General features: G+C 43.1%; 3 protein-coding genes across 5 annotated transcripts; 1 reads left to right on the top strand and 2 right to left on the bottom strand.

Annotated features, from left to right (window-relative positions):
• Positions 1-11810: 11810 nt before the first annotated feature.
• On the bottom strand, positions 11811-40655 carry ATPAF1 (ATP synthase mitochondrial F1 complex assembly factor 1). Its single transcript, XM_026498168.4, has 9 exons — positions 40228-40655; positions 37273-37381; positions 32707-32757; positions 32032-32094; positions 28807-28857; positions 27585-27632; positions 23614-23709; positions 21650-21757; positions 11811-14605 (listed from the first exon to the last, which is right to left on the bottom strand). The coding sequence occupies exons 1-9, from the start codon at positions 40551-40553 to the stop codon at positions 14411-14413; spliced, it is 1047 nt and encodes a 348-aa protein (XP_026353953.2). The 5' UTR covers positions 40554-40655; the 3' UTR covers positions 11811-14410.
• Positions 40656-44768: 4113 nt separating this feature from the next.
• TEX38 (testis expressed 38) lies at positions 44769-46016 on the top strand. Its single transcript, XM_044383950.1, has 2 exons — positions 44769-44805; positions 45424-46016. The coding sequence occupies exons 1-2, from the start codon at positions 44769-44771 to the stop codon at positions 46014-46016; spliced, it is 630 nt and encodes a 209-aa protein (XP_044239885.1).
• Positions 46017-47925: 1909 nt separating this feature from the next.
• Positions 47926-83354, bottom strand: EFCAB14 (EF-hand calcium binding domain 14). Of its 3 annotated transcripts, XM_026498165.4 has the most exons (11): positions 82188-83354; positions 80367-80515; positions 77376-77521; positions 67769-67867; positions 63191-63301; positions 60923-61027; positions 59761-59952; positions 58225-58311; positions 55425-55536; positions 54295-54420; positions 47926-51441 (listed from the first exon to the last, which is right to left on the bottom strand). In XM_026498165.4, the coding sequence occupies exons 1-11, from the start codon at positions 82367-82369 to the stop codon at positions 51266-51268; spliced, it is 1485 nt and encodes a 494-aa protein (XP_026353950.1). In that variant the 5' UTR covers positions 82370-83354; the 3' UTR covers positions 47926-51265. The 3 variants fall into 3 exon arrangements, with proteins under 3 accessions (XP_026353950.1, XP_057166654.1, XP_026353952.1); XM_057310671.1 differs by lacking the exon at positions 54295-54420; XM_026498167.4 differs by lacking the exon at positions 59761-59952 and having other exon boundaries at positions 82188-83347.
• Between the last annotated feature and the right edge of the window lie 26925 nt (positions 83355-110279).

The raw sequence follows: 110279 nt of genomic DNA, 5'->3' as shown, positions 1-110279 counted from the left end.
TTGTTGACTTCTAATTATATTGCATTGTGGTTGGAGATCATGGTCTGTAAGATTCTGTGGAATGTGATGTGACTCCCTCTGTGGCTTCGTACATGGTTATTTGCTGTACCTCCGAGCTGGGTTTTATAGGATGGGCAGGAGTTTGCCTGGTGAAGAGTGAAAAGCTCAGAATCTTACGTTGTGGGAAATAGAAATGATCCATTTTGAAGGCACTTCAGAAGTTCCCAGCTCATCCTCAGAGCTCCCTGGTGTCTGCCTTACTACAAGCTGACAGGCTGGCAGGTGGGATGGGAGGCAGATGGAAGGGTTGGGAGAAGCCAGAGATGACCCCAAATCCCTCAAACACCTGTACCCTCTTCCTATGGCTCTCAGAGTGGGCTAGAGACACTGTGTTCTTCCAGGAGGCTCTGCTGGGACGAAGACCCAGACCCCGGAGAACAAGGTCCTAGCAATACCACATATTAGCTGTGTGACCTTAGGTTACTTCTGCCCTCTCTGATGGCATGCTGGAACCCTACAGGACAGGCACTGGTCCCTGCCACTGTGTCCTGAGTATAAGTGGCTCAAATAAGGCCCTGGCTCTGAAGCTTGGCGGGAGCCATCGAGGACCTAGTTGAGGACGTACTCTCTTCCACTGCACAGTCTGAGCATATGACTCTTTGAGAACTCCGGGTGGCAGCTGGGTTGTGGCTAGACCTGGGCACCTGCCCTGCTGTGTGTGTCTGGGAAAGTCTCTGCACCTCTCTGTGTGTGTCTGGGAAAGTCTACTTTCCCCATTTATATCATAAAAGTATCTTCCAGCCACACCATTCCAAATGCCTTTTCAGGACCAGCTTCCTGCTCCTGCCCCCATAGGCCTGTACCCAGTGACTCTGCCGATACAGAGTGACTTCTCCCTAGGGACTCCCCAGCCCCTCCTGCGCCAGGAAAGCCCCCCTCATTGGCACACTCCTCCCAGAATGAACTACAGTACTCCCCAGCTCACCCCACCAGGTATCTGGCAGCCCCTATAGCCTGATGGCGCCCATCTTCCCCTCACTCTGCCAAGAAAAAGTTTCTGTTTCAGATTCTGCCCCTCCCTGCCCAGAAGGCAGGATCTCTCATCCTGAGTCTTTCATCCTGGCCCAGTGAGGAAAAAGTGAGGGACGTCATGGCAGTAAGAGGAATTGAGCTGACTTCCTTTTAGCCTGAGGAAGGCCAGGTTCAAGGGAATGTGACAGGGGAAGACAAGGTTGAAAAGGATTTACGCTAAAATTCTGTGTGACTTTGGACAATGCGTTTATTCTCTCCTAGTCTGTTTCTCCTTCTGTGAAATAGAAACAACAAAGATAATAATCTATGCCCCACAGAAGAGCTGTGAGGGTTGGATGTGATAGTCCTTGTAAACTGCAGAAAGCTGGAGCCAGTCTTTTGGGGGGTGCCGCCTTCAAGCATCCAGCAGGCTCATGTGTAGAAGAGGGATTGCACTGGTCCCCGTAGTCCTGGCAGGCAGGGGGCAGAGACCCAGGCAGTAGACACATCAGAGCTGTCCATCCACACAGCCTGCTTGTGCTCCAAGGTGCTCCTCCCTCCAGGCTCCCCACCCACCCTTGGAGTGGGAGGCAGAGCGTGTGCATGTGCATAAGGGCCTTAGGCCAATGTCAAGACTTCTGCCCAGACCCCCAGCATGGCTCTGGTAGACCCTGCCCCCTCCCCTAAGTGCTGGCCGTCCAACCACTGGGCTTAGTTCCCAGGGGAGGTGATAGTGAAGGGGGCTGGTGTTCACCAGTGCCCCGGGCTCAGCCTTCCACAGAGCCCACCACAAAGCCTGCACAGGAAGTTCTGTCCAAGCCTACTTGTGATGGAGAGCAGATCAGTGGTTGCTAGGAGTTCGAGTTGGGGAGGAGAGTGTGACTGTAAAGACAGAGCCCAAGGGACTTTCTCTGGGTTGCAGGTCTGCATCCTGACCTTGAGCCTCTAAACCTATACACATTGTAAAATTTCAGAGAACTATATACAAAAAAAAAGAAAAGAAAAGAAAAGAAAAATGAGTGCATATAAAAACTGGTAAAATCCAAATAAAGTCTGTAGTGTTTTTTTTTTTAAAGATTTTATTTTATTTGAGAGAGAGAGAATGAGCAGGGGGGAGGCAGAGGGAGAGAAGCTCAAGCAGACTCCATGCTGAGCATAGAGCCAGACGCAGGGCTCAAATTCAGGACCCTGAGATCATGACCTGAGGCGAAACCAAGAGTCAGCTGCTTAACTGACTACCTACCCAGGCGCCCCTAAAGTCTATGGTTTTAACAGCATTATACTAATGTCAGTTTCCCAGTTGTGACCCTTAGTATGGTTAGGTGAGATGTCACTGGGGGAAACTGAAGGAGGGGTACATGGGAACTCTATCATTTTTCCACCTTCTATGTGGTCCAAAATTATTTTTTAAAAAATTTTTTTTAAAGATTTTATTTATTTATTTAACAGAGGGAGAGACAGCCAGCGAGAGAGGGAACACAAGCAGGGGGAGTGGGAGAGGAAGAAGCAGGCTCCCAGCGGAAGAGCCTGATGTGGGGCTCGATCCCAGAACTCTGGGATCACACCCTGAGCCGAAGACAGACGCTTAACGACTGAGCCACTCAGGCACCCCAGTGTGGTCCAAAATTATTAAAAAATAAGTTTTTAAAAAAACTGACCAAAAGACATATCACTTGCAAGGTATGGATCTTCTCTGGATCCTGATATGAACGAATAAACTATAAAAAAAATTTATGAAACAACTGGGGAAATTTGAATGACTGCTCTTTTGATAGTATTAAGGAATTGTTATTTACTTTAGGATTTTTTTGTTTAAATTTTTTTTAAAGATTTTATTTATTTATTAGAGAGAGAGCATGAGCGAGAGAGGACAAGCAGGAGGAGCAGCTGAGGGAGAGGGAGAAGCAGGCTCCCCGCTGAGCAGGGAGCCCCACACAGGCTCCATCTCAGGACCCTGAGATCATGACCCGAGCTGGGGCAGCTACTTAACCGACTGTGCCACCCAGGTGCCCCACTTTAGGATTTGTTTTTAAGTACTTGTCTTTTAGAAATACAAACAGAAGTATGTATGGATGAAACAATATGATGACCAGGATTTGGAGGGAAAGGGGGTGAGGGTATATATGAAACCAGATTGTTATGTGTTCAACATTTTTTATGTTGAGTCATAAAGACTTGGGGTTTATTACACTATTGGCTCTACTTCTGTATACATTTTACAATTTCAGTAATAAGTTGAAACTTACAATAATAAGTAAACTTAATAACAATAAGTATTACTTAAATATTTTAAATAAATAGTATTTACTTATTAACGATAACAAGTAAAGTAATTAACAATAAGTTTAAAAAAGGAACCACACAAGGGGAGGTTTCTAGGTCTCTCTCATAGCAATTTTGTTTCAGCGTCTCTGGGGTGGGTCCTGGAATCTGCTGCTTAGCATGCTTTCCAGTGATATTTATTCAGAAGACTGAGGTTTGAGAACATCTGCTATAGACTGAATGCTTATATCCCTCCCCTGCAAATTCATACATTGAAACCTAATCCCCAATGTGATGGTATTTGGAGTGGGGCCGTTGGGAGGTGATGAGGTCATGAGGATGGAACCCTCAGGAACGAGATTAGTGCCCTTACACAATACCACAGAATACCCTTGCCTCTTCTACCATGTGTGGACATAGCGAAAAGGTGGCCATCTTGAACTAGGAAGCAGGTCCTCACCAGATACTGAAACCATGGATGCCTTGACTTCAGACTGCCCCGCCTCCAGAACTGTGAGAAGTAAATGTGTGTTGTTTTTAAGCCACCGAGTCTATGGCATTCTGTTACAGCAGCCCAAACAGACTAAGACAACCTCTTCCTGTTCCCTGTAGCACCTGTGGGGCGGGGTAAAGCTGGAGGGCGCCTCTGTTCCTGGTTCTCTGTTCCTGTATCACCTCTCGGGGTGGGGTGACGTCTTCTAGTAATAATAGTAGTAAATCAGTACAGCTTTAACCTCGTATGAAGACAGTATGGTGGAGTGAAAACAGTATGCCCATCTGGTTCCTTTGTTCATTTACTCCTTCATTCTGTAAGTATTTACTGAGGGCTCACTAGATGGCAGGCACTGTACGTGGCCCCCCACGCAGACCTTGCCCTTGCTTTGTGGGTGATGACAAAAGCCTCAGTCTTCTGAGGATTTTCTGCCAAGCCCAGGTGTCCCATTTCACAGCTCATAAAACTGAGGCCGCACTGGGCCGCCTGGCTGGCTCAGTCAGTAGAGCACGTGACCCTATGCTAGGCATACAGCTTACTTTGAAACAAGACAAAACAAAAGGAACAACAAAAAAAGAGGCTACAGAAGATCGTTGTATGCAACAGGTCAGAAAAGGATTGGATCTTAAAGGGAAGGGTCCAGTGACTATCATCCCTTTTTTAACTTCCTCAGAGTAAATGGGAAAGATGCACAAGGAGTGAAAGAGATGGGCCCGAAGACAAATAAGGACAATAAAAGCCATTCAGTGAACCTTTGATATACCTGTGCTTGAGATGCATTTTCTCATTCCTTCCTCTCACTCACCCTGGGAGGGAGGGAAGTTCGTCTCTAGAGCTGCTACATTGTCCTTCCCTCTAGAGGGAGGGATGGAGGGGTGGGCAAGAGAAAAAGAAGGGGGTGTCCCCAAGGGGGAAGAACGCATTGGATATGTTAGGATGACACCCCACACTCTGCCCTACAGTCCTCTCTGGGAGAACCCTGAGGTCCCATCTTGGCTTCCTTTCCCGGAGGAGGGAAAACTGCATCCCCACCCAGCCAGAAAGCAGCGGTCGGGCAGTGGGTGGGGGCCCGCTTCTGTGCAGCCTGAATTCTAACGCCAGCACGGCTTGTGACTTCCCGCAGTTATCCAGCTCATCGGGGCGGGGTGCGAGTGGAGTGGGGGGCGGTGCTGTGTTTAGGGCTTTTTCAAGAAGCAGCGGGAGGAGCGCAGCTCTGTCCTACACGAAGGGAAATAAGGGTGGGAGCCTCCTTCCATCACACCAGCTGCCTGGAACCAATCCTCCTCACGGGGGAGCCCTTGGCACAGAAAGTTCTTAGCGCTCCGCAGCTCCGCTCCCTGGTGAGGCCCATGAGACTGTCTTCCCCTTTGGACAGGAAACCCTGAAAAGTGGGCTGTTACTTACCGGACCTCCTCCCCTGGCACCCGGTAGCAGTAACTGACAGTGTAAGGAACTTTTTGGTTTACAAAGTGCTTTCACCACTCTGGTCGTTTCTGAGTCCTGTAACAACCCCGGGAGGCAAGGACTAGCTCTAAAAGGTGAAATGACTTGGCCAAGAGGCAGAGCCTGAAAATGGCAGAGCTGGGACTCAAACGCAGGCCTCCTAACTCCAATCACGGTCCACCCCCCCATCCTCCACCCCACCCCCCTGCCCCCACACAGCGCTTGGCAGACACAGTTTCGGAGCTATCTCCTATGACCCACGCGGTAAGTCAGGGAAAAGAAGAACAAATCAGCTTGAAAGGGAGCTAGACTTTTCTAAAAATGGTCTCCTGGGAAAGTAGATGACAACACAGACATTTGTACCTGGATCCGTGTCAAAGCAATTAATAGAATTAAGTTCATTCACCATCCTCAGTAACCTTGACACCTTAGATTTCTGCTCACTCTTTTGACACCCTAGCAAAATCTGCCAGTGCAGGTCATACGCCACACATTCGACAGATAGCACCCAAGAAAGACAGTCGTTAGGGCGAGCTGCAGGGAGAAAAGGAGAAAGACGCAAGGAGACCAAACACAGAGAGAGGGGTTCAGGAACAGAAGGCTATCTGGGGGTCACTTGGTTTCTAGAGTGGAGGGTCTCTGCGTCTGGGAAGGAGGTACATTCGTAGGCCACCACTGAGATACCCAGAGCTTCCCTGATCTTGACAGCAATTCCCTCTCCACAGGGGCACCCAGAGGACACAGTGCAGGCTGCTGGCCTGAGACAAACCGAGAAGGGCGAGAAAGTTCCAGCCAATCAATCCCAGCTCCAATGGGGTGTGAGTCTCCCAGCCGAGCTCCGTAACTGAGTTCCCATCCATCCCCCATGCCTGCCCAGCTTCCATACATCATTCCCCTCTGCTCCCTCACCACAGGCAAGAGCAGATGTGCACAGGATGGATGGAGAGCTTCAGCGTGCTCAGGCAACACACAATTCTCCGTGCAGCTGCAGGGGCCGGGCACAGATAATCCAGCATTTGGCTTCAGGGGTCATGAGCTGGGGAATTCTCGGCTCTTACAATCAGACAGGGAAACCATCCGGACTCCAAGAGTCTGGGAAGGCATCTATTTTCCTCTGTTATCCTTCTAAGTCCTTACCTGGGACATGCTAGGAAGAGCTAGTCTCATCCCAGAAATCTTTCCTAAAGGCAGACAATAAACCCTTGTTTTTCAGATATTTTACAGGTGGGCTGCCTGGAACCAAAGTGCAGAGAGAATCTGCAACCAGGAGAAAGAAGGAATGTTGCTACCAACACATTGTGTGACAGTGGGAAAATCATTTCGCCTGGTTTGGGGCCTTTTTCTTCAGGTATAAAATCACTAACTTATTGCAGGAGTTCCCAAACCAGACTGAGCCTCAGAATTACCTGGAGATTTTTTTTTTTTTTAAATAAATAGTTTCCCAGGCCTCACCCTAGACCAAAAGAATCCATATTTTCAGGGTGGGGCCTAAGAATCAACATTTTTGACAAGTTCTTCAGGTGTTTTTGATGCTCAACCAGGTGGGAAAATTACAGGCTTTGGTCTTTTTATGCTGTAAACTATTATATCTAATAAACTAAGAAAGCAGAGGTCTATAATCTGGAGGAACTTGGTCTCAGATAAGTCATCCACCAATAATCAGGCAGGCCTTGCACCTTGCCCCGAAACTCCAAGTGTCATCCGGTTCCAGACGCTGTCCTAGGTATGGCCACTGGTGATCAGAAGAGATAAACAGTGCTCATTCCAACCTGTATGCTCTGGTCTGGGCTTAACCCAGCCTTCCCCTCCTTGCTCCCACCTACCAGTTTGTGAATCCAGCCTTGAGATCCCCAAATTCCTACTGCCATGCTCTCTGGCATGATAACGGTTGCTCAAGCCTCTTTATATTCATGGAAGAGAATTTCTAGAAATGACAACCTAGTGCAGGAAGAAAAGCACAATAGAACTTGTGTTTAGAAGTAGGTCTATATTCTAGAAGTAGATCTATGTTCCTAAAGCAGAAGATCCCACCTCCTCCATATTAGGAGATGTGTGCTTTGAAAAAATGAAGTACTTAATCTAGCAGCTACTATTTTGCACTTATAATAAAAGTGCAAAATACTAGCTCTGGGGGAAGCTCTGGGTATCTCAGTGGTGGTCTACCACGTACCCTTTCCATTAGCAGGGGCTGGGGTTTTGAGTCATATAAGGAAAGACAGAAGGTGGTTTAATCTGCTGCAAAGACTTCAAGGCAACTTGAGAGCCGTTGCTATACGCCAGCAGGAGAGTGAAGCATAGTGCTAAACACTGTGCATGTGCCGTATCATTTAATCCTTTTCTTTTGAGACAGGACTTTTTTTTTTTTTTTTTTAATTTGCAGATGAGAACACAAAGGCTCAGAAAGACTGGGTAACTTGTCCAAAGGCAGACCTGGGATTCTAATTTACGCCTTACTCTTAACATCTCGGATGCTGTCTCCCCAGTGTCCTCATTTGTAAAATGGGAGTAATACTATCCTCATAGTATTGTTGAAAAAGACCAAGTGGAAGAAATTCAGTAGGGAAGCAAACATCTCCGAGTCTCCTGGGAGTCATGTGCCAAGTGAGGCTCAGCAAAACACCTCTCTGCTCCCTCCCTTCCCCTGTAAAATATAAGATCTATCAGCTACTTCCCACCATACCAGAGGGAGGTCAGCATGGGAGAATAAATGTGGGTTGAAGAAATATGAATGCAAGGCAGGGATTTGTGCCACATCGTAAATGTAGGAATAATAACAGGAGCAAAAGTGATCTGAGGATCACAGTGGACCAAAAGCCAAAAATGACCCAGTAATGATATTGCAAACCAAAGAAAGGATTTTTTTTTTTTTTGGAGGAGGGGGTTAAGTGAAACACTTGAGGGGATATCACTTATCTCTGACTACTGCCATGGCAGATGCAGAAGACCAAGGAAAAGTGAGTAACACACGTTGAGAGGGACACAGGTTCTGGGCAAGAGAGTCAAGATTCAAGTCAAGATGTGATGGGAACCCTGGCCTGCAACCAGCCAGATGAGAAATCAGGATATGTACAGAAGCCTCGAAGTCAAGAGTTCCAGAAAGGAAAAACCATGTTTGACAGCAGATCGTGGGGAAACAGTGGAGGGTGGGAGTGGGGACAAAAGTGAGAAAAGGACAAGGTGGAGGGGTCAGTAAGGTGACCTCAGTGAGTGGCAGCAGTATGGGGAGATGACTGCCAGGTGGGCCATGGCAGCTCCCGAAGGACTGTCACCCTACATCCACTCTGGTTACCCCACGAGGTCATCTTAGGCTCAGCTCCAGGCCCCAGTGTGAGGCAGACACTGGTGGGTTAGATTTTCCATAAGCAGGGGCTAGGGTTTTGAGTCATATAAGGAAGGACAGAAGGTGGTTTAATCTGCTGCAAAGACTTCAAGGCAACTTGAGAGCCGTTGCTATATGCCAGCAGGAGAGATTGTGAAGTAGAAAAGTAAACAGACTTTTCTGGGAGGCTCCAGCTATGGTGGGCAGAATGAAGCCCAGTGAGATGAGGAGTGAGGGGTGGCACCCTCAGTGCAGGGTGGGGAAGAACTTGTCATCACTCCGAGCGGTCTCAGCAGGGCTCGGGTCAGCTAGCAGGGTGGACAGCTCCCAGGCCCTGGAAGTTTTCAAATAGTTGCACCAGGGGCTAGAGGGTGCTGTAGAGAGGGCTGCTGTCATGGTGGGAGGTTCAACTAGACCACGGTGTTTCAATCTTCCTTGGAGAAACAGTTTGTTCAAATGACAGCTCAGGGGAAGCCCAGTAAATAAAACACTGCTTCTCTGGTTGAGTTAGGGGTAGTAAGGACCAGGCTGCCAGGATCCCCATCTCTAAGAACTGTTGGCATTCCCTGAAGCATAGTTGGAAACTAGTGACTGGACAGCCTTTAAGTTCTTTTTTAATGTTAAGATTTGGTAAGCCAAGACAGGAGCTTGAACGTGCTTTAAAATAATTATCTTGCTCCAAAAGTTTGGACATTGTCTCTCAGTTTTTCCTGCTTGTATACCCTGAACCTGGCTGCCTCCTGATGGCCCTGTGGTTTTGTTTTCTGTGCGCAGCCTCCGTAATAAGAGCAAGCAAAATGCCCACTGCCTGGGCTGGGACATAATCACAGCATGTTTTGCCAGGGCCGGATCTCATTGTGCAAGGGATGTTTATAGACGCCGGTGGTCTGAGCTGAGCAGTCATCGAAGAGGAATTTATTCCACATTCGCTGGATATCTTATCTCTCTGTGTGGGCTTCATGCTGGACCCTGGGAAGATGATGTCCAGTAAGATATGATCCCTGTCTCCAAAAAGTGTCCAGTCTATGGGAGCGACAGCCTTGTAAAGGTGGAGCACGAAATGCTGGGGAGCATAGAGGAAGCACAGAGGTCAGTAGGGAGGGGGCAGATGTCAGGCAAGGCTCTGGAAGCTTCTGTGGAGCTTTGAAAGGCATGTAAGAACGAACCTGATGACGAGGGAGTGGCATCTGAGGCAGGCTGATGTGACCCAAAAGACCAGCACAGAGGCGAGAAGAGCACAGGGTATCCTGGGATCTGCTACTCATCCAGAATGACTGGAGCTACGGGAGTGGGGGCGGGGGGCTAGCCTGAGACGGGCCTGGAGAAGGTGCCCAGACCCTGAAGTTCCTGTGTCCTGTGAGCTGATCGAAAGGGACTTGGTTCTGAAAGCTCGGGGGAGCCTGCAAGGATTCATAATGGTTTGAACCTATTTTTCTGGAAGCCCTGCCAGCTCCTGAGGTCTGCAGAGCTCAGAGGTGGTCCTATGAAAGTGAGAGATGAGCCTGCTCACTGGACGTTACAAATGACACCATTAAGTCTGGAGCGTGGACAGTCGCCTTCTATTCCTGGCTTGGCTCCTGATGCAGGCAGTGACCTTTCAGTCATCTCTTCCTTTTTCGTGTACCAAGTCTCTCCTTCAGCAGAACCGGGATAAAAATGCCGCCACCAACCTGACACATTAGCAGAATTGCCAAGACCAAAGTGCTCCAGGCAAACAACACAAAACACGTTCTCCTTAGTTGGGACATGCTGCCTTTTGAAATAGGGTTTGGAGAAATCAGAAATATCTAACACATGCATTTTGTTCTTTAGTTGACAGCAGGAAAATTGGCACACCTGTGTCTCAGAGCAAGGGCTGATTCAAGAGCCACCCATGACTTCTCAGGGCCTGAACGGCTGCTGGAGCTAGGGTCAGGGGTAACTGAGGCTGCTCTTCTCTGAGCTGGCAGTAGGGGAGGACAGGGTTGGTGGCCAGAGAGCAGCCACGCATCTCACCAGCCAGCAGTTTCCTGCTGACCTCACAGGCTTGTGAGAAAGGCAGAACTAATCCATGCAAAGGGCGTACAGAGCGCCTGGCACCCGGTGAGCTTCCAGTAATCAAGGCTAGTGGTTACCATTAACGTGTACAGATTGTGAGGCCAGCTCTGCACTCACCGGGCCTCTCTGCATGGAGCACATATTCTTTGAGACTTTCATATTGTTTACCTGTTACTGTCTTTTAAAACCATAAGCGCTTCATGGTGGGTGCCATGGTCGGGAAGATGTGCATGCCCACGGTACCCAGTAGCGTTCTTTAGCCTTCCTTGCCCCTCCTCTGAGATGGTACTGGTCATTTTGGCTTATATTATAATGATTCATGTCAGTGTCTTGCTTGCTGAACTGTGAGCTCCTCGAGGGCAAAGACTGAACCTTGAGATCTGTGCCCAGAAAAACCCATGCTTAGCAGGGCCCTGCTGCAAAGGCCTGAGTACTTGCTGTTCTCTCTACCTGGTACTTTTCCTCAACTCATGTATCAGCTCTCACCTCTGCAGAGATGGCTCTCCTGACCACTAAGTTATTGCCTCCACTCCACATTCTAGCACACTATTTTTTTAAAAAATTTTCATAGCACTACCAGTATTTGAAATAATCTTATTGGTTTATTCATTTGTCTTCTCCACGAGGATATAAACTCCATGAAATCAGCAGCCTTATTTGTTCTATTTGTTGCTGTATTCCCCAGTTTCCTGTAACTATGCTTGGCATAGAATAAATGCTCAATAAATATTAATGAGTGCTGAATCAATGCTAAATCAAATGACCAGGGGTGGGCATTTATACCTCTTCTCCAAGACTGAACAAGAGGTCGGTATTGTGGAGACTGCAAAAAAACCCAGAACACGTAGTTCCTGCTTCCAAACTGTTTGAGTAAAGAAGTAGCAGCATAAACATCCCGAGAACAGGACAAGGCAAGCTATGACCAGGTGCTAGATGTGAGGCCCGAGGGAAGAGAGACACGGGGAGTGGCCGGAACGGACCTGGAGAGCAGGGATCAGCCCCCTCATCTTCCGGTGTCGGCACCTCACCTGGCGGTTGGAGTAAGGGCTCTGTGAGGGACTGCTCAATTGCCCTGAGCCCACAGCCCGCCAAGGTCAGGCCAGTGGATTGGAGAGATACAGGGACTGTGTATAAGCTGGCATCTTGGCTTGCAAATATTACTACTTAGGAAGTTCCAATCTATGCGTGTTGAGAGATTCTCTTAAATTCAGAGTATTTAGATACAGGTACACATACAACAAGACGTTTTGGCTAAAATCCATGTCATTTATTTATTCAACAAACAACTGAGTATCTTCTATGCTCCAGGCCATGTCCTTGACACTGGGAATGGAGATAAATCCTGGCCCTCAAGGAGCTCACAGTCTACTGGGGAAAAAAAACACATACATACACTTATACTGTAAAGTACGCAAAGGGAGACCACTATGGGGGGCAAGAGCAAAGGAACCAATCCTAAGTTTAATGTCCACAGGAAAGAAAGATCTGGCTAATGGGTGTTTTTTTGTGAGGAACAGATAAGGCAATGGTTCTCGAAGTGTGACTGGTGAATGACCTGCATCGGAATCCTCTGGAGCACATATACAATGCAGATTCCCAGCACCACCTGCACAGATTATGACCCTGCAGCTTGGGGGACCTGAGAATCCACATTTTAAAGTACTCTAGGTAATTCTACTGTGAGATAAGGTTCGCTCTTTACACTGCAAGGAAGAATCATCTGCATGTCTGAAATGGTAATTTGTGTTGGTCTTTAAAGAGAGAAGGGGATTAGAAAAGAGGAAGGGTGTTGACATTTATAGTAAGCCCTACCATAGTCTACCTATAAGCCTATGTAATTCTCACAATAATCCTATGAGGTAGATATTATTATTATCCACATTTTACAGAGAAATCGAATCAGAGGGTTTAAGTAATTTGTTCAAGAGCATAGAGCTAATGAATCCCAACACTGACATCTGAACCCAGATTCTTTAACTCTAAAGCTTGTCCACTTTCTGTAACACCATGTTGCAGCTGGGTACGGATTTACTGATTGTTACAGTTTTCTTTTGGTTCTTTGCCAGATCGTACCAAGTAAATATAAAGAAGAGCCAGACGGCATTTGGATCATTCCCAATCTAACTGTCCATATATACATCCCTTTCTGGCAAGTGGGGATTTAGGGCAAAGCTGGGAGGAACGAGCAGCCAGATCTTATTTCTTCTCCCATCATCTTCTCGCCCTCTTGTGAAGGTGTTACGAAAATGTACTATGGCCAAGAACTGGGTCCATCTGAAGGGAAAAGCAAACATAACTGGATGCCCACGAAGCCAACTCCATCTGATGTCAAAGATTCCTGGGACTCAAAACATCCAGACTCAAGTTTCTCCAGAAAGGAACTGTCAGAACCAGAGGCAGGTCCAGAATTCCATTAGGAAACAGCTCAACCTTTAGAGAACTCTGAAAGGCTAGCAGCAATTCCAGGTTAAACAAACACTATCTCTTTCTATACACAGACTCAGAAGTACGACAAAATGGACACGGCTCAGAAAATAACGTGAAGTCCAATCCCATCTAAAGAGCTTGGGGAGAGGCCCAACCTATAAATAATCTTCCGTAACAAGGAAAATACACCACCACGCAAACCGCAGCTACTGGTCACCTTCCCACTTACCAATTCAGTGTCGCACAGGCAGACTCAGGCAGCAGCAGCCAAGTGGAGCACGCCAGATCAAGAAAAGGAAAGGTGTAGTAAAGGGGGTCAACACAATACTGGGGGGCCCCTGGGACCTCAGATTCAGAAGGTTGGTGTGTAACCACTGCCCTCTTCTAGCACTGAGCTTGGAGCCACAGCAGTGACACTACAAACCAAATGTGAATTTCCAGTGCCAGAGAACTCCTTTCTTATTTTTGGCATTTCAAGCAACTGCTGAGTCCAAAGATGAGATCTGCACTGACACCAAGGACAGCACATAGGTTAGATTTCACTGTTCAGGGTAAAAAGACTGTAAGGCAGACTTCACTGCTACGTTTCCCCCATACCCCATCTGGGAACATTCGCTTCCACGTACTTTTTCATATAGTACTGGCATGGCTTAGAGTTGTTTGAAACAAATGAAATAAAACAAAACATGCAAATTGGGATGGCTCCTCTCCTTACAAAAGTGTTGATTTATTTACACTGCACTGATTCACCCCCTCCAAATACACAGCTTCTAGTAGGCCGAGTTAGAGGAGCAGCGTAACAAACTATGGCTTACTGTACTTGTGTGTTTCACTACACCGGAAACCGGGCCCTCCAAACCAGCTACACTAAAAGCAACTCTGGGGACATCTAGATGAAGTCTGAATCCTGATGGCAATATCTGGTCGTTCTAGAGTCTAAACAGGATACTTGGGCTATACCTCTGGCCAGCCAAGGGGCACAAAGGAAGAGTATGCAAAGCCTACCCCTAACTACAGCAGGTCTTCAAGCTCACAATCCTGTCACAAGTTTATACATAGGAGGAACTAATCAGCTGGGAGCTGTGCGGTCAAAAGGATATATATATAGCACTATTATACTGTGTAAAGTCAGGTTGCCATCCTGCGGATCCTTAGCTCTCTCTGGTTATGATCTCAAACACTTAAAAAGGAAAGCGTAAGTATGCTGGGAGATAATTATCAGAATGTTTGGGTACCTTCGTTCCTGAATATCAAGTAATAGGGCTCACCTCCATGATTACTTCTTGCAATAAGCACATAGGGCAACCCATTAGAGACTGCTCCTTAGAGCTGCTAAGCTCCCAAAAGTTCAAGGGGCCGGGTGGGCTGTGGAAAACTATCCAGGGCTAAGCAGACTCCGTAAGCCAACCCTCACAGCTCTAAGTGTTATCCTGGTTCTGGGCACATTTCAGTTCTGCTCCAAGTCCACTTTGCTCCAATTCAGCGATGACAGACATATATTTGAACTCATTTGGTCTGAAGTTAAAGGTCTCCACTAACCCGTAGGTCTCCTTCCGGTCGGTGGCATAGAAGAGCTGAACTTGGTTGGCAATGCACTGTGCCTCAGCAACATTCTGTAAGGTAAAAAGAAGAGTGAGGCTGTTCCCTGCACAGGGCCATGAAGCTCTGTGTCTGAGTCCTGTGGCAGGTGGAGGGGCCTTACCCAGGAGTCACTGCTTCCAGAAAGCTTCTCTGACTCCCTGACATCCAAGTCTTGGTAAGGTACCCCCTGTCTACGTACCCAAATTACCCCATGCTGACCTCTACCAAAGTACGTATCATACTATATTGTATCTGTCCTTTCCTCTTTTGCTTTTTTGTCCATCTTCTCTAGTAGGAATTCCTCAAAGTATATGCTTGCTTTACATCCCTGCACATGGTCCTATCTAGTCAATGTTTGCTAAATAAAGAAACACATACGTCTGAAATTTCCCTCTTCATTCAGTTCCTTCATTAACTGTTAAGTATATCTTCAAGGCGGGGGGAGAGCAATAGTTACTCAGCTTCTAGAACCAGTTTGTGAGTCAGTACTAAGTTCTTGACTAACCAGACATACTCTTGAGTAAAACTTGTTCCTGATACCACCTCAGTCAGAAAACTAGTGCCAAAGCCAGCTGTGTAGTTCTATAATTTGTCCACAAATTCTATGACACGTCTCTCTTTGAGGGAGCCTAGTTTCCCTTTCCTTGAGTATAGGCTGTACTTGCTGACTTCCTTCTTCCAAATGGGCCATGGTGAAATGACGGGAGAATGACTTCTGCTACTAAGTCACAGAAGACACTACAGCTTGTGTCTTGCTATCTCTCTTGAATTACTTGCTCTGGGGAAAGCCAGCTGCCAAAGTCATGAGGACATTCAAGTAGCCCTACAAAGAAGCCGATGTGGCAAGGAAATGCGGCTTCTTGCCAACACCCATGCGAGTGCACTTGGAAGTGGATCCTCGAGTCTAATCGTCCTTCTTCTGCTGACTATGTCCTGAACCAAGATCTTGGCAGCGACTTCATGAGAGACTCTACACCAGAGCCACCCAGCTAAGCTGCTCCTGAATTCCTAACCCACAGAAACTGGGAGGTAATAAGTGGGTGCGTGTGTGTGTGTGCGTGTGTGTGTGTGTGTGTGTGTGTGTTTAAGCCACTGAGTTTAGCAGTAATGCGCCATGCAGCTACTTCTAACTACTCTACCGACAAAGTTCCAGGGAAGAGAAGGGTCCACCTTCTCTAAAGCTCAGTGGCAGAGAAATGGTGCCCTCTGTGTAACAGAGGTGGGATCAGGACATAGGCTACACTCTACTCTCAAAACCCTACAAAACAATGTCCTCAAACTACTATTACTTTTTGCTTCCTATCCACTTCACTAGTCCTAGCTGGTCTGAGGCCCTTCTTCATTATCACTGTGTCCGTATGGCCAAAATCCAACCCCCCCCAGATACTGGAAAATTCCCACTAAAACTATCAAAAGTGTGCTTTGTCTAGCTACAGGATGATGGAAATGGATTTATAAATACCATAGGCTCCTTTACCTCCACTCTTTCCCATGGGGCTTTCAGGTCATTTCTCCAGGCAGAGACTAATCTCTGAGACTAGATTTTCAATCAAATGCCTTTTTCCAAAACGCTGGCTATTTCAAATTAATAGAATTTCAGAGCTAGAAGGGGCCTCAGAGATCACCCAGTCTTCATTTAATAGGCCAGGAAACCAAAGGAGATGAGATTCAGGGATAGGCCCAAGGTCATATGATGAGCAAGTGGGAAACCTCTGGACTCCTAGACTGGTACTCTCTCTACTATCCTGATACTATTTCTGGTGAGGCAAGATAATGAAGACTGATCAAGGTTGATAACTCTACTTCATCAATTTTACCCTTCCTATACTTGAAATGCCTCAAGAGTAAACCATTTCTAAAGCAAGAGCACTGCCATAATTGGAGGCAGATACCACCACTTTCTGGGCCCATGAACTGCAGGGGCTTCTGATAATTGACTTTAATTTGAGGCTCAGGATAGTGGAGGCAGGGGTACTTTCGGCTGTATTCATTCTAGAACAGTGCTGTTCAAACTGCAGAGTTCTAGGGACTCTGTCCCTTCACCTCTGTTTTAGCTGGTGCATCAGAGCTTTCACATAAGATCTTGTTTGGGGTGCCTGAGTGGCTCAGTTGGTTAAATGTCTGCCTCTTGACTTTGGCTCGGGTCACGATCTCAGGGTCATGAGATCAAGCCCCGCATCAGCAGACTCTTTCTCTCTCCTGAGTTTCTTTCCCTCTCTCCCACCTACACCCACTCTCGTGTTCTCTCTCAAATAAATAAATGAACCACGAGAGACTACGGACTCTGGGAAACAAACTGAGGGCTTCAGAGGGGAGGGGAGTGGGGGACGGGTTGGGCTGGTGATGAGTATTAAGGAGGGCATGTATTGCATGGAGCACTGGGTGCTAACACGCAAACAATGCATCATGGAACACTACATCAAAAACTAAGGATGTACTGTATGGTGACTAACATAATAAAAATTTTTTAAAAAATGAATCTTTAAAAAAATACGATTGTGTTTGGATAAAGGGTTCTGACCATTAGTTTAAAGACCACTAGTATGGTGGGTAGGGAGACGTGTATTTGTCTCTCATGGAGGGTTATGGAAAGCCCCCTCCCCACTGCCTTAGTTCTCAACATGAAGCAGTAGTCTCCTCCCTTTCTAGGAGCAGAGACGATAAACATATTAATTCCTACATTGCTCAATAAGGAGGTATACTAGCAAGCCTGATTTCTCCCTCTCTTTCAATCTTCATAGATACTACCACCTTACCAAGTCCTGCCCATTTTTCTCCCTATATATTTCTGGGGTCCTTCTCTCTCCACCGTCCTTACTATCCTACTTCAGGTCCTCACTGTCTCTTGCTCACGCTACTGCAACTGTCTTCTAGACGATCACACTGACCTGGCTATAACTAAAAAATATTCAGGAAGCAAATAATTAATAGCTTTGAAGTCCAATTCTTTATGGGTCACTCCCTGTTCAAAACCCTTTCATGACACTTTCATGTCCTCAGGATAAAGCCAAAACTCTAAACACAACCCACCAAGCCTTCTTTTGAATGTATTCATGATACCAAACTGTAATACCTCAAGTCATTCTATGTGTCCTAACATGTACTTACGCTATTCCCTCTATCTGGAACATCCCTCCTCCCCTCCCCCCTTTCTTATCTAGCTAAACACCGGCTCGTCTTTGAGATTCAGCCCAGGTGTCATCTCTAGGATCCCTCTTCTTCCTCTTTCTGGGCCAGGGAACACCCCCCGCATGAGCATCCTAGCACTCTATCCGAGCACTGGCTGCATTCCAATGCAATCATCTATTGACACAGAGACGAAACCAAATGAGGTTTTCAAATATTCTTCTAAATTTCAGCATTAAAGTTATTAGTTCAAAAGAAACCTCTAGTTTCTGTATATTTCTATTCATTTGCTTTACTGTACTTGGAAGTACTATGCCAAAGTGCAAATTCACACACGAGTAGCAAGGGATCATATATTACATTTCTTCGTTTCCCATCTCTGAATCGTGTACCCCTATAATAACTTCTAGCATGTCTCGTCTGTGCTGCATAAGAAGCTCACAGTCAAATTGATTTCTACGAGGCAAATGTATGTTGTTTGGTATATTGTCCAGTATTATAAGGCCAGGAAGCAAATTTTCATGTTGATGAGGCCTGTGTAGCAGTTCGAGACCACCAGAGTGAGGTGGTAAAAATGCCAGAGCAGAAGGGCTTCCTGCCACCTCCAGAGTCTACTTTCAATATGGTTAGATGCTGGGCTTTGCTGACAACCAGAAACTAAAGTCTCTGTGTCACTCCCTCCTCTTGAGGGCAAATCTCATTATTAGTAACTATATTCCCTCCAAATCTCAATTTGAAATAGCCACACTTAGTCCTAATTTCCTAATTAATTAATTAATTAATTATAGAGGCTTAAATTCATGACCCTGAGATCATGACCTTGAGATCAAGAGTCAGACACTTAACTGACTGAGCCACCCAGGCACCCCAGCTATTTCCTATCTTTTAAGTTCACTCCTAACTTCGAAAATCCTTTAATTCCACCAGGACTCACAATTCTTACGGTCTCTAACCTTCCTTACATTTTCTTTTCTTTTCTTTTTTTCCAAAGATTTGTATTTATTTATTTGAGAGAGAGAGAGAGAGAGAACACAGAGGGAAAGTGAGAGGGAGAAGCAGACTCCCCGCTGAGCAGAGAGCCCAATGCAGGGGCTTGATCCCAGGACCCCTGGGATCACGACCTGAGCTGAAGGCAGATGCTTAACCGACTGAGCCACTCAGGCGCCCCTTCCTTGTGTTTTCACTTCCCTCTTTATCAGCTTGCATACCATGGTCAGTAACTATCATCATTCTTTTGCACTCACCTTCAACTTTCTGGTCCCTGCTTACTTCATTAGACCACTTGGCTGAACCATAACCCCAGTTAAACCCAAACCTCAGCCCTCTCTCTCTGTGCCTGTACCCACACAGCCATTCTCTCTTCCATTGTCCTAGACCACATGTCGACACTTTCTGTAAAGGGACCGACAGTTAATATTTTAGGTTCTGCTGGCCCTACAGTCTCTGTTGCAACTACTTAACTCTGGTGTGGACCTAAAGCGGCCATAGATAATATGTAAATAATAAGCATGGCTGTGTTCCAATAACACTTTATTTACAGACACTGAGATTTGAATTTCAAACACTTTTCACAGGCTATGAAATATTATTCTTCCTTAGTTCTGCCCCTCCCCCCCAAACCATTTAAGGATGTAGAACACATTTTTAACTCATGGGCCTTCTAAAAACAGATAATGGACTGGATTTGGCCCACAGGCCGTGGTTTGCTGACTCTGTCCTAGAAAATAATTTCACACTTTCTTTTCAACTCAATTATCCAACACCTATTCTTCAATGTTCACTCTCAGCTGATGACCTTTCACTAAGATAAAGTCTTAGTCTTTTCACTAAACAATCTAGAGAGAACTACAAGATACCACCACCTTTCTCCATTTAACTGTGTTTGTGTCGTTTTATTTTGGCTTCTCTCCTATTGTTATATTTCTGGCAAAGATCAATCCCTCATTTCCGGATTTAACCACTCAAAAATACTTCAGAAATTCTCTCCTCTTTCTCCTGCATTATCAATATTTCCTTCTCTACTGGATCTTTCCATCTGCATACAAATATAACGTTATTTCTCTCATATTTAAAACAAAACAAAACACATTCTTGTCCCCACTTCTCTCTCTCCAGCTAGTGCCCCACTCTCTCCTTCCCTTCCCTTCCCAGAAACATCCTTGGAAGACTTGCTTATGTTTACTCTTTACAATTTTTCTTCCCAACCTCTTCTAAATGTACTCCAATGATGCTTCTGTCCTACCACTCCTCTGAAACTCCTTAAAAGGCTCACTATGACTTCCATGTTGTGACATATAGTAAATTCTCAGTCTTCATCTCATTTGCCCTACCAGCAAGCGAGACTTGGCCAGTTGAACACTTCTAATTCCTTAAAACATTTTATCTTAGCTTTCAGGGCATTTTACCATCTTAGTTTTCCTCCTTTCTCACTATTCCTTTTTAATCTTCTTTGCTTATGCTTCCTCATGTCTCCAGGCTCAGTTCTTAGACTTCTTTTCTTTTTTATCTTCATTTACTTCCTGAGTGATTTCATTTAGTCTCACGGTTTTAAATAACAATCTGTATGCTGACAACTCTCATACTTCTATCCCCAGCCTGAACCTCTTCCCTGCCCTCCAGGCTCATGTATCTAACTGCCTACTACTTGGGCATCTAATAGCTATCTCAGATTTAACATGTCCAAAATTGAGCTCCTGCTCTTCCTCCCAAATCTGTTCCTCCTCCAATCTTGTCTATCTCAATCAATGGCAACTCCAGGGGTGCCTGGGTGGCTCAGTTGAGTGTCTGCCTTTGGCTCAGATCATGATCTCAGGTCCTGGGACCCAGCCCCACAAGGGGCTTCCTGCTCAGCAGGGGGTCCACTTCTCCCTCTGCCTCTCCCCTGTTCGTGCTGTCTCTCTCTCAAACAAATAAATAAAATGTTTACAAAAAATGGCAACTCCACTCTTTTGGATAGGATTTTGGGTGACTTCCAGTTGAGTGTGATGGTGGAAAGAAGAGTTCTAATTCTGACCCAGACTTGGGCTTTACTGCTGCTGTGAGATACTAGCTGAGTGCCATCACTTTTCCTTCTCCGTAAGTAGCTGGGAAGAGCGAGAGGACAAATAAGTGCGTATTGTAATGAAGAATCTCAGGGGGAAGAGGCATGACAGTGTTCACTCTCTTGACATGCTAAACTTAAATCCTGCCAGATAAATGAGATGGAAATGAGCAAGGACTAGACAAACCGGCTGTATAAAAACCATAAAACTGCTCCTGGCCCCGGATATACAGAGAAAACAAACACGATGGGCATTATTATTTATGGACATATGGTGAATGCTCTATCCCAGGGAATGGGATAAGGAGGAAGGGAAATCATTATGTATGCTGAATGTAATACATGTGAACAGTGTGGAAGAAGAGAAAAGACTGAGAACTATTCCAGTCTTTGAAGTTGTCCTGACACTTGAGAAACCATTTGCTTGTCTATAGTCTCTTACTTGAAGCCCCTAGGGCCAGACGTGTTTTGGAGTCAGAGTTACTGTATTCTAGAAAGGCAATAGGTGCATTACGTAATGCCCCATGATCAAACACATTAATATCTTCTTAGGAAAATGCATGAATATTTCACACCAAGTGGGATTAATAAGGACTACAAGTGGCCTTATATCAGTTTAAATGAAGATTTAGCTACCAAGTAAGTTCAAGCAGATAAGGTCTTGTGACCAAATGAATTATGAGAAAACTTTGTTTCCAGAGCTTATGGACTTCAAAATTGTGAATAAGTGATTCAGTTAGTGATTGTACTAACTTCAACTTGGAGAAGCTTGTGCAAGACAAAGTTACTGTCAACTTCAAGAAACATGTACATATACGTCTCTGGAATTTTACCTCTCGTGATCTTTGGCAGAAGAATAGTACCTTCAGGGCCACCAGGTAAATCCAAAGAGGTAAAAATTAATTCTTACCAGAAATGTGGGATCCATTTCTGCTGTCATCAGCACTATGCCCTTTTCTTCCTTAAGTTCAGGGTAGTGATATAAAACCAGCTGGCTGGCTGCAGCATCCCCTCGGGTCTGTAAGGAGAAACACTTATCAAGGCTCAATAAGGCACCACCACACAAAACTGCAATTTCAGAGCAATAGAGAGTCTAGAGGAAATTCGGGCTCTTAACAGCCCCTTGGGTGACTAGTGAGTCAGAGGATTGGTAGGTGGGGGGGATGGTCAGGCTTGCCAAGGCACAGTGAAACTGACAGTTTGCACAGTGTTATTTGTGTCTTCAATTGAAAAAGGTTTGGCTTTTTTCCCAGAAAATGTTTACAGTAGGCAGTGAATCCTTCATCATGGCCATATATTTAAAAACAAAATGGCACAAGCAGCTACCAAATCGAGTTCTAAAGAAAGCAATATGCCTGTGTAATTGCCACTTTTATGGACTAGTGCATTTCACAGTTGAAATCTACTCCCCTTGGCTGGCTCTGAAGACTGAGCTCTTTTAAGCTGTAGCAAACAGCTGGAGAGTTTGCACATGGGCCAGATTTGTAATGTGCAGTTTTAAAATATAATCTGGGTGGGAGATGGTTGGGGGAAAGAATGGGAACATCATAATTTCATGAAGAATGGACAGGGCAGTGGTTATCAGACCTCAGTCCAGACTAGGAAGAGAGGCTGGGTTCAAAGTTAAAGCCCTCAGACAGTATAGGAGGAAACAACTATACATTTAAAAAAGATCTCTGGGTTTCATCTATAAATTTCAGCAAGAGTCCTTCTAATTATCAATACCTAACTATTGCTAGGGTTCAGCCTCTTGGTTCTCTCCCATATACTTCAAATACACTGATCATGTTGATCATAATTATGTTTCCGGATCTTCTTCGCATACTCGTCTATGAGCTTCAGGAGGGCAGGGACCTTGTCTCACAGGTCTCTAAGTCCTTCCATCGTCTCTAACACAGTGGCATAAGGGTTCAGTTCACAGAATGGAATCAATCAAATCCAGCTCTGCCACTTATTGCCACACTCATCCACACTAGGGACTAACTTCTCTGAGCCCATGCTCTTCTCTGTAAATAGAAACAGTAACTATCTCATGGGACATTTGTGAGGATTAAATGACATAATGTATATAAAACACCTCGCACATAGTAAGTACATCAAATGTTGGTTATTATAGGATGTGCCCAATAAACGTTACCTTATAATTCATCCAATAAAGTAAAAACTGCCCCCTCATTCTGTTTTTTTTCCTAACCCCCCCCTTTCTAAACAAGCGTAATACAATTTTAGGATACAATCACATGGGATACAGTCATGAGCAAACTCTCCATTTCCTTTACCCAAACCTTGAAAGCCACTGTAACACATGCTTGTTTTTTTTGGCAATTTGGCCTCCAAATATAGAACGTCAATCCTAGTTATAATCAGATTTATTTTTAAAAGCTTCAAATGCTTTGGACTGAATTTCCTAATCCAATATTTGGGAATAAGACAAAGAAAAAAAAGGAAGGAAGGAAGCAAACAAAGCAACATCAAAGGAATGGAAATGATGCATCTAGCATCTTGGAAAGTGCTGACTCTGTTAATAAAATACAAGTAAGACACGGAGCCTACCTTAGGGTTAAAAAGATAACCCACCATAACTCACCCAAGTTAGTTAAGTGAGACACAAGCAGTAAACGTTATAGAGGTATGGGGAAGAGCCAGGAGAGACTAAATGTAGTCAGAGAATATGTTTTGCGGTCTTTTCCAATTTCTAGGTATTGAGTAGGACCTAGAAAGCTAGCCTAATACACAAAGTATAACAATTCATCAACGCCAAACAAATACTGCTAGGAGTTAGTAGATACTGTGTCCTCAAGCCTCAGCAAGGGCTCAACAGTCCCTCAAAGTAGTAGGCCTCTGTCTTCTAGGGTAGGAGCACAACCCACCTACCTGAATATTTATAAGTGCAGTGAAGTGGAGTTCAGTACCTGTCCATTGTCCCACAAAGAACTCATAACCTTCCCTTCTCGGTAGTGCACAGAGAAACTGTGGGAAACAAATACATGAGGAGATAGATGGATAAACAATAATCATTTGCTCCATATCCAACTGCATCATTTACTCCATTTTTTCACTGACTGGTTTTTAAACATTTTTTTAAATTATGAAATTGATAAGTGATAATTTAACGAATACTCAAATACTTCCCAGTCCACCTAAGAAAGAAAGCATTAGAGATCCAACTGAAGCTTTCTCTGTAACCCATTCTAATCCCATTCCAGAGTAACATTTATCCTGCATTGGGTGCCTGTCATTCCCTTTCAGGTTTTTATATTTTAAATGTGCATGCATATATGCATATCTATAAACAAGAAATACCGTATGTTTAAAAACTTGCTGCATGTTTAAAAACTTAAATCTTATCAAACTATATGTCCATTGACATATAGTCAATTTTTGACTTTTATTGTCTTCACACTTTTGTGTGAAGATTTTTTCACTTCACACTTTTGAGATTCATCTATGTTGATAAATACAACTCTAATTCATTAATTTTCATTGTATGGAATTCTACTATAGAAATTTACCACAATTTATCTATTCTACTGATGAACATTTGAGCTTTTCAATTTTTTTTTTTTTTTTTAGATTTTTTTTAATTTATTTGACAGTGAGACAATGAGAGAGGGAACACAAGCAGGGGGGAGTGGGAGAGGGAGAAGCAGGCTTCCCGCCGAGCAGGGAGCCCAACATGGGGCTCGATCCCAGCACCCTGGGATCATGACCTGAGCTGAAGGCAGATGCTTAATGAGTGAGCCACCCAGGCGCCCCAAGTTTTTCAATTTCTAAACTTTCTAATGCTGCTGAGTTAACTTTTGTTCCAATTATTATAATCACTTCCTATTCTATCACCTGGGGCTGATACTGGAGCACAGTTGTAAACACAAAGAAATGACTAGTTTTACGCTTAAGATATTTAGAATTGGGGATGAGTGGTGAAGAGAATGGGGTCAGGACGAAACAAAGCATAACTGGTCCAGTACGTGTTAGTCATGGAACTGTCTCCTTAAGGCCAACCACTCAGGCTCTATTTTATTTGTAGATGACATAACCTCAGTGCCTAGCTAACAGGTAACTTGATTTGATTTCTGTCACTCCTGGTCATGGTGCATTTTCTAGAAGTTTGTATAAATGGAACTAAAGAATCTATACTTCTTTTGGGTATTTCTTTCATTTAGTGTAATTGTTTCATGATCTATCCATGTTGTTGCATGTATCAATAGTTCATTCTTCTTATTGCTGGATATTATTCCACTGTATATGTATATGTACACACAATCTCCTCTACCCCCACAATATCTTTATACATCCATGATAGGCATCTTTTATTATTTGGTTATTACAAATAAAGCTGCTATGAACACTTGTGTTGTATGAACATATGTTTTCAATTCTTGGGAAAATATCTAGGGAGTAGAATAACTGGGTGGTATGGCAGGTATATGCTTAACTTTTAAAGAAATTGTCACTCTGTTTTCTAAGGTGCTTATATTGTTTTACATTATTGTATCAGCAGTATATAAGAGTTCCAGTTCTTCCACACCCCCACTAACACTTGGTACGGTCAGTCTTTTTAATTCTAGTCATTTTAGTGGTATCCCACTGTGGTTTTAATTTGCAATTTGCATTATGACTAATAATATTGAGCAATTTTTCAGGTGCTTATCTGCTATTCCATTTTATTGGGAAATTGTCTGAATCTTTTGCCCATTTTTTAATTGGGTTGCCTGTCCTCTTAAGTTGTAAGAGTTTTTAATATATTCTAGATACAAGTCACTTGTCAATATGTGTCTTGTAAATATCTTCTCCCAGTCCGTTGGTTGTCTTTTCATTTTCGTAACAATGTCTTTTGAAAAGTAGAAAATTTTATTTCTTATTTATTGTGGTAAAATATACACAACGTAAAAGCTATCATTTTAACTATTCTTAAATGTACAATTCGGTGGCATTAAGTACATTCATGTTGTTGTGCAAACATCACCATCATCCATCTCTAAAACTTTAATCTTGCCAAAGTGAAACTCTACACCAATTAAACAATAACTTCTCATTCCCTTCCCCCCATCCCCTGGCAGCCATCATTCTACTTTCTGTCCATGAATTTGACGATTCTAGGTACCTACACCTATTCTAGATATGTAAGTGGAATCATACAGTATTTGTCCTTTTGTGACTGGCTTATTTCACTTAGCGTAATGTCTTCAAGGTTCATTCGTGTTGTAGCATGTGTCAGAATTTCCTTCCATTTTAAGGCTGAATAGTCTATTGGGTGTATATACCACATTTTGTTTATTCATCTATCAGCGGATACTCGGATTGCTTCCATCTTTTGGCTATTGTGACTAATGCTGCTATAAACACGAGAATACAAATAGAAAATTTTAATTTTGATGAAATTTAATTTACTGCTTTTGATTTTTTCTTTTATAGTGTTTTTTGTGATATACTTCAGAAATCTTTGCCAAACCCAAGATCACTAACATTCAACCTAAGACTGTATTTTGTAAAAGTTACATTTGTATCTCTGATCTATTTAATTTTTGGATGCAGTGTAAGGTAAGAGTAGATGTTCTTTTTTGCATATGGCTATCCAAACTGAAGAGATTATCCTTTCCCCATTTAATTACCTTAGCACCTTTGCTAACAAATAACTAACCACACATGTTGGTCTATTTCTGGATTCTCTGTTCTATTGATCTATATGTCTATCTATATGCCAATATTACATTGTCTTCATTACTGTAGCTTTATTATTTTTAAAGATTTTATTTATTTGAGAGTGAAAGTGAGAGAGATCACAGAGGGGGAGGGAGAGGGAGAAGCAGACTCTTGGCTGAGCGGAGAGCCTAACGCTGGGCTCGATCCCAGGACCCTGGGATCATGACCTGAGCGGAAGGCAGATGCTCAACTGACTGAGCCACCCAGGCGCCCCTGCAGCTTTATAATAAGCCTTGAAATCATGAAATGTAGTCCTCTTTGTTCAAAACAAAATTGTTTTGGGGCAACCCTCTTCAGTCCCTCCCTCTTTGGGGGCTTTGTACTATCACTCAATAAACTTTGCTTCACTCTCACTCAATAAACCTTGCTTTCCTGCCCACCAAAAACAAAAACAAAGACAAAAAACAAACCTATTTTGTTATTCTAGGTCCTTTGGATATCCAAATAATTTTTTTTTAATTGGCTTGTCAATTTCTTTAAAGAAAAAGAAAGCCAGCTGGGATTTTGATTGGGATGATATTTACTCTAGAGATCAACTTGGGGAGAAATGATGACAATACTGAGTCATCCAATCCAGATCACAGTCCATCTCCCCATTTACTTAGATGCTTTTTATTTTCTCTCAGCAATGTTTGGAAAATCTTTTTGGAAATCCTAAAAATTATTAGAAATTATTACTGACACCAAGTCTGCTCGTCCACCTCACCAATTCCCTTTCCCTTGGGTCTTCTGGCAGCTCATGACTCTAACAATCTCATAATTCCTTAGGTACATACAAGCAGAAGAGCATGGCCAAAACGGAAAAGAAACTGGTAATAAAACAGAAACTTAAAGGAGGGTGAAAACGTGAAGGGCTCAGGTGTTGCCTCCCATGTTCACTTATACAGACAGAGATCCAAATCAGAAAGGGCTGCACCGTGTCCAGAGAGCTAAAAGGCCCGAGACACTTACTGGGACAAATCCACGTGATTCCTTATGGCTGAAAATCTCACCTATCAGTACAGTCAACACATGAGCATCTTTGTTAAATAAACAGAGCGCTATAACATATGAGATAGTATGGAGTATGAAGGGATAGGTTAGAAAACATCCTCGTTTGGCAGCACTGATAAGCAATTCTCATCTGTTCACTGGAAACTTACTGTTGGACAGGACTGAGCCCGGGTCCAGATCAAGTCAAACTTCTCTTTCTGTGGGTTAGAAAACAATAAAATTCAAAACCAAGAAAACAGAAGGCTGCAATCACATTTAAATTCACCAAGACTGAACTCTAGGACTGAAATACAACTAAAAATATCTCTTACATTCTGTCATTTACAAATCCCTCTTACGACAGAGAAAAAACGGGTGTATGTTTGGCTGCTCAGTGTCAGAACTACACGTGAAAAGTAGATATTCCAAATGCTCCAAAATCTGCAAGGGACTCTGCCAAGTGTCGGAGACGTCAGGCCACGGAGGCTGTCGAAGGGAGAGCCAAGAAGGCCTGTCCAAACAATGAGTCGGTATCACAGATCTAAAATATCACAGGAAGCGCAGATCCTTTCGGCCGTTGAACTTTTCAAGGGCAAGGGTCTATGTGTGTAAGAGGCGGGGCAGCAGTACTCTCAGAGCAACCGAAACACCCGGCTTTCTTGTTCTGTCTGTAAGTTTTCCTCCTTAATATTAAACTCACACATGTAAACTCAGTACTTGATGTAAACTTAATCTAAACGACCTCTTCTTCAGTGAAGAAGAAGAACAATTAAAGAACTAGCTGATAACCCAGTACATCAAACGCTTTTTTATGCAGAAGTCAGTATGAACACGTTAAACTAGAAGGAGCCAGCAGCACCCCTTCCCGGTCACAAGCCTCAATGGTCAAGAGTGGCCAGTGACTATCTCCAAGACAGCAATTTCAGGAAGGGAAAAAAATAAAGACAATGCCACTTGCTAAGGGGAAATGCCAGAAAAAGCCTAGGAGGAAGGTGTAAGTCAGCTCAGTAATAGGTCACCTATAGACAAAAGGGGAAGAAAGCTATGCTAGAGGCCCTGTCTGAAATTCCAACAGTATGGTGGGAAAACACCAAAAAGAAGTAAAACACAGTTGGAAATTGCTCAGCAACATGAACTTACACCATGCTCCCTTGTCAGAGACTTGAGTCAGAGAGACATTTCTAAACCAGAAAGAGGGAAAACAAGAGCCATAAATATACCATATGGAGCTTCCAATCTTTGGTGCTTAGGGGATAATAAAAACCCTGAGAGCTATAAATGTAAGTTCTCAAGAGGCAATAAACATAGAAAAAGTAAAGGCAACTGCCTGCTAAGGTTAGAGCCCTGACCTTCATGCTATAACACTTTCATTTTCCCCTCCAAACTACTTACAGGAATAACTGCGTAGACTGTATCTTTTGCTGCAAAATACTGCTGCCAAATCTGTACAAAAAAGAGACGGTGTCTGTGACATGTGGGTAATCTTTTCAACCTGCGCCACGAAATGGTGACAGCTTTCATTGCTCAGAGTAACATGTTATTTGATAACAAGGAAGAAAACCCAATGTAATGCTTTTATTACTAGTACATGATTACAAAAAAGATTTAATACCATCTAGTCTTCTAGATGATTTAACTGTAACTCTTAATAACAAATTCCTGTAAAATGGATTCTATGACCTTGTTAATCATTTCCCTCAAGATGTGCCTGTGTGCAACAGACATGTTCTTTTCTCATACCTTCTCTTTTCCTTCCCAAAACCCACACTCCTCAGCCAACCGTGCGCTTCTCAGACAGCCAGGACATCAGTCATTCAGAACCCAGTGCCTGGAGTCAGGTGGACCTGGATGTAAATCCCAGCTCCAATCATTTGCTGGCCATGCTACTTAGGGCAAATTACTGAAAATCACTAAACAACATCAATATAATCATCAGTAAAATAGCAATAACATCAACCTAACAGGATCATTGTGAGGACTAGTTGAAATAATGTAGGTTTGTGCTCAGCACAAGAGAATTATAATGCAAACCAGAGCCAACGTGCTCTGAGGGCAACAAAGAGGCACTTAACCCAAGGTAGGGATGACTGCCAGAGGAGGGGATACTTGAACTGTTATCCTGAAGGATGATCACGAGTTAGCCAGGTGAACAAGGAGGCTGGGAAGATAAACAGGTAGGACAGAAAGAGACACATTCTAAGCAGAGAATGACAGCATTAGCAAAGGCACAGAAGTCAGGGAAGGCATTACAGCCAAGGCGACACCTGAGTGAGCTTTTCAAGAACACGGTCACCCTCCTTTAGAGATGCTCTGCTTTGTCAACATTTTCATTAAGAATGGTGGGGGCCCCTTAACTGAACATACTAACCAAAGTATAATCTAACTAACACAGGGTACCGAAGGACTATTACCTCCCAGGACCTTCGCAAATCATTGTCAACACGGCCCAAGGTTGCTTTGCCTTTTTTTCTTTATCATGTCAGACACGGTCTTTTCATTTTAAGGACAGCATATCCTGCTATTTTTATTTAATCTATATTAGTAGATAGTTCATGACTCAACACTGAAATTTATAGACAGATAGAAGTTTCCTAACATAACTGACCTTGGTTACTCAAACTTATTTTAACGAACACAAATTTATGTCTAAAATTATAGGTCTGAATGATATTTATCATATGATCAAGCCTCCTGGGCCTGGCTTCTCTCTCCCCTAAAGAATATGCCTGGTGTCTGCTTTCTATTGGCATCTCTTCAGAAAGACACAGTTTGAGGTCTCCTAGAGACTTTGCATAAGTCTCTATTAACACCAGTTAGAACCCTGTGCTGTTCTCGTGTTTCTGTGTCTGTCCTTCTAGTAGGCTAAAACTTCCTGTGAGTAGAGGATTCTCTCATTTATTTCCATGTCTGCCATATGACCTGACATTTAATAGGTATTCAATAAATGCTTTTGCTGAAACCAATGATATAACCAGAAGAAACTCATGGCAATTGGCACTACTTCCCATAAGGGAACAGGATGCCTAGTCAAACAGACATGGGTTTGAGTCGAGCTCTACCCTAAGTTGCCTATCTCTTTAAATTATAGTTTCCTCAGTTGTAAATTGGAAATAATAGCACCTATACTTCAAGATAGTTATGAGAATTGAATGACATAGTACATATGAAGCACTAAGTAGAGTACCTGACACATAGTCTACTGCTTTTATTACTATTTTGATTTTCTCAATATACCTAAAATAATTCATGGAATTACAAGAAATGCCAATAAATAGCTTATTATAGTCTATTTAGAGAGAAAAGAATCACATATATGAAAATGTAAACAGCAATGCAAATCAAGGTGTATGGAATACCAAACAGGTAGGAGAGATCGTGAGCGGTCTGAAGAAAGCACTCCTGAAGAAGGTCCTATAATAACAGAGGACTCTGAATGGCAAGCAAAGGAATATGGGAAGTCACTGAACATTTGCAAGCAGGTCACTGACATAGTATTTATTTTTATTCATTTACTTAAAAACACAAATGTAGCACTTACTCTGTGCCAGACACTGTTCTATGTGCTTTATAAATATGAACTCACTTAATTCCCCAAACAACTCTGTGAGATCAGTACTATTATTACTACTATGAGATAAGTACTATTAATACTACTATTAGTATTATTACCTCCACTTTACAAAGAGGGAGACTAAGGCTCAGAAAGGTTAACTAACTTATCAAAGTCATTCATGTAATAAGTGGCAGAGCTAGGACTTAAAATGGGTGGCTTGGCTCTAGAGTGAGTCTGTGTTATTTATTTATTTATTTATTTTAAAGATTTTATTTATTTATTTGACAGAGAGAGAGACAGCCAGTGAGAGAGGGAACACAAGCAGGGGAAGTGGGAGAGGAAGAAGCAGGCTCCCACCAGAGGAGCCCGATGTGGGGCTTGATCCCAGGACCCTGGGATCATGCCCTGAGCCATAGGCAGACGCTTAATGACTGAGCCACCCAGGTGCCCCATATTTTGTGTTTTTTTAAAGATTTAATTAATTTATTTGACAGAGAGAGAGAACACAAGCAGGGGGAGAAGAAGAGGGAAAAGCAGGTTCCCCACTGAACAGGGAGCCCAAAGTGGGGCTCGATCTCAGGACCCTGAGATCATGACCTGAGCCGAAGGCAGACGCTCAACCGACTGAGCCACCCAGGCAGCCCAGAGTCTGTGTTCTTAACAAATACGCTATGTTTTTCATAATGAAATTAGAACTTTAAGAGGATTCAACTGAAGGCTATGAGAGGTAGAGGAGCAGGGAGGAATAAGAGCAGGGAAACCTACGTAGACAGGTAGTACAGTAAGCCAGGAACACAGTAAGATGATTTTAAGTAAGATGTGGGCAACAGGAATGAAACAGAAGAGGGTAATGTGAGTTGATTAGATACACAGGAGCAAAATCAAGAAAGACAAGTTTTCTTATGCCATTTTGTTTCATGTAATTGATCACTTTTGTTTTCTATGACCACCTTTCATTTTGGCTAGAAAGAGATGTCAAGAAAGGTATGCTCCTTTCTCCTTTCAGATTTGGCTTAGAGAGCACATGTTTTCATAAAGTATGTCAGCCCATTTTCATTCATTACCTGTCTTATTTCTTCTGCAGTTTTGTCTTTCACCATCTCAATGTTAAAGATTGAACTGAGAGTCTGAATGAGAAAATAAAAGGCAATTAACATCCACGATTAAGAAAATAAAACAGTTTAACTATCTGAAAGCCTTGTGGGAAGCAACAGGTCAGGACAGTGGAGCAGATCTTCAGTAAGTACAGAACGTGTATAAGAAAACCTGCATGCTCAGAGAAGTGAACCCCTAAGTCCAGGCAGGCTTTCACGGTGCTATTCCTGGGGTGTATCTATAAGTACTTTCCAAACGCTTTACCCTCGCTAATGCGCACTGCAGCATTTTGCAGCCGGCAAGAAGAGAAAATCTGGTTGTCACCTCTAACTGCTATTCCACTGGGGGTGACTCCTTATTTGCAAATTAAATGAGTAAACATGCTTTGATTTTTAAAAACTACTTTCTACAGAAAGAAAGCATCTCACTAGGATTTCCCTCATATTTCCTCTAGCACCCCCAGGACCCACACTATGCTAGAGGTTATATCAAGGACATAAAAATTCATAGAAATATTTTTCATCTCCACAGATGGAAAAAAAATCACAACATCATTGAACCACAGTAATTGTGTTCAAATTTGCAGCCTCTTGTTATAGATGCTCCATATGACTTGAGACTGACATCTTTAATTAGAAACCGACCTTGTCCTTAGTGAATCCTCTGCTCACAGGCTGCTTCCCCAGGGTGTCTGTCTGAAATAGAAGATGAGACAAGGTATTTATCTCTACCTTAGTCATAAGAAAAAGACCACCACGCTAGGTGAGGTGCACAATATCTCATTTAGTAATATGACACTTGAAAACTCACTTTTCTCCATTCTGAACACACTGAACACACTGTTCTGTGTGTTATCATTTGTGAGACAACTTTTCTAGGGCTAAGCCATTGAGATACAGAGATGAGAAAAGATTTCTTTGTTAGTAACTACCATCTACCGGTACTTAGAGTTATGTATCAGAAAACTGATCTCATTTTCACACCACTCACTTTCAGGTTCATTGTGAGAACAAAACAAATGAAACACTCCATTTGCACAGCTGCCTTCACCTTTTAATCACTAAGCCACTGTGGATATGAGGGACTCCTTCCCAGAATGAGGCCTGCTTGGGTTTCCTGTGCGCTGCTCTCTTATCTGCTCCATGGTGAGCCACAAAGGAGGTGAGCAATGGAAAAATGTATTTTTGAAGGCTGCTTCTCATCTGTGACACAATTCTGATGGCAGGCATCCTCACCAGACTGGTTTTTTCCAGCACTCACTCTTAATATTCCCTCTATCAAATTAGTGATTATTTCTTCTCCTAGCCCACTATCTCTGATAAAGGCCATAGCCAGGAAATCCTACTATGAGGTTTCTGATAATAGGGATGGGTTGTTCTAAGTCTTTCACTCAATTTCTCAGTTCAAGTCCATGCCTTTCAGAAGGAGTACAATCTACACCTGGGATTCTGAGGCTGAAAAACACTTACCTGCATAAAATCCTGTCTTGTTATTCTGCACCTCAAGGAATCCAAATCTTTCATAAATGATGCCACAGAACTAGTACGAACAAATCAGACAAAAGTCTGGTGTAGACAAATCTGTTGGATACACCCTCATCTTTTTGGCCATACCTACCCCTATACAGTGGCAGCACCCTAATGCAGTCTGTCCTTCACATGTAAACTTTCCAGAAGAAAGAGAACTGATCTCATTTTCACACCACTCACCTTCAGGTTCATTGTGAAAACAAAACAAATGAAACACTCCATTTGCACAGCTGCCTTCACCTTTTAATCACCAAGCTCAGTGTATTCTTTTCCCACAATGTCTCTCTAATCCATTCTTTATTTCCATTCGTACTTACAGAAATAACAAATTTAAGCTCCAAGTATAAGCTTATTGCATTTTATTTTAAACTAAGATACTTAAGAGGCACCATTATTTTATGTATCAGAAAATGATGCCAATTAAATAATAACACAATACTTTCACATCACATCAATTTTAAGAAAATCCTGCTGGAGATGTTAAAATGCAAAAAAAAATTTGGGTTTTAGAACAAATGAAATATGGTAATTAAAAATTATAGTTGAAAGTATGTGCCAAAAGTCTCAAGAGCACTTAATAGTTTATTTATTTATTTATTTATTAGAGAGAGAGAGCACATGCAGGGGGAGTGGCAGAGGGAGAGGGAGAAGCAGATTCTCCCCTGAGCAGGAAGCCTGACTTGGGGCTCAATCCCGGGACTCCGGGATCATGACCTGAGCCAAAGGCAGACGCTTTAACCAACTAGCCACCCACGCGCCCCTTAATAAAACACGTAAATGGGTACTCTATTACTCCCCTATAGATGCTTTGGAAATCTGTGTGGACAACTTTTCTGTTACCACAACAGTTGACTGGATGAGGACATTTGTATTTATGAGACGGGAAGCGGTGCCAGGAGCCGCAATCTAGTCAATGAATTCCACATAATGAAGAATTTTCCCTCACTCCGCACAACTTTTCAGTGTCTAGCCAGATGTCCTCATAAGTGAAAAACCTTTTTATAATTATCTGGGTCTAGACTCTAACTCCGTTTTGCTTTTCCTTTCCTCTTTTTTTTTTTTTTTTAACACGGCTTTAATAAACACTGAGTTTTTTAGAAATGCAAGTAGTATATAACTTAAAAGAAGATTGCACATTGTGAAATCTCATGAGGATCACTGATAACAACACTGCTCATGGTTTGCGAGTTTTTAAAAGTAATAACATGACACCCCTATACCAGTCAGCATTTGCTGCTTATGTATTCATGATGATTTCATGTATAGGTGAGAGCCTCTGACAACTGCATTAGGTTTGACAGCATAGCTGTGCTCAAGAACTTATAAAGTCCACTCATAAAAGTTTCATTTATATCACTCATTCATTGTAGAAATTTCATTTATATCATCTAAATAAGCATTTTATGAAAAAGTTCTTTCCTTGGGGGGCGCCTGGGTGGCTCAGTTGTTAAGCGTCTGCCTTCGGTTCAGGGCGTGATCCCAGGTCCCTGGGATGGAGCCCCGCATCAGGCTTCCTGCTCCGCTGGGAGCCTGCTTCTCCCTCTCCCACTCCCCCTGCTTGTGTTCCCTCTCTCACTGGCTGTCTCTCTCTTCGTCAAATAAATGAATAAAATCTTAAATAAACAAACAAATGCTTTTTAAAAAAAGGTTCTTTCCTTGGGACGCCTGGGTGGCTCAGTTGGTTAAGCATCTGACTCTTGGTTTCAGCTCAGGTCATGACCTCATGGGTCATGAGATGGAGCCCAGCATGAGAGGCACATCAGGGCTTCACGCTCATCAGGGAGTCTACTTGAAGATTCTCTCCCTCTGCCCTTCCCTCCATTCTCCCATGCGTTCACATGCACACACTCTCTTCTCTCAAATAAATAAATCTTAAAAAAACTTTTTGAGGTGCCTGGGTGGCTCAGTTGGTTAAGCGTCTGACTTTGGGTCAGGTCATGATCTCGGGGTCCTGGGATCAAGCTCTGTGTTGGGCTCTGCATTCAGTGGGGAGCTGCTTCTCCCTCTTCTTCTGCACCTCCCCAGCTCATGCTCTCTTTAATAAATAAAAATTAAAAATAAATAAATGAATAAATAAATCTTAAAGAAAAAGTTCTTTCCTTTATATTACAGCTAGAGCATTATATTGATTCTCCCCCACCCCCACCAAAATTATGTCTACCAGTGGGTTACATTGTCTACATTTCATTTCAGGGTACAAAATGGAGAATTAACCTTTTTGTTTTTTAATAAAAAGGGGATGTTGGGGTGCTCCTGGGTGGCTTAGTAGGTTTAGCGTCTGCTGTCGACACAGGTCATATTCCCAGAATTCCGGGATCAAGCCCCGTGTCGGGCTCCCTGTTCAGCTGGGAGTCTGCTTCTCCTTCTGCCCTCACCCCACTCTTGTGCACTCTCTTTCTCAAATAAATAAAATCTTTAAAAAAAGGGTGGGGGAATGTTGGGTCTCGTGGTAGGGAGGCAATGACTCAGAGCAAAGAAAAGGCTTTGCAAATGGAGTCATTAGCCCCCTTCTATCTAGCTAGATAAGAAAGACTATAAGTCATTATTTACCTAAGAGTTGCCATAATTTAAGTTACATCTTGACTTATGTTTGCATCTTGTCATCATGAAGTTGAATTTCTCAATCCGTTTACAAAAGGGGGGAAGAGCTTTCCCATGTCACATTCAAAGTTTATAATATAGTAATATTTCCAAGAGCTACTGATTTGTAACCTTGGCACTATAAATGTTTATTATAGGAAATTACATTTGTTAAAATATTTGTAGTAGAGACTTGTTTGTTCACATCAAGTTGTAAACTGTGTTTGTCATAGGAGGTTGAATTTGCTCTCCAACCTTGTAATGATTAACCCAGTGACTTGCTTTTGTTCTCATGAACTCAACCAGTGATAAAAAGACTGAGTGAATTCTCTTAAAATTTAGAATACTCAAAGCAAAAAAAGTTACTGTCCAAATTAAATAAATATCTTTCATTCTAAAACACAAGGTAGAATCCCAGTTTTTCACTGTATGTTATTTCAGGCCCAAACAGCCCACACCTGGATTACTGCATAGCCTTCCTGGTTTTAGCCTCTCCCACTCCAACTTGTTCTGTGTGCCACCCTAGGTTAGTATTTTTTCAAATCACAGGTTGAGAAATCAATTTACTGGATTGTGGCCAAAGTTTTTTTAAAAGAAAAAAAAAAGTACATTGCATATAGTAAAAGCATTGTTTTGTAAGAACTCTGCTTCAGTTATAATCATACACATGTGTATGTACTGAACTGCAGTGTAAAATACATTCTTTACTGTGGATCATGGTAAAAGGTTTAAAAAGCACTGTATTACATTTCAACATGCTTTTCCCCAGCTTTGATTCTTGTTTAAGGATAAGAGTAGCTATTAAGCACTTTTTTGTCCCATATCTCTAGAGCCCACAGCCATGTATACTTTGCCTTGACCATTCTACTGCACCCCCCAGGAGCATGGACTGCCTCTTTCATCCCTCTGTATCTCTACCATGACCACAGTACTTTGCCAGAAAGAGCAGGATACCATTTATGAATGGAGACTGAGCTGTGCAGCAAAGGCTATGTTCAGTTCATCCAGCTGACCCATCAGTGAGCCCACTCCCAGGATAGGGTTGGGCGGGGGGGTGCAGCACACTGGTGAGCCAGTAACACATAGAGAGGCAGGTCTTACCTTCTGTTCTATACATTTGATAAAGTCACCTTGCCTGGAGTGCCCCACTGGCTGCTTCCGAAACTCAATGCGCTTTTCCAGTCGGGATTCAAAAGCAGCTGGGTCAGACCTGAAACCAAAAGTGAAACCACCTGGGACTTTTTGAATTTGGAAATAACAAAGCATCATGTTGCACTTCCAGAGAGGACACAGGCATTCAAAAGCTGAAGGATTTGCCTATAAATCAAGAAAGTGGAAAAAGAAATCCAGTTATTTAACTACTGTTAATCGTCAAGGGGCCTGTGTAACATTCTTCTCCTGCAGGTTATTTCCTAGGGTGATGCAGACCTTGGTCCCTCAGGTACCTATACTCTGGGTACTTGGAATACAAATCCTCAAGATGGGAAGAGGACTCTGAAGTCATCTTGCATGGTCGTCCTACTCAGGCAGGAATCCAATAGCATTCCAATAGCTTTCACCTGAACACATCCAGTTCTTGGACATCTTCTTTACCCCATGCAAAGGCTAAACACCTGTTTATTCAGATGCAGGTGATTCACAGGCTTTAAACAGCATATTTTGTAGGAAAAGATTTAGCACCTGAGTTTCTCCCTGACTCTGTCTCCAAAGCACTTGCTCCTGCAGATGAAACATAAGAACTTGTCCTTTATGTCAAAATGAAGCTGGTCTTCAGGCCTGAAGTCCAGGTTGAGGCTGCCATCCTTGTTAAGAATTCTTCAGGCTGTGTAGCCAATGATGCGCTATTTGGCACTGCACACTTTGGTGAAGACAACATACAGGGATTACAGCTCCTGGGCCATGAGACCCGTAGTGTCACAGATGCAGTCTGCAGGATCCAGAGCCATCCTGATCACTTCTCTGGTGGAGTGCTTCCTGGTCAAGGCATTGTACGGGGCCCCTCTTTCACAGACCTCAGTCCCATAGGTGACATTAAACACTACTCCCTTCATGCCATTACATGGGCAGGTCTTCTTCCTCCCCTCCACAGCAGGCCAGCAACTCAGTGCAGTCACTCCAGGGGTCCTGCCCTGTGGGGTGTGGCACCTGCTGGGGCTGCAAATGCCAGGACCAGGGTTAGTGCTGCAAGCATCCACAGTCACACCTGGGACTGCCACGGTGAGTGGATAGAGTGAGCGGCAGCCTAGGCATTGGAGTCTGTGCACTCCCACCTTGGACGTCTTTTATTATTAAAACATCTGAGCCTCAATTTATCTGTATCTTTCATACTCAGGAATAAGAAAAAATGTCTAACCCCTTTTATGTGAGTACTTGAAAATTGCTATTATGTCACCCCCTGAAGTTTTCTGTAGGTTACATTTCCTTAGTTCTTTTGGCCCGTCTTCATATATGTGATTTGTGACTACTTCCTCACTATAAACCTGCTCCCTGGACACCCTCCAGTTTGTCCACACTCTAGATATAGTGGGCCTGCAGCTAGATCAAATACTCCCAATTCACCAATGCAAAGTGTGATGCAAAAATCCAGACACTAGGCTGAAGGGGTCAAGAGGGCACACAGCCTTGGCCTGCTATTGGCTTACGCCAAACTGTGGCTGGTGTGCTCCAACGGCCCAGGTTTCAGTGAATACAGAGACTGACAGATGCTACAGCATGAGAACCTTGTGTGGAACACTTAGGAATATGGACATTATCTAGAGTCAGTGAAGGTGCTCTGGAACACTCACTCTTTAAGACAGCAGTATGCGTAAATATTGATGGGAATGATCTGGTGGGGAAGGAGAATAAAACCAGCCATTCACTGGTTCATGAGTAAGAATGAGTGGGAACTGTTAAGTATTCAGAGTATGAGTAGACAACTCTCCTAAAATGCTGCCTGTGAAAGGGATCAATGGAGAAGAGGCTGGAGGGGAATGCAGGTCAAGGAAAGGTTTTAAAGAAGAGAAATCCTTGAGTATATTTGAATGCCGCTGGAAAGAGGGCAAAAATACTCATTCCTTTATTCTGTCATTTTTTTCAAAAAGGGAAGAAAGATCACCACAGCAGCACTGAGATGGACTGGGGTGGAAGTGGGGAAGACTAGCTAGAGGATGACTGCAAGAGTCCAGAAGATGATGGAGGAGTACATTAGGGCCATGGAAGCAGAGATGAGACAGAACTCAAAAAAGTTACAGTACGCACTTTTTGGTTTCCGTAGACAACTGCCTGCCTAGCCTGCCCCAGATTCTCTCCCAAGCCCCTCTAATTTTCACCTTTCATCTCCTTCAGCTTTTTCCAGTTTAACTCTTCAGACCCTCCCCTTGGTCCCCTTGCACCCACTTCAAGCCTCTTGATCTCCAAGTCCTTTCATCTGGAAGCTGAGGAGTAGTGTTAGGAACGCTGGATTCCAAACCAGATGAATCCCAACCAGCTGTGTGACCTCTGGCAGGTCTCTGCTGCTCTCTGATTCTCAGTTTCCTCCTCCTAATGAGGGTTCAACGGATGCCCCAACTGTGATTCCACTTGTCTTTGATGCCGTGCTCCCTCCCCCAACCTCCTTTCTTTGTAGTCTGGGCTGTAGCTAGAAGCCTGGGAACCCGAGCTCTAGGCCAGGCCTCAGTGACTCAATATGTGACCTTCAGCAAATCAAGTCCCTTCTCTGGAAGGCTCTATGTTCCTATTTCTATAATCAGGGCAGGTCTCTTGGAACCGTCTACTTCATTAGGGCTGACACAGGATTCCACCTCAGCGTTTTGAGAACTAGAGCACTAAGAAAGACAACTGGGGGAAGAGTCAGGACTTTGCAGAGACTCTCAGTTCTGAGACTAGCTGTGTGATGTTAGCAAGTCACCTTGCTTCTCAGAGCCCACGGGCACATCATCTACAGAGCGCGGACAGTAACCGGGCCCGCATCTCAGGACTGTCCCAGGCACGGAAGGCGTGGATCCACCAGAAACGCGGGCCGCGCGCCGCCCCTTCCCGCCCGCCGCCGGCCGGCCGCCCGGCCTGGGTCCGCACCTGCGCAGCTGCTGGATCTTGTCCCGGTAGCGGTCGTAGAAGGGGTTGGCCTCGAGCTCGGCCCCGACCTCGCTGCGGTCGGCGCCCCCCGCGGGCCCGCCCGAGCCGCGGCGCACCGGGAACACGCGCAGCTGCGCGGGGGACACGAGCCCCAGGCCTAGGGCGCGGCTGCGCACGGCGCACAGCCCCCGGTACAGACCGGCCACCTGCAACACGGCCGGGCCCGTGCCACCCGCCGCCGCCACAGCAGCCATGGCCGCCCCCGCCTCCTCCTCCTCTTCCTCGGGCACGTCGGCCTCAGCCCGCGGCCCGCGCGCCTGCTCCATCGCGCTCCGGGTCCGCCGCGCCCCCGCTCCGGCACCCAAGTTCCGCGCGCGGAAGGTTCCGGGCCCGGGGGCCAGCGAGACGGGGCGGGGAGGAGGGGGCTCGCCGCTCGGCCCCCTCGCCGCGCGCCTGGCCGCTCGCTCTGCCGCTCGGGGTGCCACCGCCCGTCTCCTCCCCCAAGCCTGCCGGGCTCCACGCCCACCCGCTCGGGTCCAGCAGCCTCTGCGCTCGGTCCCCTCCTGAAAGCTCGGACCTGCCTTTCAGATTCTCTTGGCGCTCGCCGGCAGTTGTCCTTCAGCCTCCATGCTCCTTCCGTCAACTATAATCACAGTAGCAGCTTCTCTTTCCTGGGTGTTTCTGTGTGCAGGACACCACCTGCTTCATAACCTGTGAGGCAGGCCCTTTCCTCATTTTACAGATGCAGAAACTGAGACTGAGAGTCATTAAGAGACTTGCCCAAGTTCTACCCAAGGACTGAATTCTGTGCACGATGCCAGCTGCCTCTGAAGCCTTGTCTCCCTCTGCTTCCTGACATCTGCCTTGAACTCCAGGCAAACCTCCTCTCCAAAGGGACACCTGGGTCTGTCCCTAACAAGTCTTGATTTTGGCTGTTTCTGATCCTTGTCATGCTCTTTTCCCCCTCTCTGTTGACCCAGTACTACCATCTTCTTCATCCCCTTGAACCAAGTGGGAATTCCTGGGGTCAGACACAGTGACATCAACATATCTATGTCTCACCTGCTCCCAGCACAGGGCCAGCTGTGGAGCAAGCCCACTACAATGGCACGATCCGTTTGCCTTCATGGAAGCCCTTCCTGTCTGGGTCTTACCTGGTAGAAACCCCCTTGTGAATGGTGGACTCCTCCTGGGCGAGGACAGAGTCTTCAACTCTTCTCAGTCCAGCCTGCACTCATGGAGACTGGTCCTAGGCCCTGGCCCGTGCTAGAAGTAGTGTGGTGGACTCGGAGATTCCTAAGTCCTTCAAGTGTACTGACCTCTATCTGCCTCAGGATCCTTGCACTGGCTGATGACCCCTCTGCTTGGATCTGCATATGACGGCCTCCTCATCATTTATGGCTCAGTTCATAAGTTGGAACCTTAAAGGGACTTTTCTTGATGCATGCTATCCCTTTGTGTTCTTTATCCTGTTACCTTATTTTATTTTCTTCATGCAGTTATGACTATGTGAAATTCTTAGGTATTTATTTCCTTGTTCACTAATTCATGGATCTTATATTCTAGTGGGATGAGAGACAAAAAACAAACAGTTGACCCTTGAACAACATCAGTTTGAATTGCACAGGTCCACTTAAATGTGGGTTTTTTTACAACACCGTAAATGTGTTTTCTCTTACGATTTCCTTAATCTTTTTCTTTTCTCTAGCTTACTTTATTTGTAAGAATACAATATATGGGGGCGCCTGGGTGGCTCAGTCCGTTGAGCGTCTGACTCTTGGTTTCGGCTCAGGTCATGATCTTAGGGTCATGGGATCCAGCTCCCATCAGACTCTATGCTCAGCAAGGAGTCTGATTCTCTCTCCCTCTGCCCCTCCCTCCGCTTGTGTGCACGTGCTCTCTCAAAATAAATCTTAAAAAAAGAGAATACAATATATAATACATATACAAAATATGTGTTAATCAACAGTTTGTGTTATTGGTAAGATTTCTGGTCAAAAGTAGGCTATTAGTAGTTAAGTTTGGGGGAGTCAAAAATTGCACATGGATTTTCAACTGTGCAGGGATCACAGTCTCTAATCCCCATGTTGTTCCAGGGCCAATTGTAATGTTAGGTGATGATATACGCTATGCAGAAAAGCAAAGCAGGCTAAGACAGAGAGAAGGGGACACTTGAGCAGAATGCCGAGGGAAATGAGGGAATCATCTGTCTGGATATCTGGGAGAAGGGCCTTCCAGACTGAGGGAACAGCAAGTGCAAAGGCCTTGATGCAGGAGCATGCTTGCCCTACTGTGGAATAGCAAGGAGGTTCTTATGTGAAGAGATTCAGGGAGGGGTAGTTAGAGCACGTTGGGTTCTGTAGACCTGGGGTGAGGACTTTGGTTTTAATTCTGAGTAAGATGGAAAGTCACTGTAGGGTTTGAGCAGAAAAGTAGAATGCTCTATTTTTTAATCTACCTTTTTAAAGGATCATTCTGGTTGCTGGCAAAATACAGGGCATGGTGGGGGCAAGGATGACAGCTCTCCCAAGGGTGACCAATATGTCCTAGTTTACCTGATTTTCCTGGTTTTAGTGTTGAAAATCCTATGTCCTGGAAACCTCCTCAGTCCCAGGCAAACTGGGATGGCTGGTCACCCTATGGGGAGACCAGTACTCCAAATGGGGGAGGGTGGTGCGTGGAAGGCAGTGATAGTCATGGGACAAGGGTCACGTTCTGGATGTGTGTTGAAGGCAAGGTCTAATGGTTGTGCTAACGGAGTGAATGTGGCTATGAGGGAATGAAAGGAGTCAAGGGTGACTTATAGGCTTTTGGCCTGAACATCTGGAATGACAGAGTTGCCCTTTACAGAGAGGAGGAAGGTGGGGGGCAGGTTTTGGAGGATGGCTGCTCAGGAGTTTGGTTTGGGGCATGTTCATTTGAGGTAACTTAATAGACTTAACCCCCTTAATGGTAGGCACGTCAGCCAGGCTGTTGGGTGAACGAGGCCAAAGTCCCGAGGAGCAGTTTGGGCTGGAGATAGAAAGTGTGAGTTGTCAGTGCCTGTGTAGTATTTAAAGCCATGAGTCTGGATGTGATCACTGATGAGTGAATGCAGACAGAGGGCTGAGGACTGAGCCCTGGGGCACGCTGGCATTTAGAGATCAGGGGAAAAGAGAAATCAGCAAAGAGACTGAAAAACAGGAGCCAGTGAAATAGGGGAGCCCCATGTAAGCGGAACATGGAGGGAAATCTGAGCTGAGGAGTGCCCCGAGTCCCATGCCAGGAGACTATAAAGAGGGAGGTAATTAAATGGCGCCCATAGCTGCGCCAGGCCCAGGCGCGCAACGTCAGGGAGGCGGACTTGGGCTTCATTAGGGAGGGGCTTTCTAACTGAGCCGCCCCAGGAGGTGTGGCAAGTCTCCGACTCAGGTGAGTCCTGTGGCACAGGCTGCTGGGTAGGGGACATCTACCTCCAGGGCTCCAGCCTCTGACAGGAGCTGGACTACACAATTCTCTAAGTCCCTTCAAACTGGAGATGATGGGATTCGGGGAAGCCAACAGAAACAACTGTCACAGAGCCGGGGGACTGAGCTGGGCCTTGAAGGATAAGTAGGTGTTCGGTCCGGTCCGGGGGAAGTGGGAAGGGGACTTGTAGGTAGGGGAGCAGTGGGAGCGAAACTCCAGAGAAGTGACTGGGCTGGGTCTGTTCAAGAGTCTGGTCTGGTCAGAGGGCAAGGTGCGTGAAGGATAGGGAGGACCGTGAGGCTGGGAAGAGATGCTGGGCTGCATGTTGGGGAGCTGCTACAGGGCCTGAGGCCCAGGAAACACTTACTAACACATGTTGAAGGAAGGTAACTAAACAAAAGAGAGCTTGTAAGAGCCAAGGATGGAGGCGCTGATCACTTAGTTCCCTTGAGCAGGTTTTCTCTGGCAACTTGGTTAGAGGAGTCGTGAAGGCGGGGTGCCTGGGTAGCTCAGTTGGTTAAGTGTCTGCTTTGGCTCAGGTCATGATCTCCCCACTGAGCAGGGAGCCTCCTTCTCCCTCTGCCTACCACTCCCCCCCTCCTTGTGCTCCTTCTCTCTCTCTTTCTCAAATAAATAAAAATCTTAAAAAAAAAAAAAAAAAAAGGTCTTGAAGGCAAGGCTGCCCAAAACTGTGTGCTCCCTGCCCTACTCCTTGCTGGAGACAGGTATCCCATTAACTGTTTCTTGAAGCCCAGAAACACGTATGGACCCCAGAGACACCTGGGGGCCTTTCCTGGGGGCTTCTGTGCGGGTTCACCATAAGAGGTGGATGGCAGACAATTCAGTGGGTGGGTCAGTCCCTGGCAGTAGAGACACATTAGGCCTATGACACACCATTGGATAGAGTCCCTTCCTTCCATTAACCCAAGACTTCACAAGCATAACCTCTAGAATGTTTAATGTTCAGAACCCAGTGACCTCACCTTTAGGGAACAATGGGACTAAGCATTCCAGTGCCTTCTATTGGCTGGGCAGATGGGTAGGTGAGCTCCCTCTCCCCAAGAGCCATCGGCTGGGTACCAAGGCTCGACCTTATGGATTCCCAGCAGGAGGACCTGAGCCTCCCTGGTGGTAAATGCCCTTCCAGTCCCTGCCTCTTGCCTTGTGCCATTAGTGTGGGGCAGACACCCCGGGAAGACCTTTTACATGGATGGGGTGGTGGCTGCCTGCACGGAGGAGTGCTAAGCAGTTAGGATATACTGTCCTCTAGAAAACTAGGGATTGAGGGCCCAGATCATGTTTCTTTGCTGAACCAGAGGGGGGTACAATGAATACCCAAGGACCATCACAGCTGAATGGGTACGGGGTATGGTGGGGTGGGATGGGACACTGGTGTCCCCGTCACCTCTAAACTTATTCCTTGCTGGGCTTTGCCTTTAGCAAGGCTTCTCAATCAGATGGATTGGATGGGTCCAGGGCTGGGAACAACAGGTTTGACCAAGTCTGGGCAGGTCATGCCCCCTCTAGACCTAGCTTCCTGATGTGTAAAGGGCTAATGGTGGTCCTCTTAAGCTCCCTGGAAATCTAGCATTGACTGAATAAGAGAATGATGAGGCAAGTCAATGAGGAAGGAAGGGAGAATGGAAAGATGGGATAATTGATGAATGGGTTAGGGAGAGGAATGCAAAATAGCTCAGGCCCCAAGACAGAGCTATCAGCCAGCTTGCCTCTTTTTCTTTCTTGCCTTAGTGTGGGTCTCTCTGTACTTTGGATTCCTGGGGCTGTGTTCTGTGGTAACTGGCGGCTGCATTCTCTTTCTGCACTGGAGGAAGAACTTGCGGCGGGAAGAGCGTGCCCAGGAGTGGGTGGAGGTGATGAGAGCCGCCACGTTCACCTACAGCCCGCTGTTGTACTGGATTAACAAGCGTCGGCATTATGGCATGAACACAGCCATCAACACGGGCCCTCCCCCTACTGTCACCAACACCGAGACTGAGGTCCAGAATGCAGATCCCCTGTGGGAGTTGGACATCTCCGAGGGCAGGAGCTCTGCTGCCCAAGACAGCAGCCCCAAGGCGGATGCCCCTGCCGCGCTACGACCTCTGCCACAGCCCCTACCTTCCCCAATGCTGCGGGCCCACACCAGCTCCCCAGTCCCGGTTCCCGTCTTTCAGGAGGTGCCCTTTGCCCCTTCCCTGTGCAACCTGCCCCCAATGCTGAACCACTCAGTCTCCTACCCTTTGGACACCTGTCCTGAAAGGAACGTCCACTTCCATTCCCTCCCCACTATGGCCCATGGAGACCACTGCTTCAGTGCTAAGCCTTTTGCTTCAGAATTATAGCCTCCTCTCACGGAGGGTAGGAGCTGGAGGTATCAGGGGCAGAGCAGGAAAATAGAGCTAATCCCTGGGAGGTGGTATTGACACAAAGGCCAGGGCCCACCTGGATGTCACTTATGAAAGACTGAAAAAAAAGCCCAAGGCTCCCTTGTGTCTCATTTGTCATTAGGAGGGCAATGTCCTTCCCGTTTGATGGGGGCACTTTGCAAAAAGAGTTGAAGGTCATAAATGGGAACCAGAGGGTGTGGGGAGACACCGAATCAGTAAACATGAACTCAACATCTCTCTATTCGGTATTTAAGACCAAAAAGGCATGCCAGACTGTGGGCCAGGTATCCAGTGGCACTGCTGTTCTGTGGGACATTAAGCACAGCTGCCACAAGAGTGAGAGCCACTGGGGGTGCATGAGCCATGGCAATTCACAGTGGCCGTGTCACACGCAAAACAAGTCATCATGAGATCCACGAGCCACACTGCATCGCATTCTTCCTTAACATTGATGATGTGCTGAGTTCTTTTATGGTTGTCTCTACGTTATGTCCAATACAAGGAAACTGCCAAATGGACCTCACAATCCTCCACTTATAAATGAAGAGACGGGTTCCAAGGGCATATCGTTTTTACGTTGCAGAGCTAGGTCTTAAATTTACATCTGCCTGGCATCAAAGTTCTTGGTCTTCTCAGCATACGCCATGGTGTTGTCCCTTCCCTAATGATAAGTCTTGTTAGAAAACACTTGGCAAATGATTGTGTGTGTGTGTGTGTGTGTGTGTGCCCGTGCGTGAATGTCTGCAAGGCGTAACTGGTCCATGGATTGGCTTAGGAGGAATGCTGGTCATTGAACCCTCTAAAATTACACACAAAATGTATTTAAAAAAAAAATCTTTATCAAAGGGATCCATGGACCTTCAAAAAATTAATATCCACTATATGAGGATATTTTTGTGCATTTTGGAAACGATCCTAAAAGAAGAGACAAAGAGAATACTGGCTATTTGGTCCCACTTTAAAGATAAGAAAGCCCAGGGGCACCTGGGTGGCACAGTTTGTTAAGTGTCTGCCTTCAGCTCAGGTCATGATCCCGGAGTCCTGGGATTGAGCCCTGAGTCCCTGCTGGGCAGGGAGCCTGCTTCTCCCTCTCCCTCTGCTTGTGCTCTCCTCTCTCAAATAAATCTTAAAAAAAAAAAAAAAAAAAAAAAGATAAAGCCCAGGTGCACCCCAGGATATAAAATTTCCCCTTCACTCTGGGAATGAGGAAATCATCTGACCATATTTGTAAATGAGCTAAGCTTTATGTAGTCTTCCCTGAAGGGAAAGGCCACACAGCTCATGTATGTTTGCTTATGTGTGTGTAATGTATGTGTAATCCCAGAACCCTAGCATACATGCAGCGTTAATTTTTCTCTTTTTTTGTGTGTGAAAAAGCCCCAGCCCCTATACAACCTGTCTCTTGGAATGGGTTTCACCCCCCCCCAACCCCCTGTACAAAAAGGCAGTGGAACATTCCCTGTCAAAATGCTCTTCCACTGAATCTTAAAAAAACTCCAAGAGCCAAAAAAACCCCCAACCAACCAACCAACCAACCAACCAAGAAAACCAAAAAAAAAAAAACAAAACAAAACAAAAAACAAACCCAAAACACCAGTGGAGACCCAAGGGGAGCTTGGCTAATACAGAAAGGGACTCCCCCTCCCCCTCCCCCACCCCCTCCAACCCTGCAGATGTTCAAGCAGCAGCCTTCACTTCTTCAGGCTCCATGCTGCAGTTCTTAAGGCAGATTCGTCACCATCTGTTAGTTCTTGCTTTCAAAAGGAGAAAGGAGTCTATAAAAATAGGGATCAAAGCAGATTTTTGTTTTCTTAGTAATTGAAGGTATGGTGGGGGAGAGGGGGACCTTTAGTCACAGACACAGTGGGAGAAAAAGGAAATGTTTTATTTAGATAAATTAAAATAGCCGTATTACTGATATGAAATAAGCAAAGCTCAAGTCATAAAGACCTTGAATTCACTCTCCAAACAGAACCAAAACTGCTCATACGTTACCAAAATAGCTCCACTAAAGCAAAGTAGATTTACATTTCTTAATATGAGAAAACAACAAGGTAGGTTAGGTTCGTATAACAAACAATACACACTATAAAGTCTCAGGAATACCCAAATGTGTTCTGGTTTGGATATGTAAGAAGGGACCACATGTAGCTGGTGTGGGTAAGTAAGCCAATGAGGTGTGTAGCAAACAAAAGCTGTCACTAAAAACAACTCAACAGCAGGCCATTATGAGTATGAGCCCATTACAGTCAAAGTCTTCAACTGTGACCGGCAAGACCAGCAGTGGGAGGTGGGGGCAACAGAGTTACGTCCAGCAAAGCCACGTAAAGTGAGGAAACACCACTGGCAGGAGTAGCAGCCAGCAGCAGGTGAAGGGTGTCCTGTCCTAAGTGCCAGGTCCCTCTCTGCCCTTAAGAGGACACTACCCTTTTCCCTAAACCAGGTTCTCTATTCCTTTGACTCATCTCTTCCTAGGACACCTTTTTGGTCCTCTGATTTCTAGGGAGGCTCTCGAAGTAAACATTACCCCAGATAGTATAGGCAAAAGAAAAAAAGGGCCGAGAAGCATTGCTTTGGGTCACTTAGGAAAGCAGCAGTAGGAGCTGCCAGGGTGAAAAGGTAAAAGTATTTGAAACAAACACCAAAACCCAATCTTCCTCTCTGAGCTGAGCTATGAGGCAAGGGAGGCTTGAGTACAGCTCAGAAGTCACAGGTTGGGGAAGTTAAGACAACATCCAAATAAAAGCCCCAAATTAACACTGAAGAATAAGCTCATCAAACTCTTAAGCCAATGAATCTCCTCAACCTGGAACAAGAGTTCCAGATGCCCTCGTTCAGGAGCTAGGGCAGCGGCATGGAGAGGGTATACACAGTCTGAGAGCGTGGCCGGAACACGTCTGCCAAATGGGACAGGAAGTGGTACAATGCAGCTGGCTTCGGGATGATGCAAGCCAGACGAGCTCGAGGTGGGACGAACAGGTGAGAAACTGAAAAACAAAACTGACTTCTCTAGGTGTAGCTATCTGATACAAAAGAAAAGTACAGACAAAAAAGAGTTAAGGGGTCCTCAGAGTATCTGCCCATGAATAAGAATTTGAAACTAAAATGGACAAGCTACATTACCCTCAAGTGTATTTCATATAAATCAGTTCTCAAAAAAATACCTTCCAAGTACAGACATACTATTTATGGTACAATATATACAAATATAGCAGTATAATTCAATTTATTGCTAGAATTTTATTTGGTTGTTACAAAATCTGTAAGGGTATATATATTTAAAAAGGGGGGGGGAATGCATGGAAGGCAGCCAGAAGAAAAAGAGTTGTCTTCGAGTTACCTAAAGTGCCAGGCTAATTTTATGCTATATTTTAACCTTTTCAAGAAGGAGAAAATAGCTCAGATAGGCCAAAAAATGTTTTTGTTTTTGTTTTTTTTTAAGAGAGAGATAGAAGCACAAGCCCTAATGAGGTAAGCAGATGCATTCATGGGAAAAGACTTCATCTTGCTTTAACTAAATGTTAATACTTTCAGAAAAAAAAAATCAAAGTTAGCCAACACTAATCTGAACACCACATAAAGAAAAAAACAGCCCTTAAATGTTTAAAGGTGCTCGATGGCATCCCTGGGTAACAGGGTAACTTGGACGAAGTTAAAATGGAAGCGAGCTCTACTAAAGAAGTCTGTGCCATGAAAGTTCTAGTTTCTCCCTGACTTGGCCTACAGAACAGTTAAGTTTCACAGAGTGCTTCCTTTTGTGGTGCCCAAAGCCTGCCTCTAAGACCAGCACAGCACACACACAGGTGACACAGAGATGTGATTCCTTCCAGTCTGGGGACCTTTCGGACCAGGCCTACGAAGTATTTGAAGGGAAGAGTATCGCACTTGCTTGTTCCAAGATTTGAAACAACTTGCTACCATCACGTGATCCCCCTGCTCCAGGCTTGCTCGATTGTTCGGCCTCCTCTGGACAGGATGCCTCTAGCTACTCCTGAGCTGGAGCTACTCCTGAGCTAGACAACCATTAAGGCGATCTGATGACTTCACGCGCTGCATTTTACAACCCCTTTGGCTTCAGCCCACAGAGGGACATACTAGGTTCTTCTTGGTAAGCCTCCAGGTAAAATCTCAAGGAGTTTCCTGGGTCACAATGAGGGGCAAAGCTACCCCCTACAGCCCCTCCTGGGTAGCCAGGCAGAGACAGTGAGCTGAGGACCACAGGCCTGCCATTCAGAATGGAGCCTGCCCAGAAGTGGCAGCCAGCTACAGTTCTAAGAGAGGCTTGAGTTGCGGGGGTGGGGGGAGATAATCTAGCTCACTCAGCAGGGAAAATGTAGCTCCCCACTGCATAACTGTTTATGCTCATAAACCCTTCAAGTAGGATAAAAAGTGAGAAAAACCCCCAAGACTTTTCTGGTTCACAGGATGGGATCGGCTGAGGGGACAGGAACAAAGAACCAGCATCTTACTTTCCTGAGTCTGGAGGCAGCACTGTGCTTACAGGGTCCCCGGAGGCAGCACTGTCCTTACAGGGTCACCTCCTCAAATCTATTCCTCTAGCCTCCAGGCCAAACCCCACAGCAGCACCTGAAGGAGGCGCCTTAAGGAGACATGGACGTAGTTCCAGCTGTTACCACATTAGCGATTTTTAATAACAAGCCATTTGTTCACAGCCCCTTTCAAACCATTCTTCTGACTTCGCGCAAAATATGCACAATTCTCTCTTTCATTTTAAATATTTACAAACAGAAAAGGTCTAGCTTTTAAAAGAAAGACATTTTCTGAGTCTGTATAAAGTGCAGCTAATTTAAGGCAAATTTATGTGAAATATAAAAGGTGGCTTATTCTCTCTATATACACATTTTCCAGTTTTAAAAGATAAGGTCTCCTTCCCTGAAAAAAAAAAAAAAAGGAAAGAGAAAAAAAAGGGCTTGGCTTTTTTTCTGGCAATTTTGAAATTAAGATCTTATTGGTTTTAGGAAATCATAGATTTCTGAATAGCATATAGGTAAAATGGCCTTCTTTTTTAAAAAAATAACTTTTCTTTATAGCTTTTTCAAACAAGTTAAAAGGTGGCAATGTGTCTGCTACAGTAGTTTGGAGGACTGGAGGATCGATGGGTAAGTAAAAGGGTTGTTTGTGTTAGGTGAGTAGATATTAGGTAGTCCTGGGCATATACCCATTTCTAAAATATGCCCGATGAGCTAGACACCTAAAGCTACCCTTAGCTCCAGGAAAGAATATCTTCCATCGCCATCAGAATCAAATGCTCTCAGAGTCTCTAATTCTGGCACAGCAGAACCTAAGGAGTTCCAGATTTCCTGGTAGGTCAGCTTCCCATCCATGTCCTGGCCAGTCTTGTGGAATAAATCCTGAAGATCTGTTAGAAAGGAATTACAAAAAAAAAATGTGTATGTCTATACATGTAGCTAACTTTACTTAAGAGTTTAAAAAGTAGCCTCAGCTGAATGCAAAGCACTAAAAGCTAGTTTGCAGACTTTGTTTCCAAAAGGTAAGGCTTAGTATCTCAATAAATCAGAAAGATGAACTCTTAGGAAAAAAAAAAAAAAGACGAATTCTTTAAGAATGAGAGGAACATTGGCACTATCCTTCCAAAATAGAAGCAGTGACAGATAATCACAGGAAAAATGAATGGGCTGGCATTCTCTCTGTCCAAGGCTCTTTCCTTTTAGATTTGCCAGATTCTGTTCTTATGCTGAACAGGTAAAAAGGACTGCAGATGCCTTAAGAGCTAATGATAGGAGCTGAGCCCATAAAACAGACAATGGCATACTGTTAGCCAAACAGAGTTACCATACGACCCGGCAATTCCCTTGTACTCAAAAGAAATGAAAACATATCCCCACACCAACACTTGTACATGAATGTTCACAACTGCATTATTCCTAAAACAATCCGAATGTCCATCAACTGATGAATAGATAAAATGTAGTATACCCATATAATGGAATGAAATACCGCTCCATGCTACAACACGGATGGACCCCGAAAACATTATGCTAAATGAAAGCAGCATGGATATTGAGGCCATGGATCCTATGATTCCATTCATATGAAATACCCAGAATAGGCAAATCTAAAGATTTTGGCTGAAAGATTAGTGGTTGCCAGGGGCTAGGGGGTGGGGGAATAGGGAGTGACTATTTCATGGGTACAGGATTTCTTTCCGGGATGATAAAAAAATGTTCAGGAATTTGATGGTGGTGATGGTTGTACAAGGTGTGAATATACCAAAAACCAGTGAATTATACATTTTAAAAGGTGAATATTATGGTATGTGAATTATAGCTCAATTAAAAAAAAAAGAAGCAGAGGACTACAGATCTCTTCAAAGTGACAGATACAGTATATATAAGGCACCCGGCACCTGTGCTCTCTTTCTCTCTCCCAGCTGAGACAGAGAGAGTAGTATCATCAGTCTATCTGTAGCTTCTTCTCTATTTCTAAGATATTGTTTGAGCCAACAGAATTGGACAGTTTCTATCAACAGTCTCTTCTGTATTTTCTCAAAGGCCCCATAATAAACACTTAGGAGGGCCAATTACTTACATAATATTTTAAAAGGACTCGACTGTGTCCCCAAAGAATGACTTAATAGGTTTAGTCTCTAATACCAGAAGACAGTCATGAAGCTTCTGTTTCTTTAGAAGTCTTCCTAAATCCTTTCCTTCCCTTCATTTAGTCAACCCCACACCTAGATTCCATAGGCCTTCTGCTGTCTGGTACTTAGGAAGAATGGAAATGGCCTGAAGGAAGGGGAAGTGGTTGCAGTACAAGGTCACTCAAGGAGTTTTGAGCTTTTGAAGAAAGTCCTACTTTCAGTCCTGAGACCCATCCAGCGAAGCCGCTAGAGAATCTCAAAAGCCAGAAAAAAGCAAGTGGGGCGCTTGTTCTCAATGCCTGCCACCAAGTGGCTAGCTGGGAAATGTCTTGTGTGTGTATATGGGGCATGAGCATATAAAATTGGTAGTAGCATTCAAATAAAAATCTTATTGCTGCTTCGGGTCATTTCAAAAGTGTAGTCATCCAAAGTATGTAAGGCCTATGTTAGAGGCTGAAGTACAAATGTTAAGTTGGCTATTTCTTAATCTGCTTTAGAACAGTCTTTCCTCCATTCATTCTCATCAATTCTTGATGTAATAAATGACAAGTGGGAGAAAGCACTTGTATTGCCAATAACCAATTTAACACTCTCCTGTCTCCCTAGAAAACAGAAAGAAAAAAACCTGGGGATAAGGGGAAAAAGTAATTGCATTTATATGGCAATATAAATGTAAGTCTTCTATGCTTTAAGCATTAATTATAGGCTGTAGATAACTCACTCACTTAACAAATACTCACCTGTACCAGGCACTATGCTCGGGGCTGTGAGTAAAGTTAATTTTCTATCCTCCCAGGAAATTACAACAGAGTGACATGTGCGAAACAGGGGCAAACATAAAATATTTTAAGAGCGCATACACAGGAAAGCACCTAATCCAGTCCTAGGAGGCGAGATAATGTTCCCTGGTGGAATGATATCGAAGTTAAGGTGGAGAGCCAGGCGAAGGTAAGTGGGTGGGAATAGGAGAGTTTACAGGCAGTTAGCGAATGCAAGATCAGGGGACTCTAAACATCACAATGAAGGATAGCATGTACTAGGAAGCAAGGCAAACATGTTTCACTGTGAATCGTATCCATCCTACTGTTTATCTTGCTGATTTTCAGCCAAAGGACCCCTCACTTTTGGAAGGCCTTAGCAAATAGGGTCAACTTCCATTTTGTTAATCTCACAGTATTGTGGTTGCTTGTTCGCCTTCTCCACTGAACTGTCACATCCTTGAGGAAAGTGAGCTGGTATCTTACACTGTACTTTTACTGCTTAGCACTGGGTCTAATCAGGCACTGACTGAATGAATGAAGGCTCTGTGGTGCATTGGGTAAGAGTGCAAACTTTGGTGTCAGACTGCCTCGGTGTAGATTCTGCCTCAGTCCATTCATTATTTGCTGTGTGGACTTAGGCAGTTTCCTTATCGAGAAAATGGGTATAACACATGAATATTTGTTCCCAGGGTTGCTAACAGGATTATATGATGTAATGCATAGCATATCAAGTATCTGGCTCACAGGAAATGCTCAATGTTAGATAGGATCCTTTTTCTTGTAAGTTAAAAAAATCATAAAGTTTTAGCTTTGAACATTTTCCCTACTGCTCCATGGTATAAAAATTTACCTTTGATGCTAGAAATTCCTGGTAGGACAATAGGTCTTAGCTGCGCAGCTTTCTCAATATGATCTCCAAGAGACTGTGGAAATTTTGGTAATGCTGACGGCTTTGATGTGAAACTCTGTACTTGCTCTGTAACAAACACATGCGGTTGTAGTATTATCAAATCTGATACCAAATTAAACCAGTACTGAAGGTCGGTTTTTAGGGCAACTGCTTATGTACTTAAGAGAAACAGTTGAGAATTAAGTAGCACAGTGACTTCATGAAGTTAAAGGCATGGACTGAGATTTGTGGTGTGGGCAAGTGAAGATCAATCAGTATCACGTAACATTAAGGTTTAAGAGGTGGGAAGCCCCTGAGAAGCTCTTACAGTGCAAGTTAGCATAATACAGGTTTAGATGCTGAGAGTTTAAGCTGCATTGGCTATCTGCTATCCTAGGAGCCATACTATAAGCCTGATCTGGGGTATGTGCCACCAGATCAGCCGGTGCCGGAAGAGGGCTTTCCTATGTTTATGCAGCATGATGTTAGGACAAGGCCTCCCATTGTAGTCTGTCCTCCATCCAAAAGAGAGTAAGAGAGGTTGTAATGCTTTCCCCCAAATGAAAAAATATTTGCAGGGAGTAGGGGTCAAAGCCAACCCAGTCCAGTGCTTTGGTTACATCCTTGAGGCATCTGCTAATATTGATTAGTATGTCCCTACCTAGAGCCAAGGGCCTTTCTAACTCAATGATCCTATCATTATTTGTTAATGGTTTTTCAGAAGGACTAATATTTATTTTTAAGTAAATTTTACGCACTTAATGAAAAGACTCCGTGAACAACATTTAGGGCTGGTTTAATATACACTATGACAGCTACATTTTTGCCTATAATTGGATGCAGACAGCATGGAGAAGTCTATTTCAAGCTAAACATTACCCATTCTTTCCTTAATAGACTGGAATACAAATCATGTACAAAATGGGCTTTTTCTAAATGAAACCAAAGTGTATCAGTTCATCTCGATGCACTCAGGCATCATTCCCTCAGTTTGATTGGTCCTGCTGGAGCACCTTTCCCCACTCCCTGTGTGGGAGGCAAGCTGCCCAAGCCTGCGTGAAATATTCAGAACCCAGCCCTGAGTATCTCACCGTTGTTAGCGGTGTCTGGCGGCCTGTTGCTCTCAGGTTGGTTTGTGAGAGCGCTGATCAGCTGCAGTTTCTCTCTTAGCTTGGATACTTGAGAATCCGAACTCTCTTCTTTCTGCTCAAAACAAAGATCACAGAAGGCTTAAGGTGGAATAAGACCTTATCTGATTCTTCATTATATTTCCAGAGCCTATTGAGCACGTAGTGCTTGACTTCTAGTAGGTTCCCTATTAAAAGTAATGAAAGAATGAATCAACAAATACTAGAGATACCTTTGTGCTCAGAGTTGATAAGGGCCTAGCAGGATTTGAGGCTAGACCATTAAGGGAACATTATGCGACAGATGACCTGATTCACTGTGAACGTTTGGCTGATGGGGGAAGGCATGCATGTGTCAGCAGTAAAGGAAATGTACCCTTGCTCAGGTGCCCATGCAACACCCATTTCCTAAATGAGTAGATATTATTTTCTAGGAACTATTTCACACCGAATAATTTTCCTGATATCTTACTTCACCTTGTGACTAGACAAATTTAGGGAGAGTGTTACGCTCTTAGCACCTTTAAAAAAAAAAAAAAAAAGAAAAAAAAAGCAACCAACTCTCGTTTTTCCTTCTCTCCCCCCCATGGTGAGGATTCAACTGGTGGTGGGAACTGTTGGGAACACACAGAAGGAACTGCAAAATACCTAATTCATTTACTTATATCGTTTTAAAAAGTTTCTTCTTTATGTCCTTTCTCATTCCCAGGATGATCCAAGTGGCATATAAAAAATACATTTAATTGCTTAAAAAAAAAAGAGAGAGAGAGAGAAGTCTGGTTTCTATGAGGCTTAGGCTTTTCTAACTGCTTAGCCTAGTGTGAAAGGTCCTGAACCTATGTTCAGTTAGAGCACCAACTTCTTACATGTTTCTTTTATTCAATTACTTCTCTCTGATCTTTATTTCTACTCTCATAGTTACCATATAGAAGATCACTCTTGGTTTATTAAGGAGCTAATATATGGACACAGGTGACTAAAGCTCAGTACTAAATACTTGAATTTATGAAGAAATCAGGGAAAATTATACCTGGTTAGGATGCTTAGATGAGGGCTTAGGATAAAGGGACCAACACACTGGGATGACAGTTTAAAACACAAAGGGTCTGAAAACAAAACCAGGAGATTTAGGCAAAAAATGTGCACGAGCTGCATTTGATTCTGAGGTTTACTGTTAAAATCTGGACTGCTGCTGAAACCACTGTGACTCTCCAGCAGTAACCACCTGTTACTTTTTGTGTCAGCATTTACATCTGGATCTTCGGTTTCTCTTGTCATTCCCCAGGTGGGCTATTTTTATTTTTATTTTTGCAGAAGCAGTTAGAAAAGTCAACAAAAGCCTAGCTCAAAAGCATTAAAATCTTAATATATCTAGGGGCGCCTGGGTGGCGCAGTCGTTAAGCATCTGCTTTCGGCTCAGGGCGTGATCCCGGCATTCTGGGATGAGCCCTGCGTCAGGCTCCTCCACTGAGAGCCTGCTTCTTCCTCTCCCACTCCCCCTGCTTGTGTTCCCTCTCTCGCTGGCTGTCTCTCTGTCAAATAAATAAAATCTTAAAAAAAAAATCTTAATATATCTAGACTATATGAAACAGTTAAGGAAGAACGAATATAGATAGAGAGTATTACATTGAAAACTGCCTGTACTATGGTTCATTTCCAAGTGCAATTCCTCTGAACCCCATATCCCTGAGCTCCTCATACACAATGGACATCTCAGATGGTATTTTAGCCACTCAGCCACAATCTTCCTGGCTTTTACTTTATCTTAGCCCAGATCTTATAATATTAATACTGTAATCACAGAGAATGTTGCAAATAAACTTTCTTTCCTGGGATATCAAAGCATATCACAGATTGTCTTACTGTGAAATATGTCAGGGAAGAACTTAAAAAAACAGGGGAAGGGACAAGGTTAAAGGAACGGGCTGGGGCTTAAATGGACTATGTATGTACTGAGACTGAAATCTAAAAATAAATGCTGATTAGACACCAGTTTTCGATGATCTCTGCCTCTGTTCTCTGTCATGAGCACAGATAACTTACTGTCGTAGCTTAAAAGTCGCTTCCTGGGACGCCTGGGTGGCTCAGTCGGTTAAGCGTCTGCCTTTGGCTCAGGCCATGATCCCAGGGTCCTGGGATACAGTCCCACATCAGGTTCCTTGCTCAGCAGGGAGTCTGTTTCTCCCTCCCCCTACTTGTGCGAACACGCGCATGCTCTCTCTCAGACAACAAAAAATCTTGAAAGAAATTCATTTCCTTAGGGAAGCTTTCCTGATCTCTGCTAACATCCTCATCACACCCTATATTTTTCCTTTGCAGCACTTATCACACTCGTGCTTAATGATCTATTCAATTATGTATTAATGATTTTCTGACTTTCAGCTCTACCAGAATAAGGGTCACATGTCTGTCCTGCTCACTGTGGTCACCCCAACTCCTCGCAAAGGGCCCGGCACAGGGTAGATGCCCGATAAAGTACTCCCTTGTTCACTAACACACTAATTTACTAATCACTTTGTCTTGAAGTTGCAGCAAATGGAGACCAAAGTGCTCCATTTAAGAAAGAAATAGTAGCTCAAAAGCACAAAGATGCTGTTGTGTTTTGTTTGTTTTTAAGTAATCTCTACCCTCAACGTGGGGCATGGACTCACAACCCTGAGATCGAGCACTGCACGCTCTACCGACTGAGCCACCAAGGTGCCCTTCAAAAGCACAAAGACGCTGATGCTTTATTTTTACCTCAAAATAAGCCCCCCTTATTTACCTTTATGCTTTGGGTCTTTAATGTATCTGTTCTGTTGGTCACTTGATGCAAGGACTCTCTTTTCAGAGTGGCGGCTCTATCATTCATCTTAAAGTGTAAATACAACAAGATTAAAGGCAAACATTAAAACTTAAATGACATCTAACACTTTTAAAACAAATTGGTCAAACTTCTTTAAAGGTTCTCAGAGCACTTTCAACAGAAATACCACTAGGAGAACGAGAGGAGAGGGAGAAAGGTTGCTGAGATACAAAGCTGAAACTGGTGCCTCACAAACCTTAAAACTTCTGAAGTATAAACTGCAAGAGGACTTACACCCAGAAGCATGCTAGGTAGGATGGTGCTGGAAGACACAGCAGGATAGACAGTACTACTAACACTTTCCTCTTCTGGGGGAAAAGAAAGTGGAGAGGAGAGGGACAGTACGCGGAGTTTGCGGCAGAAAGTTTTCACTATTAGCCTTGAAAACCTTCAAGGCCTGCTACTCATCAAATCACCACAAATTCCTAACCCCTACTTAGCTGAGTTCAAAAGGGCTTTTTAAAATAAGGCTCCTTTAATCTTCAAAGCTTGGTAGTAAATTACACGCCCTTGTGAAGCAGGAGGGGGAACAGGTCTTCTGATTCGTCACCCTCCACGCCACGTCAAGCAAGCTGCCACGGCCCCACTGTGGCAGAGCTGGTTCACACCCCCACGTCCAGGCGCCCGAGTTCAACTTCACTTGTGGGCTTGCTTTGCGCTCTGCTGCTTACTTCAATTTACGGTACAATTTCCTGTTTTAGGTTTCCATTTCCTTACATATGCCTGTGTCTTCACTGCATGAAATCTTTAAGGGTGGGGCTTGCAGCCATTAAAAAATAATCCCCATGGATTCCAGCACAATAGCTATACGAAGGGGATTAGAAAACACCCGTCTTATTGACAATAACATGAAAACCAGTAAACACACGGTCTGCCAGCATCAATGACTTAGGTCATTCAGTCTCCTCATGTAAAATGGGAGGATGGACTCAGTGATCTCTCAAGTTGGGGAGCTGGTCTGTTCTGGTATGTTTTAAACGGCTTTCCTGCGTTATATGCAAAAGGTTCACTCTAACATGCAGACCAAGCAGGATAAATCTGAAAGTCAAGTTCAGGCTTAAAGAAACGGGAAAAGATTCTTCAGTCGTTGTCACTGTCATTGCTCCCATCCTTACCAACTTAAAAAAAAGCAAGAAGACCTCCGTTGGAAATATGTGCCAGAGCTTCCCTACCAGAGGGGTCACTGGTAACATGACAGGAGGCTTGTCACTTCTGCCAAGGCCTTGTGTTGAGGCCCTGGCAAAAAACTGAACTCCTCTACACCTCCCCTTCTAGATCGGGGCTAACTCTGCCTGTGCCACTCACATCACAAAGCTAGTGTGAAGCATGGTACGAATGTGTAGCCTCTCAAATATGCCAGGGGACTGGATCTGAAAAGTCTGTGGAGTGTCATCCATGTACAGACAAAACACACTGCAACACAGAACATACCACAAAAGATCCAAAACGGCTTACCAGGCTGAGGGACAGGTTCGCTTGCTTTTCTACCTTGCTCACAGCAACCAGATCTGTTTCTATCAAGTTGACTCTCTGGGTGAGGTTACTGACTGTCTCATTCATCCCCTCGAGTTTAAGATCATTCTGTCTCTGGTACCCCACTAGGGCACTGTTCACCTCCTCTAAAGAGTTGCGAAGGTACAGGATATCCTGGAGTGGAAATAAATCAAATTGTGGAATCCAGCTAAAGACACACACTAGACGAGCAGGCCAGCAGCACTGAACAACCATTACTATGTCACGTTACTGAAGTAAACTCCTTCTCCTGGTTTAGACCATTGATTGTCTGTCTTGGCTTTGTCCCTCCACTCTAAATTGCTCCGAGTTCACTCCCTCTGGAATTGTTTGACCTCAGCTAGACAAGAGGGGAAAGGGGACTACCTACATGATTCACTCTCTGGTCCCAGAAAGCTGAGAGCTTGGGAATTGATTTCCCAATGTTTACCTCACCTGCTGGCGGGAAAGCTTGCTGGGTTATTAACTGAAACGCCTATTAACCTAATTTGTCAGAACAAAACTACCTTAGGAACAATACCAATTACTGAATTGGCTCATGTAGCAAAACCATAACAAGTAGTGCATTATTTAGTACAAGATTCAATTATTTTTATTGACATCTTCTAGTACTGATCGCTACTTAAAAAGGAATGATGACTATAGGTTTTAGAGGGCATTAAACTCAGGATAGGAATTCTTCTTAGTGAAGATTTCCTTTATTCTCTTTAATGTGATTCTGAACTCAATAGCCTTTCCCCTCCTCTTATCTCTAGAAAATCTGACTTCCAGGGATATGCTTTCCAACATTTTAGAAATGTTAACTTGCCCAGACTGCTATTTTTTCATGAACAGTTTCAGGATAATTTGGCTATTCTATGTCTTCCAAGATATGAAAAGGAATTTACTCCACTGATTGACATGCAGGGAAAAAAAGCAGAGTGCTAAAGAAGAGCCAGGATGGCATCTTGGATTCCTAAGATAGCAACACACATCGCTGTCTGCTCAGCTCTCAGGCAGGCAAATTTATGCATGGGATGAGGCACCACGACAAAGAGCCCAACTATTCAGGCGGCCCCCAGAGTCCACTGTGGGCATCGGGAGTTAAGCCAGAGACACAAAGTACCTGTTTCAAATTCTCACTGTGGGTTTTATTGTCAAATTCTGATGTAGCTGAAGGTGATGGAACGATCTGGTTGCTTCCGTTGGTCTCTTTCAAGAAGTGCCGATTCTGTTAAAAGAAATGGAGGTTAGAAGAGGCAACAACTAATTACCAGGTCTACTTAACCATCTGGATGGTTCTAGAACATTCTAGCTTCCCAGAGGGGGCATTCACAGATTAATCAACAATTATTTCCTAGGAGCCTACAGTGTGACCAGTCTTGTGCTAGGCCCGGAGGGCACCAGGTACTTTTGGGGATGCCAGTCTGAAGCCTGGACTGGACCTGCAGCACTCAGACACATCAGGAAACGGAGATCCTCCCAGTCTGTTTCTCGTCTCTGAATGGAATGAACTCCCAGAAACCAGTCCTCCTCTCCTCCATTACCTGTACTCCCAGAGAAACTACAGAATCACTATAACCTCCCAGGGGCCAACTCAGTCTGGACCCGGCTAGCGTCATCACCTCCCCAGGACTAAAGAGGTTTGTACACTCAAAGAGTAGCCAGTCATGTAACCACTAGCCTCAGGCATTGAATACAACAACCAGTTATGCACATTATTCATTTTTCAGTTTTAACAGCACATGCCAAGATTTATGTCTGAAGATTACCCTTCCCTTCCCATCCCCTCCCCACCGCTCAAGTCTCTCTTTGCAGAGACTGAAGTAGAACACGTTTATATACACTTTATCCCTCTAGTAGAAAAACTTTGCTTAATGGCTTAATCTTTCAGAGCTCATATCTATGACTTACTCAGTATAAAATGTGCCAGTGGGGAGGATTACCACTGGCAACCATGGAAGTTTAAAAGAAGCAGATTTAATTATAATAGAATGCAATTAGGGAAAATAAACAGTTTTCCCTGAAATTTGAAATCCTAGACATTTATCAACCCTACTTTTATAAGAAACAAAAGGCAACAATAAAGAAAAAAGAGAGGTAGGAGAAAAAAACCCCATGGTTCTCTAAAGCATGAATTTTTGACTTAGGAAACATGTACTTTGGAAAATATTTATTACTTTGAGAAAATGCTCATGATATTAACATAAGAGTAATGAAAGAACTGTTGAGTTTATTATTATGGATCCCACAGTTACGCAGCAGCATGGGTGGAACTGGAACCCAGAGTGTCTGAGCACTAGCTCAATGTCTGTTCCTCTGGGTCAGCCCCATTAAAGACCAGTGAGGAGTACTTGTTTTGGAGAATGAAAAATCCTTCCCTTCTAGAGCTCTAATATAGCCCTGGTCTCCTTGGTACAAACTGCCCAGCTTAAACTCAAAACTCCAAAGATGGAAAAGGGCATGTGTCTAGAAATTAGTGGAAAAGCTGGGGAACTTTTGTGTGCCTTGAACAGTCCTGATTTCATGTACATATAATTCATCTCCCCACCAAGACGGTGGAGGCTATGCCATCCTTTTCTTCTTTTGTAAATCCGGCATGGAGAAGACTACTCACTAGGTGATTGAGTAAGGCCTCTCAGTGACTGTAGACCACTTACACCCACACAACATGAAGAGACATTCGAAGACAATTCCTGAGCACTGCAGGGGTTTGCTCCTATCTCACTTATCTGCTGCTGCATAACAAATCATCCCCAAACTTTGTGGCTTAAAACAATTTATTATTTCCCATGATTCTGTGGGTTGACTGGGCTCAGTGGCGGTGGGGGTATTCTTCTGTTTCACATGGTGCAGGCTTAAGTCTTTCTCTCTCTCTCTCTCTCTCTCACACACACACACACACACACACACACACACACACACACGGCTGCATTCAAGTGGGAGTCTGGCTGGAGCCGGAACATCCCAGCTGGCCTTTCATTTCTAGAGTCTCTTTCACTTGGCCTCTCATCATTTCCTAGTCTAAGAGCTCTGTCCAAATTCCGGACCCACAGAACGTGAGAAGTAATAACGTGTTGTCTTAAGCCACTACGTTTACGGTGATTTGTTATGTAGCAATCAATACCTGTGACACTTCCCTTTCCTCCTTCTCCATTTTCCTTCCTACCCATTCCACCCCAGAATTGTATCTTACTGTTATTTCCTCCAGCATGTTTGCAAAAGACTCAGCTTTTACTTTTATCCTCCTTAACTGCGTGATTTATAGATTATATCTTTTAAAAAGGTACACAGTAAGTTCTGTTCAGATGAATGGGAAGATGGCATCACTCCTATTACAGAGAAGAGGGTAGGCAGAATGCTGACTTCCTGCAGGATTTGTAGGTTTCCTTACCATGTCACTCTGCAGTGACTCCATGGTCTTCTTGTGTTCATCCACAGTCTTCTGTATTGCCTCCACAGCAAGATGGACGCTGTTTAAAGTGTTGCCAATGGTAGCTACACTCTGAACAGAAACATGTTCTCAAGTCAGTGTCTTTTCCTTTTTAAAATTTCTAATAGTGTTACTAAGATGTAACTAATACACAATGAACCTCACATATTCAAAATGTATAGCTTGGTAAGTTTTGACATATACACCTGGGAAACCATTAGCATGATCGAGATAATGAACATCCATCACCCCAAGTTTCCTGAGACCCCTTTGTGATTCTTCCGCCCCCACCCCCGGCAGCCACTGATCCACTATATATCAGTCTGCATCTTTTAGAATTTTGTATAAATAGGACCAGTGACTATGTGGGGTTTTTTGGTTTTGTTTTTTTGGTATGGCTTCTTTCACTTGGCTTCACCTCTTAAGGTTTATCCATGCTGTAGTCACTTAGCTTATTGCTGAGAAGCATTCCATCATATGGACACAACAGTGTAACTACTAACCTGTTGATGGACATTTAGGCTGTTTTCAGTATTTGACTGGTACAAAGAAAGCTGCTATCAACATTCACGTGCAAGTCTTTATGTGGGCGTACGTTTTCATTTCCTTTGCTGTATGCCTTTTCATCATAATGCCTAGGAGGTGAATGGCTGATCATATGGTAGATATATGCTTCACTTTTTAAAAAGCTGCCAAGATGTGCTCTAAAACGGTTTTACCATTTTACATGTCTACTGGCAGTGTAGGAGAATTTCAGTTCCTTCACGTCCTCATCAATGCTGCTACTCTCAGTCTTTTTCATTTTAGCCATTCTTTTGGGAGTGCAGTGGTCTATCACTGTGATTTTATTTTACATTAAACACTGACCTAATGAAGCTCAGTGTTTTAATTGTTTCAAGTCTCTGCAAACTGAATTTCATGTAGCTTATGCAGACACAATTAACAGGAAACTATACATGTTGATGTTCATATACAGTTGACCCTCAACAACGCAGTTGTTCAATTTTGCAATCGAAAATCTACATGTAACTTCTGGGGCGCCTGGGTGGCGCAGTCGTTAAGCGTCTGCCTTCGGCTCAGGGCGTGATCCCGGCGTTATGGGATCGAGCCCCACATCAGGCTCTTCCGCTATGAGCCTGCTTCTTCCTCTCCCACTCCCCCCGCTTGTGTTCCCTCTCTCGCTGGCTGTCTCTATCTGTCAAATAAATAAATAAAATCCTTAAAAAAAAAAGGAAAAAAAAAAAAGAAAATCTACATGTAACTTCTAATTCCCCAAAAACTTAACTACTAATAGCCTGTTGACCAGAAGCCTATTGATAGCATAAACATTTAACACATATTTTGTATATTATAGGTATTATACACTATATTTTTACCATAAAGTAAGCTAATGTTAAGAAAATCATAAGAGAAAATACATTTACGGTATTGTACTGTATTTACAAAAAAAAAAAAAATCCACATAAGTGGACTGCATAGTTCAAATCTATCATGTTCAAGGGTCACCCGTGTATATATACAACAAATAATTTTCCCAATTTAAAGGACTTTTCCTAGAGAAAAACCAAATCATTTTCTTAAAAAACAAACAAGCAAACAAAAACTAGTTCATAAATCTGGGACTCACAGATAAGGGTCTCCCACAAACTGCCCTTACCAAGCCCTGTGGCAGGCGGCAGAAGGCCACAGTTAACACTGTAGACTGACACTGTGTCAGGAGCAAATGATGACTTTTGAATGAATGACAATGGGTATAACCATTTTTGGCTTTGGGAAACCCAGTGCTGGAGAGATGAAGACAAAATTCTATTTGGCAGCATTGTTCCTAAAGCATTTGCTTTAGAATCCCATCAGCAACTGCTAAGCTGAATGAGATGTGAGTCTTCATTATGCTTAAGGAGCCCAAGTGGACTGCAGACTTGGGAAATATGATTCAGAAACCATCATTTTAAAAAGGCCTGTCTTAAGGGAATATCCAAAAGAGTGTTACTATTTGGTGGGTGTTGGCCTCTTATTAAGATTACTGACAGTTTTAGGGGCGCCTGGGTGGCACAGCGGTTAGGCGTCTGCCTTTGGCTCAGGGCGTGATCCCAGCATTATGGGATCGAGCCCCACATCAGGCTCCTCCGCTATGAGCCTGCTTCTTCCTCTCCCACTCTCCCTGCTTGTGTTCCCTCTCTCGCTGGCTGTCTCTCTCTGTCGAATAAATAAAATCTTAAACAAAAAAAAAAGATTACTGACAGTTTTATAGTTTTATGTTCTTTGAGATTTTAATTTTTTTATTTGAGAGAGAGAGAGCAGGAGCAGGGGGAAGGGCAGAGGGAGAAGCAGGCTCCTCGCTAAGCAGGGAAGCCATGCAGGGCTCAATCCCGGGACCCTGGGATCATGATCTGAACTGAAGGCAGAAGCTTAACGGACTAAGCCACCCAGGTGCTCCAATTTTATAGCTTTATGGTAAATACATTAGTATTTTTTTTTTAAGATTTTATTTATTTGACAGAGAGAGACACAGCAAGAAAGGGAATACAAGCAGGGGGAGTGGGAGAAGGAGAAGCAGGACCCCCACCAAGCAGGGAGCCCGATGCGGGGCTCGATCCCAGGACCCTGGGATCATGACCTGAGCCAAAGGCAGATGTCTAATGACTGAGCCACCCAGGCGCCCCAATACATTAGTATTTTTAACCAAGGTTGTTTTTATTATATTGACAGCCAAGAACCCAAAAGACCAAGAGGTGACATTTTCAAACTTTAAAAAAATCATGAGATACATTGAAGTCAAGTATTTGAGATGACCTTCCACTTCAAAATGGAGCCACTTGTATTAAAAGTACTATGTGACATTATAAGTGCATAGATTTCCAAAGAGAAAACACACTGGGTAGAAGTCTCTATGCGGGGGTGTTATCTATGCAAGCTCTGTTATTACAGAAGCTACAGGCATTCAAAGACATCTACTGTTAGACAATCCTCCCTTGATGGATATGAGAGCCCATTAGGATGCAAGATAGTAAGCTCTTGTTTAAGATTTTTTTTGTTGTTGTTTTTTGTTTTTTAAAGAAGCAGCTGACAGAGCCATGTGAACTCTAGAGCAAAACCCTGAAACTAGCATTCTTACCAACAGCAAAGTGCCTGGCACAAACTGGAGGAAGCTCCACAAATGTTTACTGAATTAATTACTGCAATAAACCAACGTCATTTTCTAATGCAAGACTGCCAGAGTTGCTTCTGTATTAAAGACCACAGATGTATTGCATGGTGCACTGGGTGTTATACGCAAGTAATGAATCATGGAACTTTACATCAAAAACTAGGGATGTACTATATGGTGACTAACATAATATAATAAAAAAATATTATTAAAAAAAAATAAAGACCACAGAGGCCTACCTTTTTTCCATTTGACCCTTGGGAAAAATGCCAAGAATCTCCCTCATCACAGTTCTCTCCCCACCTCCCCACCACCCTCCCCTTTTCAGTTGTAAGCAGATGACCACCTTGTTAAATAGCAAACTATGGAGACTGAGCACACACAGGTGGTATGGCTACAATATAGCAAGTTCTGTTTCTGCAAGTGGCATTCGACTTTTTCACTCCTTTGTGGAAACAATTTATATGTTTATAGAGCCTGGCATACAGTCAAATCAAACTTTCTGTACACTAACTTTGAAAAGTCAAAGATCTTAGATTTGACACCCATTTTTTAGGGTTCCCTGAAGCTCCAGAATCCCTCCTTCCACTTCCTGCTGCAGGGGCTGATGTTGCTTGTGTCCCAATTAGGTACCCTTTTCTCCTTCCTACCCCTATCCACTCTCCCCATCCAGCTTTACAGATTGCTGTATATTATTCATTGCTGCCTCCTGCTCTGGGCCCGAATCCTACGGATCAAGTAAATGGAAATTCCAAATTATTTTTTGCCTAGGCCCTAGAGTTTAGGGTATATAAGAGTGAATTGCTTAGAGGATATGCACCTTTACCTTTATAAAATAATAAATAATGTTTTCCAAAATGCTTTTTACCAATTTATACTCCCAGAAGGCCTTTGAAAGTTACCTTTGCTCCACATCCTTGCCAACACTTATCATATCCTAAACTTTGAAATTTTGCATTTTCCCCAATTATTATTATTATGTTTTTTAAAAACCTCCTTCTCAACCATGAAAAAAAAATAGCAATTCATAGCAACTCTCTTCTATAGTTGGTCTGCTTTCATGAAGACATTGTGAACGATGAATTGAGAATGCAAGCGATAAACAAACCCACGTATGTTAACCTCTAAGAATCCCGGAAGAGCAATCTCAGGATTCAGAGAGCCAAATAAAAAGGTGTAAATATATAAAAACCACAACTAAGCTCATCTGCTGCAAATTAAAGGCCCAACTAACCAAACCAAAACAGAGAGGTTCTGAACTGTTTAGAACACAGTGATACACTCTATTACTGCCCTCTTGGAGTAGCTGATTTCAAATGTCATGCTTTCAAAGAAAACTTGTTAGAAGCTACAGCAATAGGTTAATCTCAGTACCCACATGCAGCACTTACCTTCTGAAGTCCCTCTACGGTGGCAGGCAAACTAATTAAGTCTGCAGCTGACTTAACGTTGGCTTTGAGGTGGTTTACTGCAGAAGTCAACAGAGAAATCTGAAAGGAAGAGAGAACAATGAAAAGAGAATTTGGAGAAGTGAATGCTTCCTGCACAGACTCTACAGCTGATAATAATATCAAGGCACCCTTGGCTTTTATGTGTTTCTGTGATCCAGACATTATACTGTCAGCTCACAAGAGTAGAGGAACTACAATACCTGGGATAGAACTGAGATCTGGAAGGCAACAGTAATACCTCTTCCTTCCCTGCCCCCATTTTTTAAAAATAAAGATTTATTTATTTGAGAGAGAGGGCGAGAGAGAGAAGGAGATAGAGGGGGAGGGAGAGAGGGAGAGAGAAATCCAAGCAGATTCCATGCTGAGTGCGGAATCTGACGCAGGGCTTGATCTCAGGACCCTGAGATCACAATCTGAGCCGAAACCAAGAGTTGGATGCTTAACCAACTGTGCTACCCAGGCGCCCCTTTCCCTGCCCAATTTAAACACCAGTGCCAAAGAGCGAAAGGCAAGTATTATTCTTTACTCTACTCCTGGCAGCTACAAGATCCAAAACCTTAAGTTACCAAAAAGTTGCAATGATTACAACACAATCCCTCAACAATTGGACAGGGAGAAAGCTAATGATCAAGGACCCCTGAAAGATTTCATTTTGGTAAAAAAATAACACCTTGGTTATTTACTGAACTTTTTGTTCCTGACCAAGTGGGAACATACATTATAAAGTAAAAGCCCATCATCACAAAATACAGTCTACAGGAACTTGTACAACACTTTAAACTACTTGGGGATTCAGTTTTGGTTTAACAACGTGATTAATATTTCAAACTCAATAGCTCAACCAAAGTACTACTCTGCACCTGAAGGGGCTCAATAAATACCCACTGACACGCTGACTGATGCAGTACATGTATTAAAATAGGAATTGAATAAAAATAAAATGTGTCTTCCCTTCTGCTATGTAGGGGTAGGATTCTAAATGGCTGGACTTCTCTCTTGAATGAGGACTGGGGGAACCTGTATAATACATAATTTCAGGCAGCAGAGATCATATTCTAACACCTTTGTAGTGTGGCTCAAAACATTCTTGAGAGATTCTTAGTTCCAAACTGCTTTCCTGCCCCAAATTCTAGGATGAGGACACAGATCTAACAATAGCAATTATATTCAGGATGGAGTCAGAGTAACCACTGAAGTTTCTGGGCATCTGTTATATGCCTCACACTGTGGTAGGCAGCAGATGGATGGCAGACAAAGTAAACCTGATCCCTCCTTTCCTTCAGCCAATGCTGGGCGTCTCTGTGCTGGGCACTGCCGCAGGCACTATGGAGACAGTGGCAAACAAGACCACGAGGTGTTGCTCTCAAGGAGCTTACATCCTAGTACAAGGTGAAAGAAAAACAAAGAGGAAAAGTATCAGATAAAGTACTAGCAAAGAATTTCAACAGATTTCCTGGAGCAAGCCACAGCATGATCTGAACCAGGAAGTCTAGTAAGGAGTTCAGGAACTCAGGCCTTTTTCCCTCTTTCCTTTTAGGAGGGGTACGTTCAGGGGCTTCAGGCTGTTTTTCATTCATTCATTACTACAACGAGTGAGCCCTATTTCATACCAGTGGTGAATACGGATATCAGTGATCTGTGGTATTTACATTTTAGTGCAAGGAGACAGACAATTTTATATAAGAAAAACACTGGATGGTGAGGTGCACTATGAGAAAATTAAAACAGGATGACCTGATGAGTGACCAGGTAGTTACTTTAGATTAGATGATCAGAGAAGGTGTCTATAAGGAGATCAAATTTGAACTGAGATCTTAATAACAAGAAGGACTTACTCAAAGACTGAATGAAGTACATTTCAGGGCAGAGGGAATTGCTAGGGCAAATGCTCCAGTGCAGGGAAGTGCAAATATGCCTGGCATATTTGAAGACTAGAAAGGCTTGGTGGCAGGAACACATAATGCAAGTGAGAAAGGGGGAGGAGGAGGGAGAGACGGAGAGAGGGAGGTAGTGGGGTAGAGGCAGGTAGGTAACATTAAAGAAATAATTAAGTACTAGATGTGATACCGAATAAAGTCAAAGAAAAGAACGTTTGTGTAGGCTGAAAGGGACAGGCTTCACTGAAGTGGGACTCAAATTAGACTCTGATGGAGAAGCTATATATAAAAATAAAGCAGGTTTTCTTTCTAGGTTAAATATGTGAGCGTGGCATTAGGAAACAGGTAGGGAACAACAGCACGAATAGGCCCAGGAATACTTTTTCTTCACGGCCTTTCTCAAAGTGACAAGATTTGTGTGATGACTTAAGGATTCTCTCTTTCACTAGACTGTAAGATCCATGACACCACAGACCATGTCTATTTCAGAATTTTCCATAATATGCCTGGCACACAGACAAGCATCAGTAAGTATTCACTAAACGAATGTGTGGCTGAGAAAGAACACTCTGTCCAGGAGGGACAGTGAGAAGACTAGTCCAAGCAGAGTAAAGGGTAGAGGCCAGGAAGGAGGAGAAAAGCCTTTCTCACCAGTAAAATGGCTGAAACAATAAAAACTATTTAACAACAATCATCTCATAAAGATGTATGAATGTTTTAAAATATGTCTACAAATTCTTTGATAGTCTTCCCTTCAACAGGTGGGACCTAATCCCCTTCCCTTGAATGTGGCCTGTCCCCAGTGGCTCACTTTCAGCCAATAAAGTGGAAATGACAATGAGCTTTGGAAACTACGTTGTTAAAAGCACCAGGGCTGCTTCTTTGCTCCCTATTGGATCACTCACTCATGGAAGCCAGCTGCCGTGTTGTGAGAACACGCAAGCAGCCCTGTGGAGAAGCCCACGTTGAGAGAAACTAAGACCTGCGGCCAACAGCCATGTGAGTGAAGATCCTCCAGTCCCAGTGAATCCTTCAGATGATGCAGCCTTGGCCTAGATCTTAAAGGGAACCCGAGAAAGATCCTAGCCAGAACCACTCAGCTAAGCAGCTCCCAAATTTCTGACCCACAGAAACTGTGAGGCAATAAATGCTTGTTGTGTGAAGTCATTAAGTTTCGGGATGAATATAACACTAGTGACAGATGACTAATACAGGCCATGAGGATTAAATGAGATATACAACTAAAGCTCTTAGCACAGTACGTGGCACAAACAAAATACTAAATTAGTGTTAGCTCTTTAACAGTGAAATTTAATAAGCACTTAAACATGTCATTCTCCATAAATGCTCCAAAATATTCAGACTAATCTTCAACATTCCAACTTTATCCATTTAAAAACAAAACAAAAGGTGAGAAACCTCAGCCCACAGAGATATTCTCCACAAACTATAAACCTCGTAAGAGTAGCAGTTACACCACAGAGATTGTTTTAATCCATACCTTTAAAAAAACAAGAATAATACTGAGGTTTGAAAAGGACTTACAGGAAACAGGCATTCTTATGAATTGTTAATTGGACTGTAAATTGGAGAAGACCTGTAAGAAGGTTCTCTAGGAGTATTTGTCAAAATTTGAGTGTTTAGGGTGCCTGGGTGGCTTCGGCGGTTAAGCGTCTGCCCTTGGCTCAGGTCAGGATCCCAGAGTCCTGGGATTGAGTCCTGCACTGGGCTCCTTGCTCAGCAGGGTCTGCTGCTCCCCCTGCCCTCTGCTTGTGCTCGCTTGCTCTCTCTCTCTTTTGCAAATAAAAATAATAAATAAAAACTTGAATGTTTATATCCTTTAATATAGCAATTTCATTTCTAGAAAACTATCTACACATTACTAGCTCAGGTACACAAAGATTATGCACAAGAGTATTTACTGCTTCCCTATTCGTAAGAGCAAAACACTAGAAACCATCCAAATGCCGATAGCTAAGGATGAGGAGATCTAGTCAGTGGGCAAAGCAAGTTGTGGAACAATATACACTGAATGACTCCATCCATTTGGTCTCTCTCTCTCTCACACACACACGCACACACACTAACGCATAAGCGAATTCTTATAAAAAACCATTAAGATTTTCATAGAAAGGGGGCTAGAAATGTGTGTGTGATGGGGGAACATACAGAGATGGGGGTTGAAGGGGAATTTTCGTAAGAGTTCCTTAATGTATTTTATTGTTTGAACCTTATGTAAGAACACATGCACTTATTACTCATAAAATTTTAAAAACAAAAGATGGGAAGGAAATACACATGTAGGAAAAAGACATCACGACTCTGGAAGCATTTAACAGATTTCCTAGGCTGGCCCTTTCTTCCATGCCCTTCACTGGGCCTTCCAAGACTATCTCAATGTGCTCAGTCATAAAGTGCGAGGAAGGAGGTCCTCCCCCGGGTATGTTTTACTGAGTGCCCCACAGTATGTACACAATTGACTCAATACCAACTTGATGGACAAGATTCCAGTTATTCCAAATGTCCTATCAATTGTGTGGTTACCTTTTGGCCACCTAAGGGAACAAACTGCTTCCAGTGACATCTGGCCAGATCCTAAAATACATAAGCTGTATTCTGGGTGGAGTGATCTAGGTAGAAACTGTTTTCCCAGGTACTACAATATCCTGAGGCTAATCAGAAGCACCTCAAGAATGGCAATGGCCTCCCAAATGGCCAGTGTGGCTGGAGGCAGCTACCACTTCACCCAAAATCAGAGGAGCAGGTGCAAGTCAATGCAAGTAGGGTAAGGTGAAGTACTATTCGGCTTCTCCCCATCCCCCAAACACCCCAGGCCTAGGGTATCAGCTGCTTCCCTGAAAGAGTATGCCCTGGAGAGCTGACCATTAACTCTCTAAATACCAAACATCACTTAGGACTTCTTACTCATTTACAAGACCCGAGCCCCACACTGGTCACTAGGACTCAGCTACATTCCCATAAACTGCAAAGCCAGATTCCATCTTTCAGCATTCCTCTTCTAAGAGTGAAGAAATGTCAGTATCTGTGGAAAAGTACAGCAAAGCTACATGTGTAACTAGAATGGAGAGACAAGGGGCACTCTCCTTTTACTATCTCTGGGACTGCTCTAGTCTCTGATGGACATTCTAGAATGTCAGATCAGATTCAAGCATTACAGAATTTATCTCTAAAAGTCACACGATATAGTTCAAAGAGTCTAAAAAGTTGAATCAAGTAGAAACCATTAAGAAAAAAACCCACATTCCAGCCAAAAGATGAATCATGACTCGTATGCATATTACATGACTTTTCATCAGCAGAATTAAAAATAACTACTGTAGACCATTTGCTTATTAGACCATTTTACACCATAAAGTCTGAAATGCTGTTTTTACCTTGGGGTTAAAATTAAGGATTCTTTAAATAGTAAGTAAAAGAGTTACTAAAAGAGATAATCATCAATGATGAATGATTACGAGCCCTTGTAGGGACCTGATATCACAGCCTTTTAACTTGATCTACTGAGCACCTACTGCACCCTTAATATAAAGACGTAAGGCAGAATGGAAAACTGGAAAGGAAACAGGCTCCTAGGCCTTAAATATTTTAATATTAGCACTGCTACACAGCCGTGCAACCTTGAGCCAACTACTCAACTTCTTTGAGCCTCAGTTTTCTTATCTGTAAAACGGAGATACCGCCTCCTACTTCATAGGGCTGTTGAAGCAAAAAAGGATCTCACAAGTAGTGCATCTAACTGTGGCTGGCACAGAGAAAACATTTAATGATGGCGCTATCATCTTAATTGCTCTCATCATTGCCATCAACATGCATAAAGCTCACAAGCACAGTGTACAACCTTCTAGTGTAATTAGATGCATACATAAATAACTATCATATAAGGTATCAGGACCGAGTGCCAAGAGATAAGGAGCATATAGAAGGGCACGCAAGGTCCTTCTTGATATGGCTCTTGCTGACATATCCTTACTTCTGGCCTCTGCACCAAACTACAGCTATAATGAACTACTAAAATTCCCTGAATGCACTGTGGTTTTCATCTGCCTACTCTTCTAGACATACAGTAACTTCTCGTATTCACAACAGTTATGCTCTAGAAAGTTGCAGCAAACACTGAATTAGTGAATACTGAACTACTGCTCCTAAGGGACGTACAGGGTTAGGTTCTGGAGAGCTGTCTGGTCACATTTTTGTCAACTAGTCAATATAAGACATAATCTTGTTTTATAGCTGTTTCTGTTTAAAGACATCTTATTAAATATATATTGCTGAACTCATGCCTGAAGCTTATCTAACACATGTATTTTCTCTGTAGGACACATCACAGCCTTGGGACTCCTGGGTGGCTCAGTTGATTAAGCGTATACGTTACAGCATAAGAGCTGAAACAAGGCAGTGTGTCACCTCGTTTGACATCAACTGGAAACGTTTGTGTTGGGTGACTCAAATATTCTGCCACTGTACACCTGTTGGCAAATGACTACAAAAGCACCACAAGTAGAGATTTTTGGGGTTACAAATTTTAGCAAGCAGGCGAATTCACAAATAAAGAATCTGCAAATGAGGATCAACTCTACTAATGTTTTACCTATGACGCCCTTCTCTCTTTCTGCAGGATTCACCTGGTGAACTTTTATGTGCCCTTCAGGACTCAGCTCAAGATATGTGAGAAGCCTTGCCTGACCCCAGCCATTCTGGTTAGATACATCCTTAAAAATGACCCCCTAGCACTCATCTGGACCTGCTTCTTACTGCTCATCAGACTGCTTTACAACTGTTAACTTTTTTGTCTCCTCCATTTAGCTATGAGAGCCCTGGGGGCAGGAATCATCATTTTGGTTCTGAATCCAAGGCCTACCTCTATAAAAGCAGCTCATTAAACATTTGTTGAATTAACAGTCTTCAAAAGAAGAGGGAGGACACTCCCTATAGTGGTTGAGAATGGCTATGGGTATGAAATCAGAAATTTCATGAATAAATCAGAAAAGTGAGTGAGATTTTTAACCATTAGTTTAAACATTTTCAATGCAAAATTTGATTTTAACTTATTTCAAACTAATGGCTTTTTTTTTTTTCAGGTGGCATTAACTTCAACTCACATTGGGATAAGGACAGTTCTTGTTAAGTGATATAATTCATTTTCTTATTAAGCCACTTTAAATTGCTTTTTAAAAAATAATTTGCCAATAAAAGCATCTTAACTGACAGTTACCTGTAAACATAGAAACATAGAAATTAAATACCAATTTTATTTTTACACCTATTCTGATTTAGGACAAATGCCTTTTACTTGAACAGACCATAAGATATGCGTAACGTTAATTATAGAAAATCTCTCAGAGACCAATGAGCTCCCCTTGGACCAACATAAAGCTCACTCCACTACCACCACCCTCCTGCACCCATGCCAGCTTCTGGCTGGTCTCAGCAGTCACTCCCCTCATCTCTGAAGGTCAATGAAGACTAAAATGGAAAACGTTCCCCATTTTATATATGAAGCCCTGGGACTAGAGTAAACTTTTCCTGCATACCTGCCTTCCCAGGTATTCTTGCATTAAAAATAAGAGCCAACCCAAGAACAAAATGATTCTTTTGTTGCTAGATTCCTGGTTAAAGAGAATTCAAAAGCCAAAATATGTAGCAAAGATTTGAAAACCTGTATGTCCTCTCACACTGAGTACCAATTCCCCTTTTGATTCTTCCCACAATGCTGATTTACATGAACGAGATGAGAAAGAGCTGACAGTGACTCTTCATCTTGAAAGATTTCATCCCTGCCTCAGAACAGTGATCTCCATGACAGACTGTCTCAGTGGAATCCATGGTTCGCCCCAGTGAAAGATGCTAATGAACTATTTCTCGGTGCTTCACTGTGGTCTATTTTCACTTGATATAATCTCTGACCAAACTGCTAATTTGCTCTGTCAATAAAAGCAAGGCCACAATTTATCCTATTCTTTTTACAAAAGGGAGTGAATACTGGCTTTTCCCTAATTACTCAGAGTCCAAAGATAAATGATAATGAGCAAATACTGGGTGCTATAACCCGTCAGTTATTTCATCAGTAATTTAAAAAAGTGAAATAGAACTGAATAGAAAATAAAATAAAAGGCATATTAAGGGGGGGCGCCTGGGTGGCACAGCGGTTAAGCATCTGCCTTCGGCTCAGGGCGTGATCCCGGTGTTATGGGATCGAGCCCCACATCAGGCTCCTCCGCTAGGAGCCTGCTTCTTCCTCTCCCACTCCCCCTGCTTGTGTTCCCTCTCTCGCTGGCTGTCTCTATCTCTGTCAAATAAATAAATAAAAAATCTTAAAAAAAAAAAAAGGCATATTAAGGGTAAGTTATTGTTTTCAGAAACTTTTATTGTAGTTAGACATATATGTATGTAAGTATGTGCTTACAGGGTAATGACATGAAACATTTCTTTTTGTGGGTTCCAGGCAAAATCTGAAAGCCGCTGTTGCAGACCACTGATCCCTGATCTTAAGTGCTGACCTGCCCCACTCCCACACTGCTGCTGAGAGCTGGCGGTAGCTTCGGAAATGTGTGGAAGCAATTTATTCAAGCACAATGCTCCCTGCCAATGGCTGATTCTGAACTTTGGGACTCCATTTTGAAGAAGAGAATATCTGCTTAGCCCCAATGAAGAAGGTATATCTATTTTTTTTTAAAAGATTGATTGATTGATTGATTGATTGATTTGCCAGAGAGAGATTGAGAGGGCACAAGCAGGGGGAGCAGCAGAGGGAGAGGGAGGAGCAGGCCCCCCACAGAGCAGGGAGCCGGATGCCGGATGCCTATGCGGGGCTCCATCCCAGGACCCTGGGATCATGACCTGAGCCAAAGGCAGACACTTAACTGACTGAGCCACCCAGGCGCCCTGAGGTATATCTATTTTTAAGCACTTTGCAGGTGTACCATTCATTTGGTACTTGAGTCTTCTTGCCAGTGCACACCTTTTCTAGCTAAACTGCAAAAACTGGGGACAGAGGCTACAGCAACTAGTGACAACTCTAGCACCTTATACACAGGAGATGCTCAATTAACATCCTTTGCATTAGCCCTTTCCCTCTGGCAGAATCCCTCTTTTAGAATCGATGCCTTTTGAGATCTGGCCAACTTGGGACTGAAAAAGTTTTTGCTCTAGGCTTGCTTGCCTGGCCAAGGTATTTAACCAACTCTGCTACCTCCTCCTGTGCTAGTCTGGAATGACTACCATTAGCTACAGATGGCTTACAGATTTGTTTTGCTACAGTGTACAGCACTGCACCCAAGGCTGCATCTGTAAGTTTGGGAACTCTATTAAACAAAGGAAACTCTCATTATCTAATACAAAATAGACTATCCATTTTTCTTCAAGGTTAGAATGACACTCTGATACCTACACTCAAGAATTTCCAACTCCCTCCAAACTATTCCACTTGATAAAACTGTTCTTTTGCAGAAAGGGCTAACATCTTATGTATCTGGTAATGCATACTATTACCCATTTTACCTGACCTTAATGTGCTAGGATCACAGTATGTGAAACATCATCTCAAAAAGTAAAACAATCAGAAATGAGTGCCCTATACCTACAAAGTCATACTAAACAAATAAAACTAAAAATTCACAGCTTACACAGAAATAAAATCACACACTTGCTACCTGCTTATTCATTTCTGTGATGTTTATCCAGACTTTGTTCAAGCCCAGCTCCCCAGATTCAATCTTCTCGAGTTGTTTTTGTTCGCTGAGTAGTTCTTCATTAAGTTTGGGAATTTCTTGGAATGAGCTTTTCTGATTAGATTCCACTAAAAGCAAAAATAAGAATAATAATAACCACAGAGTACTCTCTTGACTCCAAGATGAAAAAATGATCTTACAGTAGGAAGGAAGACAGATTAATAGAAGTCAATCCTGGTAAGACGATTGAATTCCTATCCACCAGCTGCACTGTTTTTTAAATTTATGTAAATGTATATTTTTAATACTAAAGCACCATTTTAACTGGGCCTATTTCACAATTGGGGGTACAACTTTTAAAAGTCAGATGGCTAAAAACGATAATGAAGTATCAGCAGAAAGAGTCGGACTCTGTAACTTACTGTGATCCTGAGTAAATTACTCAAATTCTTTAAGCTCAGTTTCCTCATCTGTAATACAGAGATAAAATATACTTCACGGATTTTTAGAATTAAGTGAAAGAAGTGTTGTAAAGTACTAAACAGGGCTGAGCAGGCATACAACAAGTGATAAATAAATACTAAGTATTAACCAGAGCAATTAAGGAGCTTTGTGGTCAGTCAGTGAAGATTTACAAACGTTACTCCATTAATGCTCAAGGTGATGTCAAAAGTTATATCCCTAAATGCTTAAATCTAATTTTTTTTCTCTCTCAAACTGGTCAAATGCAAGATGGGTTCTTAACCACCTTTCAAGTGCTGTTATGAGGATTATGATTTAAAATTTTTTTCATAAACAGCAAACAGTGTTTTCTTAGATCTTAAATCAAAGTGAAATAGAAGATAAAGGAACACGTTAGGTGAAGTGTAGGGTGATATTTGGCTTTTCCTTTGGGAAACAGTATCTCCTGACTGGTTTAGAGATTTGCCAGCCTGAAAGAGTGCTTTCTCTTCTGTCTTTTAAGGAGTATTTTTCCTTTTCATGAAAAATAGAATATTGATCATGGCTGGTCCTCCAGAATAAAACCCACATCATTTTTTTAAAAGCCACAGATGGCCCGATATACTTTCTTTAGAACCAAAAAGAAAAAACCTGGCATACAGGACAGATAAAAAGCAATTTACTAAAATTTAAGTGCCATGATTTTTTTTTGTTCCTCTCTGTGGGGTCAGCATTGGAATAAACCTGACGCATTTTAGGCACTCAGTTTCACTGACTGCATAAATCTGGCCTTTGCTTATATCCCAACCACATTTCTCATCACTTTACCTTCCTCTTCAAACTATTTTTTGGTAAAGTGGATTTTCCAGACACACCAACCTCTTTAAGTCCTGGCATCTCCCGAATATAGTGTTTCCAGGTATTGGTATTGACAAGTGTTCAACAAATATTTGTTGACTGATTGACTGCCAGGTCTATTACCTGTACACACTTCAAATACACATTTCTAAAAAAAGAAATTCCCTGAAAAGCTCAGCTAAGGTATAAATTACATGGGTGTCCTGTAATCACAGGCACAGAGCAGTCCGGGAAAGGAGTCCCTGGAGGGTAGAAGTGAGCAATGTTTTGAAATGTATAAATAAAGGATTGTTATATGTGATCAAAACAAGCTGTAGCACAAACCTAAGAGGCCCAATTAATTACAGAGAGATGAGGGCACAGGCAGGTGTCTTTAGTGGTTATTTATAGTTAAACATTGCTCCTGAGAACTTCATTTCCAAGTATGGTTACCACTTACAAAGAAAACACTGGCCTTAAAAACAATTTGCAATACTGGTATGGACAACCATTAAGGAGTGAAATTAACTAAAATACAAAATCTCATTCTTTCTTATACTGTACTCTGATTCCACCAGTTGATTAAACATATTGTTCAAGATGATTCTGGCAGAGAATTGTGGTTTACCCAATTCCTTTCCTTGAATCAGAAGAAAACCAAAATCAGTATTTCAACATTTTTTTCAAGCAACATCACTAAGAACATCATTAACACAGTAACTAAGGAGTAGCTGTCCCTAGGTCAGGTTCAGACCTTGAATAACTGCAGGCAGCAAAGAGAAGCTGGGGTGAAGGAAAGCATGGAAGTTGTGATCTCCTAAGGCTTAAGATGGGAAGTGAGGACACAACTCTAATTCCAGTTCTGGAGCCAGATTTTGTTAAGACCTTGAGAAAGCCTAGTGGTCGGTTTCCCCATGAGCTAATGCTGCTAAGCTTAAGGCGTTTGTGATTAACTTGAAACTGGTTCTTTAGCTTAGAAAATTAACCCTTAAAACCTAGAACCAAAGATCTGTGTTGCTAAAGAAAGACAGGTCAAATGTGGTTGAAGCTACTACGCAAACACACCTTTCAGATAAAGTTCCTTGGATGTGGCAAAACACAACTCTGTAATTTAGAATATATAAAACTCTTCACCTTAAAAAAGTCTCTTAAGCTTTAAAACTCATGAGACAAATATTTATTTGTGATTTGGTACACAGTAAGCACTCCATAAACGCTAGCTATTATTATTGCCCATTCCATACAGTTTTTCTTAAGGAGGAAATTGTTTGACAGACACTCCCACATTCTTTCTCAAATGGCCCTGTGAGGAGGAAGGAAACAGCCCAGTGTTGCTACTGCCACTTTATACTTGGGGAAGTATAAAGTGGCAACAGGTGGAGGTTAACTATGGTTCTAGACTGCTGGACCTTAGCACTTCCTTTCTGCACCTCAGGTGTTGACTGCAATGCCCTTATTTCAGATGCCATTTGTCCTGATGGTGCATAAGCACTACTTTTCGTTTGTAGGTTTAAAAACAAGCAAACAAACAACTGTTCCCACGTTCAAGCTGACAGCAAAGAAAGAGTATAAGAAGGCTGGAATGAATATGTAATTGCTTCATCAGAGTGGGCAAAACTCTTAATTCAGCATGGTTCACTTTGTGGACCTAGAACCTGTAAACAAGATAACACTCTGAAAAGGGCAACCACTTACTTGTTCTAAATTTTTCCTTGAGGGCATCCAGATCTTCCTTCAGGGCAACTTGCATCCACACCAAGCCAACGCAGGCCACAACACAGGCGGCAAGGATGACAAAAGCACAGAGGGGATAACAGATCTTGCAGCATCGTAAATAGTCTCCCCTGATCATAAGAACAAATTCAACCAGGAGTACAAGAGTGATTATGAGTACAGCTGTATTAGAAATAGCATACATGTGTCACCATATAGCTATTCACCAGGGAGCACTGGCTACCACATACTTTTTTTTTTTTAAGATTTTATTTATTTATTTGTCAGAGAGACAGACAGCCAGCGAGAGAGGGAACACAAGCAGGGGGAGTGGGAGAGGAAGAAGCAGGCTCCCAGAGGAGGAGCCCGATGTGGGGCTCGATCCCAGGACCCTGAGCCGGAAGCAGACACTTAACGACTGAGCCACCCAGGCGCCCCATGGCTACCACATTCTTAAATCTCAACAGCAGGTTGAAAGTGACTAAATAATATGACCTATGAAGAGCTCATCTTTTGGATACAAAGGTTTCAAACTTCATAGGAGACAGAAAGAGATCCTGTGGGCATTGCAGCCCACAACCATCATCACGGATTCGCCCACGGATTTGGGGACAAGTTCAGGGTAGGAACTTGTCAGGACCAGTGCTTCTCTGCAATTCCATTACAGCACTATAATTTACCTCTCTATCTATTTCTTGCTTTCCAACATGTATCCCTTCCAGGGGAGCCTGATTCAGATTACTGAAACTTCACAAACTTTTGAGCAAGTTTTACTTCAAATGAATGAAAGAAATAGGAACTGTAGGTTTAAGTGGACACCTGGTGCACTCTAGCTTATTGGCTTAGAAGGCAGGAAACATGGAAAGGGGTTCGATTTCACACCAAACTTCAACCAGCACTCAAGGTCTAAACTAACTCAACAGGGCCACTCACTCCAGTGGAACTGCTCCATTTCATCAGACCTTCAGATCCCAAATCTAAGATTGCCCTTAACTACTTAATCTGACAAAGCTCATTAGAAACCAAACTCTTCCTTTAACAAAATAAAAGGACAAACACACTCTAAACAAACAAAAAAACCCTTGAAGTCTTTAATCTCTTTCAGCACCCCAACCTTCTGCCTGCCCTTGCTTCCACATCCTCAGCACAATATTCTTTTCTTTCAGTGTGCTCCCTGACAGAGTCCAAGGACACCTTCAAGGTTCCCTTCAGCCTTTTTCCACCCTGGGCCCCAATTCCCAATGTCCTCAAAACTCACTACTGGATTTGCCTAGTGGCTGCACCATCTAAAAGTGGTTTGGAAAGAAGTTGCCTCTTCTTTTAAAGGTTTCCTACCCTCCACATACTCTTGAGGCTCATGCTTTGTAAACTCCTCACCATATCCCCTCACCTTCAAGATTTGGACTCATCAAGAGTGCAAAGAATAATCTGAAGTCTTAAAGTCCCTGTCTCTACTACACTTTTTAAAAAGGTCTAGTCCTAAAAGCTTCTTTGCTCCCGGGTACCTATTCTTAGCTTTTCTGCCACTCCCAACTTGGCCCCTCTGGGCTCTTGGCACATTCCCCAAGTCAATATCTCCACCCTGGATTCCGAGTTCTTCATACACTTAGAGACAGATCTCTACCTTATCCTTCATTCAGGACCTGAGCTCATTACACTAACATCTTTTCTTCCTGTTTGCCGTTCAAGGTCTACACGCTTTTTCCTTTCTAAGAACATCCTTCTCCTTCCTTCCAATTTTCCCTGTTGGTATTATAAGGAAATGCCTTTTCCCTATCCCACCCTCACCACTGCATCACTCACTTGACAAAACGAGAGCGATTTCCAACTAAACCGAACTCCTCTTCCTCCTCGGAGCTGGATTCAGAGTCTGAGTCAGGAGGCTCAGTGCGAAGGAGGCGGTGGCCTGAGCCTTTCTTGGGCTTCTTTCTCCGACTGTCCCCAGCCAAGCCGATCAATGCATTGAGCTCTTTGCGCTTCTTCATCTTTTTGTGTGGGGTGAGGGGTGCACCCACTCCTGAGCTGCCAGGTTCGTACCCGACGCCCAATTCTCTTGCTGCCTTGGAGCTGCCTTCCAGGGTGGGGAATCTGGGCCAGAGCCCTGGGTCACTCCCACCCAGGGGTGGGACTGACCAGATCCGCTGGGGGCTAGAGATTGGAGCCCAGAGGGAAAGTGGAACTCAGATGGGTGGGGGAAGTCACATAGAGATGGCCAGGGAGCTGGTGATAAAAATGGGTAAGGCTCTGGGCATGGAGTCTCAGATAAGAGGGTGGCAAGGGGAACAACCTTTATCTCCCAATAGGCTGGTAATACTTCTAAGTGTGCTCCAGCAGCTGGGGAAGGACACACAGATGGGTGTTCTGGCCTTCCGGGGCAGGACTTCCAGTACAGAGCGAAAAGAAACTTGTTCTTGAATGGGAGAAGAGGGAGAGGTGCAGAGCTAGACAGAACGCGCTAGTCGCTCCCTAACTGGAGAGGTGGCAGCAGAAGGGGGGACTCGCAGCCACTACAACCCCGACACAGCTTGGGCGCCAAGACAACGACCTGGTCTTGGCGTGATCACCGTTCTCCGGCTTCCGCCTTGAGTTTGAAGGGGGCCCGAGACTGCGGAAGGCCTAGAGCACGGCTCGGAGGGTTCAGCCTGCCAAGTGCCAGTCCCGCACCTGGGAGACCCCAGCCCTACTGTCTGGGCCGGAGGGATAGGGCGATGCGGAGGAGCGACGGCGGCTCAGCCCACCTGAAGCGCTCCCGCCCAGAGTTTGAGGTGTTCTGGCGACTCTCGGCAACTCACACCCGCCGCTTCCACTCCAGCCGCGACTCCGGCCCTCGCTCCGGCTGCAGCCGCAGCTGCTCCCAACGTGCTGGTGGTGGTGGCGGCGGCGGCGGCCGCGGGCTCCAAACCCGGGCCATCGCTCCAGCCCCAGCTCACTTCCCCTTTGGCAGCAGCCGCCGGCGCCGCCTGCCAGTAAGCCCCGCTTTCATTGGCCGTCCTCCGGGTGACGTCACACGGGGCGCGAGTGGTGGAAGGCGGGGCGTTAAAGGGGCCGTGGCTCCGGCGAGGGCTGGGTCCCGCCTACCGGTTGAGGAGGTCCCGCCCCCAGGGAGGCCACCTGGGCCCCGCCGCTCACCTGTCTTGGGGCGGAGTTTTCTTTCGCCTGGAGCAGGGGTACCCGCAGGCTTAAACACCCAGCTGTTCGACATGCTAGGAAAGTTCATCAGCCGCCAGACCCGGAGTTGTGATCTGGACTGACACAGTCTACAGGCTCCGCCCCTCTGACTCGCTTGCTGTTTACGAAAAGTTTAGGCGTGTTACAGATTAATGACCCAGTTGAACACATTCATTCATTCCATAAATATTTATTGAGAGTTTACTACTTGTCAGGAGCAGCTCTGGCACTGGGGACACAGCGATGAACTAAATAACCACCTGCCTTTCTGGGTAGAGCTGCCAGATAAAATTAAAAAACAAAAACAAAAACCAGGACACCAGGAAAACTTGAATTTCAGATCAAGAACGATTTTTCCCCCAAAGTGTAAGTATATCCCATGCAACATCTGGGACATCTTCATAATGAAAAGTTAATTCTTTTTTTTAATCTAAAATTCAAATTTAACTGGGTGTCCTGTATATTATCTGTCAACCCCATTTCTGTGGCTTATGCTTTAGTGGGAGGAGAGCAACAACAGGCAAATATATTAAATGTCAGGAGGTGATGAATGTTATGAGGAAAATTGAAATACGATAAGGGGATAGGGAATGACTCATGATAAGGGGATGTTTGGTCGGATACCGGGAGGATGGGAGGGAGGGAGTTGTGCAATGGCCTTGAGGAAGAAGTGACCTGGAAGATCTGGTGTGGCCGGACCTGAAGAACAGAGAGAGGTAGGAAATGAGGGCAGACAAGCATCAGGGTCCAGATCTTGGAGGGCTTTATGGATCATAGACCATAGGCCAAGACTTTGGGAAACCACTGGTGCTTAAAGCAATGTCAAAATTTCAGAAATAACAGAAGTAAAACCAATGGATCATAGAGGCAGTAATTAGTAAAAGTGTATTGTGCACACACCAAAAAGACAGTTTGCAAACTAGGAGCACTCAAACCAAAACTTGGAATTAGGCTCAGGGGCATAGAGTTACAGAGAAGCTTGTATAGTGACAAAGTAGTGACTTTATTCTTCACAGTGATTAATTATAAATATTAGAATTTTCTTAAGTGATAGGGAATTGGCCAGTGGTTACCTCATATCAACTTTGGGAAACAGTTTTAGTTTTGCTTATGATTTCCAGAAGCACAAGCAAGAAATAACCCGGATCAAATTAGCCCTGCTAACTTAAAGCTAAATGAAGCTTTGTTTGTATGATTCAAGTGTTTTTGTCTGCTCAGGGAATTTTCAAGGCTGGTCTCCATTTGTTTTTTATTTTAATAATCCGCCCCCCTTGGTCATTGTCTCAGCACACTGAGAGTATGACCAATCAGTGTAGCATTATTCTTGGTTACCACCATTGATGTAGTCAGGCCGAAGAATCACACATTCTGTGTTTCCACTAGTTATCAGGCTGGAGGGCCATGTAGTTCCCATCTTCATCATTTATGTGATTATTACCCATTTCATCCAGTTGTCTGATCTTGATGGCTGCCATTTGGCATGTGAGTGGCTGCTGACAGGCGTTTAAAACCCTCTAGAATATACAACACACTAGGGAGGTTAATATGATGACTGAAAGGAAAACAACAACCAAGGACTGAGAAATTTCCCGGAGCAGAGATTCCCAGGAGCAAAGATTTAACCAACTAAATAACTCAAACGGCTTATAATCAGATTCCTGTTTTACTCAAGCCAATCTACATTTTTTTGAATAATGTGCATTTGGGTTTCAGTTTTTTCTGAGTTACTTATTTACATAGGCACAGCAGGACGTATTAGCAAACACATACCCTCAGGATTAGTTAGGACGGGTCGAATTTGAGGATGTTGTATTTCAGAAGGTGATGTTGCAGGAGAGCTTCCCCCTAAATTCGGCTTCTATTGATGTGAGCGATCAGGTAATTTCACGAGAGAGAGATTTCTATGGAAACAAAAGAAAAACAAAAGGTAATAGCTCAAGCAAAATTTCAGTACTGTTTCTGAGTTTGGAGAGAGACAGCTGAAGACAATTTCTAGATGTCAGGTTTGAAACATCTTTATGTAGAGTGAGGGCAAGCATGGGAATCAGACAGATTTTCTTGGTTTGCAGTATGAATGTCTCTGGTGATTTTTCTGAGTGGCCACATAGGAACGGGCACAGAATTTGTCCACACATAAGCTGTTGTGGTGATTTGCCTGAAGTTTATATCAAGTCAAGCTGGCATGGCTTCCAGAAAAGGGCAGTTTTAGTTTCACAGTGATTCCTAGTCAAAAGAGTAGGAGAAAATTGAAAAGTTTGGAGACTTCTGGCCAAATGTTGAAGGAAAATGGAAGAATTCAGGATCCAGTTTACAGGTAGAAAACAAAACTTTAAAGACAACAGCACTAGAATCTGATATCCCCAAAGATGTATTACTGAAGCATAATCTTTCTCTCTGGAGTCATCCCCATTTCTATCAAAGATAACTACAGGAAGACTAGTTTATTTACAATTCAGTAGTTTCTATAAACGGGGCCTGATTATTTACATAAATGTCCCTGGGTGACTGGGTCGGTTAAGCGTCTGCCTTCAGCTCAGGTCATGATCTCAGGGTCCAGGAATGGAGCCTTGCATCGAGCTCCCGGTTCAGCGGGGAGTCTGCTTCTTCCTCTCCCTCTGCCTCTGCCGCTCCCCTCCGCTCGTGTTCTCTCTCTCTCTTTCTCTCAGATAAATAAATAAAGTCTTAAAAAAAAAAAAAAGCGCAACAAGAATAGTGATTGACCATACAGGCTCTTTAAAAAAAATTTTTTTAAAGATTTTATTTATTTATTTGACAGAGAGACAGCCAGTGAGAGAGGGAACACAGCAGGGGGAGTGGGAGAGGAAGAAGCAGGCTCCCAGCGGAGGAGCCGATGTGGGGCTCGATCCCATAATGCCGGGATCACACCCCCAGCCGAAGGCAGGCGCCCCCCATATAGGCATTTTTTAATCTGCTTTGCTAGAACTTGTCACAAGGAATATCAGAGTGGACTTTCCAAAGCCTCTGGAAGCTAGAAAGCCAAGCTGAGGACTTGTCCAGTTGTGTCCTGTTACAAGGAGAGCCGATTCTTATCGAACTCATGCAAATATATATTTTATCATAAAAATAAGAATATCTAGGGGCGCCTGGGTGGCTCAGTAGTTAAGCGTCTGCCTTCGGCTCAGGGCGTGATCCCGGCATTGTGGGATCGAGCCCCGCATCAGGCTCCTCCACTGTGAGCCTGCTTCTTCCTCTCCCACTTCCCCTGCTTGTGTTCCCTCTCTCTCTGGCTGTCTCTCTCTCTGTCAAATAAATAAATAAAAGCTTTAAAAAAAAAAAAAGAATATCTAATAAGAGTTTCTGAATACTGGAGGGATGAGGTAGGAAGAAAACTATCTTAACCTTTGTCACAACGACATTTTACCAAATTGCTGTAAGCTATAGATAACATAAAAGAGAGGACAAAAAGGGGGCCTTTAATCTGGAAAATAAAACATTAAAGAACTAGCAATGTTTTAAATGAAATCATAAAAATTACAACCATCTCATCGGTTCATTCTGTATTATGTAAGTAATCCTTATTCTGCTTCATCTTGAGTTAACATCTTCATGAATCAATCAGTTTTCCATTGGAGCTTTAGAAATTCTTACCTTACATTGTGTTTTGATCTTAAAGATGTCAGAAACCTGAGTTTTAGAGTACCTGTCAGGGTTTTTTCCATAAATCTCTTTGAAGATGAAGCATTTGTGCAGGAAAACTTTTGCAAAAGCATCAGAGTAAAGTAATAACTGTAAGTGACAAAAGACCTTGGAAGATCTGGTGAGAGTTCACATACCCATAGAAAGAGAGTGATGAAATTGACAACTAAATTTGGTTATTTTTGTGACATACATTTTAAAATCATGACTGATAACATTATATCAGAACACACTAGATTTTTAGGAATTTCATGTCATCTCTGGAACACTCGGGTTACCATATGTAAGCAGAAGCTAAAGAAAGTTTAGCATTACTTCTTATTTGACAATACTTCTTATTTACATGCTTCCCATGTAATTTAACATCTCAAATGACCCTAAATAATTTAACCTTTCTCTTATTACTTTATTCAGAATTTCACTGGGGGAAGTTTGTTAAAATTGTCAAAGACTTAAAACATTTGATAAAATACAATCATAGGTCACTGTGAAACAATAGTTATCCATTAAACCAAAGTGACAGTTAAAAGATTTAAAGGCAAATACAGAAAGTTACACGGTTGTAAAAAAAACCCTTAGCTCTTCTAATAAAGAAGACTTGGGTCTTTTTTTTTTTTTAATAATCGAAGAGTTGATAAAGACAAAGCACAGAATCTTTTCTAGGCGGATTACATTAAAGGTAAAGAAAAACCTTTGTTTATAATTTTTTATTAAGAGCAGACTAATAATCTAAGGAACCTTTATCCTTTTAACAGAGAGAAAACTAAGTTCTAATTTTGCATTGGTGTACTTTTGATATTAAAACTCTCCTTTTTTTTGAACATAAATATCCATACAGGTTTTGTTTTATCTTTTTCCTATCTTAATCATGAATAATGGTTTTACTTTGGGACAAAATTACTTTCTTTTTTTTTTCTCTTAACAAAACAACCAAAACCCAAACCAAAAAACCCCCCATGTCCTTCGTATCTTTCCTTCTTCAAAAAACATCTTCCACTTTCCTTACCTGCTTTCCATAGACAGTTGTTTTTTTTAACCTTTGTTATTTCTAGCAGTTTTCATTACATATATTAATTAAAATTCTTAACCCTTAGAATCTTTAATTCCTAGTGAAAACTAAGAAGTAATTGTTGGACTAGCAAATTTATAAACACATTTCATAAATTTCTAGAAGTATATTCTTCCTCATGGTAAATTTTTAAATGTGGCACAAGACATGGGTAATAAATACCTTTTGCCTCTCTGTGAAAAATCAAAAAGTCAAAAGTAGATAAACTTCTGTTTAGCATTTAATGCTTATTTGGAGATGATTTATATATTTAATTGATTATCCCATTATTTAGCTTAATTTTGTATAAACTTTTTTTAAATTTATTTGAATTACTTGCTTTTAATAATTATGCTTGGATTAGACATTAAACAACTAATCATTCTAAGTTATTTTTCTTGTTGACAAATTTTGAGGACAGGCCTGCTTTTATTAAACCAACAAATTTAAACTAGCTTTTATTTATCAAAGACTATCTCAAATCTCATGAACTTGAAAAACATTTGGATTTGTTTCTATATTTCTGAGAGTGTACTTGATTTGTATAAATGCTTAATTTTCTTAAATCTTGCTCAATATGTGCTCTTCAGCTTTTTTTTATTTTTTAAAGATTTTATTTATTTATTTGACACAGGGAGAGAGAGCAAGAGAGCACAAGCAGGGGGAGCTGCAGAGGGAGAGGGAGAAGCAGACTCCCTGCGGGTTCGATCCCAGGACCCTGGGATCACGACCTGAGCCGAAGGTCAGACACTTAACTGACAGAGCCACTCGGGTGCCCCTAAACGCTTAATTTTCTTTAAGCCAATTAAATAGAGCTCTCTACAAATTAATTTTGGTAGTATCATCTGGAGTTAGAAAAGTATCACATACATACATGGACATACATGAACATACAGACAGACAGACACAGAGTTCTTATCACTTTTGTTTTAAATATTTTAGCCATGTCTCAGGTACAGAACTCAAAAAAATAGTTAGATCCAAAATGTGTTTCTGGCAGATGGACTAAGTTGAGGCTATCCGCTCAGATGGCCAAAGAGTGTTTACTTAGGATTTTTTTATTTGCATGCTGTAAGAATCCTTTTAGAGCTGTTTTTGGAGTCTTTGTCTTTTAGAAGCTTCTACATATCAATTAAAGAATGCATCCTACTGTCTCTGAGAGTATGCATCTTTTTTGAAGGTACCCCCATTAGGTGGACTTTTATCTAAGTCAAAGTTTTCACAACGATTCCTGAAGTTCACTCATTTTGCGAAATGGCACAAGATTGTGGAGCATAGATCAGGTGGAAGTCATCTTTGCTTTATTTAGATTCTCTAAGGTGTCCTATCCACCAGGTGCCATATTTTCCAACGGCTGTTCCAAAACACAGGGAATCATGCATTTCCGCGCCCCCCCAAATTTGGAACACAATAGGGTAACTTACCAAGAAGCTTCAACAAAATGCAAGTATGTACCATCAAGTTGGAGAGCTCAAAACACAGAAAATGGAGCTTGGATCCAAGACAGACTCACCCACAAGCTCCAGGCGGGGTAAGAAAGCATTGAGCTCAGTGGGCTCTGTGGGTACCAGCGCCCATTGCTTCACCAGCTTTGAAATTGTTGGAGGTCTTCTTTGGGACCCACTTCTGATGACCCGAAATGTCAAAAGTTCAGAAACAACAGAATCACCAATGGATCACCATGGTAGCAATTAGTAAAAATGTATGGTGCACACACCAAAAAGACAGTTTGCAAAATGGGGGCACCCAGACCAAAACTTGGAATCAGGCTCAGGGTTATGTGATCATAAAGCAGCTTCTATAGTCAGAAAGCCCTGACTGTTTATTCTTCACAGTGATTGGTTAGAATATTAGAGTTTCCTTAAATGATTGGAATTGGCCAGCGGTTACCTCATATCAACCTTGGGAAACAGTTTAAGTTTTGCTTCTGATTTCCAGAGGCACAAGCAAGAAATAACCCAGGTCAAGTTAACCTTGCTAACTTAAAGCTAAATGAAGCTTGGTTTGTATGATTCAACTGGTTTTGTCCGCTCAGGGAATTTTTAAGGCTGGTTTCTATTTGTTTTTTATTCTAAAAACTAAGAGGAGTCATGCTCTGGCTTAGATTTTGCAAAGAGCACTCTGGCTTTTTGAAGACAGAGTTAACAATGTTTGCTGATGGATTACATAAAAGGTATGAAAAAGGAAGGAATACTAGATGACTCCAGAGGCTTAGCATGGAACAAATGGAAGAGGGAAATTGCTGTTTACTGAGATGGGGAAGGGCAGTTTGGGGTAAACTTGAGAAGCCAATTCAACATTCAAATGAGCCGTGGTATATAGGCATACCTGGCAGATATTGTGGGCTCGGTTCCAGACCACCACAATAAAGTGAATTTCTCAATAAAGGGACTCAAATGAATTTTTTGGTTTCCCAGTGCATATAAAAGTTCTGTTTACACTATACTGTCATCTCCTAAGTGTGCAATAGCATGTCTAAAATACAGTCTACATACTTTAAATAAAAATACTTTATTGCTAAAAACTGCTGACCATCATCTGAGCTTTCGGTGATTGTAATCAAATGGTGTTGGTAGACTTGCTTGACTCGGGGTTGCCACAAAAAACCCCAGTTTGTAAAAAATGTACTACCTGTGAAGTCAGTAAAAAGAAGCATAACAGAATGAGGTATGCCTGTGTCCATTTGGAGTTCTGGGCAGAGGCTGGGGCCTGAAATATAAATCCAAGATCTGTCAAATGTAGGTGATTTAATGCAAAGGGCTGGGGCCCCTGGGTGGCTCAGTCGGTTTAAGCATCTGCCTTTGGCTCAGGTCATGATCTCAGGTCATGATCTCAGGGTCCCCGCTCAGCAGGGAGCCTGCTTCTCCCTCTGCCCCACCCCCTGCTCATGCTCTTTCTCTCTCTCTCAAATAAATAAGTGAAATCTTTTTAAAAAACAAAGCAGGGGCGCCTGGGTGGCACAGTGGTTAAGCGTCTGCCTTCTGCTCAGGGCGTGATCCTGGCGTTCTGGGATCGAGCCCCACATCAGGCTCCTCTGCTATGAGCCTGCTTCTTCCTCTCCCACTCCCCCCTGCTTGTGTTCCCTCTCTCGCTGGCTGTCTCTCTCTGTCAAATAAATAAATAAAATCTTAAAAAAAACCAAACAAAGCAAAGTGCTTTAAACTACTTGGAAAAAAGTCACTTGAACTAATTTTTATACCCCATAATTTTTTTATTGAAGTAATTTTTATATGTATACATTTTATACCCGCACAATAAAATCTATCTTCATCTAGGATACCCACCCAAAGCCTGGGCCCGTCTCTTATTTGTCTGTGTCTAGCCCAGGGCTGGGCACCTGACAACGATGACCCGATAAATATGCGATGGGCACTTCCGTGGACAGTGCTGAGTAGAGGTACTAGTAGAGTTTGGGAATCAAGAGATGTGGGATGAAAGCATGCTTCCAGTACTAGCTCTGTCAGCACGAAAGCTATTTACATTCTCTGAGCTTTCGTTTTCTCCTCTGCAAAATGAGGGTTAACATCTGTTTCACAGGACACACAATGAGAAGATGCTTGTGAAAGTGCTGTGGGAGCTCCAGTTAAGGTGCAGTTATCCTGTTCTTGGTTGTCTCCTTTTGTTTCTAGACCGTGCTGCCCGATATGGTAGCCACTAGCCACACATGGCAATTTAAACCAACATTTAACTTAACTAAGATTAAATAACAAGTTGTAATTAGTTCCTTAGTCTCACTGGCCGCTGTGTTCTGTAGCCGTATGTGGCTAGTGGCTATCAGGAAACACAGAACATTTGCATCACTATAGAACGTTTTATTGGACAATTCCACTCTAGCGCCTCCTGGAAGGTCTGGGGGTGGACAGAAAGGGTCCTGACTGGGGCACCTGGGTGGCTCAGCCGTTAAGCGTCTGCCTTTGGCTCAGATCATAATCCCAGCATTCTGCGGGATCAAGCCCCGCATCGGCTCCCTGTTCAGCGGGAAGTCTGCTTCTCCCTCTCCCACTCCCCCTGCTTGTGTTCCCTCTCTCACCGCCTCTCTCTCTGTCCAAATAAATAAATAAAATCTTAACCAAAAAAAAAAAAAGGAAGGGTCCTGACTTCAAGAACCACTTCACAAACATATTCTGGGGCCATGTAAAGCCCCAGGCAGGAGAGGTGGCTAGCCCAGGCTAGCCCAGGACAGCCCTTCCCGTGGCCTTCCTGCCTTGGAGATGTCACATCCTCATCCTGGGAACCAGGGGCTGAGGAACCCAGGGGACAGAGGCAGGGCCAAGGATGCATGACCTAGCTGCAATGACTTCCAGACGCTGCCGTCTCTGTAGATGGGCACCCCCCCAGGACTGGCCAGTGGGCTAGTCGTGGGTGGGGAGGCTTGAGGAGTGGTGTTGAGAGCTAAGGGGTTGCTTCTCCTCCTTCTGCCATTTGGTCCCTCTGTCCATCTGTTTGTCTATTGATCTGTGGATAACAGCCCTCCCGTGTTGGGTAAACAACACAAAGGATTCTGAGGACCTTTGAAAGTTGCTGTGCAGGGGTGCCTGGGTGGCTCAGTAGGTTAGGCATCTGCCTTCGGCTCAGGTCATGGTCCCAGTGTCCTGGGATCGAGCCCTGCATCAGGCTCCCTGCTCAGCTAGGAGTCTGCTTCTCCCTTTGGCCCCCTGCTCCTGCTCTCAAATCTTGAGACCCTTCTTGTGTTGTGGCTCGTTAAGGTCTCAGAATCCTCTCCTCTGGGATCTAAGTCCATGCCTGAACGTTGTCACTTGGTAGCTGTGTGATCTTGGGGAAATTACTGAGCCTCTCCAAGCCTCCACTTTTGTGAAATGGTGATAGTAATAGTAACTAGGACCAGCTACGTAATTTATGGGGCCCAGTGCAAATGAAAATGCAGGGGTCCTTGTTCAAAAAGCAGGAAAAGGAGTTTTTCCCCTTTCTTCTATGATTTCTCACTCAATCTGTTCATTATTCACTATTTAATGTTGCATTCCTTTGGGCATGGGGATACTCACAGGGCCATGGGGCCCTGCCTCATGACTTGGCAGGCATCCTCAACCCAATTTTCCTTATGTCTGTATCCAAGCCCCTGCCTGGGCCAGAGGCCAGGGAACAGGCAGCCAAGAACCCATTCTGGGGAGGGAGAAGGGGGGAGACAATGAGAGGCAGAACTATGTGTCAGCTGCGTTTCCAAGTCCCTGGCGCATGCTCCATTATTTCATTTGGATTTCACTTACAAAACCCAAATTTAAAGATAAAATTGTTGAGAATTTCAAGATGGTGCCCAGAGAGCATTAAACCCGTTATGGAGCACTTGTCTGCGTGGAGGGCTCTGTGCACCCGCACTGCCCCCACATGCATGAAGCTGGCCCTGATAACACCCAGCCCACAGGGTAGCTGTGAAGAATATGCCTGTCCCCTAGGAAGTGTCGATACGTGTCTCAATAAACGTCAGCTGTCCCATTAAGGTCACTATTAATTATTAAATGTGATTTATTACAGATTTTTAAAATTTGATTTCGATGATGACTCAGTGGGTAATACGTCTTCTTTTACTTAATACAAAGTGCTGCTTCCATCTGCTATAAGAAACCTCTCTGTCATCATCATATTTCTAGGTGGTTTGCTATGGTTAAAGTGGGAGGAAGGAAGATACAGGAACATTTAAAAATACTTAAAGGGGGGCGCCTGGGTTGCTCAGTCGGTTACGCTTCTGATTCTTCATTTTGGCTCAGGTCATGATCTCAGGGTTGTGAGATTGAGCCCTGCATTGGGCGTGAAGCCTGCTTGAGTTGTTTCTCTCTTTCCTTCTCCCTCTGCGCCTCCCCCCCTCACACACTCTCTCTCTCTCAAATAAACAAATAAATACTTAGGTATCAGGCACTTCTGTGTTAAGCCTCACCACAAGAAGCCAATCCTCAGTAGGCAAGCCTCTTACCCTGCTCCGAGAAAGAAATCGACGCTCGGAGCACGAGTCTTGCCTAGAGACACACAGCACATCATGGCAGAGGCTGGGGCCTGAATCTGGATCTGTCTGCCCCCGAAGCCTGAGTTCTGCACCCAAGGAGCCTGTTGTCTGAGGCCTTTGTCTGCAGCACATCTGAGAAGGGACCACCAGTAAGTGTCTTTCCTCTCCTGGGATGGCCTCATCTGCTTCCCCCAACCCCTTCCACCATTCTTTTTGCTGCTTTGCCAGCAGCTGCATCCTGTATCCTGAGGAGAAGCCTAAGGACAATGGGAAGGGGAAGGATTGGGTGGTAGGAAAGGGGCCAAGCTCCAAGCTAAACAATGGTTTCTTCTCCTGGTGGGTCCTGGGCAGCCGGAAACAGCAACTGGTTCCCAGCATTATTGTGGGCAGGGGTGAGAGCTGCCCCCCACTCGGATTCTCCTTCTATTCTGGGCACAGCCTCCTCTGAGTTGCTGCAAGCTTTCGTGCCTTGGCTGTGTAGTAGCCTCAGTTTCCCCACTATCGACTGTTGTCTTTAATCCCCAAAACAGGACCCAGTGCTGGGAGGACCTCAGGGACTATTTGCTGAATTACACTATTGGAGGAGTAGATGAAACCCTAAAGAGTTTCCGGGCGTTGTCCTTTCTTGGTTACTTTGCCCATCTAGCCATCCCTCCAGCAACTGTGCTCTGAGGGAGCCCCTGCAGCGTGCCTGTGAAGCTCAGGAGGACACCGATAATATCCCCGCCCTGCTAGTTCCTAGGAAGCCGGCCAGGCCCCGGGGCAAATGCCGCAGAAGAGGTTTATGCTAGAAGGAAAAAAAGTAAGTCTGGAGTGACTGGGCTTATATTAGGATAGGAACAATAATCCTGAGAGGAAAGAATCTGCACTGGGGTCTCCAGCCCACCTGCCCTCTTCCCCTGGGGCTTGAGCTGCAGAAGGGACTGCAAGTGGCCACCCGAGCCCTGGACTAGCACATCTGGGCTCAGGTCTCACCCCTTCCACCCATCAGCTGTGTGACCTTAGGCAAGTTCCTTTTCCTCTCTGAGCCTGTTTCCTCATCCGTAAATTGGAATTAACAAAACTTACCTCCTGACGGTGCCTGTGGTAAGGATTGAATTCAAATGGTGAGCCTTAACAGGCTTCATGGGAATTGCTGAGTGCACTGAGTGAACCAGGAGGCCAGGAAACAGACCTCCGAGAAATCCCGTTTGAACCATGAAACTTAAATAGCACAGGCTGGGAGAGAAGGCGATGGGGTCGTGAAAGGAGGGCTGCTCTATGAAGAGGAACTCTGTGTGTGTGTGTGTGTGTGTGTGTGTGTGTGTGTGTGTGTGAGTGTGTGTGTGTTTCGGCTTCCTCAGTCAAGACTGGATGTTTATGGATGGAGTAAATGATGGGAGATGCTGAGTCAGCAAAGCCAGGAGACACGACAACCTAAGGGAGGCTTCCTGGGCCCTCCTGAACCCTTTTCCGGGGGAGAATAGCACTAATTTTGTGTCTAAGCCTAAAACTGAAGGTCCAGCTCCATCTGAGACCAACCCCTACTTAAAGAAGATGCCCTGGGAGACAGTACAGCCATGCATGGCCTTGTGCTGCCCTCTGCTGGTTTTCTTGAGAACTGCACTTTTGAGATGGTAATTTCCGTTCATACAAACGGTAACTCTCCTGTGACCAGCCCAGTGTTGGGAGCTGGGAACTCACAGGTAGACAAAAATCACATTCCTGCTATTCAAGAACTCCTGATGTATATGCGTGTGTGTGTGTGTGAGAGAGAGCGAGAGAGAGCGAGAGAGAGCCAGAGAGCGAGGGAGAGAGACACACACAGTGAGAGAGAGAAAGAGAGAGAGAGAGAGAAACAGACACATAAACAGGAAAGGTATATCAGCACCATGACACAAGATGCAGAAAGGGTAGAGATGCATTAAGGAAAGTTTTTGGAAGGAGGTGATTTTTCATCTATCCATCCAGCCACCCATTATATATTTAGCGAGTACTTACTGTATTATAAAAACTAAGCTTTGTGCTTGAGCTATAATTGGTAACAAAATATACAAAAATCCCTGCCTTCATGGAGCTTATATTCTTTTTTTTTTTTTTAAAGATTTTATTTATTTATTCGACAGAGATAGAGACAGCCAGCGAGAGAGGGAACACAAGCAGGGGGAGTGGGAGAGGAAGAAGCAGGCTCATAGCGGAGGAGCCTGATGTGGGGCTCGATCCCATAACGCTGGGATCACGCCCTGAGCTGAAGGCAGACGCTTAACCGCTCTGCCACCCAGGCGCCCCAATGGAGCTTATATTCTAATGAAGGGAAATAATGCAAAAATAAGACAGGTAAATATATATAGTGTTGGATGATGAGTACTAAAGGGAAAAATAAAGCAGGAAAGGGGGACAGGGAGTATTGTTGGAGTGACTGCAACTTTTGAAGTAACATCTGAATAAAGACCGAAGGGAGAGAAATTTTCACTTCTGAACATGACCGAGTAAGTTGTAATGGACTTTCTCTCCTGCATAAATAAACCGGAGACTGGACAAATATTATGAAACAATTGTTCAGATATTGGACAATGCTAGCACAGGACCACGATCCCTGAGAGAAGGAAAGCAAACAAGGTGAGTCTAATGATCACCTTAGCTTTATGCCTGAAGACACTTTCTGGCAGAGCAGGGCGAAGAAACTCAAGTAGAGTACAGGGGTAGAGTCCCTGAGAGGAAGAAAAGAGCTCCAAAAATCTGTGTAGGGGTCTTCCTTGAGTCTTTGTCAAAATCCTAGGTTGTACATGCAAAAGCTGAAACTCCATGAATGTGGGCAGATAATAACGACTGGGGAGTTATAATGTGGGGAGGTATAAGCTGAACCAGACTGGGAGACATTCACATTCCAGCTGGCTACAGGGGAGAGAACTTGTGAACACCTGGCCATTCAGTAGAGGCCTCAAAAGGGTCATAGTAGTAGGACTAACATAGCCTCCGAGTAAAGGCTACTCTATAACTACTTTAATAAAGCTTTAAAAAGTATAAAACTGACCTACAAGTAACTTAATTGCCTGCCCAAACAAAACAAACTTCAACATTCTTTAAAGAAAGGAAACAAAATTCAGACCCTCAACAACAGAACATTTGCAGTATCTAGCAGTCAATAAAAATGACTAGACATGGAAGGAAGCAGGAAAATATGACCTATAGAAATAGACCCAGAAATAACAAAGATGCTGGAATTAGCAGACATAGACTTTGAAGTAGTTAATGTAAATATATATATTGAGATTTAAGGGAAAACATGGACATATGAGGAAAGAAGTGGAGGTTACCAAATGGAACTTAAAGAGTCTACAAGTATAAGATCTGAACAAAATTACACGGTATAACTTAAAAACCAGATTAGATACTGAAGAAGAAAACATCAGTGATCTTTAAGACATAGCAATAACAAATATCCAAACTGTAGCAGAGAAAGAAAAAAAAAAGCCTTGACTTAAAAAAAAATGCATGAGCCTCATTACTGGTGGAAAACTGCAAGTGATATAGTATTTGTGTAACTGGGGTCTCAGAGAGCGTAGAGGCAGAAAAATATTTGAAGAAATAGTAGCCAAAATTTTTTAAAACATGAAGGCTATTAACAATAGACCCAAGAAACTCAACAAACACCATAACCATACATCGTAAAAAATTTACTAAAAACCTAGTTAAAGAGAAAATATTTGAGGCGGACAGAAAAGAAGATATATTTACAAGAGAATAAAGATAAGAATTATCATTAATTCCTCACTAGGAACAATGCAATCTAAAAGACCAGGGGGATAATCTCTTTTAAAAACAGAAAGAGGAAAAGAAAAAAAAGATGTCAATCTAGCATTATACATCAGTGAAAATACTCTTCAAAAATGAAGGAAAGACGCTTGGGTGGTTCAGTCAGTTAAGCGTCTGCCTTTGGCTCAGGTCATGATCCCAGGGTCCTGGGATCAACTGCTACATTGGGCTCCTTGCTCAGCAGGGACCCTGCTTCTCCCTCTGCCTGCAGCTCCCCCACTTGTGCTCACTCTCCCTATCTCTCTCTGACAAGTAAATAAATAAAATCTTTTAAAAACCCCACAAAAATGGAGGAAAGTAAAGACATTTTCAGACAAACAAAAGCTGAAAGAATTTATAGTTTTTCACTGTAAAAAAGGCTAAAGAAAATTCTTTAAGCTGAAGTAAAATAATACCAGCTGAAAATCTGGACCTATACAAAGGAGTGAAGAGCACCAGGAATGTTAAATATAGATTTTTTTCTAAGTTAAACAATTTTTAAATTAACTGCTTAATGCAAAAAGCAACAATGATGTATTATGGTGTTTATAACATGTAGGAGTGAAACGTATGACAACAAAGGATAAGAAGAAGACAGAAGCATATTATTATATTTCTTTCAATATGTATGATGCAGTATAATATTGTGTGAAGGTAGACTGTGGTAAGTTACAGATGAATATTGTAAAGCATAGGGAAACCACTAAAATGAAGACATGCGTGGCTAACAGGCTAATGGTGGAAATAAGATGAAATAATAACAAACAGAAACTCTACCCAAAGGAAGGCAGGAAAAGAGAACAAAGAACATCAAAATTTGAGGGTTGTGGCTAATATTACATAGAAGAGAATTTGTTATTAAAATTTCTTCCCTCTCTCCCCCAAAAAAATAATAAAGGAGAAGAAAATCCAGGCCTAAACCATCTCACTGGTGAATTTTATTAAACATTAAAGGAAGAAATAATACTAATCCAACACAAACTCATTCAAAAAATAGGGAGGAAGGAATTTCCTTCAACTTATCTTTGGAGATTAATATTATCCTGATATTTAAAAAAAGACAAAGACATTACAAAGAAAGAAAATTACTATTTTTTCTTATGAAAATAGATGCAAAATTCTCTTTTTTTAAAAGATTTTTTAAATTTGTTTATTTGACAGAGAGAGCCAGCGAGAGAGGGAGCACAAGCAGGGGAAGTGGGAGAGGAAGAAGCAGGCTCCTAGCGGAGGAGCCTGATGTGGGGCTCGATCCCAGGACTCTGGCATCACGCCCTGAGCTGAAGGGGGACGCTTAATGACTGCACCACCCAGGCGCCCCATAAATTCTTTAACAAATATAAGCAAATTGTAGCTAACTACATATGAAAGGATATATCACGACCAAGTAGGGATTCATCTTAGAAATTAAAGTTGGTTTAATGTTTGAAAACCAGTGTAATTCACCATATTATAGAGTAAGGGGAGAAAAACAATACAATTGTCACAATACATGCAAAAAAACCATTGACAATATTCACTACTGTTAAGAAAAACTCTAAGAGATAAATAAGAAGAACAGCAGATAATCTGAAAAAAAAAACACTAAGAGAAAATTAAGAGTAGAAGAGGAGATCCTCAATGTGATAAAGGGCACCTATGAAAAACCTACAGCTAATGTAGTTAATGATGAAAGATGGAATACTTTTACTATTAGATTAGGGACAAGTCAAGGATGCCTGCTCTCACTGCTTCTACTCAACATTGTACTAAGGTCCTAGTCAGTGCTATATGAAAAAAAAAGACACATAATTAGATAGAAAAAAGTAAAACTTTTTTATTTACAGGTGATATGATCATATCCTATAAATAAGAAGTCATAGGGGATCTATAAAAGAAGTATTAGAACTAATATATTGATTTAGCAAAGTCACAAGTTAAAAGGTCACAACTGTATTTTTTTTAAAGATTGTATTTATTTCAGAGAGAGAGAGCAAGAAAGCACGAGCAGGGGGAGCTGCAGAGGGAGAGGGAGAAGCAGACTCTCCGCTGAGCAGGGAGCCAGACGTGGGGCTTGATCCCAGGACCCCAAGATCATGATCTGAGCCGAAGGCAGATGCCCAACTGACTGAGCCATGCAGGCGCCCCCACAATTGTATTTTTATATACTTGAAATGAACAATTAGAAAATAAAACTAAAAAATCCAACAACATTTATAATAACAAAAATATGGAATATTTATGAATCAGTTTAACAAATTATGTGTAAACTCTGTTCAATAAAACTACAAATTATTGCTAAAACCAAAATAAGACCTAAATAAATGAAGACATATACCATGTTGGATGACTGAGAGACAATATTGTTACTATGTCCATTATTCTCAAGTTGATTATAGACTCAGTGCAGACTTAAGCAAAATGTCAGCAGGCTTTTTTTCTTTTTCTTTTCTTTTGGTAGAAATTGATGAGCTGATTCTAAAATCCATAAGAAATGCAAAGGACCTAGAATAGCCAAAAACTTTTTGAAGAACAAAGTTGAAAGATTTACACTATTTGATTCTAAGCCAATAGAAGGCAGCAGTAGTGGAGATCTGGGGGAAGTGAGAGAATAAGCCATGTGAAAATCTGGGGATAAAGTATTTCAAGCAGAGAGATGAGAACATGCAAAAGCCCCAAGGTGGGAGCATGTTTGGCACACTTGAAGAACAGTGGAAGATACTGCTGTGGTTGCAGCAGAATTATCCATGCAAGAGTCGCAGGAGATGAGGTCAGGCAGGTAACAGGAGGCCAGGTAACTTAGGGTTGTGTAGACTATTGCAAAGATTACAGATTTTACTTTAAGTGAATTAGGGAGCCATTAGAGGATTTTGAGAAAAGAAATCATATGTTCCCACTTAAAGTTTTAACTGGATCACTCTGGTTGACATGATCAGGATAGAATGAAAGGGGCAAGGGCAGAAACAGGGAATCAGGTTAGAGGCTACTCCAATAATACAGAGGTGTTGGTGATTTGGGTCAAGGTGGAGGTGGTGAGAAATGGTTGGTTTATGGACACATTTTGCAGGTAGAGCTGACTAAATTTGGATACGGGAAATGAATGAAGGAAAGGAAGAAGTTAAGGCCTGAACAGCTGGAAGACAAAGTTGTTAATTACTACCTTGAGGAAGATGGTGGGAAGTCATTTTGTGAAAATCACATGAAGTGTTTTGTTAGAGATGTGGTAAATTTGAGATGTCTATTGGACATCCAAGTGGAGCTATCAAGTTGTTAGTTGGAGATACAAATCTGAAGTCCAGGGTAGAGGTCTAGATTAGACACATTTAAAGCCACGGGACTAGATGAGATTATTAATGGAATGAGTGGAAATAGAAAGAGATAGTTTCCAAGGACTGAGTCCTGGGAATCTTCCAATATGTAGAGCTTGAAGGATAGAGGGAATCATCAGAGAAATAGGATGAAAAGCTTTGCTATGAACAAAGGAATGTAGGAGTAGAGGCGACTAATAGTGTCGGAAATACAGGCAGGGGAATTCATAAAGGAACTTGAATGCCAGGCTAGAGGTCTCACCCAGTGGTTTCTAAAAAGACATAGTCATGGTCAGATTCAAGATGTAGGAAGATCGTTCTGGTAGCACTAAGGGGGTGAAATGGAGTAGGGTGGTGTGAGCCTGGAGGCAGAAAGACCAGGGAGGAGGCAAGAGCAATCATGAGGTCATTATATCAGGATATTTAAGGGCTGACGGTTTCTTGATCTTGGATTTTCCAGTCCATGGGCTCTTCCAACCTGAAGTGTAAAAGTCTCCAGGGATTTGTCTGCCAAAGATTTCAGCTAGGTCCAGGCTTGGCCTGCACCCTGACAAGAAATCCATTGCCAAGGCCTCTGTCCATGGTGCTGATTCATTAGTCTCTACCTCCACCTCTTCTTGAAGGCACATTGGCATTCCCGTCTCAGCTCTCAGGACTAGCGCAGAATCAGCATGCCCAGAATCAGCCCACATTTGGCCAGAGGCTCAGAGGGCTTGGGTTCTGATAAAAGATGGTTTGGGATTGCGTGCCTGGCTTTACCTCTGCTCAGATTCCCCAGGTCATAGTTGCTTTGATGAAGTCTTGCTGGCCAGATGGAGAAAAACTTCATACCTAGCAAATGGAGGGCCCTGACCCAGTCACTTTCCTAGACCCCACCCCACCCCTATGGTTGGCCGTTGGAGGTGACTTAAACCTTCATAGTTCCTTAGTCTTGTTTCTCACAGTGGCCTAGTTTCCACTCCCCTCAGGAGGTATTTTTAGCAACCTGTAGACACAAACTTTCTTGCCTGGTGCCTTTGCATGTTAATTTTCTCCTGAAAAGCCCTTTTATCTCTCCTTCACCTGGGTAAATCCTAGGGGCTCTTCAGTGCTTACCTTAGGGGTACCTGATTCTTGAAAGCCTTCCCTGATCCCTCCCAGGCTGCTTCCTCCTGCTCTTCTTCTTTTTAAGATTTATTCATTTATTTGAGAGAGAAAAAGAGTGAGCATGAGTCAGGGGAGGGGCAGAGGGAGAGTGAGAGAATCTCAAGCAGACTTTCCACTAAGCATGGACCCCCAACTCGGGGCTCAATCTCACAATCCTGAGATCATGACTTGAGCTGAAATCTCACAATCCTGAGATCATGACCTGAGATCATGACTTAACTGACTGAACCACCCAGGTGCCCCCTCTTGTTTTTTCTTATTTGACATCAGTTACACAAAGGTGACTTATCTATAATCTTGGCTCATAACATTGTCATTGTTAGTCCTTGCACAGACCCCCTTTCCTCCCTCCCTCTTTCTTTCTTTTCTCTCTTTCTCCTTCTCACCTTTCTCTCTCTTTATATGTATGCACACATGCACACACACATGCACACCATTTTTAAAAAAATTTTAGCTGTTTTTGAAATTTATAAAAAGAGTATCATGCTGTATGCAATCGTCTGAGACTTGCTTTTTACTTTCAATACAAATGTTACCAAGATTCATCCAGATTTTAATATGGACCATAGTTCATTCAATTTTGCTGCTACATACATCTTTTGTGCAAATACTATATTACAATTTATTTATCCATTTTCCTGTCAATGGGCATTGGAGTTGCTTCCATTATTTTGTTATTACAAACAGTACTGCTTAAAATATTATTATACACGCTTCTTGGTGCATGTCTCCTTGTACACACTCACACTTACACACACATATCTTGAAAAGGAATTTATGGGTTATAGAGTATATGACAATTCAACGTTTTAAGGTAATAGTAAATTGTTTTTCAAAATGTTTGTGCCAATTGACCCTCTCACCCCTACTATATATTCAATGTACAGTAGAATGGTTAACCCCCATTCTGTCTAACATTTGTTATTGTCAGACTTCTTAATCTTTGTAAATTGAGTGAGAATAATTGACATTCTTTTACTTTCACTGACCTGATTACTAATGAAATTGAACATATGTTTATTGAAGGTATGTTTCCTTTTCTGTGAAATGCCCAATCATGACTTTTGTTATATTTCTATTGTTTTTCCTTCTCTGAATGATTTGAGGCATTTTATAGTTTCTTGATATAAATCCAATGTTGGTTATCTTTTGCAGTTGTTTTCTCCCAGTTAGTAAATTATTGCTTCTCTTTCTTTAAAATGTCTTTTAATGATTAGAAGTAATTATTTTAGTATACTTCAGTTTATTATTCTTTTTCTTTTATGATTATCTCTTTTTGTAAATTGTTTAGGCCAAAGTTATAAAGATATTAACCTACATTTTATATTCAATGTTCTAAAGTTTTATATTTTCCATTTTGGTTCTTAGTCCATTCTGAGTGGATTTTTTTGTGTGTATGGGGGAAAATATGGATCTAATTCCACATCTTTCATTTCTGTCATGTTATATGACAGGTATGTTTTGGGATTGTCTATTCTAATCCACATTGGCCAATATGTACCATCATACTGTCTTAATTACCTTTGTTACATAATATGTTCTGATAACTGGTAGGGCACATCCTCCCTATTTTTGTTCTTCAGAAATATCTAAGATATTCTTGGCCCTTTCCTCTTCCACATTAATTTACAATCAGCTTGTTAAGTTTAATTTTTAAAGAGCCCCATGATTGGGGTTCCATGGAATCTAAAATTAACCATATTAAAATATTTCTGTTTAGAAACATGGGTAGATACTGTCTCCATTTACTTAGATATTTTTAAATAGCTCTCATAAGGTTTTTTCCCCCAACTTTTTATTCTGGAACAAATTCAGGGCTATATAGAATATCCACGAGAGTAGTAAATCAGCAGCTGCATAACCTTGCAACATTTGCCTTAGCTCTCTATATTTATGTAAGTATTAATATGTTCTTTTTTCTGAACCATTTGAGAGTATCTTACATTCAAATTATGAATGTAATGTTACTTCCAAGTATTTCTTTTTTTTAAAAAAGATTTTATTTATTTATTCGACAAAGATAGAGACAGCCAGCAAAAGAGGGAACGCAAGCAGGAGGAGTGGGAGAGGAGGAAGCAGGCTCATAGCAGAGGAGCCTAATGTGGGGCTCGATCCCAGAACGCCGGGATCACGCCCTGAGCCGAAGGCAGACGCTTAACTGCTGTGCCACCCAGGTGCCCCCCAAGCATTTCTGCATATAACTCTCAAGTATAAAGACATTCTTCTGTATGAGTACAGCATAATTATCACATTTAGGAAATTTAACACTAATGTATTATTATTATTTAACATACAGTCCACATCAAAAATTCTCTGATTATTCTCTTAATGTCCTTTGCAGCTGATTTTTTTTAAATGACAGTTTTCAGCCTGTCATTGACCTATGTGAATTTTATCTTTCATGATATTTGAAAATATAGGCTAGTTGTTTTGCAAAAATGTCCTTCATTTTAGATTAAAACAATTGTGCTGACGTACACTTTCACCAGCCTTTGTTGTTTGATCGTTTCCTCATGCTTAGACTCAAGTTAACCATTTTTGGCAGGAATACTGTATCACTGAGTTTCACATCTCAGGGTACACAATGCCATTTGTCTAATTATTGGTAACATTAGATTTAATCACTTGGGGAGGAAGTATATCTCAATAATGTATTGTGATTTTTTTGTATATAGCTCTTATACAGCTTCTAGTTACAATTATGCTTAAGTCCTATATAATTTTGTTGCTCTTTCTTAAATATTGTTTTTATGGCAATTGTTTGTTGTTGGTGTATAGAAATGCAATAATCTCTGTGTATTGATATTACATCCAGTTGCCTTGCCATATTTTCCTAATAATCCTAATAATTTGTCTGAAGATTTTTTTGTTTCATTTTATGAAGATAATTATATTACCTGTACATAATGACAGCTTTATTTCTCCCTTTCCAATTTTTCATGCCTGAGTGTCTTTTTTACTTATCAGAGCTGCAGTTTCTTTCGCCCTTGTGCTCTTAGCCCTATACTTCCCTCAGTCTTTTTTTTTTTTTAAAGATTTTATTTATTTATTTGACAGAGATAGAGACAGCCAGTGAGAGAGGGAACACAAGCAGGGGGAGTGGGAGAGGATACTTCCCTCAGTCTTGGCACTGACAGGATTGTATTGTTTTTGCCTGATCACATATCTGTCTCCTTTACTAGCCTCAGAATTCTTTAAGGACATAGATTGATTTGTCTCTGAATCCATGGAACTCAAACAAGTCTGGTCCTAGAGTGAATGTTTGAGAATAATAACCATCTATTGAGCACTGTGCTATGTATTTTACATAAACAATTTTATTTATTTATTTTAAAAGATTTTATTTATTCATTTGAGAGAGAGAGTGCACAAGCATGTGAGCAGGGGGAGGAGTAGAGGGAGAGGGAGAAGCAGGCTCCCTGCTGAGCAGGGAGCCCCACACAGGGCAACACAGGGTTTGACATGGGGCTTGATCCCAGGACCTGGAGATCTTGACCTGAGCAGAAGGTGGATGCTTAACCAACTGAGCCACCTAGGTGCCCCATAAACAATTTTATTCAATACTTCCAATAATAGTACAAGATGGGTACAATTATTGTCTACATTTTTAAATGAGGAAACTGAGACTCAGAGAGGTTAAGCAACTTACCAAAGGCCACATAGCCAGAAAGAGGTGACCCTAGATTTGAACTCATCTAACTCCTGATACTTTTCTCTTAATTGCTATTCTTTACAGCTTCCCCAGTGGATTAATGAACAAATGGGTAGGAGGAAGGATGGGGGTGCCTCCTTCTGTGCCCAGGGGTTTAGGAAGGTCTCTTGGGGTCCCTCTTTCTTCGGAAAGTTTTGAACACCAAGGCTACTGGTTCTAGGTCACCTTGGGTCTCTCCGCCAGCATAGTGAAACCCATCTTACATTCTGGGGTCCCTCCAGCTGTCCTTGGGAGCAGAAATATGCTAGGGGCTTAGGATCTAGCAGGGACCTTATAGGGGCTGCTATCCTGGGACAACCCTTACCAATTCAGGCCATTTAAGAGATGGGCTAAGACTTTTCCATTGGCTCAAGGGGTGACCAGATAGCTCTGGTTCCTCACGGATCATGGGGTCACCATCTATCCTGGCTGTCCCCAGCTTTGGCAGCAGATGGCCTGTAAGTCTTCAGCCTAGGAATTTCTTGGGAGTAGTCCCTTAAGGGCCCATTCTTCGCTTTTAACTTTTGTGTTGGAAAGCCCAGTTGAAGCTGCCTCCTTAGCCTCAGGCTGTGCAGTTTTTGCAGGGCTGGGAGTAGTCAGACCTTAGATTCAGGGACTTATATTAGTGAACATGGTCTGCACCCTAAGGGTGATCAGGGGTGAGAGGAATTATTTTCCTATCTTCAGTAACATCTGTGCTATACTGCAATGGAAAAACATCTATGTCTTATCCAGAAGTCCTAAAATATTATTGGGGGAGATAATTATGTCTCTAAGCTACATACTTCTTGCAATTACACATGAGCATTATGGTTAGCATGGAGCTCCTTGGAAGCCAACAGATATCAGCATTTCATTTCACGAAATCTACTGTGTCTCATAAGATGTTAATACGTGTGCCTTTAATAAACAGATCCCTAGTCAAACCCGAGAAACATTGCATATACTACAGTCCACATTCTGTTTAAAAACTCTTAATGGCATTAAACATTGAAGGTTCTGAGACCTCTTGCAACAAAATTGAATTCTTTTTATGTGGAGTTTCCCAAATTTAATTGATCACAGAGTCCCCTTTTCATGGAAAATTTATTAATATCTTAGAAGGAATCAGCATTTTGAGTTGTTCAGTTTGGAAAAGGCTCATTTATATAGTTTTCCTCGTCAGGCAAAAAAATTTTTCTTGATGCTAAATTCTAAGGTAGGGTCAAGTAAAAAAAAAGAAAAAAAGAATGTGGGCACCTGGGTGGCCAGTTGGTTAGCATCTGACTCTTGGTTTCAGCTCAGGTCATGATCTCAGGGTCATGAGATTGAGCCCTGTGTTGGGCTCTGTTCTGGAGTCTGCTTGAGATTCTTTCCCCCTCCTTCTCCTTCCTCCTCTGCTCCTCCCCCCTGCTCATGCTCTCTCTCAAATAAATAAATAAAATAAATAAATAAAATCTTAGAAAAAAGTAAGGTAGGGCCAAGTATATCTCTGTTTCTCTGACAATTTGTCCTTGTCTGTTTGTTTGAAACTTTGTCCCTGTGATTCTTTGTCAGTATCTGTGCCCTCAAAAATGTCTATAGGTTTGGGAGTCTGGGATACATTTCCTGGGTGAAAAGCCACCTCTGGTGATCTAACAGGATCACTGAGGTGAAGTCAAAACAGAGCTTTGGATGTGAGGGTATCTTCCTTGGGAGTTGGCCTAGGAATTCCAGTGAGAAGGTATTAACTAGTGCAGTAAGGTCTTGAGAGCCTTCCCCACATATGAGCTGCGTTTATATTCGGAGGCAGCTGTGGTTTTTGCCAGTTGACTCTGGTGACCCCTTTCCACATTTCCCTGTTCACTGCTATGGGGGAGATGGGCTTGAGGAGCAGGAAAAAGGATTATGCCAAGAGATGTAACGATTAGAAACCTGCAGGTCATCCTGGGTTTGGCTTTAACCTCTGCCCTTCCAAGGCTAAACTAACCAACTGACCTAATAACAGGCCTTTCCCTGGCTTGTCCAGACACTCACAGTCTCCACCCTACCCCATGAGTACCTGCCTGAAGCATGGCTGTCTCTCCCAGCAGATGGGAGCTCCTCACAGAGCTTCCTACATCTTCCTGGGACCCCCAGCACCCAGCTCCCAATGTGCTGGGCAAGGGGCATCAGAAAGTGTTGACCATTAATGTTTTGGGGTAGCTCATGTTTTCTAAAACTTCCACAGATATAATCTTGTTTGTGATTCATGGAAAATCTGCGAAACATGGCAGGGAGTATCATTTCATTTTATAGCCAAGGAAACAGGCTCAGAGAGGTGGACGCATCCGACTTCACAGTGCTGGCAAGTGGCTGGCAGTCTAAGTATTGCACCATATCTGCTACCTCCGGAGGGACCCACACTGAGGCTGGTGTCCCCCCACTGGGGATGCTCCATGCAAGGCGGTTCTCACTCTGGGTGGGAGACAGAAAGCTCTGCATTGTCCTAGCGTCCTGCCATTCTCTCTCCAGTGGAATCTGCCCCTTTTGGCCGGCAGAGGGAAGCACAGATATACTGAATTTTCTAAAACCCATGACTGGTTTTGGTTCACCCTCTCTATGTAATCAGAACCTCAGCAGATTTCCAGGCAAATAGTAAGGACTGCTATTTACGGGATACTTACTGTGCGCCATAAAATTATTAATATTAACTAACATTAATATTATTTCGAATCCTTAAAGCAGCTATGCATGGAAGGGATAACCAGTTCCATTTTCCAGATGGGGAAACTGGCTCAAAGATTGTCACTTGCTTAAGGCCATGGAATTGGTTAAGTGGTGTATCCGGGATGTGAATCAGGTCTGCTGTCTCCAGAGGATTGGTGCGTCTCCCTCCGCAGATCCTGGAAATGTCTGTTGAACGAACTTGTTGAATGAAGTCAAGAAGGATCTTCCTCGCTCCCAGCCATCCTACTGCTCCACGTCAACACCACACAGGGCTGAGTGCATATCGCCAGCTCAAGCACGCAGTCACCCTGCTCCCTGCCTCCCCTGCTGGGTTCTGTCACTGCCCCGTGTCTCCCATGATGCTTTCCTTTCTCTTTCTATTCTTTCTGAGGCTGGCCCCAATTCTTCTAAAATGGGCAAACCTTCAGCTTTTTATCTGTGCGGGAAAAGCTAGGTTCTTCCCTCCTGTGTATTTCCTTCCCGTGAGTCTCCTTTACTACCCACACAGAACACCTCTTCTGGTCACCAAATGTGTGGAGGTTTCTCTCCACACCAAGGAATTCTCTGGACACCAGTGAAGTGCCCTACAATTTTAGTCAATTCCAACACCATCTGCCTGGAAACAGACCACAGGTTGAGGGCTCAGTCTTACAAGTACCCCCTGCCCCTGGACACTAGTCACAAGTCCAGCTTGTCACCTGTGCTCTTGACCAGTTGGCTATGTATAGATTGACAGTTCCAATGGCACCCTCCTTGAGTTCAATTAGTTTGCTACAGTGGCTCACAAACTCAGGAAAACAGTTGAATTATGCTTATTGGTTTATTATAAAAGGGTATGATAAAGGTGACAGACAAACATCCAGGTGAAAAGGTACATAGGGCGAGGTCTGAGAGGGTTCTGAGCTTAAGAGTTTCTGTCTTCCTGCTATGGATGTGTTCTGAAGCCTGTACTATTGGGATTTAAGGGAGGCTTCATCTCATAGACATGATGGGTCATTAACTCCATTTGCAGCCCTTTACCCTTCTCCAGAGAATAGGAGGCAGGGCTGAAAATTCCAAGCTTCTAGTTATGGCTTTGTTTTTCCGGTGATTAACTCTCATCCAGGAGCCATCCAGGATCCACACATAGTTGCCTCATTAGACCAAAAGACACTCCTATCATCCAGGAAATTATAAGGGCTTCAGGACCTCTGTGTCAGAAACAGGGGTCAAAGAGCAAATATTAGAACAAAAGATGTTCTAGTGTTCTCATCACTTAGATTTTACAAGAAATGTTAAGGAGCTCTGTGCCAGGAACCAAGGGCGGGGTCATATATATGTATTTCTTATTATAAATCACAATATCCCATATTCTTTTCATCCAAAAATGGGATTGGAACCAGGTGCTTGAGGCTAGAATCTGGGACACTGGACAGGGCTGGATCCTGACCACTGGCCTCTGGCCTTGTCAATTTTCTTGGTCTTGCTGCTAGTCCTGCATTCAGGTGCCCCTCAATGCCCCTTC

This window comes from Ursus arctos, unplaced genomic scaffold (genome assembly GCF_023065955.2).
Source record: "Ursus arctos isolate Adak ecotype North America unplaced genomic scaffold, UrsArc2.0 scaffold_12, whole genome shotgun sequence".
Lineage (NCBI taxonomy): Eukaryota > Metazoa > Chordata > Mammalia > Carnivora > Ursidae > Ursus > Ursus arctos.
Note: the sequence above shows the minus strand (reverse complement) of the source record. Positions and strands in the feature narration are given on the sequence as shown.

What these genes read in the sequence shown, in the direction of transcription:
- EFCAB14 (XM_026498165.4), bottom strand. Translation starts at nt 82,369, where the DNA reads ATGAAGAAGCGCAAAGAGCTCAATGCATTGATCGGCTTGGCTGGGGAC. An exon ending in CAAGGAAAAATTTAGAACAA is followed by an intron (nt 77,522 to 80,366) that starts GTAAGTGGTTGC and finishes TTTTGCTTTTAG; the next exon opens with TGGAATCTAATCAGAAAAGC. An exon ending in TAAAGACCCAAAGCATAAAG is followed by an intron (nt 55,537 to 58,224) that starts GTAAATAAGGGG and finishes TGTTTTGAGCAG; the next exon opens with AAAGAAGAGAGTTCGGATTC.
- TEX38 (XM_044383950.1), top strand. Translation starts at nt 44,769, where the DNA reads ATGGATTCCCAGCAGGAGGACCTGAGCCTCCCTGGTG. An exon ending in GGACCTGAGCCTCCCTGGTG is followed by an intron (nt 44,806 to 45,423) that starts GTAAATGCCCTT and finishes TTCTTGCCTTAG; the next exon opens with TGTGGGTCTCTCTGTACTTT.
- ATPAF1 (XM_026498168.4), bottom strand. Translation starts at nt 40,553, where the DNA reads ATGGAGCAGGCGCGCGGGCCGCGGGCTGAGGCCGACGTGCCCGAGGAA. An exon ending in GGGCTCAGTCCTGTCCAACA is followed by an intron (nt 23,710 to 27,584) that starts GTAAGTTTCCAG and finishes TGTTTCCCACAG; the next exon opens with TTTCTCTGTGCACTACCGAG. An exon ending in AAATGGATCCCACATTTCTG is followed by an intron (nt 14,606 to 21,649) that starts GTAAGAATTAAT and finishes TTTACCTTACAG; the next exon opens with AATGTTGCTGAGGCACAGTG.